General features: G+C 39.3%; 1 protein-coding gene and 1 pseudogene across 1 annotated transcript; both read left to right on the top strand.

Annotated features, from left to right (window-relative positions):
• Positions 1-48,289: 48,289 nt before the first annotated feature.
• LOC119533045 lies at positions 48,290-94,228 on the top strand (annotated as a pseudogene).
• A 411-nt stretch (positions 94,229-94,639) lies between these two features.
• LOC119532497 (zinc finger protein 596-like) lies at positions 94,640-99,824 on the top strand (the record flags this gene model as incomplete). The annotated part of the gene is made up of 5 exons (XM_037834972.1): positions 94,640-94,777; positions 96,905-97,031; positions 97,759-97,851; positions 98,378-98,460; positions 98,901-99,824. Coding segments are annotated over exons 1-5 (1,239 nt in total), but the record flags the coding sequence as incomplete, so codon positions are not given.
• Positions 99,825-104,185: the final 4,361 nt, after the last annotated feature.

The raw sequence follows: 104,185 nt of genomic DNA, 5'->3' as shown, positions 1-104,185 counted from the left end.
CACTCTTTGGAGAATTCTTAGCAAAAGAGTTGCATGATTTCCAACTGCATCAAGGGGTCATTTTACAATATGTAGATGACATTTTAATAGCCAGCAAAACTGCTGAAGATTCAGATGTAAATACTATTAAGACTGAACTTTCTAAATGATAGGGGATAGAAAGTGTCTCAGAGGAAAGTTCAAATTACTAAGCCCTGCCTAAAGTATTTAGGATATTTGCTCTCCTGAGGTCAGAGAGCCCTCCTGCCTGATAGGCACCAAGCCCTGATCCACATTTCAGCCCCCAAGACAAAGAGGCCATTACAGGAATTCCTAGGAATGACCAGTTTCTGCTGCATCTGGATCCCCAATTTTGGGCTTATTGCTAAAGTGTTGCACATCACTGTGCAGGGCTTAGACAGAGAAGCCCTGTAATGGACTGCAGAGTGTAATCAAGCCTTTCATCAAATTAAAGAAAAGCTGAGCACTGCTTCAGTCATGGGGGTCTGCCTGACAGGTGCAAGCCTTTTGATCTGTTTCTACATGAAAGGCAGGGAATAGGGCTTGGTGTTTTCACACAAAAGTTTGGGGGACATTGATATCCATAGCATATTTTTCAAAGAAACTGGACTTAATGTCACAGAGATGGCCACCTTGCCTTCAGGCTGCGGCTACCACTTGTGATATTTTACAAAAAGCTACCAAATATACCTTGGGTCAGGAGCTTATAGTACACAATCCACACTGTGTGCTCTCTCTGCTTCAGCAGAGTGGACATTACTGGGTAACTGCTGGCAGGCTAGGAAAATATCAAGCTATATTCTGAGATAACCCTAAAGAGCAACTCTTGAGTTCTACAGTTTTAAATACAGCTACATTTTTTACCTGAATCTGAGGGACCTGCTTTGCATGACTGCATTCAGGTGATTGAGGAAGTGTTCTCTAGTCAATCAGATTTGGGGGACACCACTCTAATGTTAACTGAACTGGAAATGTTCTTGGATGGGAGCAGTTTTATGGACCATGGACATTGATGTTCAGAATATGCTATAGTAACCCTGACAGATGTGCTAGAAGCCAAACCCCTGCCACCAGGTACATCAGCCCAGAAAGCTGAACTCATTGCCCTGACTGCAGCCTTGATCATTGGACAAGGTAAGAAAATAAATATTTATACAAACTCTCTCTATGCCTTTTCTGCAGTGCATGCTTATGGTGCAATTTGGAAGTAAAGAGGACATTTAACCACAAATAATAAATTAAGCACCCAGAGACCATATTAGCTTTATTAAAAGCTGTACTGCTGCCAAAAGAAGTTGCCATGATGAATTGTTTGGGGCATCAGAAGTCAAACAGATATTTAGCAAAAGGGAATAATAAGGCAGATTTGACAGGAAAGGCAGCTGCTAGGACACTTTTCAAACCCCAAAGCACTAAGGAATTAGCTCTTATCCAGATTGCAGGCCTCTCATCATTCACACCACTTTATGAAACAAAAGATTTAGACAGAGCTAAAGAATGTGGATTTAATATCATGACCAAAAGGATGGTTGCAATCAAAGTTAGGCCAAGTTTTAATACCTTTGTTGTCATTTTTGCACCAGGGAATTCACTTTGGAAAAGAAGCTTTTGTAACCTGCATCAGAGGGCACATTGTAGGACCAAAAATCCAAGAAACAATCCATAAACTGATGAGCAAATGTGTCCTGTGTCATAAAAATAATCCAAAAACTAGCAGACTCCCTTTGACAGTAGGAGTGCAGTTTCATGGGTTCTCACCTGGAGAAGATTGGCAAACAGGCTTTACAGTGATGCAGCTAGAAATTTCTGCTACCTCGTAGTATTAGTTGACACATTTTCAGGGTGGGTAGAAGCCTTCCCCACCCACACTGAAAGAGCAAGCAAAGTCACAAAAATATTGCTAACAGACATAGGACTTGCCCTTATGAAGCTCATTACCACAAAGGAGAGTCTAAACTTGCATGTAATGGTGCCTAAGGGTCTCCCCCTGACTACCTCTTTGTTGCTCAGATGTGGCCCTCTCTCTCTCTAACTGAGCCATCTCGACAGGTAAACTCACTGCCCTCCCCCCTACATGGGACCCGACTCCCAGGGTGTAAATCTCCCTGGCAATGCAGAATATGACTCCCGGGGATGAATGTGGACCTGGCATCGTGGGATTGAGAGTATTTTCTTGACCAAAAGGGGGATGCAAAATGAGACAAAATAGTTTCAGTGGCTGAGAGATTTCAAATGGAGTCGAGAGGTGACTCTGATGGACATTCTTATGCACTATATAGATAACACCTCTTAGGCTTTAATGTATTGGAATAGCTAGAAGTAAATACCTGAAACTACCAAACTCCAACCCAGCAGTCTGGACTCCTGAAGACAATTATATAATAATGTAGATTACAAGGGGTGACAGTGTGATTGTGAAGACCTTGTGGATCACACCCCCTTTATCTAGTGTATGGATGAGTGGAGGAATGGGGATAAAAACTAAAGGACAAATGGGGTGGGATGGGGGATGATTTGGGTGTTCTTTTTCCATTTTTATTTTTTATTCTTGTTCTGGTTCTTTCTGATGTAAGGAAAATGTTCAGAGATAGATTGTGGTGATGAATGCATAACTATGTTATCATATAGTGGACAGTGGATTGTATACCATGGATGATTGTATGGTGTGTGAATGTATTTCAATAAAACTGAATTTAATAAAAAAATATATTGCTAAAAGAAATAATACCTAGATTTGGGGTTCCATTCACTGTTATCAGTGATAACAGCAGTGCCTTTGTTTCAAAAATAACTGAATAAATTTCATAGGTACTTGGGATAAAGTAGAAATTGCATGTATCTTGGAAACCTCAGTCAACTGGAAAGACTGAAAAAATGAATCACACTCTGAAAAAACTATTGCTAAGATATGTCAAGAAATTAACCTCACCTGGGACAAGGGAATGCCTATTGCCCTCCTCAGAATCTGGGTTGCCCCTAGAAGTGGATCAGATTTGAGTCCTTTTGAAATGGTCTATGGGAGGCCCTTTCTCAAAAATGCAGTTGAGAATATATCTGTGCAAACCCTGTGTGATAAATTGCAAAGGGATGCAGTCACTTCCCTGGGGAATACTATAAAGATGATTTCTGAGTTTGCTGATAATCAACTTTCTTCCCCTACAGATACAGTCTTACATCCTTATGAGCCAGGAGACCAAGTGTTATTAAGTGTTATTGAAAACATGGAAGAATAAACACTCTGAAGATCAACTTATCCCAAGTGGGATGGACCTTACATTATGTTGCTAATCACTCACTCTTCTCTCAAACTGCGAGGGTATTAAGATTTGGATTCATCATTTGCAAGTTAAGCCAGCTCCAGAGGAGAAAGAAGTAGAAGAAAACACTACCTTCTCATGTACCCCTACTGCTGATTTAAAATTACTCTTCCAGGAGCTAAGATGTGGCATAGAGAGGAGTGGAAGACTGTTAGTCCCCCCTGGAAAAATTCATAAATGACCAAAAAACTAGTAAATAATCTGGAATAACTGTGGGGAGAAAAAAATGACTGTCCACTCATCATCCACCAACTTGAATTGGGAGGAATGCCTGAGATCACAGCATAAATTGTGTAAGAAAAACTGTGGACCTATGCTGAGAGCTGAGAACAGAGAGCCCCTCCCTCATGGAAGCCTTGTGGTGCTAGGGAGCAGCACTCCCCAAACAAGTTAGTGGACCTCAGCCCAGATCCAACTGGGGTTTTAATATTAACCACTCAATACAGACAGCAAATCCCCAACAAGCACACTGAGGCTTTTGGTGACAACTGACCTTGGGAGAGTTGGGGGACATATTTGTCTCAGAACAGGGAAACCAGAGTATCAGGTGCTATGTCTGCCTGATGGGTGAATCTGGGAGCTTTCTGTCCCTTTCTCTGTAGAGGAAACCTCAGCCATTTGCAGCCCACAGTGCTTTGCAGTAAAGAAAACCTCAGCCATTTTTAAATTGCAGCACTTTGAACAGCAGAATCAGAGGAACAAAGAACTTACTGATATTCAGATGACCTCTCTGGAGGGTGCATAGCTTCCCAAGAGTAAAAGAAGAGGCCCAGCTCTACTGCCTGCCTTACTGGAACCAGACCCCAAAGCCTGGTGGAAGAGAGCCACAGGCCACAACCCCTTACACCAGCCACTGACAGACTGACAGGTGCACCTGTCAGGCAGAAAATCACAGGGCATGTCAATCCTCTAAAAAAACCGTCAGGGAAACTGGATACTGAACATTTCCTCCTTCTGGGACATAAGCCTGTTCTTGTCTGGGAAAACCTGATTGGGGTGGCCTAGGAGGTCCGATGCCTAGAAAACAGAAAACTACTAGCTACACTAAAAAAAACAAAGTTATGCCCCAGTCAAAGGAATAAATGTGCACTTCAACTGAGATACAGGAATTTAAACAACTAATGTTAAATCAACTCAAAAAGTTTAGAGATTTGCAAAAGAGATAGAAGCTGTAAAGAAAATATTAGGCATACATAAGGCAGAAATTGAAAGTTCAAAAAAATAACTAGCAGAATCTATGGAAATGAAAGGCAGAACATGAGACAAAAGATACAATGGAAACATACAACAGCAGATCTCAAGAGCAGAAGAAAACACTCAGGAACTGGAGAACAAAACACCTGAAAGCCTACATGCAAAGGAGAAGATGGAGAAAAGAATGAAAAAATAGGAGCAACATCTCTGGGAACTTAAGGATGAAACAAAGTACAAGAATGTACCTATCATTGATGTCCCAGAAGGATAAGAGAAGGGAAAAGGGGCAGAAGCAATAATAGAGGAAATAATCAATGAAAATTTCCCATCTCTTATGAAAGACATAAAATTACAGGTCCAGGAAGCACAGCATACTCCAAACTGAAGAGATCTGAATAGGCCTATGCCAAGACATTAAATAATTAGATTATCAAATATCAAAGACAAAGAGAGAATCCTGAAAGCAGCAAGAGAAAAGTGATCCATCACATACAAAGTAAGGTTAATAAGACTATGTGCGGATCTCTAAGCAGAAACCATGAAGGCAATAAGGAAGTGTGACATATTTAAGACACTGAAAGAGAAAAACTGGCAACCAAGAATCCTATATCAGCAAAGCTGTCCTTCAAATATGAGGGAGAGCTCAAAATATTTTCTGACAAATAGACAATGAGAGACTTTGTGAACAAGACACCCACCCTATAGGAAATACTAAAGGGAGCATTACAGAGTGATAGGAGAAGACATGAGTGAAAGGTTTGGAACAAAATTTTGGGAGATGGTAGCACAGCAATGTAAGTACACTGAACAAAGATAACAATGAATATGGTTGAGAGAGGAAGGTTGGGAGCATGTGAGACACCAGAAGAAAGGAGGAAAGATAAAGACTGGGACTGAGTAACTTGGTGAAATCTAGAGTGTTCAACAATTGTGATAAAATGTACAAATATGTTCTTTTATGAGGGAGAACAAGCAAATGTCGACCTTGCAAGGTGTTAAAAATAGAGAGGCATTGGGGAAGAGATGCAATCAATATAAACTAGAGACTGTAACAGAATCATTGTATTATACTTCCCTTAATGTAACAAAGGTGAAATACCAAGGTAAATGCAGATAAGAGGGGGGATAGGGGAGGCATGTTAAGACACTTGACATTGGTTGTGTCTGACTCTTTACTCTACTTTGATTTAAGGTTATTTTTCCTTTTGCTGTTTCCTAGCTGTCATTTTTTCTCTTTCTTTTGCCTCTCTACCTTCTTTGACTCTCCCTCCTTCCCTGTGGAAGAAATGTAGATGTCATATAGATAATGGTGAAGGTGGTGAACACATAAATATGTGACCATACAGGGAACCATTGATCATTTACTTAGGATGGAATGTATGGTGTGTGAACAAAACCATCTTAAAAAAAATGAGTTGACAAAACCTCAAGGGCAATATACTGAATGAAATAAGCCAGACACATAAGGACAAATATTACAGGGTCTCACTGATAGGAACTAATTATAATATGTAAACTCATAGACATGAAATATAAGGTACCAAGATATAGGACAAGGCTTAAGAATGGGGAGAGGTTGCTTAATATGAGGAGAATGTTCAACTAGGATGAACTTGAATGTTTGGAAATGAACAGAGGTGTTAGTAGCAAGATGTGAGAATAACTAACAGTGCCAAATGGTGCATGAATGGTGTGGAAAGGGGAAGCTCAGAGTCATCTATGTCACCAGAAGGAAAGTTGGAGGTCAAAAGATTGGACTGTATAAAACTGAATCCTATGGTGGGCAAATTCTATGATTAACTGTACAAAATTTAGAAATCTCTTCTATGAACCAGAACAATTAGAAGTTAATAATAGAGGGGCATATAGGGAAGAAATAAATATATACCTATTGCAAACTATAGACTACATGTAGTAGTGCTTTAAACATTCTTTCATAAACAATAACAAATGTACTATACCAACCCTACAAGTCAACAATTGAGGGGGGTTAGTTAAGGATATGGGAGGATTCAAGTTTCCTTTTTTTTCATCTTTCACTTTATTTCTGTGCCAGTTTGAATGTATTGTGCCCCCCAAATGCCATTATCTTTGATGTAGTCTTGTGGGGCAGATGGTTTTGGTTCTGATTAGATTTGCTTGGAATGTGCCCCACCCAGCTGTGGGTGATGACTCCGATGAGATACTCCCATGGAGGCATGGCCCCACCCATTCAGGGTGGGCCTTGATCAGTGGAGCCATATAAATGAGCTGACTCAAAGAGAAGGAACTCAGTGCAGCTGTGAGTGACGTTTTGAAGAGGAACAAGCTTGCTAGAGAGGAATGTCCTGGGAGGAAGCCATTTTGAAACCAGAACTTTGGAGCAGATGCCAGCCACGTGCCTTCCCAGCTAACAGAGGTTTTCCGGACACCATTGGCCATCCTCCAGTGAAGGTACCTGATTACTGATGTGTTACCTTGGACACTTTATGGCCTTAAGACTGTAACTGTGTAGCCAAATAAACCCCCTTTTTATAAAAGCCAATGTATCTCTTTTGTTTTGCATTCTGCAGCATTAGCAAACTAAAACAATTTCTTTTCTGGGGTAATGAAAGTTTCTAAAAATTGAACAAAAATTAAATGTTGTGATGGATGCACAGCTGTATGAGTGTACCAGAGGCAACTGATTGTACACTTTGGAAATTTGGATAATTGTATGGTATCTGAACAATCTCAATAAAATTATAAAAAGAAAAAACACTCTTCCATAAATTGCCTAAAACAGCATAATGATTAGGATTAAGTTGTACATCCTTTGCCTTTTTCTCCTATTCTATTTTGTGCAAGGCAATATTTTCCTAAAATGAACTGCAACAGTGGCAGATATCCACCAGAGGAATGATTGCTGGATTTGTACTTATTTACCTACTGCTGGAAGTTCAAGTTTGCCCTGGGCTATCTTACCTTTTTCAACACAAAATTGGTCTGATTGGTTAATCCTAATTTATCCTACTATCCCACTTTTCTGTATATGATGTGACCTTCCAACACCCAGTCTGAGCCCTAATATAAGCCCTTGGGAAACCCTTCAGTTTAATTTCACAGTGTCCCAGGAAAATTACATCCTAAGTCAGAAAACTATTTCTCATCACCCCCCTTGTATACCTCGGTTTGGGAAAGGGTGTCTAATAGCAAAAAAGCAGGGTGCTATATGGTAATGCCTCCATTTGTGTAGAACAATGAACCACTTCTGCCCAATCTAACTTTGTAGGAGATATCCTCCATTCATAGTATGATAAAATCATCTATCCTTGGAAAGATGAATGGTCCAGCATGAAGCCATTAAAGTCTTGGGATCTAATCCCACAGTAGCCTCTGTAGGAAAAAGAGTTACCCACCTATTTGCCCCCAGCTGGAGCCAGGTGGCTCTGCAGGTCTAACTTCTGGCCATATTTACCATATAATTGGATAGGGAGATGCACTATCAGATATCCCTTTTTGCCTGGGCAAATATTTAAGTCTACCTGAAACACCAAGTAATGTAAAGGTTTTAAAGGCCCATTTAAGTTTGCAATAGAAAGCCTTATACTCTGGCAGGACCAAGAGAGCCTTGTGGTGGTGGGAATGTCCTTTAGCTCTCTTCCTCCCAGAAGGGGGTGCATTAGATGCTCTTTCACAAGTTACTGACCTGGCTAAGGTTGCAGTTCAGTTTATGCAAAACACCAAGCAAGGGCTCAGTCTCTTTAATGAAGAAGTTGCTCAAATGAGAAAAGTTGTTCTTCAAAATGGAATGATTTTAGATCTACTGACAGCAGCTCAAGGAGGGACCTGTGCCCTCATTGGCATTGTGTTGCACCTATATACCAGATGAATATGATAATATCTCAATATTAAATCATATGCAGGATGATATTGATAGTGTTAAAGATTATAGTAAACTGGACTCATTTTCTGAGTGGTTAATGAACTTACCTATGAAATGGAGAGTACCCCTTATTAGCATGATTTTGATTCTGCTTGCCTTGTGCTTGTCTTGTTGTTGCCTGTATTGTATCTGTGTGTTTATTTCCAGAGAATCTTCCAGATTAATATAAGAACCTCTTTGCCCTTGCTCATCAGGAAGCACTTAACCAAGCTAGACCTTTGCCCACTTTCCCTTTTATAAGAGATGCTCATAAGATACTGTTTCTTAAGAATAAGAAAATGTCTCATAAAGGGGGATTTGATAGTTGGATTAGTAGAAAATAGTCAATATAATTCTTTAGCTGGAAAATGCTTAGTATAGTCTTCAATAGCTAATAGGAAAAAAAACACCTGTTTATTAAGATCACTTCATTCAAGCAGCCTTGAGTTATTCTGACCATGAAAAGCCCTTGTTAAAATAACTTGCTGCTGCTCTAATCTCAGTGACAACAAAAACTTGCTCTCTGCTCCCAGAAAATTTCCTACTGTAGCCCACTGAAGGAAATCACCATATAGTTTGATAAAGCACTGGCTTTTTGAAAAACAAACCTGAATGAGGGGAGGACTTCATGATTACAAGGAAATGCTGACAGAACAGCTTTCTCTCCCCTATTATTTTTTCCTTTCTGCTTTCTTCTGGCTTCTGGCCATTTCTTTGCTTAGGGTTATAAAAGCCAAAACAATTCTTCTCACTCTGAACTGGACTTGAAAGGATTTTCTTTCTTCCAGTTCCTTGTTGATGAATCTTAAATAAACTCACATTCTCACCAAAGCAAAGAATCTTGTTTCTCTGTTTGATGCAGGATCAGGTGGGCCTGACTATCTGGGACCATGTCTTCTAATGGTAACATTAGCATCTTAGTATTACAAAAATAATATTAACCTCACAGAACTCTGGAAAGTGTCCTGGGGACTAAAGACTATACTTTTATATTTATTGGTTATTCTAAGAATATTTTCCCTGAAGATGATATTTAACTATTTTCACTTTCATAAAACTTACTGAAACACGCATGCACACAGAATGTGATACAAAGTGAGGGGTGAACAAATCAACTGGAATATATTCATTTTCTGCTGCTCTTGTGAAAAGGTAGCAACTATGAAGCCAGAGCAGGGGAAATTGAGAGACAAAAGTCATAGAAAACCTTATTTTGCAGCTCCAGGAATCATCTGTGAGAAACTTCCATACAACATTTTAGTAAACAATAAATCTCTGGAAAAATATTTCTTTGACATGTCTGAAGCAATAAAAAGGACCATGATGGTTGTCCAACTGTCCATGAGTGACTCTAATATAATCCTGATGAACCTGGGATATTTTTGAGTAAATATAAACATTTATTTCCTATTGGTCACTTTGAAAATTATGTGTCTGTTTCCAGTATTTCACACAAATGAACCAAAACTTAAACATCCAATAATAGCAGATTAGTTAAGGTGAATAATATAGCTTTGATGGAACCCTATGCTTGTTCAAATGATGTTGAAGAGAAATATTTATTTCTATGGAATGATTTTGAAGCTACCTGTCATAACAATTTTTCCTACTAATATAATAAATTTCACAAGGCTGGGAATTCTTTTGAAAGCCCTCAATGAGATGTTTCTTCCCTGTAAATTGCAGTTTCTCAAAATCACTTTTCCAAGAAACTTGTTTTGAATTCAGTATGATACATAGAATGGACATATTACTGGAGCCTGATTGGCACCCAAGGTAAGCTCCAGTGCAGGCTCATTTTCTTGTCTCAAGAAAGAATTCAGGGACAAGAGGAATAGTAGCAAGCAGCAAAGTTTATTTGAAAAGGCCACCACACATGGGGAAATAGCAAAATTTGGTAAGAAGTAATACATGCTGGAGAGGTCAGTGCAGACAGGCCCCCAGAGGGGGGCACACCAGACTGAGCTCTGTCCAGGTTTTATATGTTAGCCTGTTGCTAGGCTTCAGGTTAGGGTTGGGGGTGGAAATTCTCATTCTCCCCCACACTGGCTAAACCCCTCCTTTTCTTCCATCTGGATATCTCAGCCAATTCTAGGAATTAGGGTTTCTCCTTTCACCCAGCCCCTCCTTTCTCCCTCCACCTGTCTATTTCATCAGGTAGGATTGGGTCCCTCTTTGGCTTGGCCCCTCCTCTCTCTCTACCTGTCTATCTCAGCTGGCACTCCATCTGGACATCTATGGCTTGATGTTGACTCTTGATCTGAACTGACCAATGTCTCTGGCCTGCCCAGAGTGCGCTATTCTAGCCTGCCTCAGACCTGGAGATGTCAGTTCTACCCCAGGCTCTACTACTCAGGAACATAGTGACTGTCTTAGTTTCAATTTTATTATCTTTAAAATAAGGAGGAATTAGATAACTATGAACAAGGTTTCATGTACCATTCTGATTTAGGCCTTCCCCCAGGGCCACAAATCCAACACAGTGTCCTCAAATTCACTGTCCCCTCAAACTCTGGGCTGGGCCTATTGTAAAGTTTAATTAGGACTTAATGAACTCTGACATGACTGTCTAGTCTGCTGACAGTGGCACAAACTAAAATAACAATTGGGCACCATAATCTCAAATAAGCTACTTTTTGTCTGTAGCAAAAATAACAAGATGTCATAAACCTGAAATCCTCATATGAGCAGAAACCACTTCCAGCCAGCCTGGTGCTTTTACACAATGACTAATTGGAAAACCCAGATATCAGCAATCTATCAGAGGCATTATATCACTTCCATAATATGGAGCATAGGTGAATCCCAGTTTTCATCTTTTAAAAAAATCAGTCATATTTTACCTTTCGAGAGACCTTTGGTCTGAATAGGATTCCCGGGTTCTCTAGTGAAACTTAAGACTGAAGTCTCAATTTGAGGTTTCAATTCACATTGTTCTCTTTAACAGTCATCTGAAAGCCAAGTTGGAGGATGGAAGAAGGACGTTAATTAACCTTTTGACACCAGGGTTCTGATGAGGTAAGATTAGGGTCACTACACTCCACAATTCCATCCTGGTGGTGCTCAGGGACAAAGACTGTAGATTTTAGTGTGGGAAAGGGAATGGACTACAGAATATAACAAATGAGAATTTAAATCCCTATTCATTTATCTCCTAATGCGGCAATATTGGGCAAATCAGTTTTTCTCTCCGAACTTTTAGTTGAATATTTATTATATATATGTAAATATATATGCATACATATATGTATTGTATATGTAAACACATACACACACACATCAGTTTTCATTACAGGAGGTGTTGGGGAACTTGTCTCTATGTTGGTTAAATGAGCCAATAAAGAAAAGAATGATATGCCTTGTAAACTAAAAACAGCTCACCTCTGAGAATTTACCATACTTTACATACTATCCTATTTAATACAGAACACAAGGATGCTAAAGGTTATATGTTGGTGGTACACAGGTTAGTAATGGCCACAATTAAGAGCTAAGTATCTGAGGCATGCAGAGACAAGCTGCTCATTTATTGACAGGTGCTGGCTTTTGGGCCCAGGTCTCTCTGGGTACAGAACGGGAGGTCTGAGCAGCCATCACCAGAGACCCCACCACCCACAATGGGCGGATGGAGGGTCCAAGTCACGCGCAGCCAGGCCCAAGTCTCGGCCACTCTGCTCTGCTCACCACCGCCTCCGGCCTGTCCTGCCAGAGGATGAAGAAGCAGCCGCTGCCCACCCTGCCCCCCCCCCAGTTCTCTCCCAATGCCTGCAACGCCCCCATCCCCGACCCTCCCTTGACCTCCACAGCAGCCCTTCACCAGGCCACGCCCTGACCCTTTGCTGAACCCTCCTCGGTCTCTTGGAGGTGGCGGTGGTACCCAAGGTCCCTGAAACTGCCCAGTCATGGTGACCTCCCTGCCTCTTCACACCTGCAGGGGCTCAGCCTCTGCTCCGGCTCCCAAGCCGCGCCATCCAGCCCCGCCCTCTGAGCCCCTACTGAACCCAGGAGTCTCCGGAGCCTCAGGGCGCTTCTGCCTAAAACAGAGCTGGTGACAGCGGGAGTGCGCAGCGGCAGCTCATGCGCAGAGAGCGCATGTGGCAGCGGGGGTGGGGGTGGGGGGTTTTGCACGCCATTTTGAGGAGGTCATAGATGTCTGGGCGGGCTCCAGCTGCTGGGGACTCCAGAAGGCCTGGTCCTTTCCAACCCACGCAGTGATGGCTGATCCCAACTGACGCCATCGCACACTGGGGCCTTGAAGACAGAGGGCTGCTGTGAAGTGTTGCGATGAATATTGGTGAGAAATTTAAGTAAAGTACCTGGAAATAAACTTGTGTTCCACTCAATAATATCCTTTAACGGGTGACTTTATCTTAGGAATGCTAGCTTTCAAAATTGTGCAAATGATACATGAAGCGTGTAGTAAAATACAAAATATGTATAAAATAGAGTGTAAAGACAGGTACCATACACACCACCTCCCAAAAGAAAATGAAAAAATCTTGATGTTAGATGCACACCCTTCTAAAAATTTTACATGATTGTTATCCTAATGGCATAACATTTGGTAACTGTCATTTCACCTTGGAATATATAGTGATTCTCTTTCCTGGTCAGTAACTTTATGATACAAATTTACTGTTGTTCCAACAAGAGAAATGAGTTTTTATGCAAAATTGTTAAAAATATTTTTTTTACAATAAAATTAATTTTAAAATGTGCAGGATCCATATAGGAATATATAAATATATATGCATACATATACCTATTTTATATGTAAACACATACATGCACATGCATCAGTTTTCATTATGGGAGGTGTTGGGGAACTTGTCTCTTGCCAACCTAGAAAATCCTCTCCACAAATGCAGAAAAGAATGAAGAAGTTTTATTAATGAATAAGGATTAAACCAGACTGCCATGCACATCACAGGCAATGTGGTAATGAGCTTCCACACAGAAATATCCCTCTTTCTTATAGCCAGGCAGATTCACAAGATGAAAGATAACTTTTCCTCAACTAAGAGGACTTGACAGCAACATTTGCTACATATTGACAGCAACATATTGCAATATGTTACATATTGACAGCAAATGACTTGACAGCAACATTTGCTACAAATTCACCTAGTTGGAGCAACCAAATGTGCTAGTTAATTGCTTCTACTCAAATGAAAAATAAAACTTTGTGTATCTTTCAAGACATGCATGTAGTCACAACTTGTAGCCAGGCATGTATGCTAAACTCTCACACAGACAAGGAGATGGGGGTGCTCTAGCTACCTTGATGTTTGCATCTCAAAGACATGGTGCTGAGTCTACTAAGAAAGACACTTCCTGGATTGTAAAATTAGTAAGAGCCTTTTTTTTTTACCTTCACAAAACTCTCAAAGGAACAGGGAAAGGATTCGCAATTACAAGTTTTCTCAAGGAAATGCTCTAAGAAAAGGGATGTGGAAAAAGTTATCTTGGCCTTTTAGCACCAAAGAAAATTCAATGTGGTTTCAGATTTGTATTTGCCCTTACAGAGGAACCTGTAAAACTTAACACAATTTCAATGAAAACCTTAATAAAATACTTTGTTGGTGAGCTTGGTTTGGAGGTTTGTTATTGTTTTTTTAACTTGACAGAACAATTTCTAACTTCCTCAGGAAATATAGAAGCCCTTAGAAGAGCCAGGAGTTGTTTGTTTTGGAAAGGTAAATTATTAAAAAAACCTGGAAATCTTGGTGCTGACTTCAGAAAAGAACAGAAACATCCAAATATATGTACAAATTGAGCATATCTTAAAATTTCATTTCATTCAGCAAATAGTGTTGAAAAAATAAGATCAGATCTTTATTCTGCACATTACAATAAATAAATGTCACATGAATTTAGTATTTGAAAAGTAAGCCATCAATTAAATGTAAATAAAGGATTTTAAATGTTACATAATTTGAGATAGTCTGAAACAAAAAGCAGAAACCATAAAGGAAATAAACTAGTAAATTTTACTATGAAACATTTAAAAGTCCAATTTCAAAACATATATACACAAAGTTAAAACACAAATAAACTGAGAAAACATTTTTAAAAATTATGAGGCTCAGATTTCTTAATAAGTTGTTCTTACAAATCAGTGGGAAAATATGGACATCCAACATTCAATAAAAAGAGAGTAAGAATATCCCTTTGCTGCTTCTCATCCAATCTGGGAGCCATGGATTGCCAGGTGCATCATTAATTTTTTACTACTGCAAAAGAAAATATATGGCTAACTAAGCTAAAACATGGTATTGACTATAAGATACATCATAAGATGTAATTTCAGAGCTGTTAAATATGAAAAAAGAAACAAGTTTTGAAATGCAGTTATAGGAAAGAAATTAAGCCAATTAAGCCAATAAATACATGAAAAACATGTACCATCACAAGAAACCAAGAAAGAAATGCTGAACAAAACATGAAGCTATTTTATTCTATTTCAAATTTCATTCTCTTTCAAATGTACTGCATTAGCTAAAAACACCAAATAGAGTTTTGCCCACCTTTATTTACTTCACACCACTTAGCACAGTGGTTCTAGGAAGTGGGTAGGAAGTTGACCTAGGAAATAAGGTTAAAGTAAATTTGCAGAATGATGTTATTCATGCGGCCTCTCATTGTCAGGGATTTTTGGCATCTGTTCAGAGCATTTGAGTCTGATGCATTTCCCCAGCTTCTGGATCCCTCTACACTATCCTTTCTGCCTGTTTAGCAGAATTGGTTCAAGTTTACTGAAGATCCAGCATCCAAGAGATGTGGCAATTTGGAACTATTGGTTAAGATTAAAGGGTAAAGTGAATTTTTACTTTGGGTTTAGGCATCAGCTCCCCACCACAGAAATAAAACTCATATTTTGAAGTAAGGAGGAGGACCTCCTAAGTGACCATCAACCTTATCTGAGACCTCTCACCAAATATCCAGGAAAGAAGTCCCAGAGAGGAAGAGATCTTAGAGTTGTTATACCCAAATCTATTTTTACCTCCTTGAAAAACAAAACAAAACAAAAGTTTATTGAAGAATAAAAAGAAATTACAAAAATGCACGTCATGACTTTACAGATAAGCAAATTACAAAAACAGTTAACACAACCATGTACTCACTAAGAGTTCTAACACTATCAGCACCTGAAACCCCCATTCTCTATTACTACTCCCTGCTGCAGCCCGACTCAACCACAAGACCAAAGAACACAACAGGCAAAAAAGTTATCCGTGAGTTTAATTAGGGACTTACAGGAGGATTTTTCCCAATGACTCCTGGTTAGGAGATGGAAGTCAATGATCCAGGCAAACAAGAGGAAGAGGAGTGTCTTACATAGCTCAGCAGATCCTTGCTAGATTTGGAAAACTCAGCTGAGTCTCATGATTGTTTATTTCAGCAGAGCCTCATAAGATTTGGATACAAGAAACCTCAGCTGAGCCTTGTGAAGATTGATTACCAAGACTAAGCTAAATGACCTTCAATGTCTGTGCTCTGGTCATGGGAGTTGCTGTGTGCTCAAGGCTCCACCTTTGTCCCTAAGGGAGGGGTTTTCAAACACTGGGCTGCCTCACTCTCCTTCTCAAAATTAGTTGTTCCTGACTTCTAACACCAAATACTAGTTTTGTTATTTATCAATGAATTTGGTATCCCACTTATTTTGAAATAATTTTTAACTTAAATTTGCAAAAATAGGACAAAGAATTTTCATATATCCTTCACCCAGAATCTTCAGTCTTAATATTTTGCCACATTTATTTCATCAGTCTCTCTCTATTTATATATTTTATATTTCTATTTCTGAATCACTTGAGAATAAGTTGTAAACCTCATTCCCTTTACTTCTAAATAATTTATGTATTTCCTATGAGAAAAGATAAATCTCTTAAAAAACCACAGTACAATTTTCAGAAACAGAAAATTTAATGTGAATAAAATGTTTGTGTGATCTTCAACCCATGTTCAAATTTTGCCAGTTATTTCAATTAAGACGATTATCACCTTTTTTTCTGATTCAAGATCCAAACCAGGGAATTCCATTTATGACCACAGTGGGGGAAGAGGGGCTAGATTTACCCTCTTACCTGAAACAACCAAGAAATTAGACAAAAGATATGAAACAATTGTTGCAAGACATGATATTAGGAAGTGAACAACAATGATCCCTAAGAAACAGAATACAAGGTAAGTGTGTTAATACCAGACAAAGTCTGTGGATTCTTTGCCTGTTGCACTCAAAAGACCAATTCCTGAGATACCAGGGTTTCAAGGAGAGAATGAGTTTATTGGTAGGAAAAAGCAAAAGATCAGATTGCCTTTCAGCTTAAAAATCTGTCTACCCAAACCCTAGTAATTCTGGAGGATTTATAGTATCAAAAGGGCAGATTTTAAGGATAATTAGCACAATGGCTCCAGATGATGTAAATAGAGGTGATTTAATTATTGACTATGTGCAGATTGATTACATCCTTAGTTGCAGAATGTTTGTAAGTAAATGGCATCCTTAATATGATGATGGGTGTAATTTTTAGTGTTATGAGGTCTAGAGCACTTATAGATTAAAAGTTAAGCTACTGTATATGTCAGACAGGCTCATTTTGGCTGGATTCAACTTCAGTTATCCAGATAACTATGGACTTGGGGTGGATTAGTTCTGGGCTGACCCAAGACACTTCAATAATAAACATTAGGGCTGTCTTTAATGGTGACAAGTCTCCAAAGCCACAAGACTGGATAAAATAGGTACAAATGGGGGTCAGTCACAAGCCTTTTGCAATCACATGCAAAAAGTTACACTCATCAAAGATCAAGACAAATAGATTACAGTTTGACAATTTCAGGTGTTTTCTTCTGGTTATTCTAATACACAGATAGTAAAAAGAAATATCTATATAGTGATTTAGTTATCATAATCATTTGTTAATTCCTAACTTTTGGAATTAACTTCAAAGCCAATATCAGGAAATGGGTTGAGTTAAAAAATGAGAATTTATTCACTCATGGTTGAGGCTAGGAATATAAAATCAAGGCATCATCATTGCAATGATTTTGTGCCAGTTTGAATGTATTGTGTCCCCTAAATTCCATTATCTTTGATGTAGTCTTGTGGGGGAGATGGTTTTGGTGCTCATTAGATTTGCTTGGAATGTGCCCCACCCAGCTGTGGGTGATGACTCTGATGAGATATTCCCATGGAGGCATGGCCCCACCCACTCAGGGTGGGCCTTGATCAGTGGAGCCATATAAATGAGCTGACTCAAAGAAAAGGAACTCAGTGCAACTGTGAGTGATGTTTTAAAGAGGAGCAAGTTTGCTAGAGAGGAACATCCTGGGAGAAAACCATTTTGAAACCAGAACTTTGGAGCAGATGTCAGCCACATACCTTCCCAGCTAACAGAGGTTTTCCAGATGCCATTGGCCATCCTCCAGTGAAGGTACCCAATTACTGATGTGCTACCTTGGACACTTTATGTCCTTAAGACTGTAACTGTGTAGCCAAATAAACCCCCTTTTTATAAAAGCCAATCCATCTCTGGTGTTTTGCATTCTGCAGCATTAGCAAACTAGAACAGATTTTGGTACCAGAGAAGTGGGGTGCTTTTGCTGCTGAGTTTGTAAATACCAAATATGTTGGAATGGCTTTTTAAATGGATAAGGGGAAGATTCTGGAAGAATTGTGAGAAGCTTGACAGAAAAGGCCTAAACTGCTTTGAAGAGACTGTTTGTGAAAATATGGACTCTAAAGATAATTCTGTTGAGGACTTGAGCAGAAATGATGAATGTGTTGTTGCAAACTGGAAGAAAAGTGATCCTTGTTTTAAAATGGCAGAGAATTTGGCAAAATTGAGTCCTGGTGTCAGACGGAAGGAAAAATTTGAAAGTGGCAACCTGGAATACTTAGCTGAGGAGATCTCCAGGCTACATGTGGAGGATGTACCCTGGCTTCTTCTTGCAGCTTATAGTAAAATGCAAGTGGAGAGAGACAAACTTAGAACTGAACTCTCGGGTTCAAAGAAACCAGAAGCCAATGGCTTGGAAAATTATAAGCTTCCAGGGGGTGGAATCCCAGAAGCTACAGCCCAACATGAGGATGTAACCAAACATGGAACCCAGCCACCATTTCAGTATAAGCCAAGATTGGAGATGGAATTATCCAGAAAGGATTTGTGGAAAGTCCTATTGTCTGATGGCTTTGACCCCTGCATGCTTCATGCGAAGCCAACAGAATTTTTGCAAGATCTTTACAGACAGAACCACTGCCAGTCTGGACTTGAGAAGACAGACAAGGAACAAACTGAAGGAAAAATTTCTTCAAAGACAGAGCCATGGAGGTTGAGGTCTGGAGTCAAGAGGTCTTGGGCTGGGAAAGTGGAGTGGCCCACATGCATGGAAAGGGTGAGTTTGCCCTGGAGGTTGAGGGTGAGCCTTCTACCTCGATGCTCAGGAAATGTCTTGCCACCCCAAGCCCCAAAGAGGGTGGAGCACATTCCCAGGGAATTGGGGAGAGCCTGGCTGCCACCACACTGTTCTGAAGGGGTTGAGCATGTGCCCCAGAGATGAAGGGAATCCAGGAGCTGCCCTGATGTTTGAGGAGGGTGGGGCCAAGAAGGTGGTCTCCCCAATGTGTGGATATGTTGGAGCACTCACCCAAGTGTTTGGAGAGGAAAGGGCTGCCACAAAGGCCCTTAGGAAGTGTTAGACTCCCACTCTCTCAAGCCCCAAGGATACAATGTTGTTCTGTTAATGACTCTCAGACTTTGAAATCTAATGGAGTTTGTCCTGCAGGTTTTAGGAACTGTGTTGGTCCTGTTAACCCTGTTTTCCTTATTGTTTCTCCCTATGGCAATGGGAATGTTTATCCTATGAATGTCCCTCCTTTGTATATTGGAAGAATATAACTTGTTCTAAGTCCACAGATCCAAAGCTAAAGAAGAATTATGCCTTAGGACCCACCACGCCTGTAACTGATTTTGATAGGATCTTGTACTTAACTTTTGTTACTGAAATGATTTAAGTTTTTGTGATATTGTGATGGAATGAATGTATTTTGTACTTGGAAAGATTATGTCATTTTGGGGTCCAGGGGGTGGAATGTGCCAGTTTGAATGTATTGTGTCCCCTATATGCCATTATCTTTGATGTAGTCTTGTGGGGGAGATGTTTTGGTGCTGATCAGATTTGCTTGGAATGTGCCCCACCCAGCTGTGGGTGGTGACTCTGATGAGACATTCCCATGGAGGCATGGCCCCACCCATTCAGGGTGGGCCTTGATCAATGGAGCCATATAAATGAGCTGACTCAAAGAGAAGGAACTCAGTGCAGCTGTGAGTGACATTTTGAAGAGGAGCAAGCTTGCTAGAGAGGAGCATCCTGGGAGAAATCCATTTTGAAACCAGAACTTTGGAGCAGATGCCAGCCACATACCTTCCCAGCTAACAGAAGTTTTCTGGACACCATTGGCCATCCTCCAGTGAAGGTACCTGATTACTGATGTGTTACCTTGGACACTTTATGGCCTTAAGACTGTAACTGTGTAGCTAAATAAACCCCCTTTTTATAAAAGCCAATCCATCTCTGGTGTTTTGCATTCTGCAGCATTAGCAAACTAAAACAGATTTCTTCCCAAGGACTGGCTGCCTGTGACCCTTGGCTATTTTCCCACATGGCAAAGCACATGATGTTGTTGGCTGGTCTCTCCCTTCTCCTGGTTTCGTTGTTTCCCAGTTGCTTCTGTGGCCTTTTTTCCTCTGTTCATTCCATTTATAAAGGATTCCTGTAACAGGATTAAGACCCATCCTGGTTGAGGTAGGACACAACTAAAGTAAACTCATCAGAATGTTCTACTTACAATGGTTTCACAACCACAGGAAGGGATTAGATTTAAGAACATGTTTTTCTTGGATATGTACAGCTTCAAACCACTGCACTAAGCCTGTGCATAACCCAGCTTACTGTCTTGAGTTTCCTGGCTGTGGAATAGAGAGAGGGAACCAAGGATGAGCCTATTTGACTCCTTAAATTGAGGAGATGCAACTGAGAGTCCTGGGAGACCAAGGCAGCCTGAGTACAAAGGCAAACTACCAAAGAGGAGACAGATGCACAGAAAGAAAGCAGGAGACTTTTGGAGGGTCTTCCCTTGAGCATTCAGCAGACTGCTGATGGAAACATGTTAGAAAACTTCCTGAAATCAGGGAAGAAGCATCTGAAAATATTAAGGGGAATAGGGTCCAATAATCACACAGGGCTTGGAATAGTGCTTATTCTCACCAACCAGAGTAAAAAAGTAACTCATGATTCATAGGCCTTGGGTAGAGTAATCAAAAGGTTCTTGCCTTAGTAGTGAGGGAATAATTAGCCTTAGAGTAGACACTACAATTTTTAAAATGAAGACCCAACAGATCAAACTGTTACCAAGTAAATTAATTGCATCATAGGAAAAATTCCTAAGAATATTCATAAGAAAACAAAACCATTTAGCATCCAATAGGGTAAAATTCACAATGTCTGGCATTCATTCATATGTTGTAAATTTGCAATGAAGCCAGAAAATATGACTCACAGTGAAGAGAAAAATCAAAACTGACAGAGATGTCAGAATTAAGCACAAAAGGACATAAAAACTATTATCCTAAGTGTATTCTAGATATTCAAACAGATAAATAGAGATGTAAAAGATAATAGAAGACTCAAATACCTAGAGATGAAAACTATAATTCTGAGATGAAAAATTCACTGGATAGGATAATCAGCAGATTAAAAATTACAGGAGAAAAGTTTAGCAAACTTGGAAACATAGAAATACAAACTATCCAAATTGGAATACCGGAAAAAGACAAAATTAAAAAGAAACATTAGTGGGCTGTGGCACAACTTCAAGCTGCTTAATATGCATATAATTAAAGTCCATGAGGAAAGGAGACAATAGAAGGCAAATATTTTCTAAATTTGATGAAAACCATAAGTTCACAGAAAAAAGAAATGCAAACAACCCTAAAACAGAAGAAATACTTTAAAAAAAATCTGACTGCACAAAAGCATCATAATCAAATTGCTGAAAACCAGTGATAAAGAGGAAATCTTAAGAGTAGTCAGAGGAGAAAATACACTTTATGTTGAGAGGAACAAAAATAAGGATGATGGTGTATTTTTTCAGAAACAATACAAGTGAAAAGACATTGCAGCAATATATTTAAATACTGAGAGAAAAGAAAACCTACCAATCTAAGGTACAATACACAGCAAAAATATATTTTAAAAATTAAAATGAAACATGAAATTTTGCAGATATACAGAGGTGAAAGTAATCCATCACCAGGGATGCACACTGTAAGAAATGTTCACAGAAGTCCTTTAGGCATAAAAATGGCACCAGATGAAAACATGGATCTACACAAAGAAATGAATACAAGAAATGATAAAAACATGGGTAAATATAAAAGATTTTTCTTATAATTTAAATATCTACAGCTGAGTGTATGCTTTGTATGACTGCATGGTATGTGAGTATATCTCAAATAAAATTGAATTTAAAATGATAATTATTGCTTAAACAAAAATAATATATTGTAGGGTTTAATAACACACATTTTAAGTTATATACAAAATAAAATATATGGTAACATTAACATAATGTCCATTAAGGCAGAAAAGAAAGCAGACCATTGTAACACTATTATATTACACATGAAATGATAAAATAGTACTTAAAGTTTAAAGGGAGAATTTGGTAAGTTAATTATATTATTCTTTTTAATTCATTTTTATTGAGATATATTCACATACCATGCAGTCATACAAAACAAAGTGTACATTCAATTGTTTACAACACCATTATATAGTTGTGCATTCATCACCAGAATTAATTTTTGACGATTTCATTACCACACACACAAAATAATAAGAATAAAAATTAAAGTGAAAAAGAACAATTAAATTAAAAAAGAAAACTGTGTGCTTTTTTTTTCCTTCCCCCATTTTTCTACTCATCCATTCATAAACTGGACAAAGGGGAATATGGTCCATATGGCTTTCTCAATCACATTGTCACCCCTCATAAGCTACATTATTATACAATTGTCTTCAAGCTTCATGGGTTCTGGGTTGTAGTTTGATAGTTTCATGTATTTACTGCTAGCTATTCCAATTCTTTAGAACCTAAAAAGGGTTGTCTATATTGTGTGTAAGAGTGCCCACCAGAGTGACCTCTCAGCTCCTTTTGGAATCTGTCTGCCACTGAAGATTATTCCATTTCCTTTCACATCCCCTTCTTGATCAAGAAGATGTTCTCCATCCCATGATGCTGGGTCTAGGTTCCTCCCAGGGTGTCATATTCCAAGTTGCCAGGGAGATTCACTCCCCTGGGTGTCAGATCCCATGTAGAGGGGAGGGCAGTGATTTCACCTGCCAAGTTGGCTTAGCTAGAGAGAGAGGGCAACATCTGAGCAACAAAGAGGCATTCAGGAGGAGGCTCTTAGGCAAAATTATAGGGAGACCTAGACTCTCCTTTGCAGCAACAGTCTTGCCAAGGGCAAGTCCCGTGCTAGAGGGCTCAGCCCATCAAGCCAGCAGCCCCTGTCTGTGAGCACATCAGCAACCATCGAGGTGAAGTCCAACACCCCTGCATTCTCCACCACCTCCTCAAGGGGGCTCTGCATATTTTTCCTTGTTTTTTTAATTAAATCTTTTTTAATCAACTATATCAAAAATAACTTCTAAAAAACATACAATAAAAAAACATTTCAAACAAACCATAACAAGGGAGTAAGAGAAAGACAACTAACCTAAGATAACTACTTTACTTTCAACATGTTCCTACTCTACCCCAAGAAAATAACCTAACATAGAAACATCCCTGTGAACTTGTTCTTACCATACCCATCAGAAGTTAACAGATCATAGTCATTCCTGAGCATTCCCAGAACATTAAATTTAACTTAACTGTCCTTATCTGTTCTTATTGGGTTATCATTCCCCCTTCCTTAATTGCTCTCTATCTCTAGTTCCCTACATTCTATATTATAAATGATTTGTTTTACATTTTTCAATGTTCACATTAGTGGTAGCATATAATATATCTCTTCTTGTGCCTGGCTTATTTCACTCAGCATTATGTCTTCAAGGTTCATCTATGTTGTTATGTTTCATGACATCATTCCTTCTTACAGCCACATAGTATTCCATCATGTGTATATACCACATTTTATATATCCACTCATCTGTTGAAGGACATTTGGGTTGTTTACATCTCTTGGCAACTGTGAATAATGCTGCTATGAACATTGGTGTGCAGATATTTGCTCATGTCACTGCTTTCAGATCTTCCAGGATATAATGGTACTGTGAACAATTGCAAGTACTCTTCATATGATGGCATGGTATGTGACTATATCTTAATAAAATGAATTAAAACATCCTTTGGTCCAGGTATACTTTGGAATTCAGAATTTTAAGACTTTACAAACATGTACAAGGGATGCACCATATAACCTGTACCACACCAGCATCATCTGGCCCAGCATCCCTTTGTCAAATATGTGCTTATTTTTGTCACAAATCCTCAGAACAGTGAGTAAATAAAGGTGATCAGTAGTTTCACATCAACACAGTTGGGTTTACTGCCAAATGAGAAGGCCTTGGGCCCCAGATGTCCTAAATCTGCTGGGCCTTTCCACCTGTGCTCAGGCACTGCTGCTTTCTCCACCCTCCCACCCCTCCAACCCAGGCCTACCTGCAGGAGCCAGTGGGCATCCTGGGGCTGCTCCTGCTGGAACAGCACATGTACACACAACTTGACCTGGTCCTCCAGCAGATGCAGGCAGAACCCACTCTCCAGGAGGGCCTCCACCAATGGGTCTGCCTGGGTGAGGTCATCCTGCAGGACCTGGCACAGCTTTCCCTTGAGGGCCACCAGCCCCAGCACTGGGGGGCAGGCATCCCTGCTCTCCTGCAGCAGTGCCAAGAAGCTCTGCATCATGTTTTGGGCCAGGGACCCAAATTATCAACAGAGAGAACAGTCACAACAGCAGAAGCCATGTCACCACACAGTGTGCATGGCACTGCCCACACAATTTCCATCATCAGACCAGCTCTACATTGTGCCTAGGAGTGAAAGGAGCCCACCAGAGAAAAGATGAGGGCAGGGGGTGTCAGATGTCCTAGAGAATTTCTTCCTAATTTCCCAAAGAATGCTGTCTTCCAGAAACTCTGGCTGGGCTCCACACAGGTGTCCAGGGCCACCTTTCACAGCTTTCCTCCATCTCAGAACTTCTCTTCTGCCCCCTTTGGCCACACTGGCCCCAGTGACTTAGGGGCTCATCCTGGGCACCCTGTCCACATGGCTCCATCAGGTCACTCTCCCCTAGTACTTCACATCATTCCACTTGTCCTCCAATTTGCAACTGGGCTTTCAGCTGACTCCTTTTCTGGGCTCTCAGCTCAATGGGGGCCACTGTGTGCCTCACCAGGACTTCCCCAGCATCTGCCACAGAGGTCACATGCCTTCCAGAGCACTTAGGATGTGCCCTGATCAGGGGTGGCAGATGTCCTTTCTATTTCATCAAAAAACAACTAAAGCAGCAGTACTATCAGTGCCTGTTTTAAGCATTTAGATTTTGGAAAAAGAACAACAAATTTTTGCTTGACAAATACTGGGAAACACAAAGAAGTAAAACCTGTCCTGATCCAATGAACAAAAAACTAGGGCAAGGGGAAAAGCCTCAGTTAGGAACTCTGTGGGCCCTGGCATGGACAGGCCCTGTATGTGCACCTTGGCTCACTTTCCTTCACAGGAATGTGCAAAGCAGCCCTAGGGCTTCCCCACTAGCCTAGTGAGACATCCAGCTCAAGAGTTGCCCCACTTCCACAGGTCACACAGTGGTGACCCCAGAAGGATGGCCTCTGTTCCCAAGCACCAACCTCAACTACATGCAGAAGACCACTCAACCACCTGAGGAGTCATGGATTATGCCACACAAGTCCCTCTACTTAGTTCTTTCACAGCTAAGTCCCAACAAGTTGGACTCCCAGGATTTCTGAATTTTTCCTCAGTTTATACAAATCTAACTGTGCACATACACCAATTTTAACATCAGAGACATACAGGCCCATTGCCTGGGCCACATCCCATCCGCCTGTCATTACACATGAGTCCTTACCGATGAACTCAGTCCTGCCACATGTTCCATCAACAGAAGACTAGTGGTAGTTGAAGTGGGTCCCACCACAGACACTTAGGTGGCATTCTAGCACCTGCCTTTTCAAAAAGAACACCTCTGTTCACAATTGAACTATTATTTCCACAGGATGGTCTTCTAGAACTGTAATTAAACTGGTGTGGGATATGGACATAAAATTTTTCATCCACACCACCAAATTGCATTCCAAAGTTCTGCAAGAATGTATGTTAACAAGGAAGGCAAATGGAGAACCCCGTCTGTCCTGCTGATCCAGGGGCCTGCTCTGACTTTTTCTACATCATGGCTGTCCCTGCACATTGCCCTTGGAATTCCTGACCTGTTTATTTCCAGGCCCAGTTGCTGCTCTCACCAGGGAGGCTCACTCTAATCTCCAGACCCCCACCTCACAGATTTTACTGGTCTACATTTCTCCAGACCCTGACTCTGGTCCTTCAGTGCAGGCCCAGGGCCACCATGCTGGTCCCTGCACCCCACTGACTGAAGGAGGCTCTGAACTTCAGATAAGGGGCTGAAAACCAGCCTCCCCTTCTCCAAGGAGTGAAGCTTTCAGAACTTCCACTGTGGGGAAGGCTCCTCAGGACCCCTGTTTCCTCCAGCAGAGATGTCTACCCACCAGACTAGGGAGAGGCTGGAGTGGGCCTGGGGAAGGCAAAGTTGGAGGCCAACACTGCATATGGGCAGTCTGGCCTGGAACCCAGAACATAAGATCTGAAACAGATTCATCTGGGGTCCCCCTGGCTTTGATTTGGACCCTGACCTTTCCAGGTCTGTGTTTAGGGAGGGGAACAGAGTGGAGGAAACCTGCTGGGCATGCACACTGAGTGGGACCCCACCTGCCCAGCACCTCAATACTTGTCAGTGCACACTCACACCTCCACAGGGACTCACCCTGGTCTCCTGGACTCACTACTCCCTGCTGCCATTTCTGGACTTGAGCACTTGCTCCAGGCACATCTGCCCTTACAGCCACAGAGAGGCCCAGGTGCCAGGGTCAGGGCCATGCCCATGCTGCCAGTCCTACCCTGGGGCACCACCTCTGACTTTGGTCCAGATCTCCAGAGCTTCCTGTGCAAAGGTGTGGGTGGATGGTGGTGGTAGTAATGGTGGTGTTGGAAGGAGGCATCTGGCAGTTTACCAAGCCCAGTGGAGTTGGGTTTCTAATGAAGGGGTTCAGTCATTCCCTTGGGATTCCCTTGATTCTGAAGTGAAAGCACACTGGGCAGCCACTACCCACTGTGCCACACAACCTCCTGCCACCCTCTGAGTCCTCCCACTGCACACCCTTGTGCAGGCCAAGGCCAGGTGGGAGGTGCATCTTCAGGGCCCCCAAGATGTCACAGAAGTGCACACATCACAGCTAGATATGTTAATAAAGTTCAAAGATCTCCAATCAATAATGTAGCTTCACAATTTTAGGAGGTTTATCAAGAAAAGAAGACTAAATCCAAAGTTACCAAGAGGAAGGATACAAGATTAGACAATAGATAAAGGAAATACAGATTAGAAAAACAATTAAGAGAATATGTGAAACTAGAATTTAGTTTTTCAAAAGATCATTAAAATTAATAAGCCATTTGTTACACAGCCCCCACCTCCAAAAATGAGAAAAGATCCCAATAACTAAAATAAAAAATGAAAACAGTGACTTACATTCTGACCTTACAGAAATGAAAGGATTATAAAAGAAAACAGGCTGGAAGGAGGTAAATGACATGTTGGAACTGTAGCCTATAGCATCCTTTGGGATTTGCTGTATAGCTGCTCAATGAATTTTTTTATCACATTTTTATTATGATTGTTCACATACCATACAATTATTCAAAGATCCAAAGTGTACAATCAGATTACCCTCTGTACCATAAAAAAGCTGTGCATCCATCACCACAATTAATTTTTTCAATTTTTAGAATTTTCGTTACTCCAGAAAAGAAATAAAGACAAAAAAATGAAACTCAAATCCTCCCATATCACTAACCACCTCTCTCAATTGGTGACTCATAGTATTGCCATAGTACATTTGTTACTATTTATGAAGGAATGTTAAAATACTATCAGCCACAGTATATAGTTTGCAATAGGTATATTTTTCCCTATATGACCCTCTATTATTAACTGCTAGTTATAGTGTCATACACTTTTTCTAGTTCATGAAAGAGATTTCTAATATTTGTACAGTTAATCACAGGCATTGTCCACAATGTTCACTGTTTTATAATTCCCATCTTTTAACCTCTAACTTTACTTCTGGTGGCATACATGACTCTGAGCTTCCCCTTTCCACCACATTCACACACCATTCAGCACTACTATTATTTTTACAATGTGATACTCTTATCTCTGTTCATTTCCAAACATTTAAGTTCAACCTAGTAGAACATTCTGCTCATAGTAAGCAACCACTCCCCATCCTTTGGCCTCATTCTATAGACTGGTAACTTATATTTCATGCCTAGTAGCTTACATATTATAATTAGTTCCTATCAGTGAGAACCTGCAATATTTTTGTCCTTATGTATCTGACTTATTTCACTGAATATATTGCCCTCAAGATTTCTTCTCAACACTTGTTTTTAAGATGGTTTTGTTCACACACCATACCTTCCTTCCTAAGTAAACAATTGATGGTTCCCTGTATAGTCACTTATTTATGTATTCAGCACCCTCACCACTATCTGTATAAGGACATCTCCATTTCTTCCACAAAGCAGGAAGAAGAGACAAAGGAGGTATAGAGGAAAAAGAAAAAGAAAAAAGAAAGATAAAGAAAAACCATGACAGCTAGGAAGCAGCAAAAGAAAAGATAGCATTAAACTAAAGTAGAATAGAGTCAGATAACATTGCCAATACCAAGTCCCATTACCCCTCTTTATGCTCCCTCTTAAATACATTTACCTAGATATAATGTCTTTGTTACATTAAAGGAAGCATAATATAATTCTGTTAATTATAGTCTCTAGTTTACATTGTATTTTTCCCCAATACCTCCCTATTTTTAACACCTTGCAAGGTTGACATTCATTCTCCCTCATGAAAAAACATATTTCTACCTTTTATTACAATCATTGAGTACCCTAGGTTTCATTGAGTTATATAGTCCCAGTCTTTATCTTTCTTCTTTCCATCTGGTTTCCCATATTCCTAACCTTCCTCTTTGAACCATATTCATTGTTATCTTTGTTCAGGGTACTTACAATGCTGTGCTACCATCACCCAAAATTGTGTTCCAACCTCTCACTCCTGTCTTTTCCTATCTGTCTGCAGTGCTCTCTTCAGTATTTCCTTAGAGCATGTGCTGGTTTGAATGTATTGTGTCCCCCAAAAGCCATTGTCTTTGTAGTCTTGTGGGGGCAGACGTTTTGGTGCTGGTTAGATTTGCTTGGAATGTGCCCTACCCAGGTGTGGGTGATGATTTTGATGAGATGTTCCCATGGAGGCATGGCCCCACTCATTCAGGGTGGGCCTTGATCAGTGGAGCCATATAAATGAGCTGACACACAGAGAGGGAACTGAGTGCATCTGTGAGTAATGTTTTGAAGAGGAGCAAGCTTGCTAAAGAGGAACATCCTGGGAGAAAGCCATTTTGAGGCCAGAACTTTGGAGCAGATGCCAGCTGCCTTCCTAGCTAGCAGAGGTTTTCTGGACGCCATTGGCCATCCTCTGGTGAAGGTACCCGATTGCTGATGTGTTAGCTTGGATGCTTTGTGACCTTAAGACTGTAACTGTGTAGCAAAATAAACCCCCATTTTATAAAAGCCTATCCATCTCTGGCGTTTTGCATTCTGCAGCATTAGCAAACTAGAACAGAGCAGTTATCTTTTTCACAAATTCTCTCATTGTCTGTTTGTCAGAGAATATTTTGGACTCTCCCTCATATTTGAAGGACAGTTTTGCCAGATATAGGATTCTTGGTTGGTAGTTTTTCTCTTTCAGTATCTTAAATATATCACACCCCTTCCTTCTTGCCTCCAAGGTTTCTGCTGAGAGATCAGCACATAGTCTTATTAAGCTTCCTTTCTATGTGATGGATTGCTTTTCTCTTGCTGCTTTCAGTATTCTTTGTCTTTGATGTTTGATAATCTGATTATTAGGTGTCTTGGAATAGGCCTATTCAGATATATTCTGTTTGGGGTATGCTGCACTTCTTGGATCTGTATTTTTTTAACTGACACTTCCAAATCTCTTATTTATTTGGAGTTCTAAATCAACAGAATTAGACTACAAATGAATTCATTAGTGCAAACAGTAGAAAATGAAGTCAAGATTATTAGGAGAAGAACAGACAAGGTGTGCCAATTTGAATGTATTATGTCCCCCAGAAAAAGCTGTGTTCTTTGATGCAGTCTTGTGGGGCAGACATTTTAGTACTGATTGGATTGGAATCTTTTGGGTGTTTCCATAGAGATGTGCCCCACCCAGCTGTGTGTGGTGACTCTGGTTGGATGGTTTCCATGGAGGTGTTGCCCCATCCATTCAGGGTGGGTCTAAATTAAATCACTGGAGCCATATAAATGAGCTGACAAACAGAAGGAACTCAGTGCAGCTGTGAGTGACATTTTGGAGAGAAACTGAGTGACATTTTGAAGAGCCAAGAGGGACACTTTGAAGAATACTCAGAAGCTGAGTAGCTGCAGATGAGAGACAGTTTGAAGATGGTCATTGAAAGCAGACTTATGCTCCAGAGAAGCTAAGAGAAGAGAAATTCCCCAAGAGCAACTAAGAGTGACATTTTTGAGGAACTGTAGGCCAGAGAGGAATGTCCTGGGAGAAAGCTATTTTGGGGTCAGAGCTCTGGAGCAGACACCAGCCTTCCCAGCTGATGGAGGTTTTCTGGACACCATTGGCCATCCTCCAGTGGGGGTACCTGATTGTTGATGACTTACTTTGGAACTTTAAGGCCTTAAGAATGTAACCTTATAAACAAGTAAACCCCTTGTGCTAGTTTGAATATATTATGTCTCCCCAAGTGCCATTATATTTGATGTAATCTTGTGTGGGCAGAAGTTATCAGTGTTGATTAGATTGTAATTCTTTGAGTGTTTCATTGGAATGCGCCCTACCCAGCTGTGGGTGATGACTCTGATTGGATAATTTCCATGGATGTGTTGCTCCACCCATTCAGGGTGGGTCTAAGTTGAATCACCAGAGCCATATAAATGAGCTGACAGACAGAGGGAACTCAGTGCAGCTGTGAGTGACATTTTGGAGAGCAACTGAGAGTGACATTTTGAAGAGGAGCTACAGCCAAGAAGGACACTGAAGAATGCCCAGAAGCTGAGAGAGGAACTGCAGTTTGATGACAGCCATTGGAAGCAGACTCTTGCTCCGGAGAAGCTGAGAGAGGACAAATATCCCAAGTCCAACTAAGAGTGACATTTTTGTGGAACTGCAGCCTAGAGAGGAACATCCTGGGAGAAAGCCATTTTGGAACCAGAACTCTGGGAGCAGATGCCAGCCATGTGCCTTCCCAGCTAACAGAGGTTTCCCAGACACCATTGGCCATCCTACAGTGAAGGTACCCAATTGCTGTTGTGTTACCTTGGACCATTTATGGCCTTAAGACTGTAACTGTGTAACCAAATAAACCCCCTTTTATAAAAGCCAATCCATCTCTGGTGTTTTGCATTCCTGCAGCATTAGCAAACTAGAACACAAGGAGATGAAGTGATCCATAGTGAGATATACAGGTTGATCCCTGAAACAAAAAATGTAGATCAACTTTCCCACTGTTTTAATCACATGCCCACAAGCTTTCTTCTGTCAGGTCTGGAAATCTTAGGGGCTTATCTCTACACAGTGTAAGTATGTTTCCATATCTGAAGCTGTCCAATTTTGAAATGAAATAAACAGTAGGAACTAGTCACATTAGCAAGTGGAGGCCACCAAATTACATTCATTAATGCATTGTTCGATTACAGAGTGCAAACCTCCAGTGACCCCAGGAAAGTAAAATTCAGTTTACAATTAAGGATCTCTGGTACTTAATAAATATATGTACTATTTTAGAAAAATGCATTCTTTTCCCTCTTATCAAAGGGAATGAAGATCTCAAAAGGGCTTGGATAAAGAATAATTACACTTTGATGAAAAGAAACTGAATTCACCTTGATCTAAATCAGGTCAGTAATTATCCAATCTAATGCATTATAATGATCCTTTGGATTTATAAATTATAAACCTTCAGGAGGGACTCAGTGCAATTCTAATGTAAGAGCAAGGTAACAAAAATGTTTCCCATTTCATTTTCCACAAAATACAGCACAAGTCTATACTACTGAATTACTGGCCTTTTTTTTTTTTTTTGCTAACTTATTATTTTGAAATAATTTCAAACATACAGGACAGTTGCAAAAATAATATAAACCCCATTCAGAGAACCCCAACATACCCCCATTCCCCCAGATCCACAAATTTTAACATTCTATATATCTATTCTCCTGTATCATTCTATCTCCCCTTATCTCCCTCTCCCTGTCTCCACTGCCCATGTATTTCCTGACAATTGAGAGCCAGTTGCACACATCATGCTCCTTGAACATGTAATACTTTGATGTACATTTCCCACAAACAAGGATATTCACTTATGTAATCACCTTAAGTTAGTTATCAAGTTCAATAATTTTAACATATATAAAGCTTTATTCTATATTACAATTTTTTCTTATGTCCCAATAATGTCCTTTTTTAATTTTAAATTCAATTTTGTTGAGATATAGTCACATACCATACAATCAACCATGGTGTACAATCAACTTTTCACAGTACTGTCATATAGTTGTGCATTCATCATCTATTTTTGAACATTTTCCTTATACCAGAAAGAATCAGAATAAGAATAAAAAAATTAAAAGAAAAAAGAACATCCAAATCAACCCCCATCCCACCCTATTTTTCATTTAGGTTTTGTCCCCATTTTTCTTCTCATCCATCCATATACTGGATAAAGGGAGTGCAATCCACAAGGTTTTCACCATCATGTTGTAACCCCTTGTAATCTACATTGTTATACAGTTGTCTTCAAGATTCAAGTCTACTGGTATGAAGTTTGATAGTTTCAGGTATTTAGTTCTAACTATTCCAATACAATAAAACCTAAAAGTATTGTCTATATAGTGCATAAGAATATCCACCAGAGTGACCTCTCAACTCCATTTGAAATCTGTCAGCCACTGAAGCTTTATTTTGTTTCATTTCACACTTCCCTTTTGGTCAAGATGTTCTCAATCCCATGATGCTGGGTCCAGATTCATCCCTGGGAGTCATATCCTGCATTGCCAGGGAGATTTATATCCCTGAGAGTCAGGTCCCATGTAGGAGGGAGGGCAGTGAGATCACCTACCAAGGTGGCTTTGTTAGTCTGCTCATTGAAATTTGCCTTGAATGTCTTCATCTTTCTGTATATATGTTCTATCACATAATAGGGTAGGGATGGGGCTGAGATTGTGGAACTGTAATCCATAACAACTTTGGAAATTACCTATATAATTGCATGTTGAGCTGTACATCAAGAGTTGATACCTTTCTGTATATATGTATGTTATATTTTGCAATAATGGAAATGGCTGAAGTTGTGGAACTGTGACACATGACATTCTTTCAAATTTGTTCTCCAACTACTTGTGAAATCATACTTTGAAAGTTATCACTGTTATGTATATATGTTAAAGCTCACAATAAAAAAATTAAAAAATTAAAAATACAAAAAAGAATACAATAAACAATTGTATACTAACAAAGTAGATAATCAAGATGAAATGGACAAATTCCCAGAAAAACAAATTACCTAAACTGACCCAAAAAGTAATTAAACTCCTGTAACAATTATAGAGACTGAATCAGTAGCCAGGAAACCTCACAAGAAAGAGAAGTTATGGACCAGATGATTTAACTATTGAATTCTACCAAGCAGTTAAAAAGGAATTAACACAAAATCTTCTCAAACTCTTCCAAAAAACTGAAGAGGAGGGAACACTCACTAACACATTCTATGCGGACATCTCCCTCAAACTAAACCAGACAAGACAGCACAACAGAAGAAAATTATCTACTAATTTCTCTCATGGACAGAGATCCAAAATTCCTCAGGAAAATATTAGCAAGCCATGTCCAAAATTACATTAAAAGGATTATATAAAAGGCTAAGTAGGATTTATCCTAGGGATGCTACAGAGATTCAACATAAGAAAATAAATGTAATACACATTAATAGAATAACAACAACAAATTCAAACAATATATGATCATCTCCACCACATTAATACAATAACAAAAAAAAACCCAGAACACATATCTTCTCAATAAACAGAAAAGGATTTGTCAAAATTCAAAACAGATTCATGTGGAAAACCCTTCTAACCCTAGGAAGAGAAGGAAACACCCTCAACATGATAAAGGTATTTGTGAAAAGCTCACAGCTATCATACTCAGTGGTGAAAGACTGAATGCTTTCCCCATAAGATCACAAACAAGACAAGAGTGCCCACTTTCTTCACTGCTATTTAACATTGCACCAGAAATTTTAGTCAGAGCAATTAGGGGAGAAAAAGAAAAGGCATCCAAGTTGGAAAGGAAGAAGTAAAACCATCTCTATTCCCAGATGACATGATCCTATATATGGAAATCCCAAGGCATTCACAGAAAGCTACTAGGGGAAACAAATGAATTCAGTAAAGTTTCCAGGTAAAGGATCAACATAAGACTCTATTGTGTCTCTGTACCCTAGCAATGAACAATCTAAAATGCAAAGTTAGAAATTAATTCAATATATCATAGCATCTAAAAGAATAAAATATCTAAAAATGAATTTAACCCAGAAGATGAAAGACTTGTACACTGAAAACTACAAAGCATTGCAGAAAGAAATCAAAGAAAATCTAATAAATGGCAACATATCCTGTATATGTGGATTGGAAGACTTAATACATTGCTAAATTGTCAATACTACCCAAAGTTATCTGTAGATTCAATGCAATCCCTATCAAAATTCTAGTAGTCTTATTTTGCTGGAAAATATGTGATCCTCAAATTCATACAACATTACAAGTGGCTCCAAATAGCCAAAACAATTTTTTAAATGAAGAATGAAGCTGGAAGACTCACACTACCCAATTTAAAAACTCACAACAAAACTACAGTAATCAAAACAGTGTAGTACTGGCATATGGATACACATATAGATCAATGGAATAGAATTGAAAGCCAGAAATAGTCCCACACACATATGGCCATTTGATTTTCAACAAGGGTTCCAAGGACATACAATCTGGAAAGAATAAGCTCTTGTAGAATCATGCTGTGATAACTAGATATACACATGCAAAAGAATGAGATTGAACCCCTATCTCATATCATACACAAAAATTAATTCAAAGTGGATCAAGGTCATAAATATAAGAGCTAAAACCACAAACTCTTAGAAGATATCATATGTGAAAATCTACATGACCCTATATTTGGAATGGATTCTGAGATATGACACCAAAAGCACAAGAAATAAAACTAAAAAGAGTTAAATGGGCCATTATCAAAATAAGCATTTTGTTCATCAGACATTATCAAGAAAGGAAAAAGATAACCCACAGATTGGGAGAAAATAGTTGGAAATCATATATCTGATAAAGGCTTAACATCTGGAATATATAAATAATTCCAAGAATTCAATAACATAAACAAAAACTAACCAATTAAATGCTGGGCAAACACTCAGCAGGTAAACTTACAGCCTTCCCTCCATGTCACCCATGACTCCCAGGGGTGTAAATCTCCTTGGCAACATGGGACATGAATCCTAGGGATGAGCCTGGACCCAGCATCATGGGATTGAGAAAGTCTTCTTGTGCAAAAGGGGGAAGAGAAATGAAACAATATAAACTCTCAATAAAAATTGGAGGGTATTCTTATGCATTATTTAGATATCCCTTTTTAATTTTTAGTGTATTGGAATAGTTAAAAGGAAATACCTGAAACTGTTGGACTGCAACCCAGTAGCCTTGATTCTTGAGGGATTGCATAACTATGTAGCTTACATGGTGTGACTGTGTGATTATAAAAATCTTGGGGCTCACACTCCCTTTATCCAGTGTATGGAAAAATGAGTAGAAAAATGGGAATGAAAATTAAATGAATAATAGAGGGAGATGGGATGTTTTGGGTGTTATCCTTTACTTGTATTTTTATTATTTTTATTTTTTTGGAGTAATGAACAAGGTAAAAATTGATTTTGGTGGTGATTGCACAACTATAGGATGGTACTCTGAACAACTGATTGTACACTGTGGATGACTGTAGGGTATGTGACTATATCACAATACAATTGAATTTGGAAAAAATGCTGCACAAAGGGCTTGAACAAGGTATTTCTCCAAAGAGGGCATAAATGGCCAAAAGGCTCATGAAAAGATACTCAACATCATCAACCATTAGGGAAATGCAAAGGAAAACCAAAATGAGACAGCACTTCATACTCACTATGATAAGTTTCTCTTTAATGGAAAATAATGTGTTGGTGAGGATATGGAGAAATTAGAATCCACATGCATTACTGATGTGAATGTAAAATGGTGTGGCCAATATGTAAAACAATATGACATTCCACAAAAAGGTAAACATAGAATGATCATATGACCCAGCAATTCCATTCACAGGTATATACTCGAACTGAAAACAGGGACTCAGATACTTGTACACCAGTGTTCACAGTAGTATTAGTCACAATAGCCAGAGGTGAAAACCCAAGTGTCCATCAACAGTGAATGGATAATTGAGGTGTTGTATACACATCCCATGGAATATCATTCAGCCATAAGAAGCTATAAGCTCTGATATAAGCTACAACAAGGACAAACCTTGAAATCATTATTTTGTGAAATAAGCATGGCATGTAAGGAAACATAATACATGATTCCAGTTATATATCTAGAAGTAGCAAGTTTATAGAGACAGAAAGTAGATTAGAGGCTACCCAGAGATAAGGAGAGAGAGGAAGTTGCAGTTGTTTGGTTGGTACTGTTTTTGTGAAGTTTAGAAATGTTGAAACTAAATAAAACAAAATCCAAACTCAGCTCAACTACTGACTGAGTCCAGCTCCTATGTCAAAGGTCTAGCAGAAGAGAAGTGCTACTTGTGAAACAAACACTATTCATCTCACTTTTTACTATCCTAAAGAATATGTCTGGTTTTTGGCCAAATGTTACCACCAAAAAAAGAAAGAGAAAAACATCATCAGGAGAGAAAGTGATCAACAAAACTAAACTCAGCTCCCAAACCCAAATTTTAGAACCATCCAATAGGGAAATTAAAATAACCATAAATTATGTTAAAGACTTTAGTGGAAATGATGGAAACAGCAACAAGAAAGTAGAAATGTAGGAAAAACAAACAACTTCACTCTCCCTCAACATGCCAGAGATGAAAAATGCCTTCTATGGGCTCATCTGGAACTTCAGCTCAGCCATGGAAAGAATCAGTGAATATAGGTCAATAGAAGTTACCCAAACTGAAATACAAAGAGGAAAAGTAAAATGAAACAGAACAGGACTTCCAAGAGCTGTGAGATAAGATCAAATGTCCCAACAAACGTGTAATTGGGATCCCACAAGGAGAAGAGCAAGAACAGAGCAGAATCAATATTTGGAGAAGGCTTAGAAATTTCCAAAAGTAACAAAATACATCAAACTACAGATTAAAAAAACTCAGACTCATCAAGCAGGATAAACATCAAATGCACACATACACACACACACCCCCACACACACACCTATACACACCTAAACATGCTTTCAAACTGCTGACATGATATACAGGGGAACAAGGGTAAGGATTACAGTAGACTCTTGTCAGAAACTATGCAATTTAGAGGACAATCTTTCAAGTATTAAAAGGAAAACCACTTTAACCTAGCAAAAAGTCTTTCAAAAACATAGTAAAAATGAAGGCTTTTCAGAAAAACAAGAGCTTTTAATAAAGGTTAGATAAAACCTTGCAGATTCACACAAGACATGTTGAAGTAATTCTACTGGCAAAGGAATTACACCAGTCCAAAGATTGGATACACAAAAGAAATGAAGAGCACAGGAAATGATGAAAATGAAGGTGAACATACAACTCACAATTAATCCTTTTTAACCACTCTAAAAGATAATCGATTGTCTAAAGAAAACCATGGCAGTGCATTGTGCATTATGGCATAAGTAAAACTCAAAAATATAACAAGAGCACAAAGGATGGGAGTAAGGACTTGGATGCATACTGTTTGTAAGGCTCTTACACTACACATGGATTGGTACAATGTTCTTTGAAGGTAGAGTAGATGTATATTGTAAACCCTCAGGTAGCCAGTATAAAATGAAAAATTAAATAGTGGTAAATGGGCAGGGTCAATATGCAGATTGGGTGGCCTGAACAAAGCATCTGGCACAAATGCCCAATAAACAGAACCTGGGCTCTATGTCCTGTTTTCTGCTCCACATCTGACTTAGGACCAGAGGGAAAGAGGTATTACAGCCAGTGAAGGGGTATTATTCCATGAAGGACAGAGGGTTTGGGTGCAGCACTGCTGTTCTGCCCCCTTGGAGCCTGAGCCAAAATGAAAAACCAGTAGTGCTGATCCTGTTTACAGTTAGCATTTTGATATTTCTTCATCATGGATTTTTTAGCATTAAGTTCAATTTTTTAAATACTTCATCAAAATCTTATCTTGATTACTGAGTTTTTAATGACTCTCTCACCTCATCTTAGTCCCAGCCTTTTTGGGGAGAAAATCATCCAGAGAAACTTGGTCTAAGCCCTGGGGACCCAGGCTGTAGGGAGAGTGGGCTCCCACCTGCTGTGTCATTGCTCTGAGGGGTGAGGCTGGAGCCCAGGGTTTTGGAGGAGGAATTTCTAGAGGAGCCTGGTCCCTAACCCAAGGGAGAGGCATTGTGGGCCCTGGTCTCCTCCAAAGAATCTGTCTTCAAATGGAGGAACAGACTCATCTGACACTCTGAGCAAGGTTGTAATTCTGAATTGCTTCTTCTATAGCAAGAAAAAAGGCCATTCTTAACTACCTCTGTTTCAGTGTGTTGGGGCTACTCTTTTTCTATTCCCTGTTCCCACACCTCTGTGCCTTCTATGGACACCCTCTAGTCCTGAATAAAGACTGACTGAACCATTCTTTCAAGCTCCTACTTATGTCTCTTCTGTCCTTCATGGACTACTACCCAGGACATTCGCCACTCCTTTCCTTTCAGGTATCTGCTTCACCTAGAGCCACCCAAAGCCTGGCTCCCAGGGATCCTGTTCCAGCAAAGATCCAGAAGGACTGGTGCCCAACACCTGTGAGCTCTCCTAATACGCAAATAGATATTAGAGAAATCTCCCCAAGAGGCACTACCCTGGGGGCCATTGAGAAGGCCTTGTGGTGGGCAGCTGGGTCAGGAGCTTCCTCAGGGGAGCCCCTGTGAACTGAATTCTGTGGAGTAGACAGGGGGATCCTTAGAAGTCTTGTTTAGATGGTCTTGCAGCCTCCTACAGATCAGGAGTTTTAAAAAACTGTGTTCTGCTAAATACGGAGGAAAGTGCAGGAATTGCCAGATAGTTTCTATAGATGAAAAGGAATACAGAGGCCCTCCCCCTACCAGATGTGAATGTATTAACAAAATGATGATAACCACCATCACCTCAAATGTCTCAAACCAGTGAGACAGAACTTATCATTTTCCCCAGTTTGCAGAAGACAGAAGGTACACATAGGATCAGTAAATTGCCCAAGGACACACAGCTATTAAGTAATTGACATGAGAGTCAACACCAGATCTAGTCCGGCTTCAGGTGAGAATAGAAAATTCAGAAGTAGGTGCAAGTATGCTTAAGATGTACTAAAAATGGCCTTTCACCTTAGAGAGCCTGGAGAAGAAGATGGAAGAGCCTATGTTTACAATGGATATTGGTTAAACACATGTGGGCACTACCTTTTGCTGGTATAGCAATCTCCATTAGATATAAAGGTTATACAGCATGTCCTGCTTGCTTTAAAACACTTAAAATTAGACTTCTGACAAAATGGGAGATTGAGTGAGGCACAGTGGGCTTCTCCTCATTGAAGAAAACTAGAGAGGGGCCAGAGGATTCCTGGACCATGGGTTCAGAGTGTGACCAGCCATAGAGGGACCCCTACAATGCATGGTAGGGACAAGGATAAAAATGCAGAGAAACTGTGCCTCAAGGGACAGGGTGAATTTATTCAGCCAGGACTGCCTCCAGGGCCAGCAGTGGTGAGAGAGCCACCAGGCAAGGGAATGAGCAGTGGCTCTCCACTCCCATGCACCTACATTAACAATTAACAGGTGAGATAATCCTCCACAGTCACATGGCCAGGAGCTCCCATGAGGGCCCCCAGGGAAGCAGCAGATGAGTACTGACCTCATTTACTCTCTCCCACACAGAAGTTCAGGGGGTGCACAGGCAAGAAGCAGGCACAGGAAAGCATGCCACATACAAGCTTCAGGAGCCCCTCCCATACCCAAGGCTCACAGGCACACAGCAGGTAGGGAGGGGGGCACATTTGAACTGGGACAGAAAAGTCTCTTTAACAAATGGGGCTGGAATAAATGGAAATCCATATCCAAAAGAAAGAAAGAAAGAGGACCCCTACCTCACACCCTATACAAAAATTAAGGCAAAGTGGATCAAAGACCTCAATATAAGTTACAGCACAATAAAACCCATAGAATATGAAATAAGGAAACATTTTCAAGACCTAGTAATAGGAGATAGCTTGTTAGATCTTATTCCCAAAGCACAAACAACCAAAGAAACAACAGATACATGGGAACTTCTCAAAATCAAAAGCTTCTGGGCCTCAAAAGACTTTACCAAAAAGGTGAAGAGGCAACCAACTCAATGGGAGAAAATATTTGGAAACCATGTATCTGTTAAGAGACTGGTATCCTGCATATATAAAGAAATCCTAAAACTCAACAACAGTAGTACAAACAACCCAATTTTAACATGGGCAAAAGGTATGAAAACATATTTTTCTGAAGAGGAAATACAAATGGCTAAAAAACACATGAAAAATTTTCAACTTCACTAGTTATTAGAGAAATGCAAATCAAAACCACAATGAGATACCATCTCACACCAGTAAGAATGGCTGCCTTTAAACAAATAAGAAACAAATGCTGGAGAGGATGTGGAGAAATTAGAACTCTTATTAATTGCTGGTGGGAATGTATAGTGGTACAGCCACTGTGGAAGTCAGTTTGGTAGTTTCTCAGAAAGCTAAATACCCATTTACCCTAAAATCCAGCAATTCCACTTCTTGATATACACCCAGAGGATCTGAAGGCAGTGACATAAACAGACATTTGCACACCAATGTTCACAGCAGTATTGTTCATACTTGCAAAGTGGTGGAAACAATCCAAGTGCTCATGAACAGAGGAGTGGATAAACAAAAGATGGTGTATGCGTATGATGGAAAGCTATGCAGCAGTAAGAAGGAACAAGGTCCTGAAACAGATGGCAACATGTATGAACCTTAAAGATATAATGCTAAGTGAAATAAGTCAGACACAAAAGGAGTTATTGTAAGTTACCACTACTATGAACTCCCTGAACAATGTCAAATCAAGGCCTTATAATGTAGAATATTGGGGACCTAGAGACAGACAGAAGCTAGTAAAGGGGGAATAACTTAATATGTTCAGAAATGTTAGTGAGGATAAATTTAAAGGTAAGGGAATGCATAGGGATGATATTGTTTGTTAATGGGATTATAAGTATCAGAGCTGTATTAAAAGTGGACAGGATTGAAAGGGATTTTTGAAGGCATGTATCCCATAGATCAGAACTACAAATATAGATAGATGCTTGCATAATATATTTCTAATCTATGACACAGGTATGGAGAGTTGACAACAGAGTGGTATATGGGAAAAATGTACCTATTGCATTCTAGGGACTCTAATTAATAGGAATACTTTACTAGTATTACACATATACTAGGTCTAAAAAGCCATATGGAATGTTATGGGTAATGAGAATTTTTTAAATGGTGAGTGATGAGGATTGTACAACTAAGGGATGATAATGTGAGATAGTGATGGATTACCATGGGCAGAACATATGCCATGTGAAATGAGGAACCCCCTACTTCATAAGACAAGCCCTCAATTTTGAGGCTTGCTCTTCTGAAACTTATGGTTGTAAAGGGGAATCTAAGCCTACCTATAATTATGCCTATGGGCCACCTCCAGAGATCCTCTTTTGTTGCTCAAATGTAGACATTCTCTCTCTAAGCCCAACTCTGCAAATAAATTCATCACCCTCCCCCTGACATGGGATAGGATCCCCCAGGTGAGTGAGTCTCCTGGAGATATGGGACACAGATTCTGGAAATGATCCTGACCCTGGCATCAAGGGCTTGAGAATGCCTTTTTGACCAAAATAGGGAAAAGAAAGACAACAAATAAGGTTTCAGTGGCTAAGAGATTTCAAATATAGTCAAGAGGCTGTCCTGGAGGTTACTCCTATGCAAGATTCAGCTAGATATCCCAAGTGGCCACAGTATCGTAAGCCCAAGTCAACAGTAGTCCCCCAAACCCTAAAGAATACCTGGGTCCCTATCTGAGACTATAAAAGTTTCACTCACTAAGTTTATTCTTCAGAAACTTAAATCATTCAGACAGCTCCTTTTCCAGCTAATTCCACAAACCTAGAGGAAATAGTCTCTTCAAGAACATCAACCAGTTGTGTCCCCTTTTCCCATAATATCAACACCCATTTCAACATGAACAAGATAGGGTGTTCACTGCCTAGATATCCCTAAAGATTGGGGAAATGATTAAACTAGAGGAAGAGATAGCAATAGACAAGAAGGAATTTAAGAGAAGATTATGAATATTGAATCTGTATATAATCTTCTTTTTCTTAGTTGCTAGTACATTAGAATAGCTAGAAGTAAAAACTGAAATGGTGTAACTATAACCCATAACATTTTTGAAATTTGCTATATAGCTACTTGTTAAATTATAATTTGAAAGTTATCACCTTTTGGTGTATATGTAATATTTCACAATAAGGAAATAATTGAAACCATGGTACTGTAACCCATAACATTCTTGGAAATTTCCTATATTTATACTTGTTAAATTGCAATTTATTCTTGCTAAATTGCATTTTTAAAGTTTTCACCTTTTTGCATAGTTATATTTCACAATCAGTAAATAGCTGAAATTGTGGAACCATAACCCATAACATTCTTTGAAATTTGCTTTCTAACTACTTCATAAATTGCACTTGGAAAGTAATCACTTCTATGTAAATATGTTATATTTTACAATAAATATATACTTACTATTTAAAGAGTGAAGTGCTGAGGCTAAGAGTGTGGGCTTTAGAGTCTGACAGCCATGGGTTCAAAATCTGAGTGACCACTTACTGGCAGGGGTCTTTTGGAAGTGTTTCAGAATTCACTGGACCTGTTTCCTGATTGTAAAAAGGCAACAGCAAGCCCAGCTCAAAGGGACAACTAAGGCATTGTTTGTAAAATGAAACACCTTACATGAGACTTACTGAATGTACAGCAACACAAAAAAAGTAACTGATTTTAAAACAATGAAAATTTAGAATCATAGAATTCGTTTAATTACTTTAAGATTTAATTTAATAGTACATCATACTTTACTTGATATTTTTGACAGGTTACATTGCATGTTATAATTCATTAGTGTTTTCTGGATAAACAGGAATATATTCACTGGGCATCCAGTGAGTCATAGAGAAAGGACCCATGGCTGATTCCCAAAAATATCTCACTGCAAGTGGGAGATTTGCTGCAGCTAAAGAGATGCTCAAATGCAGACTTAAATTCTCTAACTTCCATCCATGTCCCACCCTCATCCCAATTGCTCCAGCCTCAGTAGGCTTGGTCATGAACTCACTAACCCAACCCTATTAACACCTCTGTTTTGTCTTTCCACTCTTTAAAAATTGAAAACCATGAGATTATCACTTTATAAAAATTGGAAAATATGGATAAACACAAAGGAGAAAATTAATAGGCCTTTTTATTTTATGTATCCCTCCAGGAGCAACCAGGGTTGAGTAATGTGGCATCTATCATTTTACCTCTAGCACTCCAGGAGGGCTTCTATCTTGGAAAATGTCTTGCAGTGCCCTTTCTATTGTACAATGTATCATGGACATCCTTTGGACCTGTGAATGAGCATCCAACCCACTCTTCCCACAGCCATGGTTTATTTGGCAAATCTTCCTCTGGCCCCATGGAGTGTTTCGAGATTTTCCTTGAACTAAAGATATGTTTATCTTCCCACCTAATTCTTTGGAATAAGTAAAGCCATGAAGTCAGAATTCTTTCTTTCCAGGTAGCCCTTGCCCACCCTTTAGAAGTCAATACAAAGTCTCCATTTCTCACCTTGAGAACTTCTTCCCTGCTTCCTGTGGCTAACAACTAGCCTTTGATTTGCTCCCCCAAACTGCAAGTTCCACAAGAAGAGAGGCTGGTATTTACTACAAGGCTCACCATTCAGGTAGTCACTAGGTGTCTCAATCCAGGATTTGAGCTGTTTATTAGCTGCCCAACAATTATTTAACCCTGGTCATGGAGAACGACGAACGCACCCACAGGATCTTCAAGCCTCACTCCCTTTCTCTCCACTGCTCAGCTTTGCCCACAGACCCAGGGTCACAGTGAGGTCAGGCCTGCAGGGGTCAGGGCAAAGGTCAAAAGCTCTAGGACTGCCCTGCGGTTCTCCCAATCAGGAAGTCACCCCCACCTGGCTCCCTCCAACTCCTTGGTCAGGGACCCCTGGGGTGGAAGAATAAGCATCCCCAGAAGGTCCTCTCCTCAGATCTGTCCCACCCCATCCTTGGGGACTGGGTTTATCAGGTGTCTCCCCCACTCCCAACCAGCTCCTGGAAGCCAGAGGGGGCGGGGGCAGAGAGCAGTGGGTGCCAGGTGCTAAGGTCAGAGGATTACCTACCCCAGGCCACTCTGCAACCAGCATCTCCAGAGCCAACCTCGGCTCCCAGAGTAACTTGGGGCCAAGGGATTGGGGGTTGTCCAAGGCTCATCACTTCCTCCACCCACCAGCTGCTGGGATGGGGCTTCCGGTACTCCCCATCCTCCTTACCGCTGGCTACGTTGTGGGCACTTCTGTTCACTGAGGGTGCTAAGAACGTAGTTTCCACTCACAGGATCCTGACCTCGGAGGACTCAGGGGTTCACAGGGTAGGAACACAGGGAGGGCGCAGGGTCCACGGGCTCCGGTGGGAAGCGGCCGTCCCCTTCCAGACTGAAACCCAACTTCACCAGCTCGGCAAGCTGCCAAGCCCGCCCCTCGCGCCCCCGCCCCTCCCAACACCGGAAGCCCTGGGACCCGAGCCGAGGGGCGGGGCTGGCCCTCTCCCGCAGGCTTGGAGCGCAGGCGCGGCCCACACTGTAGTGCCTGTGACACCGCAGCCCCGCCCAGGCCTCTACTGACGGCAGCAAAGTTCCTTAGGCTGCGGAAATGGCGGCGGGGAGTAGCCAGGCCTTGGAGACCCCGGTGAGTCCGGACATGGGGGGCTGTGTGTGCGTGTGGGGTGGTGGTGGCTGTGGCAGCATCCAGAGGCAGGAGGGCCCAGGCTGGGTAAGTGCACGGGTCTGCTGAGATGGGGGCGAGCACCGACAGGTATTGGTGTGGGACGGGTGGGGGGGTCCTCTCCAGGCACACGCACAGAAAGTTTCCTCTACTCTATCTCCACCATAAATACCCAAATCAAAACCAGGGCGATCTCAGATGAATCCATTTCTGATCTTAAATTCTGGCTTCCTGGTGAGACTGCCCACGTGTAGCATAGGCCTGGCCCCCAGCTTTGTCTCCTCATCCCCCCTCTAGCTGCCCCCAAATGTCTGGTGGGGAGGAGTCTGTGCTGAAGGAAGCAGAGTCCTGAGGAACTCTCCCTGCAGTGGAAGGCCCTGGAAGCTTTGCTCCTTTGAGGAGGACACCTGGGGTCTTTGGCCCCCTATCTGAAGTCCAGGGCCTCCTGCAGTCAGTGGGATAATGTTACTAGATGAGGGCAATGGATTATTTTACCCTATGTGCTCAAATGACCAATTCCTGAGACACCAGAGTTTCAAAGAGAGAAAGACTTTTATTGCTAGGCAGGAAGCAGGAGAACAGATGGCCTTTTGGTCCAAAATCTTTATCCCCAAACTTCAGTAATTCTGATAGTTTTAAAGTATCAAAAGATGGGCAGATTTTAGGCTAATGAGTACAGTGGCCTCCAGATAATGTAATTAGGGGTGATCTAATTATTGATCTTGCACAGAATTGATTACATGCTTAGTCACAGAACATATGTAAGAAAATGGCAGGCTTAATATGATGATGGATGTGATTTTTAGTATTATGAGGTATAGGTGACTTGTGGGTTAAAGTCTAAGCTATTGTGCATGTCAGGCAGGTCAATTTTTGTTAGATCCAGCTTCCATTACCAAGACAACTTTGAACTTGTGGTGGGTTTAGCTCTTGCTGACCCAAGACCCTTCATTAATAAACACTAGGGGCTGTCTTTTGTGGACATAAGACTTTGGAGTTAAAAGAAAAACTATATAAATGGGTGCAAGTGAAAGTTAGTCACAAGGTTTTTACAATCATAACGGCACAAGATAAAGGCTATACAATCATTGTCAGAGATCAAAGCAGCTGGATTACAATTCAGGTATCAGGTATTTCCTTCTGTCTACTCTAATATACCAGAAAGTTAAAAGCAATGTCTATGTAATGATTCAGTAATCATCATCAGTCCTTAAATCATAATTTCTCAGTTACAATGTGTGGACCATGGTGGCTGCTAAAAGCCCTGAGTCAGGGTCTGGGAATTGTTGGGCCAGTAAAGTCTGGGAAGTGGGGGATCCAGAGACTAGTGAGTCTCCCTCATGGGGGTGAGATGGAGAGGGATGGGGAGCAGCAGCAGGGCCTGGAAAGAACCAGTGTGTAGGAATTCCAAGGGCAGTGTGCAGGTGCATCCAGGATGGAGAGAATGAGAAAGAGCAGACCACCTGTGGCAGCAGAATGGACAGGGCCTGCCACCTGCCCTCTTTGGACACTAGGTTCTTGCTGCCTTTTGAAATGCAGTTTGGCATAATCAACGAAAACTGTTGATGTCCATATTAATTTTGTTAATTCTCCACTTTAATTTCAGTTCTGCAGGTCTTCTGTGAAATAGTTCAGTTGTGAACAGAGGTGTTGTGTTTGAAATGGCAGGCACCAGGATGCCACCTGTGTCCATGGGGGGGGGGGACCTGCTTCAACCACCTCTAGTCCTCCATTGATGGAACACATGGTGGGACTGTGTTTATGGGCAAAGACTCATGTGCCATTGTCAGGCAGACTGAGGGTGTCATAGGCAATGGCCTGTCTGTTTTTGAGGTTAAAATGGGTGTATGTGCACATAGATTTGTATAGGCTGAGGAAAAATTCAGAAATCCTGAGAATCCAACCAACCAGGGCTTAGCTGTCAAGGAGCCAAGTAGAGGGTCCATGGGGGAGAACACAAGACTCCCCAGGTGACAGTGTAGCCTTCTGGGTTTAGATGACTTCTCTGCTCAGGCATGGAGGCTAGCCTGCTGTGGTTACCACCTTGCAAACTTTGGATGTTTCCATGACTCTCTGAGCTGGATGTCCTCACCTGCCAAGTGGGTAAGCTCTAGGAGTCACCTCACATGCTCCTGTGAAGGAAACTGGATTAAAGCTCCCATGCAGGACCTGTCCCTGCCAGGATCCACAAGCAGCACTGCTAACTGGGGCTTTCCTTTCTTGGCCTATCTCTTTCATTGGTTGGACCAGGGCAGCTTTTACTTCTTCATGTTTTCCAGTATTTGTCAAGTAAAATTTTGTTGTTTCTTTTTCCAAAATCAAAATGCTTATATGCAGATGGTGACAGTCTTGCAGCCTTAGTTCCCTTGCCAAAATGGAAATGGCATCTGCCAACCCTAGCCAGGGTACTTCCTAAGTACATGTGAATTCTGTGGCAGATGCCAGGAAAATCCTGGTGGGGCAGACAGCAGCCCCAATCAAGCTGAGAGCCCAAAGAAGGAGTCAGAGAGAAGCCCAATTGCAAACTGTAGTATGAGGGTGAAGGATGTGAAGTGCAAAGAGTGTCCAGGTGGAGCTGTGTGGTTAGGTCACCAGGGTCAGCATGGCCAACAGGGGCAGAGGTGAGGTTCAGAGACAGAGGTGAGCTGTGGAAGGTGGCCCTGGTCACCTGTGTGGTGCTCAGATACTGTTCCTAGAGGACTGCATTCTTTAGAGGATTGGGAGGAAATTATCCAGGGCAACTGGCACCACTCATCCCTACCTTTTCTCAGGTGGACTTCTGTGACTCTGAGGCAACATGTGGAAATGGTCTGAGGAGGAGGAGGGTGTGGCTGGCACCATGTGCATGGTGTGGTGATCTGGCTGGTGATGCTGAGACTGTTCCCCATGTTGGCAGCATGGGACCCTGGCCTGAGATGTGTTGCAGAGCTACCTGGCACTGCTGTGGGAAAGCAGAGATGCCTGCCTACCAGTCCTGGAGCTGGTGGCACTTGTAGGAAAGTTGTGCTGGGACCTGCAGGATGATCTGGTCAAGGTGGAGCCCTTGGTGGAGGCTCTGCTGGAGAGCTGAACCTGCCTGCACCTGGTGGACAGTGTGGACATTTTGCCAGTGTGCACATGCATGCTGGCCTGGCAGGAGCAGCCCCAGGCTGCTTGCAAGCTCCTAGAGGTAGGCCTGGGCTGGATGGGGGAGGGCAGAGGGGAGCAGGGTTGCCCTGAGTGCTGGCCATAGGGTCCACAATGTGTCTAGGTAGCTCATCCCAGGTCCCAAATCCCTGTCTTCACTTGGCAGCAAACTTGACCTGCACTGATGTGACACTATTGATGGTCTCTACCCACTTATCTGATGATTTGTCACATAAATAAGTGTGGAGTTGACTAAGGGCTGCTGGCCCAGGTGATGCTGGAGTGGTGCAGGTTATATGGTGTATGCCTTGTATACCTTCCTCAAATCTTTTTTAAAACATTTTTTATTGTGAAATATATATACAAGAAAAGTGATAAATTTCAAAATGTAGTTTAACAGGTAGTTATAGAGCAAATTTCAAAGTATAGTATGGGTTACAGTTCCACAATTTCAGGTATTTCCTTCTGGCTGTTCTAATACACTAGAAACTAAAAAAGAAATATATGTGTAATGATTCAGTAGTCATTTAATAAGCCCATCTTCCCTCACATCAACACCAGCAGACTAGAGTAAAAGCTGCCTTGTTTGTGAGAACAGCAGAAGGGAGAACAAGAAAAATAGGCTACTTCTGAGAACCAAGGCATATGTGTTCTGTGCAGATTTTCCCTGTGGCTATGAGGAGGCTGGGTAAGCTAGTATGGTGTATGGACTGCAGGAGGCTGGGATGATTCCCTCCTGATGCTTTTCGTGACTTTTTATTGCCTCCACTAGTGTGTGGGTGGAACCTGTGACTTACTTGTAGCCCATAGAATATGGCAGAGGTGAAGTAATTTTGCAGATGAAATTAAGGTCCCAGATCAGTAATTTTGCTTTGCTCAAAAGTGGGATTGCACTGGGTTAACCAGAGTTAATCAGGTAAAAGCCCTTCAGAGAGGGACTGGTAACTTCCTGAAGGCAGAAACAATTGAAATCCTCTTTCCAGGAGGGTACCTTCATTCTAAACTCAAAATAAGTTTTTAGATGTCAGTGATCAGCATACTCTGAATGATAAGCAGGCATACAAAGAAAGATATGCATTTTAAAAGGTTTTGATATCCTTATTTGAAAATTAATTCTCAAAATTTTGAAGTTTTTAAATGTTTTCACTAGGAAGCATCCTCTTATAATTTAGTTGTGAAATACTGAATTTGATTGAGGAAAATAATATTAAGATGACAAAATATATCTTATCCATTTAAAGATATTTATTTCAGGTACATTATGCCCTTTTAGAAGCATCCTTGAAGTGCTTATTAGAAACATTGCTTAAAAACTTTCATAAATTCAATGTACTTGAGAACATAACAAAAATAGCATTCTTTCTATCAAAGAAAAGAAAAAATAAATTAAAAACCTGATGGAAATCAGGCTTATATGTAAAAGGATTTTGAAAAGACATCTCTTGAGGATCATGACAGATGATAGCCATAATTTCCTGCTTTGCTCTCATTTCTTTGCTGGGAATGGGGCCCTACACCTTGGCTTAGTCCCTGGAATGCTGATGACCACTTTACAATTCTGCTCTCCAACTTGAGAAGGCCTAGGCCCTGAACAACTCGTGAAGGCTTTAACCCTGATCTCCCTACTCTCTGCTCTGAAATTACCCTTTGAAGCATTGGATACAAAAACTGATATTGTTATGATTTAGTGATCTGAGAAAACATATTTCAGCAAGTTTCCAGAATGCACCATATTTTAATTAGTACTCAAAATATTGACAAACCATACTGTTGGAAGGAAAACCACTTTAAAAATATTACTTAGATAAAAAAAAAAAGTTAATTAGCCATGCAGTTAAAACTGTTTTAAACAGCTTTCTTGTTTAAGCAGAAAATGCTTGGATTTATAATACCAAGTCATTCCAAAATATTTATAGAGAATTTGAATCTATGTTGGAAAATTAAGAAAAAATTAACTTTGTTCTAAAGTGTTCTTTTCTAACATCCTTTGTTGGCTACAATATAATATAATTAAACTTTGAACTCCATATTTTAGGGATGTAATCTTGAATATGTCCCAAACATTCAAATTTGTTATAGCTATCCTATTCCATATGATCATCTAGCATAGACACTATAATGGAAGTAAACATCATACAATGCAGTGATGACTATGGAGTATAAGCAAGATACTTATCTTTATTTTTTATCATTTCATGTATGCATAAGTTTCATCTTCCTGGGAATTTATCAATTCAGAAATATATCTGGATAGTTTAGTATATATAAAAATATGTAGTTTATACATACACATGTATATATACAAGTATATAGTTTAGGTATATATAAATATTCATATTTCACACATATATACACATTCATACACACATATAGAAAATTTAATTTAGTCTTGAATATACAAGCAATTTAATGGTATAATTTTATTAAATCCAAATAGGCCAGTCCAAAATACGTGAAATCTTTTGAGTTCATGCAAATATCATAAACTACCTCCAAGAAGGTGATAACTATCTTCATATATGTTTGGATGAGATTTGCAAAGATGTGCATTTACAAAACTCTAATATCAAGATTTTCTACTCAATTAGAATGTTTTGTCTTATCTTTTTGTTGTTCAATCAAAATTTACTCATTGTAGAATAATCAAATAGAGAAAAAGAACAGTTAACCAGAAAAAAAGCAGCAGCATTAGTCTGTTGTCTCACCAGAGGTTTTGCTTACAAATTGTCTGTTTTCTTGTAGATCTAACTTCCATTTAGTTTATTGATCTCACATTCACTGTACTTTTTTAATCTCTTCTGAATCTGAGGTTATGGATCATTCACAATGTACTACATATGTGTTTCTTCTCTTTCTCTTTTGATGTACATTGAAGTACATTGGTTATTTAAAGAAATTAAATGGATCTACATGTTTATTTAAAGAATCTTATTTTATGTAGATTTATCAATCATACATCAAGTTTCTAAACAATAGCCTAATATCATGGTCTCATTATTTCCTTGCTATTGTTTTCTGTTTTTTTCTTGTTATTTTGCTATCTTTTCCTCCACATGTGCTGCCACTCTCACTTAATCCAGTTCTTTTAATATTATATCTTCAATGCAATCTTTAAATATGTTTCCATGTGGGCATAAACTGTGATTTTCCCTCTTGTTTTTATAATTTTTGATCTTTAAGTTTGATTTTGGGAAATAGGATACTGATTTTATAGTTTCCAAATGTCATTATAAATATGAATATTGATTTTTAATTTTCATTTATTTGTTCATTTAACACATAAACACAAGCTAGAATATTTATAGCATTTCACAGTTTTATGAAGCACCAACTACTAAAGCATCACCAGTTTTGTTTTTATAGATGTAAGTTCCAGGTTCCTTCCAAACTCCAGATATTTTCCCAGAGTTTATGAAAATTTAGCTTCAGTGTAAAGCAGGCAAGTGTATTTATTAAAAGTAGGGAGAGAAAACTAGAGAGAGAGAGAGAGATTAGGAGGAAGAGAGAGGAGGTGACTTATTGGATCTAGTCTCTATTTGGGTTGATGGAAAGGTTTAGTAATGGGTGGTGGTTATGATAGCACAACATTGTGAATGCAATCAACAGCAATGAAAGTTGTAGTTGAATGTGGTTAAAAGGGGGATGTTTAGGTTTATATGTGTTACTAGAACAAAAATGTAAAAATAAAAAGAGGACAGTACAACGCAGTGAACCTTAATGCAAATGATAGACAATAGTTAATAGTATAATTATAAAAGTTTCTTTCATGAATTGTAATAGCTATAACTCAGTAATGTATAATTTAAATAATAGGGTGGTATGTGGGAACAACTGTACTTTATGCATGAGCTTTTCTGTAAATCTGCTACTTCTCTAATAAAAAAATAAAAAAGTGATAGTATTCAAATAAAAAGGAGGAAAAAGATTTAAGGGGATTATTTAGAGAATTAATAGGAGAAAATAAATAATTATTGTGTATCCACAGCTAAGTGGTCCTATTTTGTGGTTTAGCTTATGTTCCTTGGATTCTTTTTTTTTTTTTTTCATGTACCAAGAGGTTTATTGTAATTTTGTTTACAAAAGCAAACAAATGGACACAATCTCAAAGTCTAGCAGGGGAATGGCTGTTGAACCATGTATCTTCCATGTCATGAAATCATATGTAGCTTTTAAAGTTGATGCATATGACATATGACAAAGTAATCATGTGAAAAGTGGTTGTCTTTAAAGATGACGTTCTAGGTTACTGTGTTTTCTTCTTTCTTCTTTTTCATGTATTCTAAATTTTCTATAACAAGGATGTTTTTTATTGATAATGGGAAAATTTCTCCAGACATTTCTTTTGCCTCGACCTTAGACCAGCTGAAAAGTGAAACAAAGTAGTGCATTCTGAGTTAACACAATTCTCATTCAAGTAGCCAAATGTATCAGTTTCTAGGACAAATGACTTCATGGTCTCTAGTTGTCATTTAAAAAGTCGTTTGTTGGCTTGTATTTCCAGTAGAGATTTTCTAAATTGCTTTAAGGAAGCCCATTAAAATGATCCTTTCAGTATAATTGAGGATCATCATGAAAAGAAGACAGCAAGAGAAAGTAGACCTACCATTTTTTGTGGTTTCCAGCATCAATACAAAGAAATAAGGATTTGCTCAGACAGAATGGCAAACCTGATACAAACATGAAGAATTATCAACTCATTCTTTAGCCTTTGCTAATTTTCTCTTATTCTTTTTTTTTTTTTGTGTTCCAATAAAACTTTATTTACAAAAACAGGTGGTGGGCCGGATTTGGACTGCAGGTGGTAGTTTGCCAACTCCTGCTATGGAGAATAAAGACTAAGCACTGGCTAATGTTCACAGCTGAGAAAATTCAATAGGTTAATTCATGAATTAGGGACCTGAATATATAATATATTTTATCATACATTTTGTTTCTTTATCTTGCAATATTGGGTCTTAATTTAATCTGTTAATTCCCATTTTGAAATTTCATCCCACATTTCGTATTTTTAAGTAGGGACTTAGGACCATTAACATTCCCACATGTCTAAATTAAACCAACAAATGATGATCCTGATTAAAATTTGCTAATTTCTCTTCTCTAATTGTTTAGACTATAAATACAACATGTTTATCTTTATATACAAACTCAGCTTAAATCAGGCCAGATTCTGCAAGCTCCCAGAATCATTTCATTGTATTTTTTTATCTTCATTTTATTGAGATATATTCACATACCATGCAGTCATACAAAACAAATCGTACTTTCGATTGTTCACAGTACCATTACATAGTTGTACATTCATCACCTAAATCAATCCCTGACACCTTCATTAGCACACACACAAAAATAACAAGAATACTAATTAGAGTGAAAAAGAGCAATTGAAGTAAAAAAGAACACTCGGGTACCTTTGTCTGTTTGTTTCCTTCCCCTATTTTTCTACTCATCCATCCATAAACTAGACAAAGTGGAGTGTGGTCCTTATGGCTTTCCCAATCCCATTGTCACCCCTCATAAGCTACATTTTTATACAACTGTCTTCGAGATTCATGGGTTCTGGGTTGTAGTTTGATAGTTTCAGGTATCCACCACCAGCTACCCCAATTCTTTGGAACCTAAAAAGGGTTGTCTAAATTGTGCATAAGAGTGCCCACCAGAGTGACCTCTTGGCTCCTTTTGGAATCTCTCTGCCACTGAAGCTTATTTCATTCCCTTTCACATCCCCCTTTTGGTCAAGAAGATGTTCTCTGTCCCACGATGCCGGGTCTACATTCCTCCCCGGGAGTCATATTCCACATTGCCAGGGAGATTCACTCCCCTGGGTGTCTGATCCCACGTAGGGGGGAGGGCAGTGATTTCACCTTTCAAGTTGGCTTAGCCAAAGAGAAAGGGCCACATCTGAGCAACAAAGAGGCATTCGGGAGGAGGTTCTTAGGCACAACCATAGGGAGGCCTAGCCTCTCCTTTGCAGCAACCATCTTCCCAAGGGTAAAACTTATGGTAGAGGGCTCAACCCATCAAACCACCAGTCCCCTATATCTGTGGTCATGTTAGCAACCATGGAGGTGGGGTAGGCGAATACCCCTGCATTCTCCACAGGTTCCTCAAGGGGGCACTACATCTTTTTTTTCCTTGTTTTTCTTTTTTTTTTTTAACTTTCCCTTCTTTTTTAAATCAACTATATGAAAAAAAAGTTAAAAAGAAAACAAACATACAATAAAAGAACATTTCAAAGAGACCATAACAAGGGAGTAAGAAAAAGACAACTAACCTAAGATAACTGCTTAACTTCCAACATGTTCCTACTTTACCCCAAGAAAGTTACATAATATAGCAACATTTCCGTGAACTTGTTCCTACTATATCCATCAGCAATTAACAGACCATAGTCATTCCTGGGCATCCCCAGAACGTTAAATAGCTTATCTGTTCTTCTTGGATTATTGTTCCCCCTTCCTTAATTGCTCTCTATTGCTAGTTCCCCTACATTCTACATTATAAACCATTTGTTTTACATTTTTCAAAGTTCACATTAGTGGTAACATATAATATTTCTCTTTTTGTGCCTGGCTTATTTTGCTCAGCATTATGTCTTCAAGGTTCATCCATGTTGTCATATGTTTCATGAGATCGTTCCTTCTTACTGCTGCGTAGTATTCCATCCTGTGTATATACCACATTTTATTTATCCACTCATCTGTTGAAGGACATTTGGGTTGTTTCCATCTCTTGGCAATTGTGAATAATGCTGCTATGAACATTGGCGTGCAGATATCTGTTCGTGTCACTGCTTTCCGACCTTCCGGGTATATACCGAGAAGTGCAATCGCTGGATCGAATGGTAACTCTATATCTAGTTTTCTAAGGAACTGCCAGACTGACTTCCAGAGTGGCTGAACCATTATACAGTCCCACCAACAATGAATAAGAGTTCCAATTTCTCCACATCCCCTCCAGCATTTGTAGTTTCCTGTTTGTTTAATGGCAGCCATTCTAACCGGTGTTAGATGGTATCTCATTGTGGTCTTAATTTGCATCTCTCTAATAGCTAGTGAAGCTGAACATTTTTTCATGTGTTTCTTGGCCATTTGTATTTCCTCTTCAGAGAACTGTCTTTTCATATCTTTTGCCCATTTTATAATTGGGCTGTCTGTACTATTGTCATTGAGTTGTAGGATTTCTTTATATATGCAAGATATCAGTCTTTTGTCAGACATATGGTTTCCAAAAATTTTTTCCCATTGAGTTGGCTGCCTCTTTACCTTTTTGAGAAATTCCTTTGAGGTGCAGAAACTTCTAAGCTTGAGGAGTTCCCATTTATCTATTTTCTCTTTTGTTGCTTGTGCTTTGGGTGTAAAGTCTAGGAAGTGGCCGCCTAATACAAGGTCTGGAAGATGTTTTCCTACATTATCTTCTAGGAGTTTTATGGTACTTTCTTTTATATTGAGATCTTTGGTCCATTTTGAGTTAATTTTTGTGTAGGGGGTGAGGTAGGGGTCCTCTTTCATTCTTTTGGATATGGATATCCAACTCTCCCAGCCCCATTTGTTGAAAAGACCATTATGACTCAGTTCAGTGACTTTGGGGGCCTTATCACAGATCAGTCGGCCATAGATCTGAGGGTCTATCTCTGAATTCTCAATTCGATTCCATTGATCTATATGTCTATCTTTGTGCCAGTACCATGCTGTTTTGGCAACTGTGGCTTTATAATAAGCTTCAAATTCAGGGAGTGTAAGTCCTCCCACTTCATTTTTCTTTTTTAGAGTGTCTTTAGCAATTCGAGGCATCTTCCCTTTCCAAATAAATTTGATAACTAGCTTTTCCAAGTCTGCAAAGTAGGTTGTTGGAATTTTGATTGGGATTGCATTGAATCTGTAGATGAGTTTGGGTAGAATTGACATCTTAATGACATTTAGCCTTCCTATCCATGAACATGGAATATTTTTCCATCTTTTAAGGTCCCCTTCTATTTCTTTTATTAGAGTTATGTAGTTTTCTTTGTATAGGTCTTTTACATCTTTGGTTAAGTTTATTCCTAGGTACTTGATTTTTTTAATTGCTATTGAAAATGGTGTCTTTTTCTTGAGTGTCTCTTCAGTTTGTTCATTTCTAGCATATAGAAACATTACTGACTTATGTGCATTAATCTTGTATCCCACTACTTTGCTAAATTTGTTTATTAGCTCTAGTAGCTGTATCGTCGATTTCTCAGGGTTTTCTAGATATAAGATCATATCATCTGCAAACAATGACAGTTTTACTTCTTCTTTTCCAATTTGTCTTGCCGGATTGCCCTGGCTAGCACTTCCAGCACAATGTTGAATAACAGTGGTGACAGCGGGCATCCTTGTCTTGTTCCTGATCTTAGAGGGAAGGCTTTCAGTCTCTCACCATTGAGTACTATGCTGGCTGTGGGTTTTTCGTATAAGCTGTTTGTCATATTGAGGAAGTTTCCTTCAATTCCTACCTTTTGAAGTGTTTTTATCAAAAAGGGATGTTGGATTTTGTCAAATGCTTTTTCAGCATCTATTCAGATGATCAATTGATTTTTCCCTTTTGACTTGTTAATGTGTTGTAATACATTGATTGATTTTCTTATGTTGAACCATCCTTGGATTCTTTTTATATTCCAGTCACTGTGCTGTGTTTACACAGAAAATATGTTTTAATCTTTTTAATAATCTTATTAGAAAGATGAGGAAACTGATGTTAAAGAATGTTCATAAATTTGCCTAAAGGCAAGGAAGATTTAAATGCAGTCATATTCCAACCAAGATTGGCTAAAGATGGGAGAATAGGCACAGGTTGTCGGTTTAATATTTCAATGTTTGGGAAATAACTGGAAATAGAAGAAAAAAATATAAGGATGTAATGTCTCACACTTTCTTCTGTGTTTTAGGCTCAGCTAGCTTTGACTGTTGTTATTCCCATAAGTATAATACTTATGTGCATCAAACCACATAATAAGTATACTAGACTCTAGAAAATATATGTCTACAACTTTGGAATTTCTGACATGTAAAGAAGGGATTTCTAGTGGGAGAAGAAGCTCAAGTAAAAATTTGATACTGGGATATTAATGAATCTAAAATCTCATTAATTCCCTATCACTGTTTTAGAAAGCATCTTATGATTAAATTTCAGACATTTCTTCACAAGTATTTCATTGCCTATTTTATTCACTGCAGAGTGCTCTTCTTTATACCTTATACTCTGAGGACAATGCTTCACTGAACAAGGGTCCTTAAACTCATTAATCCATTGAAGGAGTTGAGCTGCATATAAAAATGCTACCATGCAGAGTAATAAATGCTGTGTTAGTATGCCAGGCTGCTATAATAAATACCACAGACTGATTGGCTTCATCAACAATTTATTGTTAGCAGTTTGGGAGACTAGCATTCCAAAAGCAAGGTATTGGCAGGCCCTGCCTTCTCTGATGTCTGTAGAGTCCTGGTGGTGACTTACAGACATAACTTAGCCCCTGAACCATGTCACATGGCAATCTGTCCTCTGTCTCACCTCTGGCTTCTAATTCTCCTGCTCAGTCATCTGTGTCTCTGTCTAGTGTCAGGGGTTCATTTCTTTACATCTCATGCCTATGATCTCCATTAGAAAAGGCCAGAGCCTAATCAGGTACTGATTTAATGGTTTTGGGCTTCATCAAGTTACCTCCCACTCAATTAAGTGTATTAGGGACAGGCAATTGTTTAAAAGTAAAGAGCACTTAAGAAAAGAATTCACCTTTAACACATTTTTACTAAAGGAGCACTTAAGCTAAAAGAAAAGTTTACAATGTAAAAATTAATTGATACATTACCAAAAGAGGGAGCCCCCACTCCTCCAGACACAGCTGGTTTTGAGACTAGAGAGAGCTCCTTTTTGAGTTACAATTTATAGCATCTTGATTTAGAGTAACTTTAAGTTATATTCTATTTTTACATTAAATGATGCTTCATGAACATGAATATCTCATTTGAAGCATCTTGATCCATGAGTGTCAAGATCAAAGGAGGGTATCCATATTATCAGAGACTTACCCTTGAATGCCTATAAAACTCTACTGATAATATTTTTACTAATTAAGCCATGATTTCTGTAAGAGCAATATAATATGCTTTTACTTGCATAAAGACTAAAAATTGGAAAAGAGATTACTGTTACTTGTTTCTAACTTATTAATACAGTTTTTTAATTTCATTCTATGATTATTTAGGCATTTCATCATACTGATAAACATATATTTGATTAGGACTCTACTTAACCTTACTACATTATTTATGATTTATTTATGGTTAAAGTAACAGCTGCAGCTCCATCCTGTTTTCACAGAGGACTAGGTGATTACACGTTATCTATATGTAAGAAAGTTGACAGGGCCTTTCTGCTTTCTTGAAAATATTCACAGGTTTTTTAACTGTTTAGCTTCTCTTTCAAGTTGTAATATGAAACTTGAAGGATATGAATCATCTTTCCCAGTTAATGTAGGAAGGCCTTTCCACTTTTCGTCATTTGGAAATTGTACTTGAGTGTTTTTAGGTAACAGTTCTGTTAAATATGCTTCTATATCATGAGTAATAACTGGATAGTAAAGAATCAGGACAGAAAACAACAGGTGGTGTATAAGAGCAGCATGGATAGAAGGAATCAGCATTCTCATGATCAGATTTCTTAGATCCTGTGATACCCTCTCCCACTGATTTCTCTCTCCAAATTCTATATAACTCATTCCAACATTAATTTCATTAATATCTGGCTCTCCTTGTTCCCCAATGTTCATTCCATAAAGGCCAGTCAACATTGTTCTCTGAAATTCTTGCCCTTTCAGAAATTGGCCATACCCATGGGTAGGATGTATTCAATTAGGGTCAGTAGCCCATTTATTCAAAATATAGGCTTGCATTATCCATATGTTCTGAAGTAGAATTCCTATACCTGGATTAAAATCTAAAGGATATTTACAGTATTCTGTTACTGGTTTATTTAATTCAGTGATTAAAGTCCAAATGCCATATAATTACTTTGTTCCCCTCTTTGGGGAAGTTCCAAAACCAGTAATTATAGTATACAGCAAAACATTGTTTAGGATTACATTTAAACTTTCCACCACACCAAGTGGTGTTTTTACTGCAAAGATAAATCAGAGTTCCATGTGGACTCCAAATTATAACCACATCCCCAATTCCTGGTGAGTTGAAGGTTATTGAAGTTATTGAAGCTGTCATCCTGGAAGATCTCCATGGTGATGGGTACAGGATCTCCTTCCTGGCTGCATGGGTGTACTGGCAGATCAGAATGCTCAGCAGACATGGTACCTTGCTCATTAGTGGAAACAGAGTTGTTGCTGGGATATATGTGCTTGATATCAGGTGACAGTCCTGCTCATTTGCAAAGCTCTGTGCCTGGTTGGCTGTTCTTGTATCTCCTATAACTCTTACTAGAAGGAATAGGTGATGGTAAGTCAAAGTGTACATTAACTCTTGAATTGTAATATGGGTGCTATATTCTGTTTTTATTGGAAGGAAGCACTCAGAATTTGGATCAGCATCATAAAACAAATTTTCTATCCAGAAACTTTCCTACACGTATTTTACACATATATTTCAGGCTAAGTTTGTTAGTCTTAGCTACAAAAAGATAATGTCAAAATTATGCATGATATTCCTAACAGGGTGAGAATATACAGAGTTAATAGAGCAGATTGAAGTTTCCACTTACATTTTTCACTACAAATGCCTTGTAGTAAGATTTTATTAAGATGCTGTAAAACAGCAGTATTGCCTTGTCTTTCTTCATTGTCACTTACTGTTCCTTCTTTTTCTCAGAATTTGGAAGCCATTTCAGAATCCTGAAAATCAATGCTATAAGTGTGGGAATAAGTATTAGGATGGCTGTGTGCTTAGCATAAGTTAATATATCAATTATTTCACCAAAGATGTCTTTGGTAGCAGAACTCACAAAGCTGGCAATTATTTTAGTAGCTGAGGCAGCAGCAGGCCAGACATCCTCCAATGCTTCTGCTCATTGCTTGATCCAGTCTGGAGTGTCCCCTTTATGTAATTCCAGTCTGAGAAGGTCAGACTTTGTATCTTCTATCTGCTATTCAATGCTAGCCCATGTATCAGTGGCATTGACTTCCATCTCCAGCTTAGCTAGGATTCCAACCAGGTGTGGTAACCTCAGTTGTATTTTTGGTATATGAGAGTTACCCAAAACAAGAGTTTGCTCTTTAGGTAAATGTTTCTTTAATATTTTTTCAAAGCATACTACTGTATCATTGATAGTAAAAATTGAGGATTGATATGGAGGTATATTACAGTCTATAGCATATGACATAAGTACATAACTGCCATTCTTTAAAGGAATAAATTCTAAGTAAGGAGATGAAACTGCTTTTCCAGTTACTGGATATTTACTTCCAGTTTTATTGCCAAAAGTTTGATATAGATTAATTTCTTCACAAATAAGCTAATCTCTTTGTTCACATCTTTTAGGCTCTAAAGAATATAACTCAGAACATTATTGACTAATATGTGTATAAGGTTGATGTATCTTTGTTAAAGTAAGCTGAGTTCCTGTTTTTACTAAATGTCCAATGTTTAATACTTGCCAGTTGGTATAGAACACTTTGTTAGGTAGAATTATTTGATAATAAATCCCTATATCCCAGATACTTTTAATTGGAGATGTGTAAGTTTTCTTTATATCACATATATTGCTGCATGACATTCACTTAACTATTTGCATGCCATGATGAGGAATATTAAGACCTTCATTAATCCACGTTTCATTTAATATTCTTCAGTCAATTTTCCCTTCTGTAGAGGGTATTCTGAAATTTTGTATATAAAATATGTCAACATGGCTGTAGTTAATTCATCTATATGCTGAATGTCCTTCATGTTGGCTTCCAAGAAAGTCACCACATGGTCTTCTAATATATGTAATCCATCAGGAAACAGATACTTATTTAAGTCAGAAAGTTTAGATACTGTTGCTGTTGAATTAGCCATCATAAGGCTTACTTTCTCAAGTTTTTGAGTGTTGAGCTTTTTATCCTCATTTTAAGGGACAAGGATTTACTTCCTTTTGTTTACTCTTAATTTATATGTTAGACATATTGACTTCATTAACTAACCCCCATCTCTTATCTTCAGATTAGTCTCTATTTGACTTATAAAATGTTCATTTAATTACCTACACACTCTGCATGATGTTTTTTAGCTTTTGCTATGCATTTCTGATATAGTGATTTTACCTTATATTTAGGCACTACAATTTTCCTTTCCTGTTTACATATTGGTGCAGGGAACTTTTTAGAGTATGCTAATTGTCTCCATTCCCTTTTAATTTCAGAGACGGTCTATTTTGCATAATAAAGGCAGAATTCACCTGGAGAAGACTGTGATTCATACAGACATTTAACTTGTTCTTCTTGTTTATTGTTTGGGTCAGGGAATTGTCTCCAAAATTGACATGTATAAGGATGAATATTCTTAGTTTCAATAAAGTTAACACATTCAGGTAATATGCTGCTTACATTCTTTTGAAAATATCCACAATCTCCTTCCCATATGAAATAAGTAGTATATGTGGTATTTAGGAAGTGTCATAAATAAAGTGATACCTGAAAGGGAATAAATGCTCACTCAGTTCTGGAGGAGAAAAGAATTTATTTATGATCTTGCAAGATAGGGCACACAGCCAGAAATGTGGTGGGCAGGTGCATGCGAAAAAGAACTTGGAGATTTTTTAATCTCCTATTCCTAATGCACAGGTCCCTCCCCTGTTTCCCCATTGGCTGGGTACTAAAGAGATTAAAGCTTGAGAGAGCTAACTACCCCATCTTTGAGATTTTGAATTGTACAGCCTATCCAAGAGAGCTCATTCAGTTTAAATTTCCTGCTGGGAGTTCCTGCCTCTGATTGTACCCCATATCCCTTTACATTACAGTAACCCTGGTTATTTTTCCATATAAGGAGCTGGCACAGATTCTAGGCTTAGGTCATAGCTCTCTTTCTCTTCCTTTTACCACAAGGCCTGTTTAAGCCAGTTCTGCTGCCATTTCCCCTATTCCATGCTGCCTTTTTGTGAAAAATTAAATTTAAGCCTTTCTTACAGGTTCCCTCCTCTTTCTTTTTTTAAACCTTTTTAGTTTTCACATTTTAGTTTCTCAAATTTGCTAAGAGCTTTTTCACATTCCTCATCATAAGAATCTCTTCTTAAGGGAGGTACAGATTGTTCTGATATTCTTGATTAGAGTGTTTTTCTTGGGTCTCTGAACTAGCCTCTGGGCACACAAGATGATGTAACACCCAGCTGCTGCAAATATTCTGACTGAAATGATAAGGAAAGTTAAAATAGATGTTGCAATTCCTTTCCATTTCCTGAACCAATTTTTCAACCATTCTGTGAGTGGATTGCTAATGCCAGAATTTTTTGCTAGTTCCCGAAATAAAGCTGTTAAGCCTTGTAGAACTTTGGTGATAGTTCCATCAGGTGCTATATTATTGGGGATGAACATGCAACAGCTCCCCCAACTATAACAGACACCTCCTTTTTACAGCTAGCGTCATGTCTAGGGCATTCTATTTTCCCATGCCATTTGTCTAGTGGCATCTAAGTGTTCTGCTATTCCCATAATGACATCCCTTGTATAGTTGATAAATCTTAGCTGATGACCACATTTTTATTGATGGTGACCCACCAGAATAAGAATGATTCAAATCCTGCAGCAACTTGATTTCTAGCTTTCAACTCATGAGGAACTTCCCAGGGAACCCCTATACTATCTACATAAATTCTTCCATTGATGGAACCAGGTAAATTTTGTACATTTCTCTTTTCTCCTTTGCCTTGGGTTGGCACCTTTTCTTTGCTTTCATATGCCAGGGTGAATGAGATAGCCAGTTGAACCAGAGTACAGTTTCCTCCCCAGTTTTCAGGTAGTGTTGGCTGGAGGACACCCCTCCCACAGTACCACCAGAGTTTTGCTCAGGGTATAGTTAGGCTGGAGAAGTTGCCAGTACTATCCTTCCTCATATTCCACACTTGTGTACACAAAGCCATGGTACCAATATACTGGAGCCCTTCTTCCCATCTGGAGAGACAGGCAGAGTGGTCTCTGGGACAAAAGCAAGAAGCTGGTATGGACTTGACACTTCCCTTCTGGACTGGAGGGAAAAGAGAGGACAACATACTACAACTTTCACCAGGAGTGGCATTTTGAAAAAGGAGTGTTATACATTTAAACTCCTTTTCATGCTTTTTCATCCCCAAGGGGAAGGGCACAATCTGAGCAATGGGTTGGCTGGTTGTACAAGCATAACAGTCACTTCTGTTTAGACTCTGGTTGGTATATTTGACCCATTCTACCCAGGCATTTGTATTTCCATATAACCTGTCTCTATTTTTATGGTCTGCTTTAAGTCTCTGGCCTTAAGTATTCTAATGGCCTTGGGGTCAATTTGAACTGGAGAGTTAGAATCCACCCAAGTTTCCCTTAATTGTTTTCCCTGCAACCTGGATGAGACCCATCCCTTATACTTTGTTGTCCACCAGTCTTCCAAGAATAACAGGGGTCAGGTGATTCATAAGTTATACTCTCAAGTGTTTGCCCCCAACAATCTTGCTCTCTATTTGAACAGTCTGCTTACATAAATGCTTATATTCCTCCCTCAGTTGTCACTGATATTTTAGATTTCTACAGCTAATTACTTGACAAATGTCAAATTGTACATTTGGGACTGTATTCCTTTGACTATACTTATAACCAGTTTAGCAGAACCTGTTATTCCTTGAATATGGAACATTATGATTAGTACAAGCAATTTCATAATTAAGCTATACACAAAGCACAAGACAAACACAGGGTTTAATCCAGACCTTCCTCCCTCCTAGTATGTTCTTTCAACTATTGTCTTTTTAGAGTGATCCTTAGGGGATCTGAGGTGGGAGTCACTTTCCAGGATTTAGGTTGAGTTGCTGAATACATATCATCTGGTTCAGACACTGGTCCCTTTACTTGTGTGTAATGAGTCCAGCCTCTTTCTGCTGTTCAGACTGTCATCTCAGTCATCAGCAAGACTTGATTGGGTCCCTCCCAGATTGGTTGAAGTTTGGATTCTCTCCATGACTGGATCAGAACCCAGCTGCTGGGCTGATGTTGATGGGCAGCAAATTCAAAAGGTGGGGTCTGAGCCAGTAATCCACAGTGCCTGAGTGATGATAGAGTAGAAGCCAAGACCAGTATATAATTCTTAAGAAAAAGATCCTTCATCTCTAGGGAGGGGAGCTCTCCAGTCCTCCTGGGGAAAGGCAAACCAAAAAGCATTTCATAAGGGGAAATTCCCAGTTCTTTTCTAGGGGCAATCCTGATTCTTAGTAGAGCTATAGGTAAGAACTTGATCCAGGGTAACTTTGTTTCCAAAACTGATTTAGAAAGATGTTTCTTTATGGTTTGATTCATTCTTTCCACTCTCCCAGAGGATGGTGGATGCCAGGGAGTGTGAAAGTCCCAAGTGACACCCAGGCTTCTCATGACATTCTGCAACACACAGGAGGTAAAGTGACTGCCATTGTCCACTAAACCATAGCAGGGAATGACTTGTTCAAGGATAACTTTAGAAATTCCCAATACTGTACCTGAGGATAGAGGGTAGGCTTCCACCCATCTGATGAGGTGGTCTACAATTACCAAAATATACTTTAAATGACCTATTAGGGGCATTTCAGTGCAATCAACTTCAATGCTCTGGAATGGTCTGAGGCCCAGCTCTCTTCCCCTTTGTACCTGTTTTCTCAAGAACTTTCAATTAATCTTCTGAAAAATTATGCACTGTTCACATATTTGTTTAGCAACTGTATAAAGACCTACACATCCAAACTGTCTAAGTACTAAATCACACATTGCTTTTACTCCCATGACTCTCCTGGTGTAAGACAGCTAATACCTCCCTCATTATTTGTTTATTCAACATTTATCTACCATTTGGGAGAAACCATTTCCCCTGATCATTTAAGGTTACTCCTAATGGTTCCAGCTCTTTTACTTCTTTGGCAGAGAATGTAGGGACTCCAAACTCTTCAGGGATAGAGGGTATCAGGACCATTAGTTTTAAAGGGGTACAGAAAGAGGCCTCCTTAGCCTTCTCTTCAACTAACTTATTGCCTTTTGCCTCAAAAGTAGGGCCCTTCTGATGTTCACTTATATTCACCACTGATATTTCTCTAGGTAAGAGTGGATTCATTAATACTTGTTTCACCAATTCCCCATGAACCAGTTCTTTTCCTTTGCTGTTGATTAATCCCCTTTCTTCCCAGATCTTTCCAAAGGTGTGGACTACCCCAAAGGCATACTTAGAGTCAGTGTAGATTGTGCCATCCTTTCCCTCTAATAATTTGAGGGCTTGATTTAGTGCATACAACTTACAAGTTTGAGCTGACAACTTATTGGGCAATTGGCTAGCTTCTTTCACTTCACAAGTTACCCCATCTACAACTGCATAGCCATTGTGCCTTTCTCCTTCTAGGACTTTAGAGGATCAATCTATGAACCATCTTTCCTCTGAGTGCAGGGGAAGATCCCTTAAGTCAGGTTGGACTCGGGTTTGGTATTCAATTAGGTCTCAACAGTCAAGCTCAGGGGTCTCTACTTGTTCAGGCCCCTTCCAGAGGAAGGAGGCTGGGTTTAGGCTATGATCTGTTGTCAAGATCAAATCATTTTTCCATTATGATTGCCTCATATTTCAGGATTCAGGAATCAGTCAACCATCTCCCTGTCCTTTGAGACAGAATAGTCCTCACTTGATAAGGGGTACTAACTACTAATGCCCCTCCAAAGTTCAACTTCCTGCTTTCTTCTACTATAAGGGCTTTTGCTGCAATGGTTTGAACACACCCAGGCCACCCCCTAGAGACTGGATCCAAAACATTTGAAAGGAAAGCTACAGGCCTTCTTTGGCCTCCCCAGATTTGGGTTAGGACCTCTAAGGCTGTTCCCTTATCTACTGTAACAAACAGGTGAAGGCGTTTCTTGAGGAAAGGAAGAGCTTGAACAGGAGCTTGCACCAGTGCCTACTAGAGCTCATTTAAAGCCTCCATTTCCACTTCCTCCCATTCTATATTGTCAGGCTCTTCCTCTAGTAATTTTTGGTATAGCCCCTTAGTTTAAGATGCAAAAGAATCTGTCCACAATCTACAGTACCCTACCAATCCCAGGAATTTCCTTAGTTTCCTTTTTGTTTGAGGAAGAGGCAAATTAACTATGGCCTGGATCCTTTCTGGATGGATTTTTCTTTTTCCATCACTTATGAGGTGGCCTAGGTACTTAACTTCCCTTGCTACAAATTGCAGTTTACTTTTGGATACACTTAATCCTTGATCCCCTAAAAAGTTGAGTAGATTCTTCATAGTTTGAGCCACTGCTTGCCTTTCTTTACCTGATATTAATAGATCATCTACATATTGCAGAAGGGTGATCTCAGGTGGGACTGGAAATTTTTCCAGTACCCTTTCTAACTCTTGCCCAAAGAGATTGGGAACTTTATAAAACCCTGAGATAAGACCATCCCTATGTATTGCTGCTTTTGCCCATTGAAGGGATCTTCCCACTCAAAGGCAAACAGGTCTCTACTTTCTGGATAAAGGGGACAGGCCTAGAAGGCATCCTTTAAATCTGCTACACTAAACCACTTAAGATGGTAGGGGATTTTACTCAGGAGAGTGTAAGGATTAGGAACAACAGGGTGTCGAACCTGGACAATTTGATTAATGACCCTTAGGTCCTGCACCATTCTACAGCTACCATCTGGTTTCTGGGATGGGGAGAATTGGAGTATTAAAAGGGGACATACAGGTCTCTAAGAGTTCATCTCAAAGGAGACCCTCAATGATGGGTTGGAATCCCTGTCTTCCATTAAGGGGAATAGGATACTATTTCTGGCACACAATCTCCTCTTCCTTCTTTAACTTGATTTTAATTGGGGGAATTTGCAACCCTCCCCTGTTTCCTTCTTTACCCATACCTCTTCCTTAATGTTCCTTTCATATTCATCAGTGAGCAGGGCCAAAACCTCAGTTTGTCCATTCCTCACCTCTAAATCTGGTCCCATAGGTATTATTAGGTCTCTTCCTAATAAATTACTCCCAGCTTCTGGGATGTGCAATAAGGGAGCTATAATTTGATTATTTTTCCAACAAATGTTAGTAGGCTCAAGAATGGGAACTTTAAATGCCTCCCCTTTTGCCCCTGAAGTGGTGAGGGAACTGCCAGAGAGCCTGGCCCCCTTTTGAAGATGATTTACAGAGGATCAAGCTGCTTCAGTTTTTACCAAGAATGTAATTTCCTCTTCATATGGACCCACATTTAAATTTACTAAAGGCTCCTAGTGGGCTTCTGAGATGAGGAGCCTGACTGTCCTAGTCCTTGAAATTCATTAGGGGTATAACTCAGCCTTCCTTCTGTAATTCTGGGCATTCCCTTTTGAAATGGCCAGGTTTTCCACAGTGATAACACCCGGCAGAGTTCTGCATTCTCCTTGTTCCTTTATTTAAGTCAGTCTGACCCACTTCCTTATCTCACCTCTGTCTGCTTCCTCCATTCCCTTCTTCAAATCTTTTCTTGACCAAGTGGTCGACAGTGGACATCATGACTTTAGCCTGTTGCTTTTGCTTTTTGTCCTCCCTTCCTACAAATACTTTCTGTGCTTCCCTTAGTAACTCCTCCAATGGCTTATTCATCCATCTGTCTATTTTCTGGATCTCTTTCTGAAAATCAGGCCAAGACCCCTTCACATAACTGGCCTTTAACATTCCCTGGGCCACAGGGTCATCAGGGTCCATACCTGAATATTTCCTCACTTGATCTCTCAATCTTTGCAGATAAGCAGAAGGAGACTCATCTTTCTCTTGATTCACCTAAAAAGCCTTATCCAAATTTTAGTTTTGGGTATGGTGAATTTTATCCCCTCTATAATGAGGTCTCTGAGGTCCTTCATTTGTGCCCTATCCTGCTTATCATGACTATCTCAATTGGGGTCAGTACTTCGAAATTTTTGCTCTGCTGCCATCACCCCTTGTCCTGGCAGTTGTTGCCTTTCCCATTCTTTCATAGCCACCCCTATTACCATTCCTCTCTCCTCTTTTGTAAAGAGGATGTTTAATATGGACATAAGTTCAGACCATGTGTATAGGCTAGAGCCTAGGAATTGATCTATTTGCTCAGCCAGCCCCATTGGGTTCTCTATTAGCAATTTCATCTCCTTCTTAAAATTCCTTACTTCTGCATTTGTTAATGGGGCATCTACATACCCAACTTCTTTTGGTCCCATAGGCACCTCCCCCAAGGGGTAAAGGGATACAATGGGGTGATGTTCCCTTACTCTCTTTCCTTCAAGAGTTTTTGGAAATGGAAAATTCTATGTATCCTTTTTGCACTGTGCTAATTCTTTCCTCAACAATTGATGGGTCATATCTGGTGGGGCAGTTGGTGCCAACAGGCTTCCTTGTTCCCCTGGAACCTGTGTGGACTTTATTAGGTCTTCAGACTCTAACAATTTCTGCCCCAGGAGAGGAGGAGAATTGTAGGGAGGAGGAAGGCTTAATAAGAGTTCCCAGGGTTTAGATTCTACCAGCTCAGCTTCTACGTTTGGATTTTTATCTTTCACAGGGTAGAGGGAAGTTTTTTGTTCTTTAGCCAGCATATGGCATAATCAGACTCCTCCTTAGAAAAGGGTTTCTTCTCATTAACATAAATTACAAGTTTGGCACAGAGCCAATCCTCCTTTGTCCCATACTTTGGACAGAATACATCTAGCAGTGAAATGCTTTCTTTGATCCAAATGTAACAATATTTAATCATTTTCTTTTTGTCCTTTCCCTTGGTCCAATTGCTATGGTCCAAAATTTTAACATTCTACCTAGTGGACTATCTGGAGGGATGTCCTTGAGGGACTCTATAGGTGCCCCCTTTTCTTCCTCCCTGGCCAGCCAACTGCCTCTATTCCCCATTCTGAGTCTTGTCTGGGCTTCTTTCTCTCAGTTCCTTTTGCTTCATCCATCTTTGGCCCTTTCCTTCACAGGAGAAGGGAACAGCAAATTGGGACTCAGCACTTGCTTCATGCAGTATGTCACACATGTCAGTCACACACAGTTAGCTTCAGACTTATCAAGAATTCCCAACCACCATGGTAATATAATATTTAATAGTCCTCTTTCCTTACCTTGGTCCATGCATGGAGTTGCCTGGTCAACCAGAGGCAGGATTTCCCTTTTCCCCTTTTTCTCATCCAAAACTGGCAGATCCAAGCCTCTGGTCTCAGGCCTTTCAGCTGCTGGAGGTGGGCCCCAATGGTGGAGTCTGAGATGGCTCAATTGGCAGGGTGTGCCTTCCCTTTTTCCACCTTGGGGGTCCCCCTCTGAAGCTCTGGATCCTAGATGAGCTCCCAAGTTTTTGGAAATAAAGCAGTACCTTGTGAAAGAAGGGAGCCAACTCCATCTCTGCATTCATGCAAAAGAAAGTTTTCTTCTACTCATTCCTACAGATTTTTGTAGCATACAAGACAGTCTTCTACATGACTGTTTTCAGGTATTTCAGGGAGGGTACATTTTTTCTAAAACCATAAAGTGTGATCACATGTCTTTGATCTCAAGGGACAATCTCTTAGGGGCTAGACAGGAGACAGCAGGAGCAGGAGACAGAAGCATGGAAGGAGCCCAGCTACTTTACCCTTGTCTAAATTGGTGCCTGCCTTCAGGCATGCAAAGCTTTGGAATTCTCCCAGCTTGGTGCCCACCTTCAGGCTCCCAGTGCTTGGGAGGCAGCCCCCCTGTGTAACCTATCAAGCCAGGGAAAATTCCATGTCTCCACATCTCCCCCCTTTTTTATTATGATTACAATTTGGTGTAATGACATAAAGCTCATTCATAGAGATATCATAGGGGTTATGGGACTGGGTGCCATGACTTCTTAGGCTGGTCCATCCACACTGGAGTCCTAAAAGCAAAACACAAAACACAGCAATAAGTAAGAGCCATTTAGCTAGAGAGAGTAGAGGAAACATGTGACCCCAGGAGTTTGGGTCTATCCATTGCAAATGATTTTGTAGAGTACTAATAGCATTGGCATGCTCTTCATTGATTTGAGTGGCATGGAGTGTTTCTAAAATTTGTGTTTTTATATTATCCACATTACTAGTTAAATTATCATGAAATGCTACCCACAATTGTTTTTAAATATCATTCCAAGTGTGATGTGTATTATTCCATTGCAAAGGGGTTACACAGATAGACGTCATCTGCCAATCACATCTTAAGGTAAGGTGCCAGGCAAGGGCATCTTGCTGTTTGCCTACAAATTCAAGAGTGGCTTCCAAAGCTTGAAGCCAAGTAAGGATCTTTTGATCAATGCTTTGTTGAGTAAGGATTTGTTGACTAACATTCTCCATTGCAGAGTTCATGAAGTGGGCTGTTTGCACAGATTGGGAAATGGTCACCATACAGGTAATAGCTAAGGCCAAAATAATGACTGCAGAAACAAGGACTGAAATTAAGGTGAACAAACAATGAAGGACCTGAATTTATCGTAAAGTTTTTTCAAGGATTGCAAGAGCAGAGGATGACTGCCACTCTTGGGTTAAATTTACTGGAATAAATACTTCAGCCTTTCTTTTTAAAACTATTAAACTTGTCATGTTCTTTTGGGTGATATTGGCATTAGAAACACAAGAACTAAAATAAGATTGGTTTCCTGAAAATGAGAAATTGTAGTGATCAGAGTATGTGATATTAAGAAAGTTGCTCATTAAAAAGACATAAGGATGAATGATACAAATTAAAACTTCTAGAGTGGAGTCATGAGTAAAAGTCATGTTTGTGTGGTTAGTAGAGTTATATGTACCATGCCAAATTGTTAGTCTACAAAAAATGTGCCCAAGCCACCAGAGTGTACACTGCAGTGGCCAGGAGTTAAGCTGGGGAACAGGCAAGCTTGGTGAGTCACTGGTCCAAGCAATAGGTTCAGAGGACTTGGCTTCAAGGCATGTATGATTATCATTCCAATGAACCAACTGCATATGATTACTGGACTTAAGACATCCAACAGGGCTCCAATCAGTGATGGTGTAGTTATGGATAAAAAGCACAAGGGGAATTTTGTCACTGCAGGCAACCCAGTAAATGGATGCAACTGTAGGTATATCTTTATCATATCTGGTTGGGCAAGGAACATTAGGGGCTGCCACAGAAGTCTTACTTCAAGAGGTTGCATTTCCATAGTCAATGCCCCCTACTGCTATAAAGGTGAGTGCATGAGAGGTATTATGTAGCAAAAGGTGATTGTGGGGTTTAATGCAGTATTTTACATTATGAGATACACAGAGGTGTAGCACAGAGGAGGCAAAGGATATGTTATTATTTGCTAAGATCCAGTGGCTGCCATTAAGTAAAGGACCACTAGGTGGCACATTTACTCCACCCAGCCAAGTGGTTACATTGTTAGAAACAGGGAAAGGGGAGTCCACCCACATAATGGGGCAGAATAAAAGAGGATCCAAGATGTGTGCCCAATACAGGGGCTGAAACACATTGAAGTGGAAAAAGTAATAAGATTATAAAGATAAATGTTACCATGCTCTGGCAATGGATAGTAGACACCATTGCCAGGAACAATGTTTCTGGAGTTACAGGGGTGCCAGTTTTTTGAAGCACTGCTTCAGTCTTTGGGTAGTTTTCTTCAGGGCTCCCCATGTCATCAACAGGGACTGCTGGGTTTTTGGCAGCCTCATCATTGGCAGAGCTGTCCCCTCCATCTTCAGGTTGCAGAGTTCAGGAGCCAGATTTGACTTCATCCATGCCATGCCATGCCATGGTTTGATTTGTCTTGCTGGGATCCACTGGGGACCTGCTGAGATGGAAATACAAGCATATCCCCATCCCCAGGTTAATAAGGTCACTGGTCCTTCCCAGTGTCCAGTTTATTTTTCGAAAGCACAGGAGGCTTCACCATTTCTGTATCTTTTGTTTCACATGGCATGTGGAAATGGCAGTGTGCTGCTGTCAGTCCATCATCTGTGAGATTTAAAAAATTAAGAACAAATAGGGCTTTAGCTGTTCTTGCAGAGGGATCCATATTTACCCCTTTTTGTTTTAAAAGACATGTTTTTAGTGTGCAATGAGCATGTTCAATGATTGCCTGTCCTGTAGGATTAAATGGAATACCAGTTATGTTTTGTATAGACCATTGAGAACAAAAAGTATGAAAGCAAGAAGTGTAGGCAGGGCCATTGTCAGTTTTGAGTTGATGCGGGCATCCAAGGACAGCAAAAGCCTGTAATAGAAAGTGACAAACATGAGCTACAGTTTCACCTGAGAGAGGGAGTGCAAAGAGAAATCGAGAGTATGTGTCAATAACAACATGAAGAAAATGGAGATGACCAAACCGGGCAAAGTGAGTGACATCTGTCTGCCAAATGGCATTGGGCTGAAGGCCACAAGGATTGGTATCATAGATAGGTGGTGCTAAATTATGTAGTTCGCAGGAAGGGCAACTATGGATAATATCTTTGGCTTGTTGAGCTGTTAAATCAAACTGTTTTTGTAAACTGTGCCAGTTTTGATGAAAGAATTGGTGAGATTCAATAGAGGGGTGCAGAAGTGATGATACAAGGAGATCAGCTTGTTGATTACCATATGTTAAAGACCCTGGTAGAGAAGTGTGGGAGCAAATATGCATGATAAAGAAGGGGTGATGGTGGGCTCAGGAAGTTGTGGATTAATGTTATTAAGAGAAAGTTGGATGGCCTGTTCAACAAGAAGCAATTCTCATTGGAAGTTGGCAGTAAGGGTGCAGACACTGTGGAGGTTGGAGTCTCCCTTTAACAAGGAGAAGAGATGCTGTAATTGATAAGTTGGGATATCAAGTGAGGGACGGAGCCAGTTAATATTACCCAAGAGTTGTAATTCATTGAGAGTAGGCTGATCAGAGATTTTAAGGCAAATATGCTGGGGTGTTATGTTAGCATGGGACACTAAGTAGCCAAGATACTTCCAAGGTTCTGTATGTTGAATTTTTTCAGGGGTGATAAACAAGCCCACAGTTGTGAGGAGGTCTTTTGAAAATGATAATAAATGAGCCAAGAGATGATCGGTTGGCACACTAAGCAAAATGTCATCCATATAGTGGATGAGTTTACACTCAGGTAATTTGTCATGAGCTGGACATAAAGCTTGCCTAACATAAGATTGACACATCATAGGGCTATTTAGCATGTCCTGTAGCAAAACTCTCCAATGAAACTTTTGGGGGGCTTGTTAATGGCAGGTAAGGTAAATGCAAAATGCTTTCTGTCTTTAGGGTGTAAGGGAATAGAATAGAAACAGCCTTTTAAATCTATTACAATAATTGGCCACTGCTGTGGAATGCAAGTGGGCAAAAGGACTCCCAGTTGAAGGGGCCCCATGGGTTCAAGACAAGCATTAATCACTCACAAATCATGCAAGAGGTGCCACTTCCCAGATTTCTTTTTTATGACAAAAATAGAATTCCATGGGCTGGTAGATGGCTCGAAGTGCCCAAGATTTAATTGCTCATGAACTAATTGATGAGCTTGATATAATTTCTCTGAGGTAAGAGGCCACTGCTCCACACATATGGGTTTGTCTTGGAACCAAGTTAAAGGCAAGGTTTCAATGATAGTTTTTGGAGCAGTGGCCCTTAGGATAAATTTGTCTAAATTGTCATATTCCATTGAGTTAATAAGTCATGTCCCCACAAATTAATGAGGATCAGTAAGATTAGAGGCTGAATTGTAGCAGAATGGCCTTCTGCATCATGACATTCAAGGGGAACTGCACTTTGGGCACTGGAATTTATTTTCCCAATTCCCATAACCAGGGTATCTTCTAAGACTTTTGGACAGGTAGGTGGCCAGGATTGTAAGCTAATGATTGAAATATCAGCACCAGTGTTGATTAAACCCTGAAAGGCTCATCCCTGTATGATTATGAAAGCCTTACTGTAGGACAGCTGCATTGAATTTTCTCAACCCAACACACTCTTGGTCCAATGCTACTAAACCCTTTAGCACCGTGCATGGCATTTTTAGGCTGCAGGACCCAGAAAGGCAATAAGAGCAATTGTGCAATAGCAGATTGAGTGGGTAAAAGATGGATACCTGTGCAAGAAAGGAGAACTTGAATTTCACCACAATAATTGGCATCAGTAACACCCCTATGAACAAAAAGACCTTTAGAAGTTAGACTTGATTTTCCCAAGACCAATCCAACTAAACCATGAGGGAGTGGCCCATAAGCACTGGTATGAACTTTTCTAATGTCGTCTGACTCCTTTATGAGTAATTCATGGAGACAGGGTAGGTCCAGTCCTGTGCTGCTGGAGGTGGCAGCCACAAGGACATCAACTCCAGGTTGTTTGGGTTGGTAACTTGATATACTGTTGGTCTCTGTTTGTGGCAGCATGTCATTGAAGTTCCAGTGTTGAAGGGGCCCTGGAGCTGGCCCCCTCAGGAGTTTCCTAAGTCTAACAAGGCTCCATCACAATCCCATTTAGAATTACATTGATTAGCCCAATGGAACCCCTTTTTACAGCAGAGACAGGGCTTAGGGGGTCTAGAGACAATATTAGAGGGCCCCCTATTTGGGGAGCCTGTCAGAGGCATGTTCTTTTGAGGGCATTGCTTTTGGAAATGTCCTGGCTGACTGCCTGAAAGCACACATTGGACATAGTTTTAGGGGATCATGCTTAACAGTGGCAAAAGCTTGTGCTTTGTGAGTTTCAGTACCCACCAATTGGCATGCTTTGATAAGATCACTGATAGTCTGTGCTTTACCGTGGATAGGGCACATGGCTTGTTGACAATCTGCATTAGCATTTTCAAAGGTTAATTGTAAAAGAATGATATTATCCATGCCACAATGGCTAATTTGTCATCCTGTGGCCTATGATAGCTGGTCAACAAAATCTACAAAATGTTCTTGTGGGCCTTGTTGGATATTAATGAAAGAGCCTTGTGCATCTATCCCTGAATCTGACAATTGCTCTCATGCTTGCATGGCATATAGTGCCACCTGTTGATATGCATTATCTGGCCAATTTAACTGTTGGTTAACATCTTCATATTGGCCATGAACTTGGAGCTGCTCTGTGGTAATATCTACCCCTGCTAAGCAATTATGACCTGCCTGTTCCATGCAACATTCATCAAACTTTGCACACCACAGCAGATAAGCACCAGACTCTAGAATGGTATGAGCTAAGGAATTCCAATCCCAGGGAGTTAAGGCATAGCTTTCATACAAGGCTTGCAGTAACCCTTTAGTAAGTGGGCTTGCAGCACCATTTTCTTGGACACTTTTTCTGAGATCTTTATAAGTTTATTAGGGTAATGGCTCAAATATTCTTTGGTTTTGTTGGTTAAGCATAATGGGGCAAACAAGTTCACCAGCTAATGTTGCTTTGTGCAGACAGCTTTGTAAAACAGGTGTGGCACCTCTGGAAGGGGAGGCAGCAGTGACAGTGGTGGTAAAGGAGAAAGGGGAGGGAGCGAGGCTATAGTCATTTCTCCACCACATTTATCAGCTGGTGGTATGGGGTCTGAGGGCTTGGAGCTGGGTGGCATTCATCAGAGAGAGCAGCAGTTTCTCTTTCAGGGACCTCAGTTTCAGAACTCTCAGTGTCAGCAATATGAAGAGGGACCAGGGCAGTGTGAACAAGAGCCCATGTAGTAAATGTTTTAGAGGAAACTTTCTGTCCTCGCTCAAAGTGGCACTTTAAATTTCATCCAATGAGCTCTCACACATCTAAGTCTATGTGCCTTCCTCAGGAAACCAAGGATTATGTTGAACAACATCATGCAATAAAGAGTACAAATTATCTTCTGAAACAGAAACTACACTAGCCTGCAGCAGCCATTGTAAAATTAACACATACCGGCACTGGGGAACACTGGGAGACTGACCCATATTGCTGAGTGGCTGAAACTACTGAACCACCATGAGAGAACTCACTTGTACTTACTGTGAAGCTTCCAAACATCATGGTCAGGACTGGAACTCCTCACATGGGGCACCAATTGTGAAAGAAGGGAGCTGACTCCATCTCTGTATTCATGCAAAAGAAAGTTTTCTTCTACTCATTCCCACAGGTTTTTATAGCATACAAGGCAGTCTCCTACATGACTATTTTCAGGTGTTTCAGGGAGGGTGCATTTTTTCTAAAGCCATAAGATGTGATTACATGTCTTTGATCTCAAGGGACAATCTCTTAGGGACTAGATGGGAGACAAAAAGAGCAGGAGACAGGAGCATGGAAGGAGCCCAGTTACCCTTATCTAAATTGGTGCCTGCCTTCAGGCATGCAAAGCTTTGGCCTTCTCCCAGCCTGGTGCCCACCTTTAGGCTCCCAATGCTTAGGAGGCAGCCCCCCTGTATAACCTATCAAGCCAGGGAAGCTTTTGTGTCTCCACAGTACCTGTAAGGGAATAAATGCTCACTCAATTCTGGAAGAGAAAAGAATTTATTTATGATCTTGCAAGATAGGTTGCACAGCCAGAAACATGGTGGGCTAGCACACAGGAGGAAGAACATGGCAATCTTTTAATCTCCTTTTCCTAATGCACAAGTCCCTCCCCTGTTTCCCCACTGGCTGAGTACTACAGAGGTTGCAGCCTATCTGAGAGAGCTAACTAGCCCATCTTTGAGATTTTGAATTGTACAGCCTATCTGAGAGAGTTCAGTTTAAATTTCCTGCTGAGAGTTTCCAGCTCTTATTATACCCCATATCCCTTTACATTCCAGTAACCCTGGTTACTTTTCTATATAAGGAGCTGGCACAGATTCTAGGCTTACATCACGGCTCTCTCTCTCTCTTTCCTTTACCACAGGGCTTATTTAAGCCAGTTCTGCCATCCTTTTCCCTATTGCATGCTGCCTCTATGTGAAAGCTAAACTTAACCTTTTCTTACAATTCTGATATATATGTTTTGTTGGATCTGTTTCCCTGGAGAACCCTGGTTAATTCACCATTAACTAATATCCCATCACTATGAAATTAGATAAGCAATTTATGCTAATTCATATATTAGAGGATTACTAAGAAATAAATATACTTTACTTATAGAAACAACATCCTTATTCTGAATGAAAGAAGCCTTTATTAACAGAGCACATGTTGTTTGCTTCCATTAATATGAAATTCCAGAACAGGCAAAACTTATCCAGGGTGGATAAAAATATTTGGACTTTGGTGTCTTTGTGGAAATAGAGGTGGGGATTGACTGGTGTGGTAAATCAAATTATGTACCCCAGTTTTAGATGTGTCAGTCTTAATCTACATTGCTCTGGGTGTAGAACCAATTGTAAATAGAAACCTTGATTTTAAGTCATGGCCCAATGCACTGAAGTTTGGACTTTATCCAGATTACAGGAGGCCTCTTTATAAAGAAAACACCCACCTGGGTGGCAGAGCTCAATGTGGGATGCTTGATGTTCACTGGTATCTGTGGCGCCTCCTGGACACGAGGAATAATCACTGTAATTTTGTTCATGTCATTCAATTCCAAGAGAATGAGCCCAGGTGAAGGGGACTCCTAAGCAGAGCTAACATCAAAGACAACAGGAAGGAGGGACCAGCAGAAATAACAGGAGCCAGAGTGACTTATCCCTGCCCCCAGACCCCTCTTTCCACAGCAGGACCCTGCCCATTGGCCAATCCCAGGCTGAGGCTCCAGGTGCCTCTCACTGGGATGTCTGTGGCATCCTGGTGATGACCGCCACACAAAAGTTGACTTACTCCCTCTGCAGAGGCCAACCTACTGAGGGTCCTCCCCTCCTCCATGCCACACACACTCTGCCCCTGGCCAGCATGAGATGCCAAGTTTATTAGTGAATTTATTGAGGTTCAGAGACAGTGACTCATACAGGATCAAACTGTCAGATCAGGGCAGACCCCACTCAGTTTCCCAGACCATGGCTTAGTGAGAAGCAGGGGTCTCATAAGTCTGGCAGGGGAGCTGCCTATAATGTGAGGGTGATTGCTTTTCCTCTCCCACTGCCTTAAATCCTGCCCCTTGAATTCACAGTCCCCAAAACACCCTTGCATCATTCCCAGTGCAAGAGTAACTTTTTAAATATAACTTTAAAACTGTAAGCAAACAGAAAATTGTAAAATGTAACCTTATAAGCTGCAAAAAGGAACCAATGGAAGCACCTATTCTCACAAAGGAGGAATTTGTAAATGTAAACATGTAAGTGTAAAATTTGTACATTTCCCAGGTGTCACCTAGGAAACAAGAGATAACAAATTAATGAAGTTCTCCAAACCTGTTACATGTTAACTAAAATAATTGGCTCCCTTTGTCCCTAATCGGTTTAGCCAATTTAAGAATCACTGGGAGACTGCCCCAAACCTCCCAGATAGATGGGCCTTTTGTCTATCATTTTGTTGCCTGTTAGCTGAATAATTATCTCTCTTTGTCTCTGCACCTGGGTATAAAACCAAATTGGAGAAACACTTCAGGGAAGCAAATTTGGGAAAATTTCCCTTGCTTTCTTCCAGCATAATAAAGCATCTTTCCTCTTCAGCTGGTTTCAGTGTGACTTCTATTAGCTGCATTGAGCCAGAGAACCATATTTGGGAAGTGCCCCTTCTTCAGTTTTGTGACCATGAAGTGATGAAAACATCTGAATGACATGCTGTTCAGTGGGCTCCTGGAACCCTGAGGTAAGACATTCATGAGCATCACTTATATTGTCAACAGACACTTTTCTCTGAGAGCTGGATGAGAGAGCTTTTTGCTACAGCATTCAGGACCCAACAGTGGCTGGCCATGGAGGAAAACAGGTCTGATGAATGAGTGTGGTTGGTGAATGAGTGTGGATGTCTTGTGAGCATGCACAGGCCTTGTTTTCTTTTGTTTGTGGGCCTGTTTGTGTCTTCTTCAGTGAAACAAACTTCTGCTGGACCTGTAAGTGGGAAATCAATTGGTTGGACACTAGTTGGCCATAAGTTCATGCCAAAGCTGTTTCTGGAGGGCACAGCCCCACACATGGAGGAATAGCCATTGAGATTTGGTTTGGAATGAAGGAGCCCCTGGCATTAAGGGAGGTCACTGAATTTGGTGCCAAGGTTTATTTGAGTGCTCAGTGGCATATAAATTTATGCCAAAGCTGTTTTGGGAGGGTACAGCCCCTGATACAGAGGAATAGCCTTTGGGACTTGGTCACCTAGGACTTGGCTTTATTTTCTTGGTCTTGTCTTCTTTTTATATATTGGTTCCATTTGGTTTCTTTTTCAGTGACAAACTCCTGCTGAAGCTGTAAGTGGGAAACTACACTTGTTTGGGCACTCAATGGCACATAGAAAGACACATTAAGACTTGATCTGAAAAGGAGGGAGCAGCCCCTAGCATTAAGGGAAGTCACTGATTTTGGGTGCCTAGGTTTCAGTTGTTTGGGTGCTCAGTGGCAGATAAATTTATGCCAAAGCTGTTTTTGGAGGATACAGCCCCATGCATTGAAGAATAGCCATTGAGACTTGGTTGCCTGGTACTTGGCTTTAAATCTTGGTCTTGTTTTTGTTTGTGGTTTGGTTAAGTTCTGTTCTGTATTTTCTTTTGTCCTGCTTTGCCTCAAGTTATCTAAATAATGTTTAAAGCATTGGAAACAACATAAGTGAAAAATCTAAGGAAATTAAAGAGAATGAACTTTTAAATTGCATTCTTAAACATTAAAAGCATTTCAGATTTGAATGTGCATGTATGTGTATGTACATACATGCATACGTATTTATTCATGTATGAAATAGTATCATTTAGTGTGGCCAGTCAAATGGTAGACCACACATATTTGGATTTGATTGCTGGATTGTATTACTGGAGTATATTGGTAAGTTGAATGGCTTTGAGTCATTCTGATTTTTCTTTTATGTGTTTTGAGGTTATGAAATTACATATTATTTTTCAATGTAAATAAATCACAGCCATTCATATTTATAAATATGTAGATTTGTAAAATGTTTCTTTTTAATGAACTTTAATTGAGACATGATCACATAACATAGTCATCCAAGTATACAATCAGTTGTTCATTTCTCCAGAATCAAGAAGACAAACATTATAATGCATCACTAATATGGACTAACTATAATGTGTAAAGTGTTTCTTAATGTAATTGTTGGTTTGTCTCTCTCTGTTTTCAGTAGGTTGGAGGGTAGGACCAAGAAAGCATTTGACTGTTGTGCTTATAATAGGCAAGTTTCTTGTACACCATCTGAATTTTCTAAGTATATAGAAATAACTGCTCTCCCTCCCCACACACATACACACATTTTAAATAACTTAATTGTAAACTGTGGTGTAAAAATCCCTATGTGTGTTTACTTGGTGTCTGTGTGGGGAGAGTTATTAGATTATTTTGTATGTGGTTGTCAGATTTTCTGTTTTTTTATACCATGAGTCATTGTAGATTTGTAGAAATTGCTGTCTTATATTGTAAATATCTTTTACTTAAAATTATAGGTCACAAGTTTTTTTTTTTCTTTCTTTTTTTCTTGTGGAAATGTAGACCACTCTAGACTGTTGAGTGAGATTTTTAGGTGACTGAGTATATAGCCATTATATCCCTAAACATCAGTTCTTTTTAGATGTATAGACATTATGACATTACTGATATATTTTCATTGGTTTCCTTCTGTTTTCACTGGGTTCTCAGGAGGGATATGGGCATATTGGGTATTTTGTGATTTTATGTCTATTAATATCCAGTGCTTTTGCTTTATATTCTTTCTTCATTTATAGAGATTGCAGATATGCACATGTTCTGTAAACATTATGTTACACAAAATGTTTGAAATATTTAATTTATGCAAATATTTATGTTTAAGAGCTCTGTTGGCTTTTTGGGTTTATTTTTCAACAGCAGTGTTTTACAGTACTTTATACCATTTCAACTGTGTAAATATATAAAGATGACTAATTATTGGTTCACCTTTGTGTAATCTTCATTGGATTGGTCTAACTGTTATAGACAAATTAACTTCAAGAATGAGTTGACCTCTTGGAGTTATTTTTGTTATTTTTATATATGTTGTCATGTTAGGGAGGGAGATAGAGTGATTCAAATACATTTTACCATATTTTCATTTAGAAGAAAAATTACATTGGAATCATTAAGTGTTCATGTCCACTTTATATAAAAATACCTCTGTCTATTTAAGGGACATGTAAGTACATATTATTTTCCAGTAGGTATTTAGGTTCAGGATGTGATTCACTTTCACAGAAAATATTTTATAGAATCTCTAAACTACACAGTTCTGTGTTCATTTGTTGCATAGTGATATTCAAGACAGCTTTGAAAGTGATGGGTAGTTGAGATTTAATTTGTAAACATCTGAGTACTTCTAGACATATGGAGTCTCAAAGTATAATTTTCTAATATATCATTGTAAATTTGTAGTTGTATTATTCTTTGCAATTGACTTGGCAGTGAAGTTGCTGGAAAACAGGGTCCTGTTGCTGCAAAAAGTTGATCATATTTTTGAAGAGACAAGATTTAAGGCTTTTATGCCATTCTCATATAGAAGGCTGCCATTGGAAGTATATTTAATTTGTTAAACCATACCTAAAAAACCATGCAAATTCATTTTGTAAATTTATTGTGGATAAACTGAGCATCCTGATTTTTTGCTGTTAACATTCAAAATATAAATTACTTTGTTAAAGAGATTTTATGCTACCTCTAGGAAATATATATACTTCTTCTGTATGTGTTTCCTTGATTGCATGACAATATTTGAGACAACTTTATAAATAATATGCAGTTAGTTGTTAATTTTTAACACCTAGTATTTCTAGATGTATAGAGTCTCACAAAGTATAAATTATAAATACTCCATTGTAAAATTTCATGGTTTCATTCTTTCATGTGAATGTCTTAGCAGTGTAATTGATAAAATTGTGGGGGTTTTGAGCTGTGTATATTTTAATATATGTTTATACATTGTTAGGGGAAGGAGAAAGGTTTTGTGCTTTCATCATTGCAGTTTTAGTGCCTGTGTACATTAAAAAACTGCTGTAACTAAATCATACTTTTGTAGTTGTATTGAGTTGCTGATAGGTCATTCTATAAATATATTTTTTAACCATTATGGAAAGTCTTTGTGTAATGAAAATTTTATTCTATGTCTCTGAACTATACAGTTTTGTATTTGATTGCACTGCATGACAACATTCAAGACAACTTTGTAAAAAACAGATAAATATGCCATTTTAAGAAATCTAGTATTTCTCAATAACTGGGAGTTTCACAGGGTATAAATTTGTAAATATTTCATTGTAAAATATCATAGTTACATTCATTTACATCTGTAAATGTTTTGGCTGTGCAATAGATAATTAATGGTTGACCTCTTAAGACTATAAAACATTTTAGTATTTGTACAGTGGGGTTTGGGGGAGAGGAATAGGAGATTGCCACTATGTCTACAGAATGCTATCTTCTCATAAAAAAGGGTTTAGATTATAACCCTTGGGCATTGGTATACTTGAAAAAACAAAGAAACAATGAGAAGGCAATTATCATTTTTAATCGAGTTATATTCAGAGTTAGAAAACATTCAATTTGTTAAAAATCATTGTTATTTTGTTACACTATATACGTCTGCATGTACACAAGTTGAAAGAGTACATATATGTGGTCTTGACAGATGTGTATAATTTTATGTGTATATGCATAAACACATAAAATTAGAAATAAGAAATGACACTGCATTTTAAAAAGGGTATTACCTTATTCATACTTAGTGATTTAAATTTTATTTTTATTTGAAATTTAACAGTATTTTCTAAGCTTACAAACATTTCTGTTATAGCCATGTCTATGCTGATTTTTATGTTACATAAATAACCCAGTCATACCAATCTCCTCTCTAGTCCTTGTATGTATGTGTGTGTGTATAGATAAATAGATAGATAGGTAGATAGATAGAATTTCTGTGCTTTTGTACAGTTTTTGTTTTTCTCCTTGAGGTAGTTATATGTTGTCATAATCAGACACAAATGCCAAAAGTTGTTTTATACCTCTGTTCTATGTAAAATAATTTTGGAAAATTTCTTCTAAAGGTATAATTCAGTAGTGATTAAAATATAAATCAGTATAGCTTTTCAAACAGAATTTTAGCAATGAGAATCAGTTAGCACGTGTAATTTATGGAATGGATAATTTCCTGCTGGGGCCCTATCCTCCAATTCTAGAAAATTTACAGAGACAAAAGAATATTTTAGATTGATTATAACAATAAACAATAACTTGTACTTCTGAAAGTACCCATCAGTAAGTATAAAAGGGAGAAATTATTGTAGACTGTTTAATCAATAAATACAAACTCTGAAAAAAACATTCTGGAATATTAAAGTGTTGGTAGTATTTTAAGTTCAAGTTTAAAATGATATTTTTAAAGAAGTATCAACTAGTTGTCTATGTTTGCAAAGGTGTGTTGCATGTTGCCTCTAGTTACTCTAACAAACTCTAAATGGTAGTTAATCCACACAGCATGGGGAACAATTGAGTAATTCATGATCATTTTTACAATGGTGATTATTTTACTTTTTTTTTTAATTTTTTGTACATGTATGAATTTACAAAGTAAAGCATTGCATGCTTTATATATTGGTATACTGCTACCTGAAAATATTGAAAGTGAATATGTGATTATATGTGAATAGAAAATTGTCTGGAAGAATACATGGCAGAGAGGTGGAAAAATAAGAACTGCTTCTGTGTTCTGCATTTGAATTTTAAATGTTATTTCAAAATGAACACTTAAACAAAAGAGGGAATTTTAAAGAGACAGTCTGTTAGCATGTCCCTTAATCCTTGCCTTTCAATGTCTTGGGTGTTCTGACTGTTTTATTCAGCTTTGTTTTCCCAGTGGCTATTACAAATGTTTTTTGGGGAATTATACAAAAACATGCAATCTAGAGACTAGTGTAGCAGAGTCTTAAAACATTAAAACAAAACATATTGGATTACCTGAAGAAAGAAGAAGCTAGACAATGGGATTGGAGGGGATCATGACGCAAGAAATACATTTGCAGGTAACCTAAGTGCAGCTGACGTCATCAGAAACATTCACACTTCAATGGAGAATTTCAATTCATAAGTCTTAATTGCAAACCACAGGGGATGACAGTTCCAAGAGGGTATACTTTTCCCATCTTTTTTTAATGCCAATAATGACACCATCAGTGAATGACCTTCTGCTGTACTCCTCACTGAAGGATTCTTCACTTCCTGGAATAACCTTTGGAAATATGATTGTATTGACCACAAGGGAAAATAACATTGCTTCTACCACTACTTTCACCAAAACTAAAATACAATCTTCCCAAGGCTTGCAGACTCTTCCTCCTTTTTGTGTGTGGCAGTAGGCACTCCTTGAAGATGAGAAAAACTGGACTGAAAAATGAAAAACTCATATTTATAAAATGACCCGACATTTATCATTATAATGAATTCTAGCCAGGCATGTTGACTGCTTTCATTCATGCCATTGGACTTAATCCCTGGAGCCTGAATGGCAGAGACATTAGTACCCAGAGAAGCTCAGGATGATGGAATAAACAGGTCCATCTCAGTGGTCTCATAAGTACAAAGTATATATGTTTCCAATTCTCACTTAACACTGGATAAATTTTGAAAAATTAGTCATAAAAATTATTTTCCAGTAAATTTAGAAGACAGTAATTTTTTAATTAAAATATTTTTACTTCTGAAGTATCTTTTCTCCTCCTGATTATACTCCCCAGTTCTATCTGCTATTGATGGGATTTTCTGCACATTCTTTTCAGGTATGTTCATAAACAATATGCAAGTCCTATTTTGGGGATCATAATTTATTTTCCCTTTTAGTGCTTTCTTGAGCCCCTTGTAATTTGGTTATATAGCTTTACATCTCTTGATAAAAGAGATGTAAATTTATTTATGACATGTTCTTCTTTAGTAGATCCTTATGTTTGCTGCAAATTTTCTCTGCAACAAACATGTTTCTATGTAAATTATTTTGAATCTGTCCCACTACTTTATTGGAGTAATTCCTGTGAATTGATACTGCTGGGGAAAAAGGAAAGGAAAATATGCATTTTGAGTGAAAATTCCTTCTAAATGTAGCACAGTCAAGCTTGCTCACCATCACATTAATAGTCATTTGTATTTCACTTCCAAGTTCTCATTTTTCTTGGAATATTTTCAGTTCTATTGAAATAATAGTTACTTTCTACTGATTTCTAAGGGCTCATTTATGATGAGCAATGTCAGTCTTCTGACTTTCATACACTGCACAAGATATACCATGTTTTCTTCCCATTTAATTAGTTCTACTGTTTCATATTTGGTTGTGCAGAATTTGTTATTCAGATATAACTTTTATGTTGCATGGCTTTTGAGTTTTGTATTTGTTACAAATATTTACATTAGTGTCATACATATATTTGTATTTTCTTCTATTTTCTAAGAATTATTTCCATCATTTCCTTATGCATGGGTTATTACTTTGTTTTAATGCATTAAATTTTCAGAATTAAAAAATGAAAAGCAATTTGGGTATAAACCTGTGACAAAGAAATCTGCATGCAAAGTAATTTGGCCTCAGTATAAATTAGAGAATGGCCACAAGTGGCCAAATCAGGGATCAATAAAATAAAATGCCACTTTACAGCTAAATTTATTTTGTAAGAGAATAAACAAATGGAATAAAATTCTGAATCTACAGTGTTTTATGTCTCTATCTCAGAATAAAAAGCTAGAGAGAAAATGTTTTGGGCATGAAATTTAACCATATCAGCCAAGCTCCTAGCCTCCCCTTAAATACTCCAGAGCTTATTGCTCCAGGAGAAATAAAAGAAGTTCCTAGCTGCCAGGTAAAATATAAACAGATGGAAGTTTCCAAGGTCCAGGCTAAAGAAGTAGCCAAGGCCTCTGTGCCCCAGGCTGTGGGACACTTGGAGCACCTGAGCCCCAAGATAAAAACTGATCATTCTGTTGCATTTCCCTCATCCTTGTTTTAAAAAGAATAAAAGAACAAATCCCTAAAAATGTCTTATATTAAACGTTTACATTTTAATTAAAAGTTATTAAATGAAAACTTTTCATATATTACTTTAAGTGATTTATAGAGATGAGATTTAGTCTGAAAAAGTCCACTTGAAAGACAGGTTTAGTAACTATAAAGCAAGTTTAGCTTATCTATACATTTGTACTCTAACTTTTATATCTCCTTGTGCTACTGTGGTTGGGCAAAATCTGTAGGACCTATTAAGATCTATTAGTTCTCTTTTCCATGAGCTAGTGGTTAACTGGAAATAACAAATAGGATTACAAGAAACCAATCTTTTGTAAATTTGTTAATCTTTTTCCTAGTTTCCCTTTGATGTAGCCCTAAATCTAGAGAGAATTGCTCATTCTACACAATACAAATATCCCACACCCCCATAAAGATTTGGTATGTTTTCAGTGGTGTTGTAGTTTATTTTTTGTTTTTTTTTAATCTTCATTTTATTGAGATATATTCACATACCATGCAGTCATACAAAACAAATCATACATTCGATTGTTCACAGTACCATTACATAGTTGTACATTCATCACCTAAATCAATCCCTGACACCTTCATTAGCACACACACAAAAATAACAAGAATAATAATTAAAGTGAAAAAGAGCAATTAAAGTAAAAGAGAACACTGGGTAACTTTGTCTGTTTGTTTCCTTCCTCTGTTTTTCTACTCATCCATCCATAAACTAGACAAAGGGGAGTGTGGTCCTTATGGCTTTCCCAATCCCATTGTCACCCCTCATAAGCTACATTTTTATACAATTGTCTTTGAGATTCATGGGTTCTGGGTTGTAGTTTGATAGTTTCAGGTATCTACCACCAGCTACCCCAATTCATTAGAACCTAAAAAGGGTTGTCTAAATTGTGCATGAGTGCCCACCAGAGTGACCTCTTGGCTCCTTTTGGAATCTCTCTGCCACTGAAGTTTATTTCATTTCCTTTCACAACCCCCTTTAGGTCAAGAAGATGTTCTCCATCCCATGATGCCAGGACTACATTCCTCCCTGGGAATCATCCCCTGTTTTCCTACTCATCCATCCATACACTGGACAGAGGGGAGTGTGATCCACATAGCTTTCCCAATCACATTGTCACCCCTCGTAAGCTACATTGTTATACAATCATCTTCAAGATTCAGAGGTTCCAGGTTGCAATTTGGTAGTTTCAGTTATTTACTGCTAGCTATTTGAATTCATTAAAACCTAAAAAGGGTTAACTACATTGTGCATGACTCCCCACCAGAGTGACATCAGCTCCTTTTGGAATCTCTCGGTCATTGAAACTTATTGCATTTCATTTCACATCCCCCTTTTGGTCAAGAAAATGTTCTCCATCCCACAATGCTGGGTCTAGATTCCTCCCCAAGAGTGAAATTCCATGTTGCCAGGGAGATGTGTATCCCTGGGTGTCAGATCCCACATAGGGGGAAGGGTAATGATTTCACCTGCCAAGTTGGCTTAGCTAGAGATAGAGGACAACATCTGAGCAACAAAGAGGAACTCAGGCAGAGTTATAAGCAGGCCTAGCCTCTCCTTTGCAGTAACAGTCTTCTCTAGGGCAAGTCCTGTGATAGAGGTCTTGGCACATCAAACTGTCAGTCCCCAATGTCTGTGAGCACATCAGCAATCTTCAAGGTGGGGAAGCCTAAAACCTCCTCATGGGGCTCTGCATATTTTTTCAGTGTTTTTTTTTTTAAATTAACTATTAACTATATCAACAATTTTTAAAACATACAATGTAAAAACATTAAGACAAACCAAAACAAGGGAGTTGGAAAAAGACAACTAACCTAAAATAACTATGTTACTTCCAACATGTTACTATTTTACCCCAAGAAAGTATACAGACTATAACCCAGCAAAGGAATAAGAAAGACAGATAACCTAAGATAGCAAAATTTTCATAAACTTGTTCCTACCATACCCACCAGAAATTAACAAACCTTAGTCATTTCTGGGCATTCCTAGAATGTTAAATTTACCCAAAATAACATATCTGTTCTTATTTGGTTATCATTCCCCCTTTACTAATTGCTTTCTATCATTCTGTCCCCTACATTCTACATTATAAACAATTTGTTTTATATTTCTCAATGTTCACATTAGTGGTAACATATAATATTTCTCTTTTTGTGACTGGCTTATTTCACTCAGCATTAATGTCTTCAGAGTTCATCCATGTCGTCATATGATATATGACATTGTTCTTTTTACTGCCATGGGGTATTCCATCATGTGTTTATAGATTTTATTTATCCACTCATCTGTTGAAGGGCATTGGGTTGTTTTCATCTCTTGGCAATTGTGAATAATGCTGCTATGAACATTGGTATGCAGATATCTGTTTACATCACTACTTTCAGATCTTGCACGTATACACTGAGAAGTTTTATAAGGAACTGCTAGATTGTTTTCCAGAGTAGCTGAACCATTACACAATCCCACAAATGATGAGTAAGAATTCTAATTTCTCTACATCCTCTCCAGCATTTGTAGTTACCTGCTTGTTTAATGGCATCTCTTCTAATTACGTGTGAGATGGTATCTCATTGAGGTCTTAATTTGCATCTCTCTGATACATAGTGAAACTGAACATTTTTTCATGTTTCTTTTTTTCCACCCTTTCACTTTCAATTTCTTTCTGTCCCCATGTCTAAGATGAGTCTCATGTATGCAACATATTGATGGTTCTTTTTTTTATCAATTCTGTCAATCTATGTCCTTTAATTGGAGTTTAAACCATTTGCATTCAACATTATTACTGTGAAGGCATTTCTTGAATCAGTCAAACTCTCCTATGGCTTATGTTGTCAGATATAGTTTTCCCTCTCACACTTAACATACCCATAATGAATCTCTTTATACTGAAACTTTCTCCATCTCTCTCTCTCCTTTCTGACAGAGAAATACATCAAGTAGGGCAGGTCTCTTCTCAGCAAATTCCCTCAGCATTTGTTTGTCTGTCAAAAGTTTAAGCTCTCCCTCAAATTTGAAGGAGAGATTTCTGGGTAAAGAGTTTTTGATTGGCAATTTTTCTCTCTCAGAATTTTAATTATGTCATGCCACTGCCTTCTGGCCTCCACGGTGGCCACCGAGTAGTCACTACTTAGTCTTATGTTGTTGCCTTTATATGTGGTGAATTGCTTTTCTCTTGCTGCTTTCAGAACTTGCTCCTTCTCTTCAGTATTTGAGAGTCTGATCAGAATATGTCTGGGAGTGGGTTTATTTGGATTTATTCTGTTTGGAGATTGCTGGACATTTATGATTTGTGTTTTTATGTTGTTTTGAAGGTTTGGGAAGTTCATCCCCAAAATTTCTTTGAATACTCTTTCCAGACCTTTACCCTTCTCTTCCCATTCTGGAAAACCAATGGCTCTTATATTTGGATATTTTATATTACCTATCATACCCCTGAGGTCCATTTCAATTTTTTCCCCATTCTTTCTTTTGTTCTTTCACTTTCCTTTCGGTCTTCTTTGAGGTCACTGATTTGCTTTTCAGCTTCCTCTAATCTTGTGCTGTGAGTACCCAAAATTTTTTAAATTTGTTCAGTAGTTTCTTTTATTTCCATAAGATTGTCTATTTTTTTATTTACTCTTGCAGTTTCTTCTTTATGCTCTTCTAGGGCCTTTTTCATGTCATTTATATCCTGTGCCATGCTCTCATTGTTTGTCTTTAGTTCTTTGTTAATTGCTCCAAGTACTGTTTCTCCTCTGATCTTTTGACTTGGGTGCTTGGTTTTGGGTTATCCATATCATCTGCTTCATATGCTTTAAAATTTTCTGTTGCTTTTGGCCTCTTGGCATTTGCTTAACTTGATAGGGTTATTTTAGGATATGTAGGCTTATGCAAACACTTATCCCTAATTTGTCAGATCTACAGCTTGGTGGCTTACCCTTTCTCTAACTAACCAGTGTGTGACATCCATGAGCCACTTATTCCCCTCAATACCAGCTTCCCCCAACTTTGTCTTTTGGTGAGTGGGGATCTGAAACTTACAGGAATCCAACTGGTGCACCAAGTTTGCATGTGTAGTTGGTGCTGTCCACCCTGAATGTGGGGCATGTGTCTGAGTGGTTAGGGAGTGAGCGCAGCTTTAATAGTCAAACCTCCCAAGTGTTCCTTGGGATTTAAAGCTGTTATAAGAGCCTAACCTTCAGTTGAGTCTCACCAGTTTGTCTCTGCCACTGCCCAGAGTCCTTGGTATTTGTGTATGGTCCCTGGGATTTCTGAGTGGGTCCCTCCTCCAAGCCATACCCTCCCAGGGCCTCTGCTAAGGGAAGATTGTGGTACATCACAAGTGAGCCCCATCCCCCAAGGGAAGTCCTGGGCCACAGGGCCATGTAGGGGTTTTCCCAGCCTGCTGGAAGAATGGCTGTATGCAGCATGTTAATTTCCTCCTTTTTTGCACACCTCTGCCATCCTAGCTTTGGGACAATTAGCTGCAGGTGTGCAAAAGCCTATCATCCATGCCAGATATTGTGGCATGTGCACATGTTCCTTGAAACACTTCTCATTGTGCCACGTTGTTTGGCACAGCTCTGGGCTGTGGTGCTGGGGCTGGACAGGAGTGTTACCAGCCTGCTGGCCAGATGGCTGTATGGGGTGTGATTATTTTCCATTTTTTGCTAACCTCTGCCTTCCTAACTTCAAAACAATTAGCAGTGGGTGCCTGAAAAGCTATTGTCCATAGCAGATATTGATGCATGCCCACAGGTTGTGGGGATGCAGTTTTCACTGTGCTTCACTGTGCAGTTCTTGCTGCCATATCTGCAGCTTCTTCTGGGTTTTTAAAACTAGTCCAACTCCAAATGCCAACCCCACTTTCTTGAGACTGCAGCATGGCTGCTGCTTATCCAGCAGGCTCACTCACTTGTGTCAGAATGCAGATTCATGGTTTTACCAACTGCATGGTCCCTGTGGATTTAGAAGACTTTTTCCAGCTGGTGCATCACTGAAACTGGTGTTCTGGGTCACTTTCTGTCTTTTATCTAGTATTTTTCATGGAGCTGTTTTTGCCCTGCCTCTCCTAACTGCCATCTTCCAGAAGCCTCCCTGGATTGGCTTTTTAATTAGGTTACCACTTTACAGTTCTAAGGCCAACAAAGTGTTCAAACTAAAGCATCAAAAAGAGGATACCTTCACCAAAGAAAGGTGGATGGTATCCAGAACATCTCTGTCAGCTGGAAAGGCACATGGCTGGAGTCTGTGCTTCTTTTGCTCCTTGGTTTTGGTTTCAAAATAGCTTTCTCCAAAATGTCTCTGGGCTTCTGTGTCTTGTAGTTTCTCTCTCTCCACTCCTGTGCATCCTTGCTTGCTCTTCTCTCTAAGCATCTGGGGGTGCTCTCTTAGCATCTTTGGTACAAACTCTATGCTTCATCTCTCATTTTAGCATCTTCAAATATACATTTATTTGCATCTCCAACAACTCAAGTTTCTGGGTCTGTGTAGGGTCTCAGCTATTAAAGGTCTCTGGTGATCTAATTAAGACCTACCCTGAATGGATGTTCACACCTCCAGGGAAAAGAAACAATCAAATATCTCACCCAACAAGACTGGATTAAAGATTGTGGCTCTTCTGAGGTCTAAAACAGTTTCAATTTTGCACAATATCCAAATCCACTAGGGAAATTTCTGAAAATCAATGTCAAGAGGGTTGAGAGAGTGGTCTTTCCAGAAGCCCAAGGAGTTGAAGCAAGATGATTTACAGGAAGTGCATACAAAAGGCCAGGGAAGGATAGAGGAGGAATGGAGTGAGGGTCCAGAGGGCATGGATATGTCTTGGAGGACCTATGCTAGAGCACAAATGAAAAATACAAAAATCTGAGAATTTGCACAATATTTATGTGCATGAGAAGACCAAAATCCACAGGCTGTATGAGTTAGAGATATCTATTTTTTTATGATTCTAATTTGCATTTATTTTATTATTGAAGCTAATTTTTTTCTTTTTCCATGTCCCATTTGTATTTTTTCTTCTATTAATTGTTTCTTTATATCATTACCCCATTTTTCTATTACAGATTATCATTTTTTCCTCATTGATTTAAAAGAACACTTCAGGCCTCTGCTGCCTCTTCCATCACCTCCTCCACCACAGCCATTCACTGCTGTGTGGGGAGAGTGAGGCAGGGCTGCTGGGGCCACCATGGAGCCTGACTCTGAATGAGGACAAGACAATTGAGCTCAGGTTGCTAGAGTGCATTTTTGGCATTTTGTTGAAGAAAGCTGGATACCATAAACAGAAAGAATCTTGGAAGATGCTTGACTGCTGTCTTCTCTCATGCTAGTCTGAAAGGGAATACACCCATTCATTCTGGATTGGTGGATCTGAAGTACAAAATATTTTCCAGATAACAGAACATCATCTGTGATCATCTCCAGAAAGAGGCCATCAGATGGAAACTATCATAAAGAATAAAGACTTGTGTATTAAATATTTTGACCAGTGCTCTGAATCAGATCAAGTGGAATTGTGGGACATTTTATTTTGTGAATGTGTCACTATCAGCATGGACACATTAACTCTTACCTGAAGCTCATGTTGCAGCAGGACTTTATTACTGCTTTACCAGAGCAAGGCTTACATCACATAGAAGAAAACATTCTTTCCTACCTGGATTCCAGGTCTCTGTGCAGCAGAGCTGGTATGCAAAGAATGGCAATGAGTGATCTCAGAAGGAATGCTTTGGAAGAAGATGATTGAATGAATTTTACACACAGATCCTCTATGGAAGGGACTTTTGGAAAAAAGAGGGTGGGATCAGTACTTGTTTAAAAACAGACTCACAGATGACCCTCCCAGTTCATTTTGTAGGTCATTATACCCAAAGATTATCCAGGACATAGAGACTCTAGAGTCTAACTGGTGGTGTGGATGACACAACTTGCAGAGGATTCAGTGCCACTCTGAAAATAATAAAGGTGTCTACTGTTTACAGTATTGTGATGAAAGAATTATCAGTGGCCTATGAAATAATTCTATTAAGATTTGGGATAAAACCAGCTTGGAATATTTGAAAATGTCCTTTGTCTCCAGTATGATGAACATGTCATTGTAACTGGCTCTTCAGTCTCTACAGTAAGAGTCTGGGGTGTGAACACAGGTGAAGTTCTGAATACACTAATCCACCACAATGAGACTGTATTGCACTCACACTTTAGCAACACACTCATGGTGATCTCTTCCAAGGACAACTTCATCACCATGTGGGACATGGCTTCTGCTACTGATATCACTTTATGTCATGTCCTGATTGGCCACCACACTACTGTCAATGTGGTAGACTTTGATGATAAGTACATCATGTGTTCCTCTGGTGACAGAACCATCAAAGTGTCAGGGATGAGTACCTTTTTTTTTTTAACTCTGAATGGGCACAAGTGAGGCATTGCCTACCTCTTGTACTGGGAACAGCTAGCTGTTAGTGGATCATCAGATAATACCATTAGGCTATGGGATATTGAATGTGGCACCTGTTTAAGAGTCCTAGAGGGACATGAAGAATTGGTCCACTGCATCCACTTTGATAAGAGGATTGTCTGCAGGACCTATGATGGGAAAATTAAAGTTCTGAACTTGCAAGCCATTCTTGACCTCAGCACACCAGCAGGCACTTTGTGTTTGTGCATGTTGGTGAAACATTCTGGTCATGTGTTTCAGCTTCAGCTTGATGACTTTCAAATCATCAGCAGCTCCCATGATGACACTATTTTGATTTGAGATTTCTTAAATGTGCGTCCCAGTGCCCAGAATGAGATGCACTCTCCCTCCAAAACATACAGTTACACCTCCAGATAACAGTCTGCACTTTTACCCACTTCAGGGATTCCTAGTCTTGAACTACTGGCTACATGGCTACCTAATACCTAAGGGATTTAATTCACAGCTGAGTTAAGAATCTGTAATTGGTTCTAGATGCTGGGTAGATGCAAAGCAGCCTAACTCTTCAAGTAATATACCTATTTTTGAATCATGGAGAGATTGAAAGACTTTGAGCACCATGGGATAATTAACACATGAAACACAATGATTTTTATGTTATTATTTATAGGATATCTGTAGTCACATTTTCATTATTAGCAACATAATTCATAGCCTTCTTATATATGAGTTTAGGAGATGAGGGCCTTCTCCTGTTTCTCTTAGAGTACACTACATGTTTCTCTTGGTTGAACTGGGTGGGGGGGTATTTCCAGGTAAAGGATTGGGTATATGTGATAGGGCAAGTTTTGATTCTCATGGCTTCTTGCTCCATCCTCAGCTTGGATGCTTAGTGCTTGGACTGTCTGAGAGTGAAAACCCAGATGAAGACAGTTGGTGGCAGAACTACTGACAATGAAACCAGTGGTGAGTAGGGGGAATTGCTATTTCTACTGAAATTTAACCCTTTCCAAGATATGCAGATTTCCATACTGGTCTGTCACATTCTAAGTTCATTCATGGGATACTCACATATTTGAGATCCAATGTGTATATCCAGGACTCTGCTGTAACTATGGTGAGCAAGGGAGTGGGTAAGAAATAATCTTCTCTCCACCTTTACGCTAATTTGTCCAGCCTCTATTAAAGCTGTGTATTCACAGAAGAGATATGGGGGATTTATTTTCTTCATGAATCCTATGACCTCAGTGTGGAAGTAATTCACTCACTCACTATTTTAATAGTAGTGCTGTGCTTTGGATTGTGGAGAACATAAGGGATAGAGATAAGAAATTGCACAATTTAGTCCAATAGGGAGGCAGATGGTTCATCAGGTGAGCTCAATGAGTCCAGTGTTATGAATGCTGGGGTGAGGACTATGCCATGTTCATGAGAGCACAAGAAAGAGGACAGTAAAGGCAATGAAAAGGAATGTATTTAGTCCAATATTTCTTACAGTTTTGAGAGAATATTTTCACATTTTGAAAAGATGTTTGAAATTCTCATTACCATCTTGTCCCCAGTTAACCATTTCCTCTTTTTTGCAAATCATGTGTACAAGTTTGTAAGTGGAAACAATGAACAGGTAATCTTGTTTCCTTATTTTAAGCTGTGCACAAAGGAGGAGTATTGTATGTATAGTAGAATTTTAGGACTAGTGAAAATATTTGAAGAACTATCAAGAGAACAGAACAAATAACAAGTTTTTTTGTTACTGAACAGAAACAAAATGAGTATACAAGAGACACAATGTAAGCTCCAGTTTGGAGGTCCAGTCATAATTGAGTATGGGAGGACTTCTACCTTAGGAAGAGTCACCCTAGGACTGTCCTTTAGTATAGTAGTCTCAGGGGACCCTGTTTTTTCCTACCTAACAGCTTACCCTCATATCTCATAATAAAAACCTGAGTTTTTAGAGATGAAAGAGGAATAATAATGTTCTGAAGTTCTGTATAAAGACTGTACACTTCTGCAGAATTATGTACTTTGCTTCAGTTGTATGTTCCGTTTTAATGAATAATAGACTTATCGCTTTTACTTAACAAGTGTTGATTACATAGTAATCTTCAGCTCATTGGATTTTTCAAAACTTTTTGCATTTTGTTAAACCATTTCCTAGACAGGGAAACTGAGGTCATTGCAGATGCCTCAAATTGGTGAAGTTGGATTTTAACTTTATATCTGAGTGCACATCAGGTATTACATAATTGGGGAGTGCAAGAATAATACATGAAAAAGTAGTTCATTATTCCAAGACCCTAAGGAGAGAGGGTTGCCATGTGGAGCCAGTGAGAAATATGAACAGCCTTGGTTCTGTGAGGGCAGCACACAGCTGAGCAAAAGGGACCCTTGGTATTGTGCTTTAAATATGGGCCAAATGTGTAAGTTCATATATTTTCCAGTAGAGTCAGTGATTGGTTAGTTTAAAGCAAAAATCTGTGAAAATGGAGTGGTACTCAGGGACCCAGGCTTTTGGGGATGATTACCCTACAATTTGGGATGACCTGTGCATTCTGGGTGAAGCATGTCAGTGATGAGGCAGATGACCAAAGATTTAGGCTTGAAACCTAGGGAGTTATGTCTGCAGGGACTGAAAATTCTTACCTATCCCAAAGGTCAGTGTTGAGCAAGTGTCTTGGCCAAAATAGGATGGATTCTGAGGCATAACACAAAATATCCCTTATGATGAATCTGTGGATTTACTTGAATTTGATGAAAGAGATTTAGTTATGAACTCTCAAGAGAAAATTTTATCACCATCTGGAAGTTATTATTATCAGATTTTTTTCACAAATTTTCAGGCTATATCATTCCACATGTTATGCAATATTGCCTTATTGTGAAGTTTTATGTATTCAGAGTGTATATGTCTCTGTGAGTGTATCTGATAGATGCTGGGTAAGTAGTAAGAATGATCTAACTGGAATCCCAAACACAATTTGAGCATTTTCAACACAACCACCACCCTTCCTCAGGGCTCTCATTTCATCCAATGTACTCTGGATATTGGTAGGGATGGCATTGACTGAACCAAAATGCCTTATGTCATTTTAGGAATCCGTGACCTTCAATGATATAGCTATCAGCTTTACCAAGGAAGAGTGGGCCATGTTGGACATGAACCAGAGAAAGTTGTTCAGAGATGTTATGGTGGAGAATATCAATCATCTGGTGTTCATGGGTGAGTTTCTCAAAATATTCTATCTATATACAGTTATCTATTCATCCATCCATCCATCTATTTAATCTAACATCAAGTTGTTCAAGTATCTAGACAATGGCCCCATGTGCCACACTGATCTCTATGCTGATTCTTTCATAATTCTTATGGTACTTAAAAGAAACTTTGTTTTTGTTTATTCCTGATGTCTTATGTGTCCCACCAGTGGCATGTGATTTTCTGCTCTAAAATTTTAGGTCTTTCTTGCTGCTCAATCTCCAACATTAATAACAATGTGAGAATGCAATAAATTTTATTTCTATGGACAAAATAAATATTCTCTAGATAATTATCCACTAGGGACTGAAGTGAAGTTTCGGCACACAGAAGGCATACTATTTTCCACATGGAACATAGATTGTTTTGGTTGACCTTATGTTTATCAGATGCTTTTATAAAATATACTTCAACCATTTTGGAATGATAATTTCTCCTGGTATGAAAATATTGAGGATACTGTAGTTCATGAATTTAGGCATGGGCATCAATATATCCCTAGTTTTTCACTGAAGGTCAAGAATCATCATTTGTAGGAAAAGGATTTTCAATATACTGTATTTAAATTATACTTCCTTGTGCTGTTCATAAGGGCTTACCTTCTGTTCCTCATAGTCTGCCCTGGACTTGATGATCTTGAATTTCTATCACAATAGATCTCAAAATCTATGCTTCTGTTTCTCATAAATAGGATATCAGGTCTGTATATCAGAAGTGCTTTCACAGTCAGAACAAGGAGAACTGTGGAGAGAAGGATTAAGACTTCTCCAAGTACAGAGTTCAGGTGAGTTCTAAGACTCTGTGCTTCATTATAGGAGGGGCATTGTCACTGAATGAGCAGGTCCTTAGAAGTATCAACAGATTTCCTGAACTGAATGATATTCTCTGCAGTGTAGGCTATGAATTTGAGGGAAAATCTCCTCAAATGTGTAATTTTTCCATACATCTATCAATTTGTATTGAGGAATCCATCTGTGATTGTCTTTTGCTTAGGGAAAGGATATTTGTGTGTTTACAGCAGTTAAACTTTCACATAATGGCCTGTGTTCTGGTCCTCCTGTTTGAGGATTTTCCCTTTCCTTACCACTGAATATCCCATCTTATCTTCTTATTTTCCCTTACTTTAATGATGAAAATATTTTATTTGTCAATTTCCAGAACAGTGTTTCTACCTTCTAAAGTACATCTTAATTTTACATCATTATCCAATCTAAATGACAATATTTGAAAAATAATCACATGATAATTGAGGGTTTTCAAATATTTCATTCTGCTTATGCCACTCTACAATGCTTTTAAAATTGTTCCAGGCAGGGAAAATGACCGTAAAACAGAAGAAATGACAACCATGCAACATATCTCTAAGAAGGATACATTTACTAACCAGACAAAGGTAAGTTTCATGATGTGAGAATTTGTCTCCCAATTAGAGGGATAGGATTGAATAATTTAGGAGATCATCACAATCACCTGAGTAATTATAGATGGTATTATTCACTCTCCCATCAAAAAGTTGTGGATAGTGTCAATTAAGCAAAAAATTAACCTGAGCTCAAAACCATAATCTGAAGTCTTATAAAAGGACAATTGCATAAACATGGCTCATATACTTATTCTTTGAAACATAATGAAGTTTTCCAAATTAATTTGATAGCTCTGCAGTTGAGATGATACAAAAGAGAAATTCTGTGCATAAAAGAATGTAGTACCCCATGTACATGGAATTATTATAATGAAGGATAACTGCAGACTCTGAATGATTAGACTAGAGAATTATGTTAATAAATATATGTGGACACATCATTAACAGTGTCTTGTCATTTATATCAGCAGATTTCTCACAATGAAGAGGATCCCCTTGAAAGTAATGATTTGGGAGAATATTTCACTCACGCCACAATGACTGACATGGGAAAGAAACTCAATGTAAATGAACAATTTCAAAGAGTTCTCAATTATCATTCATTCATTGGTCAAAATAAGAAAATTCAAACTGGATGTAAGTCATATAACTGTCATCTATGTGGAAAAGTCTTCAGAAGTAGTTCTGGCCTTAGACACCTTGAGAAAATACACACTGGAGAAAAGCCACATGGCTACCATCTATGTGGGAAAGACTTCACTGATAGTTCTACACTCAGACAGCATGGGAGAACTTACACTGGGGAGAAACCGTATGTCTGCAATATGTGTGGTAAATCCTTCAGCCATTGTGATTACCTTAGGCAACATGAAAGAATTCACACTGGAGAGAAACCCAATGTCTGCAGTATGTGTGGGAAATCCTTCAGTCGTTGTGTTAACCTTAGGCAACATGAAAGAATTCACACTGGGGAGAAACCATATGTCTGCAGTATGTGTGGGAAATCCTTCAGTCATTTTAGTACCCTTTGGCGACATGAAAGAATTCACACTGGGGAGAAACCCAATATCTGCAATATATGTGGGAAATCCTTCAGTTGTTGTGGTGCCCTTAGGCAACATGAAAGAATTCACACTGGAGAGAAACCCAATATCTGCAGTGTGTGTGGGAAATCCTTCAGTCATTGTGGTAACCTTAGGCAACATGAAAGAATTCACACTGGGGAGAAACCATATGTCTGCAGTATGTGTGGGAAATCCTTCAGTCATTGTGGTGCCCTTAGGCGACATGAAAGAATTCACACTGGGGAGAAACCATATGTCTGCAATATGTGTGGGAAATCCTTCAATTGTTGTGGTACCCTTAGGAGACATGAAAGAATTCACAGTGGGGAGAAACCCAGTGTGCCAGTTTGAATATATTGTGTCCCACAAATGCCATTCTCTGATGTAATCTTGTGTGGGCACATGTTAACAGTGTTGATTAGATTGTAATTCTTTGAGTATTTCTTTGGAATGTGTTCCACCCAGCTGTGGGTGATGTCTCTGGATAATTTCCATGGAGGTGTTTCTCTGCCCATTTGGGGTGAGTCTAAGTTGAGTCACTGGAGTCATATAAATCAGCTGATGTACAGGGAACTCAGTGCAGCTGTCAGTGATGTTTTGAAGAGGTGCTACAGACAAGAGGGAAACTTTGAAGAATGCACTGGAACTGAGAGAGGAGCTTCAGCTTACAGAGACATTTTGGAGACAGCCTTTGAAAGCAGACTTTTGCTCTGGAGAAGCTAAGAGAGGACAAATGCCCCAAGAGCAACTAAGAGTGACATTTTTGAGGAACTGAAGCCTAGAGAGGAACATCCTGGGGGGAAACCATTTTGAAACCACAGCTTTGGAGCAGATATTGGCCACTTGTCTTCCCAGCTAACAGAGGTTTTCCAGACACCATTGGCCATCCTCTAGTGAAGGTACTCAATTGTTGATGCATTACCTTGGACACTTTATGGCCTTAAGACTGTAACTGTGTAACCAAAGAAACCCCTTTTATAAAAGCCAACCCATTTCTGGTGTTTGGCATTCCAGCAGCATTAGCAAATTAGAACACACAATATCTGCAATATATGTGGGAAATCCTTTAGTCTTTGTGGTACCCTTAGGCAACATGAAAGAATTCACACTGCAGAGTAACCATATGTCTGCCATCTATGTGGGAAATTCTTCTATGTACATGACAAACTTAGGAAACATGAGAAAACTCACACTGGGGAGAAACTATTAAGTCTCCCACCTATGTGGGAAATCCTTTCATTTATGTGGTAAACTTAGATTACATGAAAGAACTCCCAGTGAGAAGAAATTATACACCTGCCATATATGTGGGAAATGCTTCACTGATAGTCTCAGATAACATAAGATAATTAACACTGGGAAGAAAACATTTCTGCCATCTAACTAGGAAAACTTTTAGACATTATTCTGCTATTGGACATCAGAGAATTCATTAAGTATGTTTTGCTTATGGAAGAGTCTTCAGCCACAGCTTTAACATTTAAAATAAAAGAATTCACACAGGAGTATAATAAATTTCTCTCAATGTAATAAATGATTAAATGATTTTATTTACAATCTATGTTTAAATAACATGATTTTACTATTTTAGGATGAACTCAAAGTCTGTAATTACCTATAATAAATTTCAGCTTAACTCCATCCTTTGATATACAAGCATAGCTCAGAGTGGGTATAGCTCCTAAAACATAAAAATGGACAGAAATATCCTTACTAGGAGAAGATATTCTAGGAGAACAAGATATAATAATTAATGGAGCAGCTACACAATGAAAAAATGTGAGAAATTCTTTACTTACAAAGCAATGTGTAGAATACATGTGAAGTTTCACATTGTATAATACATTCTGTATATGTAGAATGAAGAAAAGTCTGATGTTTTTAATTTACCCATCAATGTTAAATTTCTCATACTGAGGAAATGTCAACACTAAAATCAAGGTGAAAAAGTGTTCAGCTGGAGTTCACACCAGGAATATCAGACTGGAAAAAATAACTATCAAGAATGCTTTACAACAAAATTCAGACAAGAATTCAGTTTTTCCTTTTGGCATATTAATGTAAAATAGATTAAAATGTAGGATTGTGAGGTGATCTGGAACTGCTGAATGCAGACTTTTGTAATGAGTTGTAGGCAGGGAAACCAGAATTCTTTTCAACAGATTAGCACAAGTACATATTTATGAGGTAAAAACTGGCTGAAAGTTATAAGTTTCAACTTCTTTTTTTCATACAACTCTAAACATAATTATAATGACTAGATTAAATCACAAAATATCTTTAAATGTTAACTGACAAATATACAACCAAAGATGATCTGTCTTAATTCTTATGTACTGTTAACAAGTACTTACAGAGGAATAATGAACAGAACATAGATAAATAAACAGATAATTTGGGAGTCATTTCTGGTGATGCAGACATTTTCCCTTTTAAATGTTTTTATTAGTCTTTCAACTTAAAATGGAAGTAAAATTAAATCTTAGAATAATAAGATTGTAAGCCCTGGTGCATTTGGGGACATGGGAATGGAAAATCCCCACAGTCCTGATCAGGCATTTGCTCATGCCATGCATTAAAAATGTGTTGCCATTATCTATCTCCAGGAGGGTGGCTCACGCAGTGGCCATGATGGGACACTTTCTAAGGGGGCTGAGGTGATGGGTGTTCAGGAAGTTCTGGGCATGACTTGCCCCATGACATTTCCCAGCCATGGGCTTTGTTCTGGTTTGCCAATACTGCCAGAATGCAAAATACCAGAAATGGATTGGCTCTTATAAAGTAGGTTTATTTGGTTACAAAGTTACTGTCCAAAGGCCATAATCATGTCCAAGCTAAGGCATCAACAATAGGGTACCTTCACTGAAGGATGGCCAATGGCATCCCAAAAATCTCTGTTAGCTGGGAATGCAGGTAGCTGGCATCTGTTGCTCCCAGGTTGTGTTTCAAAGTGGTGTTCTCCAAATATCAGCATCAGCTTTCAAGAGCGGTCTTTAAAATGTCTGTAAGCTGCAGCAGAAAGCTCCTGTATGAGCTCTTATAAAGGGGTCTAGCAAACTAATCAAGGCCAATACTTCATGGGCATGGCCACATCTCCATAGAAATTGTTTAATCAGTTATCATCTACAGTTGGGTGTGTCACATATCATTGGAAACAATCTAATCCAAAATTCCAACCTCATCAACACTAATATATCCACCCCTAGAAGATTGCATCAAAGACATGGCATTTTTGGTGACATAATACATTGAAACCAGCACAGACTCCAAGAATAACTCCATATATCTGAACTCCAGAGATACACAGGGCTGCACCAGACACCAAAAGCTGCACCCATGATGGTGGACAATGGGTTTGAGGAACACCAGCCCAAGCATGTTGCACATATGCAGTAGCTGTTGTGGCTGCCACCTGCGCAGTCCCTGCAATCCCCCCAGCTGCTTGCAATGCTCCTGCAGGGAGTGCTTCTTTCTCTCCCTGTGCCTGGAAAACAGAAGGAGCTTGTGCACATCAGCCACCCAGAGTGAAGCCAGCATTTCCACCTGCTTGCTGCTTGAAGTCTTGTCACCAGTTCACCATTATGGCTTTGAAGAGACTGTGGCTAGAAATATGGACTCTAAAGATAGCTCTGATGTGGCCATTAACAGAAATGTTGAATGGAAGAAACGCTATCCTTGATTTAAGGTGCCTTTTGGATGGAAGACAGAATTTGAAAATGATGAGGTTGGATACTTAGCTGAAGAGATTTCAAAACTAAGAGTTGAAAATGCAGCCTGACTGGGGGGGTGGGGTTCTGTGCCCCACCTCTGTTGGCCCCCAAGTTTTCTCCTGATGGCCCCTCTGTGACTGTGCCTGTCTTAGGTTGTTCCTTCCCTGAGGAATCTTACCCATCTCTGGCTAACCAGCCATCCTCCAGGGCCATACAAGGTGATGTAAGGGAGGGGCAATGCCCCCAAAGAGGGTTAGTTTTGTCTCCTTGACAGCCTATGCCCCATAGCCTCCATGTCCAACAATGATTTGGACCCAGGCAGCCAAAATAAGAAGGAAGGAAAACTGAATGAACTGTTTTCTTTTGCATTGCCATTGTTTATATCTTGTAGCAATGGGGGGTTAGGAATATAAGCCCAATAGGTATAATTTCCAGAATGAGCACATGCCAGAGATATACTCACAGCAATAGCAATAAGAGCCAACATTGCTGCCATCAGTTAGTACCTGTCATAGGCAGCTTGTCTCATTGGACTTGTTTTTAATTTCTTTATCTGACCCCAAGTTGGATGTTGGGCTTCCGTAGTTTGGGGTGTTGGCCCGATCACTGTTGTCTTCAGTGTCAGACCCTGGAACTGCATCACCGGTGGCTCAACATCCCATAGGAATTTTCTTTTCTTTGCTGGGTTCATAGTATGGCTTCAGTTGTTGGGCTGGTATCCAAAGTGGTGCTTCTCTATCACCTGGGGAAACACAAGCATAACCTGTTCCCCATGTTAATAAAGTACCCATTGTTCATTCATTAGTTAGCATGTCCTTCTACCATATAGGAGGTGCTTTATGGAAATAATGTTTCAGTGTTGTCTTTTCAGCAGGAAAATGTCATTCTGTGGCAGTGCCACCCAGTTTTTCATAAAAATTTAGAAAATTTAAAGTAAATAAAGCTTTTGATAATTGTTCATGGGGAGTTCCATCATCTCCC

The sequence above is a fragment of the Choloepus didactylus genome, chromosome 4, assembly GCF_015220235.1.
Source record: "Choloepus didactylus isolate mChoDid1 chromosome 4, mChoDid1.pri, whole genome shotgun sequence".
Taxonomy (NCBI): domain Eukaryota; kingdom Metazoa; phylum Chordata; class Mammalia; order Pilosa; family Megalonychidae; genus Choloepus; species Choloepus didactylus.
Note: the sequence above shows the minus strand (reverse complement) of the source record. Positions and strands in the feature narration are given on the sequence as shown.